General features: G+C 38.7%; 1 protein-coding gene across 3 annotated transcripts; it reads right to left on the bottom strand.

Moving 5' to 3' along the window:
- Window positions 1–60,630: 60,630 nt before the first annotated feature.
- On the bottom strand, window positions 60,631–133,893 carry TOX3 (TOX high mobility group box family member 3). Of its 3 annotated transcripts, none has more exons than XM_062500206.1 (7): window positions 133,792–133,893; window positions 85,293–85,358; window positions 81,068–81,322; window positions 65,988–66,257; window positions 64,465–64,692; window positions 63,063–63,143; window positions 60,631–61,371 (listed from the first exon to the last, which is right to left on the bottom strand). In XM_062500206.1, the coding sequence occupies exons 1-7, from the start codon at window positions 133,891–133,893 to the stop codon at window positions 60,631–60,633; spliced, it is 1,743 nt and encodes a 580-aa protein (XP_062356190.1). The 3 variants fall into 3 exon arrangements, with proteins under 3 accessions (XP_062356190.1, XP_062356191.1, XP_062356192.1); XM_062500207.1 differs by having other exon boundaries at window positions 81,068–81,319; XM_062500208.1 differs by lacking the exon at window positions 133,792–133,893 and having other exon boundaries at window positions 81,068–81,319; window positions 85,293–85,584.
- Window positions 133,894–144,179: the final 10,286 nt, after the last annotated feature.

Genomic DNA, 144,179 nt, shown 5'->3' with positions numbered 1-144,179 from the left:
GGAAAGCAGTGACAGGTCAGGGACTCTTGACATAGTCTGATGTGACCCAAGTTCAATGTGTGGAGACGGCAACTGATTTATATTGGTTTCCCACACACCGATACTGCAGCAATTCACAGCAAAACCAAGCACCATTCCTTAAAAAGATACCATCCAAATTGTGAGCATGTGAATCAAATTAAATTGGCAAACTCTAGCTATGTACAGACTGTGATTTCCAAATAGTTTCCTGTTTTACCATAGTTTCTAAAATGCCATGTTTGACGGCCATGTACAGTGAACTTACACAGCTCAGAGAAATACAGATCATTCTTTAATAGTTCCAATGTGAATGCAGTCCAATAATCTGTCTTGATCTGTACCAGAGGCTACATTAAAAACAGGACTCCAACATGTGTCTCCTGAGGAGGGGGTTATTTTAGCAGAAAGTGAGGAAAAAAAAAAAAGAAAAAGAGTCATGATATTGTATTTTCCAAAGTTCTGCAATTGCAAAGGCTTTCAGAGATTTCCAAGAATTAATAAATATCTTTACAGTCAGCCAGATGAAGTATGTACAGAGGAGAAAAACAAAATGATACCAAGTACATCTGTGCTCAGAAAATGAGGAAGACATTTCTCTCACGTCCTTTCTGACCTCCCTCTGTCCCTATCTCTGCTTATGTGGACCAGCTCCAAACCTCAGTGGAGCAGCCTGCCATTACACCATCTACCATTTAGTTAAAAACACCAGAATGAGGTATTGATAAGTCCAGGTTAAATTGCTAGACTGCCTATGTACCAATCTTTTCTTCATGGATGGATGACTAACAAAAACAGCACAGAAGCAGCTATTTGTAAATTGTTTGCCCAAAATGAAAGTTTTGAAAAGTTTTTATATTCTTACTGTTACCCACCTGATGCTTGATATTCTGTAAACCAGTCAAACAGGATTCATGCTATGTGCATAAGAGACATGAGCCACTGTAGCAACTCTGACCATTTCTCACCATTAACATAAAATACTCCAAACTGATTGTCAGTCTGTGAAATAGTGAAAATATTCACTAAACAACTAAGAAATTGTTACAAATCCTATATGTCAAATAAAATTGCACCATGAAACATGAAGAAAATGTTATACTTAAGCTTCCAAGTGTTTCAAATGTAGATGTGAATTTTCTTTTACCAGAAAAAAAAAATGCATCTCATAAAAAAAAAAAAAAAGAAAAAAAATTAGGGTGTTTCTTTATTTTATTATAGTACAGCAGCTTTTGTCAGTGAGAGACTCCTTTCTGTAAATGGCAGGGCCAACAGTAGGTTAAATTCTCAGAGTACTAGACAGGGTAGTCAGGCACTTCCCAGTTGTAGGAAATCTTTAGTTTATTGCTTCTTATATTTACCAAGAGACATGACCAAGACATACTGTATACAATTTTAGTTTGTAATTTTTCTTTAATAGACATTTAAATATGTTTTTCTGCCTCTAAGTAGATTTCTATTAAGAGTTCATTCCAATTGCTCAAAAATTTTTGAAATTGCTGAATTTTCAGTGGAGTTACTGGGGCAAATCTGTTTCTGATATAAATCTATATTTATTTACAATATCCATTGATTATTAATCCCTTTATTTACTGCAGCAACAGCTAAAACAGTGGTGTTTTACTTACTGCTATATATGCTTTTCATCTGAATTATTTTCACTTTTCTATAGAACACTAATAAAGATACCAATTTTTACGTTTTAAAGGTATTTGAAGGCCTTCTGGAAAATAAAAAGCTGTTTTAATAAATGTCCACCTTCCATTTCTACAAGTGATGACATTTAGAAATATGTAATTCAATGAACAGTCACATTGTATATGTATAGAGTCAGAAAGAAATCACAGACTATGTAAAACCTTGTAAAGTAGACAGCATAATTATGCAAAGCTGCAATGTGAAGCAATTTATGCCATGGCCAATAGTGGGGGCTAATTCTAAGAAGAATTTAGTTTAAAAATAGCAGGAAAAGAAGAGCATGCACCAGCTATTCAAACAGAAGTAATAAAAAGCTTTATTTTGAAGGATGCCTTGATATAAACATTCTGTGATTTCCCTTAAAAGAGATCTTTTATTTTGTGCAGTTATAGCTGGGATAGAGTGAGGCAGCCTCCATGTAACACCTATTGCCACCTTACAGGAGGTGTAGTCACAGGCACTGTTTGATGTTTGGTGAAAGTTACTCTGTACTCCCCAGGTTTCAGCCTGGCCAAGCCCACCCAGCTCAGCCACCTTGGACCACACTGGCATCAGTCTCAACACAGACTGAATAAGCTCACTGCACACTGAGCAGTTACTTCTGCAGAGACACATCAAAACAGGTTTTCCAGAGCAATTTCAGTTTCAAATTCTTGTACTTCTTGAAGGAATAAATCAAAACGAGAAACCACTTTGACTTAAGTGTTGGATACTGCTCAGGGATACAGCAGCTCTCTCGCTACACTTTTTAGTGATCTTAGCAGCTTAAACAATCCACCTGGCACCTCATTCTCCACATGGAAAGGAAGAGATGTGTGATTTCCCATTTTTTTTTCTTCTGACTTGTCTGTTTATTTCAGAGCAGTGAAAAAGGTACATCAAAACCATAGACTTCAGGGAACTTTAATCTGTCAGGCATATAAGAAACACTACTCCTAATCAAAATATCTAGACACTATGATACTTCAGTATATTAGAAAGGCTTCTCCATTCTATTGTGATTTTAAAAAGGAAAAGACAACACCCATAAAATTCTAATTAGAGAATTACTGATTCTAGGAGAGAGGAGTCTGAAGAATATACCTTTATCGAAAGGGATTTATTTTAAAAAAAAACCACTCAGAACAGCTCTAGCATGTAAATCAAACCAGCCTTTCCCCCATTTCTAAATAATTCTCATTTATTTTTGCAGCCTACTATCAAGTGCCACCTTGCCTTATTTACTGACTCAGAAAACCATACCAAAAACTTCGGACTTCATTTCCAGACAACAGTAATGGAAAGTGTAACGTAAATTGCCTTCCAAATGCTTCTTGCATCCATAAGTGAATTTAACTAAACTTCTGGGAAACCTGTCTGCTCAGTGCTATTGTGGAAAGGACGAAGCACATCTGAGGCAGGAGCACGGATGGGGGATATGCCATTTGCATAAGGAAGATAGCTCCTTTGTAAACATTGATACAGAATGGCAAGTCTAGCAATGACTTTTTCCCCCCTAAACTCTCTCCCCTCTGACTTACACATCCTTGTAATATATACTGCTGTTTTGACTTGAGCTATGCACCCAAATAGACTATTTGTGGAGCATTTGTGATGCACAGATCTATTATGCACAGCTATCAGAGGTCAAACACAGAGCAATTCTATACCTCTGATGTCAGCCTGAACAGAAGCATTGTTCTTGGCAGTGACAGGAAAAAGGCACCACATCCAAATTACTGAAAGCCTTCTCATGGCAGAAGAAAAAGCTGTCAGTTTAACAGCTGAACACAGAAGGTTCAACCAGTATATATCCTTCTCATTCAAGTAACATGAAACCCTGGAAGAAAAAATAAAGAAAAAAAAAAAAAAAAGAAGAAGAAGAAAAAGGAAAAAAAAAGAAAAGCTGGAACTGTGTCAGATTTTTTAAGTTGGAAAAGCTCTTGTCAACGCTGAACAAAGAAAACCAGCCATTTGTGTTGCCAAGACAGTGCTACTGAATTACAAAATAAAAGAGAAAGGAGCCTCGATATAAATATATAATGTGCATGTCTGTACCGAAAGAGAAAATATTCTAAATTTACTATAGTTTCATATTTACACTGCAAAGTAGGCTACAAACTATGTGAATGTCTGTTGACATGCACACTCACACACAGGTATATGCTGATCTATAGCAAATCTATAAAATTTGTCCCCATGCATATTTCCCTCTTCTGTATTTCATTACTCAGAATAGAAATAGTTGTCTAATTGCCACACTCATATCGTATTCATGCTCAGTGTATGTTCCTTGAACAGCATCCCCAAACTGCACAGGCTGCATGTAAAGAGTGGGGAGACATCTCCCAGCCTGGGGTGAGCGACCCCTTCACGCATCTTTGACAAGACAGACCTTAGCATGTCAACAGCTACTTAATAATGATACAAAAAAAGAATCCTCTGACTTTGGGCTATATGAAATAAAGGTGTAGGTTGTGTCACACCCTGAGGCTACAATCCCCTCCCATTCCCCTAGACCAAAGTGCTGCTCAGTGTAAGGGAAAGCTGTTTGGAACTGCAGCAATGATTACCAAATCTTCACTTTTTCTCCTCTCTTAGTTTTGAAACATACACTGGGTGAACAGCAAGCATTTGTAAGAGCTAAGTATGTAATCCAGCTTACAGGCTATATTTCATTTTCTAATGCATAAGTAAGAGAGATTTAAAATTCCAGTAAATAGTTCTAACCAGCTACATCAAACAAGTGAAGCTTTAGATGGGGAATGTACACACATCTGTCATTTGATCTGCCACATGGTCCTTGAAGAACTATCAGTCCTGATAGGTGCTTTACTTGTTTTGTTTTCCACTACCACTGGATAAGCAGTTTAAAAAGTGACGCTAATTTTTAGCAGAAGAACCATGAGAAGTAATACGAGGAGACAGTTGTACACAGTCACAGGATGAATTCAGAATATTAAAATGTTACTCTCTGCCAGCATTAAAGAAAGAAATTGAGTTTAATTTCATTCCTGTGGGTTGCTCTTGGTTTTTTGTCAATACAAAGCAAAAATAGATCATTTTAGCTGATTAGAAGTTCCCATGCTCTTCTTATTTATCTCACACTTGAAATCACAACAGTCAGTTTGTGACAACATAATTGTCTCCATAGAAACTGGTTCTCATGAAATGGTGCATTTGCACAATATTTGGACCCTGTTTACTGAAAACCTGGTAAACACGTGTACTGCACAAACTGTCACCACTGGCAGATTTCATAGAAACCCACAAACCAGTCTAGTAGAAATTTGTTAAAACAATACTGCTTTCTACCTCTAACCAGCCAAAAAATAATCAGTCATTACATGAGGGCTAAGTAAATGTCTCAGCTGCTCAGAATGAGGATACATGGCTCAGTGTTCTTTTATGCTCAGGTATAGCTCTGCTCAGCCTAAACTGTACATTAGGTATCTGATTACTAGGAATTGTTGACACATGACACTGACTCACAAACCAAAGAAAACACTGAATACTCTTTACAGTATAATAGAGTACACCAAATTTTCTGAGGTTAAACTCCTATTACCTTTATTTTCCATCTGCTTCTAATTTTAGAACTTTAATCATCACTGAGGATCACTTTAGGCCCAGCTTTGACATTAAACTAAATTCCCAAAACCTCCTCAAATACACAATTTCTATAAATGCTTTTAGGAAATAGTGGAATCTTGAAATTCTCTTTATTTTGACTGCAATAAATGTTTAAGTGATGCTGTATTCCTTTGCTATATCAATACCTGGTATTGCTTTTGCACATAATAGTAAGTGGGATACATCTTGCCTAATTTCATTCTCTATACTCCCTGTACAGCAATCAGTAGGTACTGGCAAAATTTTAATTAGTCTCCAAACTAGAGCTCATCCTCCTGTGCCACTGACCTGTGCAGTCACTGTGACCATCCAGCTGTGCACCATGTTCCAGGGTGGAAGAGGGGAGGGCATTGCTCATCAGCATTTCCAGTGATTTAGAAGGGTAAATACAGGACAAATCTAGTGATACTCTTCCCAAACACCTTATTTAAATTTTTCATTTTGTCTAACAGATAACATTTTTCTAAACCTCTCAATAGCTTTTGGGGCAGGGAAAGTTTTTATTTTTAGTTGGTTCAGTTCTGGGTCTGTTTTTTTTTGTTGTTGTTGTTTTTGTTGTTGGGTTTTTTTGGTCAGGCTATACAAAAAAAAATTAAAAAAATAGGAAGACAGAATTCTTGAACATCTAATGATCAGTACAGCCCTTATACCTCAGGACCAGCCATTTATATGAAGGATCCTACCATTTGAGGGTGTCTTGCCAGAAAAGAAACAGATGGTGCCAATAAAAAGCAAAAATGAACTTCATTCTTCCATAACAAGGCAATAAACCCCAGCATAATATTATTATTTTCCATAAGTCAGGTCTTAACACACTGGGGGCAAAAGATGAAAAAACTAAAAATAAAGAAACCTTATGCTTTGGTTCCAAGGCTTTGATGTCATCACTGTTGGTTTTTGGAAAAGAGCTTGCAAAGCTCTAAAAACCTTTTTAGCCTTTAGGTTGCTCTGCTTAGGGATTTAGAAAGGATGTCAGTGTAGGGTTGCAGACCAGATGACAATTCTCCTTGCTGCCAGGTGTATGTGGGCTGGAGGGATAAATAAGATGCTCGGGAAATGAAGTTTGTAGTTACCTCTTTTCTCATATATTGACAGAATACATTTCACTATGCAATGACTGAGGGTTTTTTAATTTCTCTCCCATCTCTAGGATCCCTTGGGTATGTGAATGTTTTTCTTTCTCTCTCTTGTTTCCCCATTCTGGCTTGCAAGTTTATCCCACACACCTGCAAGAGCAGGATCTTTCAGTCACAAAGAGCTGCCAGAGCTCTCATGACAAGGAGGAGACATAATCTGGAGCATCTTTTTCAACTTCATTAATAACAAAACACCTGTGAGCTAGGGAGTTTAAGAGATTGTGTCTTCATCATTTATGAATCTTCCTCCCTGCTGTGGCACTTAGTTCTTTGCCAGCTCAACCTGGCACAATTTCTCAGCATCCAAAATTTAAAAAGGAAAAAAGTGCACTCTTGTCTCCAGTGAAAGCAGCGTGGATGGTGAAGGCAGGGAGAAAAATATCACCAGGAGCTGAAAGCCTACCCTTGCTAGAGCTGGTAAGAGTGAAAAGCCTTGACTGCTGCCTATTTATTCTCAGTTTGACAGTTTTCTGTTGTAAGAAAAAAATGGACAAGGGAAAATATAATCCTAATGATTCAAGTATGACATTATAGCCGCTCCTCTCCTCCACAGTCCCATTGCAAACTTACCATAGTACATAGAATTTTAAATTTTATTGATGAATAAAATAGCTGTAGCAAAAGCAGAGAACATCTTCTAAGCCTATCTTTCCATAATAAGTTTCTAAAGGGAAGAACTGCCATTAATACATTCTTGCCATGAAAGGTTAAACCCTATCACAAAGATTTATTTTTTTAAGTCATTGTCTTTCCTGGAAAGCTTCGATGAACACTCTGACAAAATGTTCCATTCTCAAGCACTACCAAAGGAAGGGCATTTGATTTGTAACCAAACTAACAGCAGCTATACAACACGTTGTGGTTAATTTGACCTCTGAGGACACTGGAGCACTTTGCAAACTATTCCAGACTCCCAGTCACTGAAATCGCCTTTTGATATCATCTGAGTTATTGCTGTCCCCCATGAGCCTTTTGAAATTCTCTCAATACAAGTGTTAGGAGCCAGGAGTCCTTTGGTAGACAGTATAAATGCAAGCCAGAGATCATTGTATAAATCAATTATTACATCTCACAGTGTTGTTCAATAGGATTAAATAACTTGAAGGTCTGACAGATAACCCTATCTAACTGTAGCAGACACAACAGCGACCACCATCAAAGAATTTACCTGATGTTACAGTATTAGCATCAAATCTTGGATGAGAAACATCTTTAAATGCCAGAGAGTCACTAAGGCACAGAAGTGAATGATCAAATCTGTCTTTTGTGCCTTTTAAAGAACAAATTACAGGTTCTAAAATTGCTCTTGCTTTTACTTTGGAGATGAACCATCTTCATACCGATGCTCAGTATGTCCTGCCCTCTTGTCTTTTGTAGTATATGGGAGTAAAAAAATCTCAGATTCTTACAATCTGAGAAATACTTTTTAGTTTAGGATATACAGATTTTGCACGCAGTTTCTGTTTTATGTACTCCTTGTAGGAGAAATGTAGTAAAAACAATGATGTGAAATTCAAAGCTTGGGCAAGAGCTGATGTACCACAGGTTTCCCTAAGCTCTGCTAATGGACCTCCATGAAACTAACAGAATCTTTCCTTTTTCTTTAGCAAGGCATTTCTGGCTACCCATGAGTTATGCCACTCTGTGATACAATCACACATTCTGCAAGCAGAAAATGAGTGCATCTGCTCTTCATATTCTGGTGCTTCATCATAACAACAGTGCCTTGAAGCTGCCCCATCCAGACTGCCACCCTGGCTCATGAACGGACCCAGCAATGGGTGTAACCCTAATGTGAGCAAGTGGCTCTGGGATATGCCTGACTTACAAGTTCAAATTCAGACACAAAGAAATGCAGCTGAGACCCTTGTTATTTTCTCATGTGGCAAGTACTGGAAACCCCACTGGAAATTCAGAAGTATAAGAAACACACCATGTGTTTCCTCAACGTTCAATGCTTGCAAGACAAGACCAGGTTTCAATAACCCCCAGATTAGCTGGTAATTCTGGAAATGCATATATTAAAATTTCACAACAGAAAAACCCCAATCATTTTAGAAACATGATATTTTAAAACTCACTCGGTTTTATGGTTTTGAATATTCCCAAGTTCATTCTTAGAGCATAACTAAGTTATGGACAGAAAAACTGAACTGCTTTAAATAGTAGGACATTCCACTGCTGTACTGGTTGAAAAGTATAATTCAGAGAGTAAGAGCTTAGTGTTTCATTCTGAGTCACTCTTTTACTCTAGTTTGTAAAGAAAACTGGAAAGCTTCTTAAATAGGTATTCTTTTGTAAAAAAAAATAATTTAAAATCCCTGTAGGATGGAAAATACAGCATCCTGGCTCAAAGGCTAATGTCAAGACAAAATATTGGAGAAAAAAAAAAAACTGGAAAATAAAAGCAGAGACATAGACAGTGAAAAGAGTATATAAGAAAATAAATGAGTGAGAAAAAAAGAATGTGAAGGAATTTTCTGCTTATTGTTATGTCTCCATTCTCTCATTCTAATTACCATATACTTTAGCAAATAATAAGACCAAATAAGCAGATGAGATCCACAAGAGCAATAAGCCTCACTCACAGATTAAAAGCAGGTGGCAGAGTGAGAGAATAACATGAATGGAGTAGGACTTGTGCTCTGGAGGAGAAAGACAACGTGGACACAGCTCTCACTGCCAGGGCTCCCAGCACCTCTGGGGAGTGGGGCAGCCCCCATAGCCAGGCTCCCACAGAGAGCCCCAACTCGAGGGCAGCACTGTCCAGGGCTTCTTTCTCACTCAAGTAACATGAAACCACAGAAAGAAAACTAGAACTCTCCGACTCAGTGTAAAGTTACAAAGGCTTTTGTCAGTGCCAAACAAAGAACACAACTCAGGCACTGCCACTGAATTAATAAATAAAAGATAGAGTTTCAACTTGTATTTATAGTCTAAGTATACAGTCTGCTACCTATGTAATGCTTATATCTCTCCCTACCATCTAATATTTACTTAGAACTAATATATTTAATGCATAAGTAAGCATTATATAGAAAATATAAATTCTACAAGTACAATATGGATCACCCACTGAGTACAAATAATCACCCCAGTGAGAAGAGTGTCTTTACATTACAATCTCCTCTGCTATCTTTTCTACACTCCCAGTGTAAAAAGGTCTTCCCTAAAGCCAGGATCAGCTCTGACAGCCCTGCAGTACAGTGACACCAGGGGCTTGTGCTCAGGCAACTCAATTGTACTGTTAACGTTTAGAACTACAATCAACAACACGTATCAAGTAATTTGCATGTAATGGTGTTGAGTGGCTTCTAAATTTAAAAAAAACTGAGCATATTGCCCACTCAAAGGGGATATTCCTCGTTATTTTGACGTTAGATGTGATTTACAAGGCCAACAAGTTAACAGCACAACCAATAACTAACAAATCTATACCATATGGATGAGGCTCTACAGATGACAAACACTCTTTGACTCACCTGCAGTTTATTTTCTAGCATACATAACTGTCTGCACTCAGGCTTTATTCAGACTCTCTTCCAGTACTGTCAACAGCTTAAAAATTGAGAGCAATTTCAATCAAGAGTTTCACAGACCAGCACTGTAAATAGTCTTGGGGAACATGAGTTCCAACTCCTTAACAAGCATTTGTCATTAACTTATATAAGCCTATGGTTGGAAAGGGGGGGAGGGAAAGGAATAAGGAAAAGAAATCCAAGTGCTACCTTACTGATTAACCAGAACAGTGATTAAAACACAGGAGTACACAACACCCTCATAGCAAGGAATTGGTTGGGCCACTGGTAAGAGCAAAGCTTGACCAAACTATTGTCTTGAATAACTCAGAGGGTTAAAGGGAATAACTACTTAGAGGGGGAAAAAAATCCATCAGATATCTCTCTTCTGTTGTTTATATTATTGACCTGATCACTTGGCAGGGTTGGTGAACAATGTTAAGTCAAATTCCCAAATGGTTTAATTCAGCACAGCTTAATTCAGCTTTAATTTAGCACAGTTTCATTGACTGCAGTCCAGCTGGGCTGATTTATTCCAGCTAAAGGGTTGGCCCCACTCTAGTGTAACTGGTGAAAACTATTATCCACTGAAAGCATGATCATAAAGAAAACGGTATTGAGAGGCATAGTATGAAATACAGGGTGTTGATATACTGAATGCTAACAATGTTTATCGCAAAGACAGCTCACTCTTTCACTGCTGTGATTATAGTTGCCTTTTGTTACAACAGAGCAAAAGAAGGACATCTTTATTGCTTGGAAGTCCATGTGCTCCTCCTATTTATCTTGCACTTGAAATCTTTACCCTGAGTTTGTGACAACATAATTATCTCCATGGAAACCAGCTAAATTGTCATGAAATAGAACACTTACGTAAGCCCTGGACCCTGCTTCTTTCCCAGCCAGCACAAGCACTGTACAGACTGACCTGGGCACATCTACGTGGGCCCACTCTTCCCCTTGCAGAAATGCCACAACACACTGCTTTTCCTGGGCAGCCAAATTATACCACTTACTACGTTAAGGCTTCATAAATAGCTTTCCTAAAAGGCTTCATTAATTGGCCAGTGCAATGAAGAATTACTCTGTTTGAAATTCAGATATCTGTATGTCTACCTAAGTTATGGTGATTTATAGAACACTACAACATATGGAAGGTGTCACGGAAAACATCAGTACTTTACAAAACTAAATTTCCAGTTTCACAGTCTGAAAACACAAGTCTAGCAAGGCAAATATTTCCTAGCATGAGTTAGAATGTTCATATCATGGAAGCTTAGCAACAATGAGAAGATTAAGTATGGGAGCTCTATTAAAGTATTTCTTTTTTCCCTTAGTGCTTTTGAAAATCCCACTGCACACTATTAGTTGCAACTGTGCTGGGCCAATCCTATTAGCTCTCTCCATTAAGTGTTCACAACATCGCCTGGAAGATGTATTCTTCCATTTCAGCAGATATTTTATAAATTAATTGCAGGCTTTTCACAGTTAAGTTCCATTCATTTTATTTTTAAATTCAGTATGCACTGATGCTTTGGATAACATTACAGAGAGACCCTCAAATGCTTTACCATGTTTAATAAATAAATAAATGTGTGTATACACACACAGACTTTTCTGGAGATAGAAGAGAGGAATAGGAATTGTGTGGTAACATATATGCATTTGTAACATACTGCAGATATCTAAAGGCCAAATTATTTTTAGTCTGCTTTTCTAAAGAAATGACTCTTTTAGGCATGTGCCTCTGTCTGTTCCTTTGATTCTACTGGCCAGTTATCCTCAAAAGACAGGCAGGATTATTAGAGAGATTGTTGCTAAATATTTCACAAAAGCCAGAGCCAAATTCTGTTCCCATTAAGGAGATGCTCAGAGGACTTTGTCCCTGTACATTCTCATGGCGTCACTTCTGGCTGCTCATGCTGAGGACAGGCTCACTCTGGACTAGCAGGGATATGCACTGTCTTTGTCCCCTCTACGCAAGAGCTTGTGACTTATTGGGGAGCAATTGCAAAACACTAAGTTAACATCAGAAAACAGGGCTGAAACACAGAAAAGACTCTGAGGTACTGCCATGGAGAAGACATGATGAGGAGAAATGAAGTTGATGACATGACAGAACACATTAAGAAATTGGACAGAAATCAGCAAGACTTTATTAGAGAAGGCTCATACGGGAGCTGTTCCTAGAAAAACATGTTCTCTCTTATTGTAAATCAATTAACTGGAATTCACTGTCAAAGGTATTGCAATTGTGCAAATTATTTCAAGAGAACAGCCATCTAAATTTACTAATGCTTTCTGTTTCAGGTGAATACATAAGGCTTTCCTCCCCCAAGCTACTCATTTCTAAAGCTGTCCTGTGCTCCAACAACAGCAATTTCATCCCACATTGTATTTAGTAAATTGCACTGAAGCGCATGAAGCCTTCCCCTAATCTCTGTAAACACGGCTGTATATCTAAAGGCAACTCTCACATATGGGTCATTATCTATTCTAGTGTTTGATAGTTCCTATTCATGACCACATCATCTCAGTAAAAATGAAGTTGTTCTGCATTTAGATGCCAAGTAAGGTATTCTAAAATATATAAAATACAGGCATTTCCATAAACATAATTTTCTATATATAGAAAATAGATTGTATCATTCATATAATGCCTTTAAACCAAACAAAATATACATCTGGAGAGAGCTCTACAAGCACTAGGTATTTTGCTTGAATGCATCATTACCTGTGTACCTATATTATCTTCTCCTGGGCAGTGGTAGCGAGTGAATCTGAAATTGTTCGGCTGTTCTGTCACCCATCTGAAGTTCAGTATGAACTGAGTCAGGAAAACAAGAGGCCAGACACAACAAATTTCCTGAAACTGGGGATAGTGAGTAACACAGCTTACACATATGGTGTGGCACCTGGTGCTCATTACATACAAATCAAACAAGCTCATCATTCTTATACAGAGTTTCTCCAATACAAGCCTGTTAAATCCCTTCTCTTCTATTTCCCTCTAATTTTTAGGCGTCATGGTCAAGAGGTGACAACCACTAACAGCAACATACCAGTTTGCCACCAGGGAATAGGCTGCAGCTGAGTTCCCTATTTCTAAAGACTTTCATTTTCTGATCTTGTAAGATTAGGGTAGGTGACCCTCCCACAACAGCTGAGAGCACTTAGCAGTATCCACTCCCTCATTCCATCCTATGGGATGCATTTCAGAATCTCTTGACTAGACTGAAAAAAACTTATAGACTTAAAAAATGTGCGACAAGAGTATCAGAATGTCTGAAAAAAATCACATAAAATAGAGCAGCTATCAACAGTTCATATTTGATAAAAGTCTTACTGCAAGAGTGGGGAAGCCTCAGTGGTTACCCCAGTTAAATGTACCAAATCAAATGCAGAATATTCCTCAATACTGTTTAATAAAATGTGGCCCCAGAGTGTTTGCATAAGAGAGGACATGTACAGTACAACTACTAAAGGAGTTCTGGGCTTCTCCAAGTTATCTCCCATAGAGCTTCCTATGGCCTTTTCCTTAGGTTTGCAGGAGGCAGAACACATTTAATGACCTAATAATTAACAAAGAAATCCTTTAATTATATGATAATTTAATGGCTGGGTTAGAGAGGGCCTGTGTTATGAAATGAGGCGTCTTCCAGGAGCACTCCGGTGAAGTGCACGTCCAGAAGAGATCCATTTTTATTTACATGTGCTTTTTGGTCTAGAATACCCACTGAACCCTGTCAAAATGACCAGCTGATGCTGTGGCAGCCTTGTGATTATACCAAATACCACAAGGAAAAAGGGCTATCCTGTTTCTCTGAGCAGCTGTGTGAGCCCAGTAGCTCTGCAGTACAGCATATCAATTACCCAGTAATCACCCCCTCCTATTCCTGTTACTTAAAAAAGAAAAAAAAAAAACAAAAAAAACCAACAAACTCAAACTTTGCATCTCTGTTTCATATAGAAAAGGTGATGCTGGAGGGAGAGAACAGCATTTTCACATGGGTTCTTTCTTGCTTGCTTGCTTTCTAAAGGTCAGAGTCTGAAAACTTGAACTTGTAGAAGAGTTTTGATTCACTAAGGCTTCTGAAACGGGTCAAAATAAAAGTTTTGGAGTCAGGCAGAGAATAGTAAAATAACAGTATTTGGAATAAAGACAATCTGAGATGATACATAAATCTCTCCAAGAAGCCACTATCTAGTATTTTAATTAAAAACCTCAACATGGTGCTCCTATTTTGAAATATTTTTCAAAACCTACTTCTTTTACCCAAAGAAGAAATGGAGCATTTTCTACCATAGAAACATCTCATTGCATTTAACTACGATGTGAGGAAAAGCAGTTACACATCAGTAATACATCATCAAAAACAGAAAAATAAAATTATTGGTAGCAATCAGCTTTATGAAGAGAATTTGTGATTAGGTGAACATATATTTAACCTCTGTTAGTGTTTTCCCCCTTCAGCTTGGAGAAGGAGTTTGTCTGTCATTGCAACACTAAAGTATCGTCTATCATAAGAGGAACAAAAGACCAAAGCACTATTCAAAGATGATGATAATATGAAAGACTTTGAGAATCTTTCATGCCTTCAGTCACATAGCACTGAATCTTTCCCTTCTCTATCATTTCTGTATATTACTATATAAACCCATGCATTATACAATGGAAGATCTCATCTGGAGGTCAGAATTTAAAATAATACTTATGCAAAACTACAAATTGTCAGTGTGCTTTCTCTAATTCAAGTTCTTTTTTTTCTAGGTTTCATAGCAGTTATACCAAACAGGTGAAGGCATCTGTCATAAACCAATTTATCCCTAGTGTCAGAGAATTAGAATTGTAAAGTCCATATAAAATAATACTTCTTTTCATGTCTTTAGTACTCTTCTCTGAGGAGCTCAAACTATTTCAGAAATTATAATTAACAACTTCCTAATCAGATTAATATTTTTCTTACCAATAGAGAAGGAGAAACATAGGCAATTTTTGCACATTTTTTTTAAGTCATAAAATGAGCCTGTGGCAGAGTTAAGAACAGAACCTATTATCGCAGATGTCCAATTGCTTTGAACACAAAAGCATTTATTCAGAATATGTCTTGTTCAGAACTATTTTCTATGGTACTAATTTTGTAGACAAAATGCAGCAGAGCACAGAAGTCTTTCAGTGGTTTTTGTATAGCCATAGGTACATGAAGTATTTATTCACATGTTGACATGAATTGTTTCTATGTAGCCTATGAGCATTTTCTTTCTCTGTTTTCTTTCTACTATGTCTTCAATTTTTCCACCTCCCATCAATCCTCCAGAAGTACAGCACATGCATTTTAATGGAGAATACATCAAAGGTCCACAATGATGCCTGGTTACTCAACAGAATGCCAAACTGGTGAATCACAGCTCACAGGCTAAACAAAGACCAATCTACACACTCTACATGGGCTTGATTCTTAATCTCTGTATGCAGGAATACACTCAATGTATTTGCCTGGGCTCAACAACATTTAGCTCTGCTTCTACCATTCACACAGAGTTTTGCAGCCTTCTAGAAATATCAGCAAAATCTCTAACACCTAGATCTGTTAAAAGCTTGTCTTTGCCAACCCTCCTGAAAATATCTTTAAGCACATTAAAATTCTACTTGAAGAATTAAAGCAAAAATTGAGGTAGAAAGATTTTTGCAGGATAGTATATGAGAGAACTAGATTCTTGTCCTTGCAAAAGAGAATGTAAAAGGAATACAATTTATTGAGGGGGAAATAAGCTATAACTTAGATGAGGTCATACCTATACAGACAGCATTGTTTGTCTGCTGGAATTAAAGCAAGGATGAACGAATGAGATGGAATGAGATCTAAGTTCCAGAATTTCATCCATATCCCATATGTGCCACCCATTCAGTAATAGTGCTGTTGTTACATAGTGCCTCTCCCCTCTGTAGAATAATTTCATTTTTAATGGAATAAATACATAAATTTAAAACCTGGAATCTTGCCTGCAGCCATTAGCAGCCTATTGACAATGTCCATGCATTTTCCAAAAGACCCTTCCTTATATCATTCAATACTGGCAAGTCAGAAGGCAGAATAAAATTAGTAAAATGGAACCAAAACATGAAATTCACATTTCTAATCCATGTAAGTGTTGTGCTACCCCAATACTGTTTTGATTATCATCCCTCTTCACATGATGACTACCAGTACTGAAGACAACACTTAGCAAAATATAAGACAACTCACATCAACCAGGGCATCTCAAGCACAAAAATCTACATCTTTGGGTGATCAGAAATGCCAGAAATCTACTGATAGAAGCCATTCTGTAGCTATTTGACTTACAACCTGATGTGCTTGACCCAGGATTAATACATAACACATCAACACCAATCCTGTGCCAACAGTGACCATAAGCCTAAGACTTCTCAGCACTGTTGGAGAAGTGGAAGAGGGACAGGTTCTCAGGACAGAGAGTAGGAACAAGAATTCTGGTGGCTGGGTGATAAACTCCTCCTTCTTTGTCTCATGAGTGCCATTTATTTCTCCTCACTGATGACTAGAGCATCAGAGGAGGCTTCCAAGATGTAGAGACCCAACATCATCTATAAGCGTAGCAGAGTTTTGATGTTAGTTGTGCATCATATGCTGCAGATTCTGTTTGGCATCAAAGGCTAAAATATATTTCTTTCTAAGGCATATAGCTTGTCAGGAACTGTCTGGACCTGGAGGCATGAGGCATCTGTAGAAAAACAGAAGTATTTACATGTTTTAAAGTGTTTGCAGTCTAGGCAGATGCAGATGCACCTTTCCTGCTTGCAGGGACCAGAGTGGACTCACACTCATTCCCATTTTCAGCCCAGTACATACCTAAGCCCACTGGGAAATGGGAGGTGTAATCACAGTTGAGCAGAGGCTACAAACCCAAAGCTTTGGGGAAAAGAAGTTTGTAAGAACTCCAAAGTCCTCCTCTGAAGACACACCCACATATGACACTGTCATGAGGACAGCATCCAAGTCAGCCAGAAGTAAATAACACATTAGAAATAAGAGAGCAGGGGGAAAAAAGTGTTGGATTTTTTTTTTAAATTAAACACTCTTGCCTAGTTTTCCTTAGCTAATTAGCATCCCTTCTTAGCGGTTTAAGTAACTGCTCATTTAGATCAGTGAATGATTGCTCTGAGATTAGGGTGTGGGAAAAATTTTTCTGTTGGGAATAATCTACTTATGCTACTGTTTATTTGAAGCAGTGATAAACAGAGATTTTCCTTCCATATGTGCCAAGTATAAGAGAAAGCAGAATGATTAATGAACCCCTGCATTTTACCAATAAATTACTAACTTCAGACACAAATTTATAGTTTTCATTAGTACAAGTTTCATTAGTTTCATTGCAAGCTACTTTTTTTAAGAATGTTTATATTATTTCTGTTTGATCTGCTGGGAATGACATTTTGCGCACCATTATTTATAATCTCCAAAAATTAATTACGCTTCTAATTAACAGCATGAAAATAAATTATTGCTCAAGGAGTTATTCATTCAGTTGTAATGCAGGAGGTTTAAGACTGTACATATATACACATTTCATTTGTGCTTCTAGCATTTTCTCTTTCTTCCTTTCTCTTTTACTTATTTCTTCACAGATTTCTGAAGTCTGTTAAAGATTGGCCTTTGTGAAAGTTTACAGAATCTTAAATTTGCTTTTTCTTCTTCAATAAACAAGAATAGGATATACAATTTGATATGCATTTCCCTTCCTATACAAAGGCTAAGACATTGAAATAAATTAATAATGGGAAAGAAAAAGTGAAACTACTTTGACTTGTTAATGTACTCCCGACTCATGGCCATTTAATGAAATTAGCAGCTGTAGAATATGCTAAAGGTGGCTCCAGAGGCCAACGTCTCATTATCTAGAGAGGCACAGAAATGGAGCAACCATGATGCAAACTACTCTTTTCTGCTCTCCTATTTTATTCAGGTGCAATTAGGAGTCACCTTGCAGCAAAGTTGGACACCCTGTCTCACTCCATTCTCACTTCCTTTTGTCAGGTGTCAGTTTGTCAGTGGTCCTTGGTGGCTTGTCCCTGTGAAGTGGGTCTGACACCAGCTACCTCCTCTCAGAACCTCCCAACAGCTGTTGGGTGACAGCAACTCTCAGTTACAAAAGGAGCCAGGTAAACGAAACCACACAATTACTGTGGTTGTGCCTGTTTTCCATACATCTACAAGTTAATGGTAGATGCAGTCACAAAAAATATTATGAACTGATGCTGCAGAATATTAAGAGAAAATGCTCTTTAAATCATAAATATTAATTTAACCAAATATTAAAAGTATTCCACATAGGATGTCAGGGAAATTGGTGGTGGGGCTATGTCCAGGCAGACCACCTCCAGTTTTTAAATGTAAACAGCCAGAAAGGAATTTCAAAACATTCTATGAACTGTAGTATGCTCACACAATTTCTTTGAAATAAGTGAACCCAGGCTGCCTACTCACAGACACAGCATAGAGAAAGAAAGCAACTACCAAATTAACTGTCCAGCCAGAGATAGGCTGAACTCTTTTTTTAAGGAAAGATAACAATCAACTACAAAAACTATTTATCTGATACTCAATCTTTCATAGCCTTTATAAAATAAGGACTAAATCATTTAGTACAGTTTCCAGCAATATTTCCACTGTGTGTTTTAAGCCATGGTGCACAAACACATCTGAGAAATGAATGTTCCTTCACCACGGGCTGTTGGGATCTCTTTCTCCCCAAGCCCCAAATGTCAGCTGATGTTTAGTTCTTCAGCAAAGATGCACAAGCACTACCTGTGTTGTCCTGCAGACACAGTCACACCTTTCCTGCAGAGCTGCTCTGTGCTTTTCCCATCCCTCTTGGGCAGCCAGAGGCTCCACATCTGGCCCCAGGAGCCGTGACTGTCCCAGGGCCAGGCAGAGCTGAGGTGACCACCCTGTGTCCCTGGCCAGGCTGCCAGAGTCTGCCTGCTGCTTGTCCTAGCACAGTCCTCTCCAAAGCAAGCTGCAGAAGCAGCTGGAGGTTTTTCGACATAGCCACAGACTAAATAAATAAGATTATTAAAATAAAACAGGTTTTTAAAAGACACAGCCTTGTATGTACAGATGGGGCAGTCGCTCCTGAAAAAGAATCCAACACTATCTGAAGTGAGAGGCTTGTGCATGCAAAACAGAGCAATGGCTGAGGGTGACTGATCTGTTCCACCAAAACATCCAGCAGCTCCCCTCCTCTTTGTAGCAGTGGAGCTGGAGAAGGCTCCCTAGGGAGTGGACTTTATTTCCCACAGAAAGTTCTTATTAGCTGCCCCTGTGACTCTTGCTTCTGCCATGGCCACATGCCAGGGCCCTTAGCAAGAAAGGGAGCACGGGCTGCTGAAGCATCAAAAAGAAAATGGAGCATGATGACAGAAATGTGAGGGGAATCTGTCGGCAGCAAGAGGGACAGGACACTCAGAGTCTTCCACGGGTAAGACTTTGTGAACCTGTTACATATAAATTCCCATAGGTCAATACTATTTCAGGCTTCATGCGCCTGCCACAGGCTGGATTTATGGTGGGGATGCTCCTGCTTCTTCAGAGGCTTCCCTCTGCAGAGGAGATAATATGCAAACACTCACTCAGAGGGGAAGGGAAGGTGCTCAGCCCAGCTGTACCACTGCCAGAGGATGGGCAGGATAAGACCCAGCACCACTGTTTTAAGAAGGGGGAAATATGTGGAATTACTGAATGTAAAGCACTGCCAAGGAGAAAATGCATGAAGGAAGGTCTTGTTGAACCACTGAACATTATGGCACCAAGACCATATTGATCTGAAACTTTACAATAATGGTACAGCAATTTTGCTTTAAATATACACATAAACAGCACATACAGAAGGGGAAGCCTTCCTTTTCAAACCTGGTCCTTAGTCATCTGTTTCTCTTTCTAACGGTCATGTGGGTCATGTTGAAAATGTAATAAGACTATCAAAAGGTAGGTTGGACATTTTAATAGAGAAGTCTCATAAACAGATATTAGTAATGAACAGCTACCAGATAGATTAACATATCTTCTTTCTAATAAAATGTAATGTAAAGTAGATAGATTGTGATACTCAACAACCTCAGTAGAGGAGTTAAAATTGAATTATATGGAAGAAAAACCAGCTCTGTTCTGATTTCAGAATTATGATGATCTACTATTATGATCCATCACTAGCAGAGCAGTAGGTGAAACAGTAATACATCACTTCTATTTATAATGCAGCAAATCATAAGTATCAGAGTTACAATTCATTTTCACTTCAGGTCATAATTAGATATCTACTGCATTGTATTTTTCCATAGGTATATCCCTAGCTCAGTAATTCATAATCGCACAGATCCAAAACAAATGTGAACTGAGTAAAAAACTATTTCTCACCCCAATGTATTTAACATACATATTAAGTAACTGTAGCAAGCACAGCTACACAGTACACACGAGTGATATGCAGTATATTTTTTATACCATGCTAATATATTTCAGTAATTTTTGCAAAATTCCCTAATGGCTTTTGAATTTGAGGACTTATTTAAAATAACTGCAGGCTTCCAAGGATCCATTTACCAGTTATTTGCCAAACTGTTTGGATAATACAGGGGGTGATTTGTCAGCCAGATAGTGACTGCTGGTTTCCTCTTAGTTTCTGAGTGCACAGCTATTCAAAGGAGATTAGTAGCAAACTGGTATGGATTTGCATTTGAGGGAGGAATTCAGTTATTTTACCTTCTCCTTTTTCTTGTTCTTCTCCCAGTGTGAGAAATTTTGCTCCATGGAGCATGCAGGAAGTGCTGTGCTGCTAAAAAGCAGCAACTGTGATATACACCTGCTCAGATCAGTGGAGTTTATTATAGCAAGGATTAGACAGTCTTAGTCATATTTACAAAGAATTTCTCTCCAAAGAAGAGCGAAGCCCGTGTAGCTTATTCTTCATAAATACATACCTTTTTTTTTAACAAAAGAAAAAAAAAAAGGAAAGAAAAAAGGCAGCACAAGATTAGTTTGGACATAGAGACCTTGTGTTTTACTTTGAGATACTGTGAGATCAGCCTTACTGGAAGGAAGGGGCTGTTTTCTAGATGCCAGATCCAAGCCTCAACCCCAGGACCACCATACTTGTTTTTTAATATGCACATCCAAGGGGTTCTAAGGCACAGGGGCTGTTCATTAAAGATGAAAATAAGACACTACATTGTACTTCTCTCATTGGCACAGCCAAGGCCAATAAGTATCTTGCAAAACCCTGACAATGCAAGGCACAAGTTCAGAGACATCTGGTGAAAGTTACAGCAAACTGCTTAAACTTTCTATGGATTGTGGTGTTACTATTGCCCTGTGTCACACTCGGCTTGTCACAGCTCCATCCTCTCCTGCTCTGACCTTTTCCTTGAGCTCTGCCCCTTGACTTGGGCTTCTGACACTCTGACCTATTCCCAGCAGTGACAAACAGCACATTTCAGCCCCAATGTACAGCTGGCTGAGGTCAGGCTTTAACACCTCTAGCCATTATTCTACAATCCTGTTGATTATAGAGTTATTCCATGAGAACATCCGTCTTCCACTTAAAACATATCCTCTCATTATTTTGTCACTCCTAAGACCACAGCTGGAGAAAGCAGCTACCCAATATCAAAGCAAGGCAACTTTTGAAGAACACTGCAGGAAACACGAAGGTAGCAGAATAGTCACCTGTACTTCACAAGCCTTTAGTCAAGCAAAAGTTATTAGTACCCAGTGGTGGTCGGGGCATTCTTGGGCACAGCTCCTTCAGTCCCCGCAGGTCTCAGAGCCAGCAGGGTTAAACAAACTCCCCTGGCATAGATAAAGCACCAGTTCCCTGGGGCAGGGGGGCCCTGCCCCTCCAGATCTGTGTATGCCAGGATAGTAGAGACATCTGTCTGATAAATAGCTCGTTTTGCAATCACTATCATATAATTTAGTATTTTGACAGGTGCATAAACTTAACATGAGCTTTATATAAATATTAAACAGTCTTTCTAAAAATGAAAGCTCTGAAATGCACACAGTTCCCTAGGCCTGCCTTAATAATTATTCTGAGGAAAGGTTTTGCTGAAGAAGAAAAGAGATTGCTCTAGTGAAAGAGCACTGGAGTAATTTGGTGATATTGTATCTCAGTCTTGTGACTGTCAGTTTCAGGTGCTATTGAATCAAGCCTTTCTACCCTTTGTTTTGGGATTCTTTTTTTTTTTGTTTTGTTTTGGAATACTTATGTTTTGTTTTGTAGCGGGGTTTGGGCTATTTTTATTTCTTAATTTCTTTTACAGTTCAGGCTTATTTCTCTCTCCTTATCTTGAAGGGAGATGTTTACTATAAATTTGCAACAATATCACAGAACGGGATCAAGGCTGAATGAGCGCACAAGAAGATTTAAGAAAGCAAATACACGGTAGAATTAATGAAGATGTTCCCTCCTGATGCTCTTCCTGTTGCGATAGCCCCTTCACCCCACGATAGCCCCTCTATTGTCCCCTCCTTCCTCCTGGCCACTGCTCCTGCCCTTGCTGGGTAAGCCTTTGTTCCTGGAGAAGCACTTAAAGGATAAATCCTGAAGCCTTTGTGCTGCCTTTTTTGCTTTTTTTATTTTTTTCCCCCCTCACAGACATTGATTTTACCAAGAATGTACTCTGCTCTCAGCACTTATTGCAATCAACATGAAAATAGTGTGGTACCTCTTCCGAGGGTACCTTTCTTGCTTTGTCTCCTGTTACAAAAGATCATTTAAAGTGAATGATACAGCTGAAACCTGCTGCTTAACTCCTTGTAAAAATGTTCTCTTCTTTTTTGTCCTTAAATACAGTACTTAAAGAAACCTTTTATCAGGCCTTCCTCTTGTCATGATGAAACTAAAATATAGCAGGCTAAATATAGTCCTGCTATGTCCTACTAATGACAATTAAAAAAAAAAACAAAACAAAACCAAGTTACAGAAAATGCATGCCTTATTTTAAAGATTGTTTTAATTATTATCAGATAAACAAACGGTCCATCACAACTGAGAGAGCCAGTCTTGGGACTGAAAATTATGGCCCACAAGATCCTGATTCCTAATTCTCCTCTGTGGTTAAATCTAAAGGTTCTAAGCTAAAAAACAGCATGCATGCCTCAAAACCCCGATAGAAATACTGTCCAAGACACCAAAAACTTCAGTGAGAGCCAGAGTGTAAATCACACAGTTTCTGACATCTGCCTCCATTACTATCTTGTACACTATTTTTTAAACACCCTCACATTTACCTGTATATAATTCTTTTGTTTATTAACTAGATGAGTAAATTCTATACATCTCATGCTACATTGGATGTTTTGCTCATTTATTATTTTTCTACTATAGGGAAACACTTTTAGAGTAAACTTAGCTCTGTGATGAGTTCTTTTTTTCCCCTATAGTTTCAGCTCTATTTCAGTCTTTCATGCCTTCATTGAAATCACTTGCTGACATGCAGATACAAAGAAAAAAGAAATATTCAGACATCACTTTTATAAAGGATTAAATTCTGCTGGATATGACACTGAAGGTGAAGTTTTCAAAGGATAAACTTTCCCATAGGATTGCATGACATAATTCTACAAATGCTTTCTTAAAATGGCAGTTTATTAATAATGACCTTATGAAAGCAACTGCTGTGGAGCTTATTTTTGTGACACATCAGAAGTGAAGCAAGGCCATAAGATCCAGAATATTCTTTTCTATTGTTCTTTAGTAGTCAGACACTGAATATGTTTTATTTTTTTTTTTATTTTAGACCAGTGAATTTATCAGATAAGTTGATTCATGGTACCACACTACAGAACCATCTTCCTTTAATCTGCAGGGCATGGCTTTGAGGATGAACTGGATATGTGACTCTGCAGCTCCGTGTCATCATGTTGCTAAAAAAGTAAATGAGGAAAGCCAGCCTGAACTCTGCTTGGAGAGTCTAGTGAAATTAACCTAGTGTTTAATCAATTTAGTTTATTATTTAAAGGGAGGTGTGAGCTGCTCTCCTCAGGTTTAGGTCTTGTGTATGCTACTTTAATGCACAAAACTATCTCATCTATGGAAAAAGGTGAATTAACTATAAGTTTCACTGTAATAAATCAGTATGTATCACTGCTCCTTGTGCCACATTCCAACACCAGAAAATACAGCCACAGGCCCCTAAGTTGAAAATATAGAGCAACTATAAGTTACTCTGAATTCAAAATCCAGTTCATTAAATGCAAGTGCCAAGAACATTTACCAGAAGTTTTCAGGAAAATCCAATTCTTGTAGCTATGATAGCAAATCAATTCTAATTTCTACAAACCGCTTTTTGACTATTTCTGTACCATGTTACCTTTCCCTGGTTCCTACACAAATAAAAACCTTGAAGTCCCTCATTATTATTTGACCACAATAATTCCAAATAAATAGAATTTGCCTGTGTTGAAGTGACTTTAAAGACAGATTTTTCCAGTAAAATAATATGGACCTCAATACAGTAAGAGAGCTCCCAAAATATTTAGCAGTGGTTGTTTTTAAAACCCATCTGAATTTCATGGACAGGCTTTATCATGTGTGATTTCCATCCCATTTTCTTCGTCTCTGTTATAGCATAAAATTTCATCAAGTGTAAATGTCAGATCTTTTCTTTATTATTTGCTAATGTCATAAAGAGCTGAATTGTTTGCTTTGTTAAAGGGCTTACTGAGCATTGACTTTTCTTTATTTGTATTTTACTACCAAAAATGTTTTAAAAAATAAAATAATAATAATAAAAAAAATCCCATCTGAAATGGAATTTAAATAACAGAGCAAGGTTTGCCATTATCATAAGTGTATAAAGTGCTTTGTGAGTAATAAAATGGATCATGGATTCTGGATAATTCAAACTGAAATGTTATGTTCAGTATCAAGATTAGATTACATTAATGTGGTTCATTTTAAATGGTTTAAAGGCCATCAGATGCATGTGAAAAGAATCTGTATCATAACTTAGAATAAATAGACTGAGACATTTGTTTATAATGTCAGTCCTAAACAAATCTATTACTACATTTCTGCACGTAACATTATGTTTCCACTGTTATTAAACAGGCAGAGCATGAAGATAAATTTAGCTTTAATTACAAACATTAACTTTGCATATTTATTAATTTAAAATGAAACAATGTTCACTAACCTCAGATTATTTATATTTTATAATATTTTAATTAACTTTGGTTTATTTATATAACTTCTTTGCTGCTGCTAGTCATACATAGCCACTTAACTTGTGTAATCTAATTTATCACACTACATATTATCCAGGAAATCAGTCAATACTGTCGTGGTTAGCTTTGCTATAAGATGCATAGGGGAAAAAAGTGAGTTAATGACTGAAGGGAACCCTCATTTAAGCTGACTCTCAGATATAAACTCCAGTCTTCCCTTTTTTTTTTTAATTTAATTCTACACATCTAAACAAGATTCAAAGAAAACTCTGCTCATCCTGAAACTATTCCATTTGACACTATGCCCTTGATTCAACATGGCTAGCATTCATTCTTAAAGAGATTTGGGGTGGAAAAAATGTTCTTGAAGGAGTCCATGTTTAGTATAGCCCAATAATGAGCAGATAATGGGCAAAAAGGAGGAATTAAGGTCATAATGCAGCCTGAAAATTTTCTTTGCCTGGTTGAAGTATTTCAGAGGAAGAGAAACTGCTGAAGTTTCAAATCCCTTGATAAGTTTCAAATCCTTCCAACTTCCAGCAAGAAAATAGGAAAACAAGCTTAACAGCGAAATTCTTTACTGCTGCTTTACAATGAACGTCTTTAAAACCTCCGGTCAGCCAAACTTAGCTAAAGTCAAAATAGGACTCAGATGTCTTCACCAGGAACTCTGTCAGGCCCACCTGCAAAACCCCCATGGCAGGAGGGATGGACAGGGTGGGTTTTCCTAGCTCTGACCCCAGTGACATGGTTAAGGTTGTTAGACAGCTTGTCTCTTAGAAGAGAGCTTTATGTATGGCTGGAGAAGAGGCCAAGTGAAGAAGACATTGCCACAGAAATTTTTCTGAAATTCATGCTAAATAGTATTCAATATTAGCATATTCTTATATGGGTTCCCTTTGTCCCACATATCTGGGAGAAAATCAGTTTAATGTTGATTCTAGTTTAAATATTGGTTTTAAATCTTTAGAATTTACTGTATTTTTTGTAATTAAAGTTTTATAAAATAAATTTTATCAATGCATTTGCTATCTTTAATATGAAAAAGTCTTTGCATCATAAGTGACTTTAAATTAATGTAAATAACATATTTTTATTGTATTCCTGTCTCCAAACAGAGTTGCCTTAGTAACCACAAGCCAGAGACACTAAAGGGAACCAGATAAAGAGGCCTTAGAGTGGAATAAAATACCAACACATTTTAAATATTAAATAGAAAGCTTAAATTAAGTTTTAGAAAGGCTTTAAACTCTGTGATCCATGTCTTTAGTGTGATACAGCATCACATATCCTGGAAAAACAGGAAGCTTAATATACACCATTTTCTACATGTTACCCCATTCGTACCAAATTCTGCAAAATTTTACCTGCAAAATGCTAAATGTGACTGGAATGAGCATCAATCGTGTTGGGATGCAGCCAAATTCAAAGAGAGGCTACAAGTGTCCTGCTCATCACAACCAGGTGTACGTCACCAGCAGAACAGGGGGGTTTAGGACTCTGGCCTATCACATCTGAAAGGAAATAAAGAGAAGAGATTCCAGATCAACCCCATGTAATAGTGGAGTAGCAGAACAAAATTGAATGGGGTGGGCCGGGGGGAAGGGAGAAAGGGCTTGAATTATTTCTAAGGGACAAAAAAGAGTTGGACTTTGTGGACACTTCCCCAAAATTTCAGTTCTCCAGTCATAATCTAACTGACCATGAAGCCAAGATTCTTCTGCTACTTTAAGAAATTAACTTTATTTTTTTACTCTGACCCCCAAAAAAGGGGATTATGCCTTTTTAAGTGCTGTCTTAATTACAAGTAAATGAGCCCAAATGCCATTTTCCTACTATCTGCACCCAAAACTAAAATTAGACCTCAGTCTTTATTTAGTACCACCTAAACTTCTGTGTCCTTAAAAAATACACACCATACTGAGTTACAGTCCTAGCAACGACAAAAAATAACCTTATTAATTATAAAGCACCCCTTTTCCAAAAGCTTATCACTAATCCAATCTAAGAGCAGTTGGAACTTTTTAGTGAGATCACATGTTAATTTCAGATAATCATCACTAAAACTGTCTAATTATTCCAATTCATTATGATGACTGAAACCTCCTTTGTCAGCTCTTTTGACCTCTATAGTTTTATTATTCTTTAAATCATTTATAGCATGTCTCTTGCCATAGCTGAAATTGTAATTAACCTTAGCAATATCATCAAATATTTTATCAAGTTCTTCATCCAAAACTTTGGGAAAGGTTAAGAGTAGTAGGCAGAACTAAAAATAAAATGTCCTCAATGGTGGACCTTGTTCATCCAAGTTTGTTGTGAAATAATGATGTAAAACCAAGGTTATATATGAATGATTAAGTAAGAATCATCATTCTTCCTCTAAGAGAATATTGTCTTAGTTCCAGCATAAGCCGACAGTATTTTTAATGATATCCAATTAAACTCAATAAACCAATTAGCATTAACTCTCAGGGTAATTACATCTCTGGGCTTGACAAAGATCATACTTCAACCAACATGCTAGCAGAGCTTAGAGACTGAATAAATGTGTGGTTTACCTCACAAGGTCATCTCCCTGATGTTATTATCCCTGACAAAAGAGTCATCTCTGCAAGAGCAGAGCAAGATGGCAAATGTGCACACTTGTCTGATCGGGCTCTTGCCCAATTTTCTTGATAGGCAAGAAACATCTCCTGGAAAAGCTTAGCAAAACTCTTCACCATTCCAGCCCATCTGAACAAAAATGGAGGAGAAAAGCAATCTAGCCATGCAGAAATTAAAATAGGAAGTGCCAAGGTAATGCAATTTTACTTTGTATATGCTGGAAAGGCTGGCAGAGCAGAAACAAAAGCCATCCATGCATGATGTACCTGGGGACAGGCTGCAACTGTGAGACTCTTGTATCTGCCTTAGAAATGGGGAGTTATGCAAGTCTCAGGCTGCATTTACCAGCAATTCTATTCCTGTGCAAATAACTTACAGGAGAGGAAAAGACCAAAATCTTTTGTGCTGATTCAAAAACAAATTCTGCCACGCTATGACACCTTCTTAAAATACCTCAGAAAATGTTTGAAGATTGAACAGCTATCGACTTCACTGAGTCTAGTTCCAGTTTCAAACAAAAACATTTTCTTTAGATTTTATTTAGTATACATTTTGCAGAATCAGTCTCCTACTAATCAAACATGAAAAATGTTATTAGGAAAAGACAAGGAAAAAGAATGATCTTATTTTGATCCATTTTTTGGGGTGGATGAAAACTCTACAAAAATGATTTATTACATAGCTTTACAACAGTTCCTGCTGGTGTTTAGAGATGTCTTAAAATTCTAAACTGAATAAGGTAATGGACATCTATTACTGCAATGCATACAATAAATTTATTTCTGATTTGAAACTAAATTGATCCCAGATTTAGTTGCATTTTCTTAACTACCTCACCTTCCTCTAATACCTTCACTTCTTCACATCAAGAAACCTCAGGAAAAGATAATACCAAATCTGCTGTGACCAATTTAATATTATGCCAGATTTGACAATTGGAAAAGAATCCCATTTCCAACATTAATTTTTCCATTGAATCTTAACGACAGGATTTGATATTAAAAGATGTTAAAAGTGACATTTGAACTTCTATGCGGGTGCCTTATATTTGTGAAAACAGAAGAGGTGAAGCAGTGCTTGTGCTTCTGAACCCCCAAATATCCAGGGCTAAGTCCTTCTCTGAAATGCATCAAGCACCAATTCCAGAGGCTGTTGCCTTTCCCTGACTCCAGTGAGAGCCTCCCCAGTGGCACAGCCTTCTGAAGAGGAGAGGGGAGAATCTCTGCACCCAAGGGCCTCCCACCCAGGTCTCCTGCTGTCTCCTATGGCAGCAGCTGACATAAATAAATACAAAATGCACAGGGGCTTTGGTATGTAGGCGGGGTGACTTGCAGGACTTGCTCAAACCAGACTGTCCAAAGGTTTGGGGTTTGTATCCGACACGGGGAACAACATTTACGTGGCTGAGACTCCAACAAACTTCTTTTTCAATTTCACAGCAAACATCAGAGATGTTGTTCCATGGATGTTGTGAAAATGAACTTACTAGCACACCAATTTAATCAGACCTGCCACAGTACCTTAGCTATCATTTAATTGAATGTGATTTATATCTTGCAGATTTAATAGCTATGTGATTTACCCACTTAACCAAAAAAAAAAAGGGACAAATATTAACAAATGTTCTGTGAACTCAAATTAAATATGATGGGTTTATTTTTCTGGACTCTTTATTGTATGAAATAAAGCTCATAAGCTGAAACTGTAGAGGGGAAAAATGTTCCTAATTATACCTTTCTAGTTTCTATCAAGAAAAATCAAAACATCACTGCTGATACAGCTAAAAAGAATCTCATTAAGTCCTACTCATCCTTAGCACCAGCTCTTTTTCTAGTAGCAGGTAATCCTTTATCTCCCCCTTTTCCCTTCAGGTTAACTGCGTTCAACATTTGTCTAAAAGACTGCAACACATCTCATGACATTTCATAAGCTTTATAAATTCCATTTTTCTGTTTTACTTGTTTCCTCTGGTAGTTTTAAATCAGTTTCTCTCTCCCACAGAGCAGAGGTCCTGACCTGACACGGACCTTTGACCGTCACAGTGCTAACACAAGAGCTCACTTATCAGATCCGAGTGCCTTGGAAACCCAAAGACAGCTGGCACTTACTGAGACTGGAAGCTTAGCAAAATTAATGATGTTGCACTGAAATGCACAAGGTAAATATTTTGATATGTTAGAAGAACACATACACCCATAAACCTCATCCACATGGACACTGCACTTGAGTGGGGGCTGAGCCGGAAAGGGAGAAGCAACGTTCAGTGCCAAAAAGTGGCTGCCTCCTCTCCATAACAAGTTTGATTTTTTTTCCCTCACAGATTTCTATTTTCTGTAATTGAGCTTTAAAATAAAAGGGAGGTCAGTCTACTCATCCTTGGCCTGCTTAGAAAGTTATTGAGGGTCAGAGATATGTGGAAAGTACCATGACCTCTTCTGCTCACCCCATGAAGGGGCAGCCAGTTGACATTTGTAACTCAATTTGTCAAAAAACTTATGAAAAATAATTGAATTACTTAAAATGTTTGAGTAATAATATATCTAAAATGAAACTTTGGTATGAAATGCTAAGCAGAGGCAGACATTATTTCAGCTATAATATAAATTTGTTAATCTTCACAAAAATTAGGAAATAATTGCATTTCTTGCACAGAAAAAATACAACCTTCAGAAATTTACAATTTAAATTCTTATAAAAGCTAGGAATACAAAGCATGAATGATGTTTTTTTCAGAAATTCCCTTAATTTTCACCACTGGAGGAAACAAAACAAAACAGAAAACCTAGAATATCCACAGAAAAAAAAAATCAATTTTAATTATAGCTCTATACAGGTTTGCTCTTACTACCACAGTGATCAAGCGTGCTAAAATGTTTTCTGTCTGTCTGAAGGAAATTCCTGGATAACTGTAACCTTGAGGAATTTAAGAGTGAATGTACAAAGCAAAGCGACACAGTTCCCAGGCAGGTGCAGAGGAGAGTCCTTTATTGCAAACCCCAGGCCTTTTCCAGCAGTTTGCCCATTACCACTTCACATAGTTTTAAGGCACAGCAAGCCCAAGCCAAGCCACCACTATGCCCCAGGCTGTGGACGTGTGGCAGTCACACAGCATGTGAGTCCTCATCTCTCGGGTCTCTCTGCCCCTATCCCAGCTCACCCTCCCAAATCTCCCTTCTGCTTAGCCTAAGCAGCAGGCCTGAGCCATAATTTTACACGGGTAACAAGGCCCTTATTTTATCTTTACCTATATGCAACAAGTGAATATTCACCACCTCCAAAATTAGATCACGATCAGGAAGGACATCTGGAATGACAAAAGAACTCATTTGTAATTTGAAGGAGTTAAGGAATCAGCCTTAATGCATTAGCTGGATTTGAAATTTTATATTCCTCCAACATCTCTAAATCTGTGCTAGATCCAAAACAAGGAAAGACATTTTCAGGTCTTGGTTTAGAGCTGGAAAAGTGTAGCTGTAGTCAGACAGAGAACAGCAGGGATGCACTGAACACCTAAATACCCACTATGCAGCAGAAAAGGGACCTTGCTTGTGAGGGCTGTATTTCTTCACATGTTCCTGGGCTTCCTCACACATATGAAAAGGAATACAGCTATCTGGATAGCCATTGAGCTGCTTCCTAAAAGCTGTGAGGTATCTGTAACATGTTTCCAACCAAGTTTTGTAATTGTCAGCAGAGGCCACTGAAACTCACCAAAAATCCATCCAAGTAGTCTGCATTTCTACCAGCAGATACATTGTGATTTAAGAATATTAAAGAATGAACAGATTACTGTACTCCATGTTAATCACTTCTGCTATTTAATTACCCTAATAATATCCTGCTGAGAAGAGGTACCCAGGCTGAGTTTGAATTTCACTCCCTCCAAGAAGAAAAATTAAACTTGCACTGATTAGCAGAAAGGAGTGAGACAGAGGGAGAGAGCACTGAGTGGAGATCAGCTGTAGTCTTCAAAATTTGTGGAAGATGCTGGCACAGAGGAACTGTGTGATGGTCTCAGTGGGGAGCACTGGGCAGCCCATGAGGAGTGGGAAATGCAATGGCTCTCCCTGCTGAGAGTCCTGAGGGCAGACACAAAACATCTGTAAATACCTCCACCCCTGGCATAGTGGAGCTGCCCTTGGGAACTCAACAGGTGACTGCTTGAGGAGTCCCAACATACAGTTAAGCCATTCTTTATTTTAAATCTTGATATTCACTTTCTATGTATTGCATTCAAACTTGTGTTGGTTTGCAGGATTCATGAGCACCATAATGTCAGCTCTGTTCCTAACATATACTTACACCCACATATTTTCACTCAACATACAGATGCAGCATGTCTTACCCTAGGTTAGTCTTACCAAAAATGCAACTTTCACTTTCATGAAGACTCCTAGTAATATCAATGGGATAAGGCTTGCGAGTGGGAATTTGCAAACAGGTTCTTTGTTGTTAAACCTTTATTATTCTAGTGAAAACTGTCTTGGCACATAATAAAAGATATTAAATAAATTTTAACTGGAATATTAATATTCCTGGTATGGTTGTTAAGATTCCAAAGATATAAATATTTTTTATAGCAACAGAATTTTTTTGTCCATGAAAAGGGTGCAATTTACCAGAATCGCTTTCCATTTACAAACAAATTGTGCAGGTACCTTAGTGAGAAATTTATTTTTTCCTGAGCACAAGAAAAAGATCAGACCCTGATGTTAATAGGAAGCCCCCTGGCTTTATTAAACATAATGACAGCCTTGCCACAGGCTTCAGTAAAAATAAATACATAATCAAGCTTTCAGTTCACTACTTACATGTTCGTTCTACTTTTTTGCTAATAAGGCAGCTTGCTCTATGAAGTTCATATCCTTTTACAAAGAAATACTTCTTTAGCACTATCCTGTAGAAATGGAGTACTCACAGTTTAGAAAATAAATTATGGGAGCATAAATATAAAGCATCTTCCCCCCCCCCATTCCATCTTCAAGTTTGACTTTGATTGGAGTGGGATTGCTGCTAGAGTTGCACAGTTTACAAGCTGTCCCCAGAATCCTGAACGATGTGTCTCTTGCTGAGCCTATGCCCCACAGGATCCACCAAGCAGACATCACACTAATCCACTATTGAACTATTCAAGCATGTGGGAGTTCTAGCTGTCGAGAACTGTAAGAATCATGTGCAAGAAACTCAGTTTTTTTCTCTCTTTTTCTTGCCCACTTCACATATGTAACTACATTTATCAATATGTTATGTGTTCATCTCAGCACTCACCTATTTTGATTTCTTGCTTTGAAGAAGCCATTATAATCAATCTAAACCAATCCAAACAAACCAATGAGTCTCATATGTTCACTTAGAAAGAGCCTCTATTGAGAAAAGGCTTTTACAATTCACACAAGGATGAATGCGGGGGGAGGCACTGAAATGGGACAACTCTCAAAGTGGTCACAGGCTTCCACAGAACCCTGAACAACATCTAAGTCTCTTCTTCCCTGAACCTGCAAACATGTTCAATATGACTTCAGAAAACTGGATAGTGTGGCAATCAAGAATTTATGCAAACCATTAACTCCCTGGCTTCCCACCCTGCCCAAGTTTAAGGAGAGGGGAGGAAAGGTGCCTGTCTCATGCAGTGGGACTGCCAGGCTGTGTCTGGCTCCTGCTCAGGCTCCCTTTGGGTCCAGTGTTTAAAAACAACCAGCACTATTTGGTTCAAATACAGGGCTGGGCATGGCTTTAAGGACACCATACAAAATTCAAGAGACTCCTCAGAAATGCCTTGACATAGATTTACTGATGGGTTACAGTGTAATTGATCCAGCACTTCTGAGAAAGGTTTTCAAGGAGGAAAAAAGCCTTAAGCTTTTGGCCATGCTTGGTGTGGAGATGCACTGTTGTGTACCATCCAAAAAAAAAAAAAAAAAAAAAAGATTAAGATAAGTAGATCAAGAAAGCAGACAGTTCCTAGAGTTATGGGACTCCATGAATGGAAAAATCCCAGCTTGAGCTCTCTGTAGAAAAGTGGGCAATATCTATTTCAGGAAAATGTTTTTATCATTTATTATGTCATAAGCAAAAGAGTAAAATAAACTGTTTATTATCATGTATAAAATGCTTTTGACCAGCCAACTGAAAAACTAATTTCATTTTCTCATTACACTGCCTCAGGCATCCTTTAACGTCAATTTTTATTACAGACAAAGAAGGGAAATTAAAATGATCAGTTACAGTGGAAGAAAAAACATTTGTTTCAGATTTTTAAAAAGTAAGACTAATAAGCACTGAATCTGCTACTCATTCTTGATAATTACCATTATTTTTGCAATAAATGGAAGGGAAGTCCTAGGGATGTGTATTTTAATGCCCCAGAAGCAACTCTCCTGTGTGGAAGTATTAAGGTTTCCAAGAAAATTTGAAACAGTATAACCAGGAGTCTCTGCAGAGACTGCTAGGTCTCATTGCACTAGAATAGGAAAGTTAGTTATAGAGATTCTCCCTAAAGGAGAATTAATGACATTTTCTTGCTTCTAGGTGGAATTTATTGTTCTCCTTTGGGTACGATTAAGGCAGCTCCACCAGCACAGTCACATGCCTTCACATCTTTTCTACTTCCAAACTGCACCAGGTTGCAGCACTTCCATGGACTTGCCAAACACATCAACCACACACCCACAAGGGAGGCTGTTCAAAGCCCCTCTACTGCCCCCACCCCAGGGGGAGTCATCTCAGCCCTTGTCCTCTACAAAGGGATCAGAGCAATTCCAGACTGAAAGTGGGACCCACAGGGATCCCTGAGAGAGACACTGGAGAGTAAATAAATATCCAGGTGCAAGTGTCCCAGTAACTCATTCTGTGCTATGGCTTTTCACAGGTGTGAAGCCTTTTTGGAGATACCTGTCTAGGAAACTGAAAAGCAGTAAGACTCAAGCAGTTGACATAAGTATTTACCGTTTTGCAATTTTCTTTTCTTTTTTGTTAGTTTGGGTTTGTTTTCCTTGAAAGATTCAAATAATGGTAGTAAGCTTATCAGCACGCAGAGCCCATAGCAAAAGATTTAATCATCTGGTGCCTGCAAGACCTTCCCTGTGCTTCAGCTACTGGGGGCTGGCAGCAGGGAGGACCTTCATGGGTATAGCATCAGCTGTGATGTGCTTTTTGCAAGGAACTTCCACCATAAACTCTACCAAAGCAGCATGTTCCAACAAGACAATAACACAGTAGGACACTTCATAAGCAAAGAGAATGTCACATCTTTTTGTGTAACAATTTCATAGGCATTTCCAAACCAATCCCCAAGCTACTGACAGATGTAGGAATGCAGGCTATTCATTTTCCTGAGACAGCTTTGGGACCCATCCTGTTTCCTTTTCTCCTTTCCTTTTCTGTAATTTTCTCTTTTTTTCCCAAAATCCTGGATTTCACCACAAATGATGAGTTTCAAATGATGACAGAATATTACCTTAAATGACTGTCGTTCTCTTCAATGGAAAAGACTCCAGGGAAGTATATTTATAAATATATGATGTTTTAATTCACCTACATACTAAACAACTATCTTGAGACAGTGGAGCTGGTGCTGGCTGGAGGAACAAAGGCAGAAGCGTGTGCTATGAATGTGGTCAGCTCAGTAATTTCCTGTAGTCAGACTACAGGAAGTGGATCCTTACCCATATGTAAAGTTATCAACCTCTTAAACCCTGCTAGAATGGTAATTGTTAGGCTTTCAAAGCATCCTCCAGGACAGTCCTTCCTGGGATCCAGATGAGAAAAATCACTCTGGGAAGTTCAGGCCTGATCCTCTGCTCTTGGATCTTGATGGAATTACTCTGATTTATTCAGTAATTAGGGCAGTTAATACCAGTTCATAATATAGTTTGCACATACCTGTTTGCAGTGTCACTCATGGGACAAAAATGCCCTCATGTAGATCTGAGCCACAGACAGGTGTTTTACTCCTTTGTTTCTTGAAGTTTGCTGGAATATTTTAGGCGGGTGCTTGAATGGTCACCAGTGAAAGCTAACTTACCATCAATCTCCTTTCCAAATGACACATTGATTTAGGACTGCAGGGCACATCAGTTATAATATGACCAAGCCCACCTAAATTATTCTTTTACTTAACTCTACATATTATCTGTAGGTGTTTCTCTGCCAGGCTAACACTGACACTGTGGCAAGTACCCTTCACTTTAAAGCTCTTCTGGCTTTTACCAGGCAAAATTAATGTTATTATTAAGCTGTTGAATCCCAGTATAATTTATCTTAAAACAGGCAGCTGCGAACAGTTAGTGCATGTAAGGATGAGGAGCAAACGATGCTCTTATTGCACTCACAGGAACCTACCACTAACAGCACTGCAATAGGGTTTGCTTGGGTCTGTAGAACAATATGGGCTTTCAGGACATAAAAATAATATAAAATTCGATTAAGGGTAGAAGAGGTGCTAAAATAACATTTCCAGAAAGTAAGAAAGACAGTTAAAACAGAATGCACTCCCTATACAGAGGTAAATACAGAATTTTGAGAATACCTTCTGTTATCCCTGTGAATATTCTCAGGAGGATAAGGAGGCTTTATACCAGAGATAATTAAATGCAGACTCTTTACTATTATATCTGTTGTATTCAAGAGAGCAGTAGGTTATAGGGCAATAGACTGAAATTAGATTTTAGCAGAACATATGTCCTGACCTTTCTTTAAAGCAGATCTATTTACTTTATAATGCAGTTCATCTTGTAGGAACTGATGTACTCATAGCCAGTGTAAAGGTTAAGACATATGCAACTCTTAAACCTTCTTGCTTCTAACTCTGACATAATTCTCTTTGTTTATATTGTGCAAAGAGATATTTTAAATAGCTACTGTTGAAAATAATCTTTCTTTGTGGCTATGTTAATTTTGGTTATGGCAACATTTACACATCCAGTGGAGCAAATGCATTTCTAAATTGCAAATCTAATGGGTCCGATCTTCCCAGCGTAAATCAGAGCAGCTCTGCTGAAACAAATACTGATGCCAACCAAATTTCACTGATTTATATCTAGGTGCCTAACTTGGAGTTTAATGGATTAAAGCCAGATTTACATGATTGTAAGTGATAAGATCTCGGCCTCATGTATTTTGATACATTATGGGCCAGATTGTGAAACCCTTATGTCAGTGGCACAACTTGCATGAGAAAGTGCTCACCGATGTGGCTGAGGGCTGCACAATCTGGCTCTGTGTTACACAGATGCAAACAAGTAACCAAGAGAAAGTTATTAAGTGGCTTTGATGATCTCATAAATAAACATGTCATGACACTTAAGAAGCTTTAATAGTATCAGAACCACAAGAAATATGAACAGTCCTATATTACAGATGTCCTGTGTTATAGTTCTTAAACAAAATTGATGAGAGTTGATTCAACTATATCATGCCATGATGCTGGATACCATTTGATTTGCAGAGAAAAAACAGCATAAAATAGGACAATGTCATACCATACAATGCAAATAGGAGGCTTTCCACATTCCTCCTACTGTTTTTGTCTATTGATCTCCCAAAATTGTTTTCCCTTCGCATGTGATTTTATTTTTCCTCTTGATCTTATCTGTCTTAATGCAATTTATCTTCCTAGAAACACCTTCACATTTTGAGCACTACTCTTTTTTTTTTTTTTTTTGCATTAGGTAAAATTATCTATAAATTCTGCTATTAATTTAACACTAAGGCACATAACAGACATTGTGTGTGTGCGTGCGTATTTCACTGCCATTAATACACAGATATTAAAAAACCCTGATTCTGTGTATATCACATTGACAAATTCACATGAAACATGGTCATAAATTTAAGCAGTGACAGCATCCAAAGTCATAAGAGGTACACTACATAGTAACTACCCCAAAATGCATCCCCACCCATGGAGCCACTAGTATTCCCTAGTAGAAAAAGGCTTTGGGATTGGATGTTCTGCATTCAGTCAGGCCCTGTGCAATCACATTGCCATAACACATCACTTACTCAGCAGAAGGTGACAGGTTGTTGAATCAGCTCATTTACTATGTCTGCAGCTCCTAAACACTAAACACTGTGCAACACTTCTACCCAAATGTGTGGGTCTCTCCAATAACAGCACCATGAACAATAAATACAAAAGAAATGGAATAAAAATTGCATTTTTCTTTCAGAAAAGTAGGGTTCATTTTAGGGAAGTTTCCATTGAACCTACTCTGCCCATTTGGATAATGATCAAAATCTGCAGCATGCAGGGATAATATTTGAACCTTCAATTGGCTGGGAGGGGAAAGTAAAGGAAATCACCTCAGGAACTTCTCAAGCATTGCTGGAAGCAAAGCCAAAGAAGACTTTTACCAAATAAGCACTTAATGACAAAAGAGCAACTACAAGATTGGCTTGCAGAGCCTCCTGGAGATGCTGTGCACCTCAAACTCATCCCACTCAAAAGCTGCTTGTCATGGACCAGGAATCAGTCACTTCCAAAGTACTCAGCTCAGAGCACATTCACTAGCACTGGCACCTCATGGGGCTGGAAATACAATTCCCAAGGAGCATTCTGTCTGTCTCAACAATTACTCTGAAAAATCTGTTTCCATTTAAGTCAGAGGACAAACAAAGCTAAAGCAACCAGAACAAACAAAATAGAAAAGTAGAGGTGTAATGTGTCATGCATCCACACAGCAACACAAATTTCTACCTTAATCTTTCTGAGAAATATAAAAAATTATGTCTTAGAGAAATAATTATCTTTAAAAAAATAATTTGCCTCATCTTAGTGTTTGTACTTAATACTGTCATTCCCCTCATGCATAGTCTGGAATGCATATGAACTACAGATTCTACTCTTTTAAACCATAGTAAAAAGCAAAAAGCAGTAAAACTAGGAGGTTTCAAGGGGAGAGTGTGGACCAATAGCTCAGTTCTGACATGATATGATAAACATCGATTCGCTGGGCTGTTAGGCCTTTCTACTGGATTATCCCAAGTCAGTTTTTATTACTGTGTGCAGACACACAGAGCTGTACCACAGGGCTCACCGCAGTTAGCAAACAGTGTGGACCCCCAGGCTTGTGAGCACTGCACTGGGAGCCTCCTGCACAACCTGCCCCCTCCCAGCAAAGATGGGGATTGCTACTAAGGGCTTAAGGTACCACCACAAAATTCTCCTCCTAGAAAATGCAAGCCCATATAGCACCTGAGGTCATCTAATTAGTTGGTATTGAGCCATACATGTAGGCACACAGAGAAAAGAAGGGCTGGGGAAGGATGTTTGGCAGCAATACTTGCTCACAGCACAATTTTTTTCTTGCCGGGGAAGTAAAAGATGATTTTAAAGGATAACCCAGGGTGGGAGTTGCATTACTGCCTGCTCAGCTCTATGGGCAACTGGGCTCTCAGCAGTAGCTCCAGTTCCTCTGATAGTCCCATTTTTGTCACACTTCCCTCTGTTTTATGGCTACTCAAATTAAGATGTGTGCCTTGTTAATGCCCTTCAAGAAAGAGAAAAACAATTCCAGGTTTCTATGCAAGAACCAGATTTGAGCGAAAGCCCTTCAATATTTTGATGGAACAATGGCTTTTACCAGCAACACCACCAGGATAAAGGTTTATGCTGGCTAATAAATACAGCTGCAGCCTTACGACTATCACACCTGCCATAGAAATAGAAATTTGGAGGTTTGAAACCATTAATGTTTCTCTTGCTGTCATGAAGCACTGAAGAGAGGGGCCCTAACAGCAACGCACAGGGTTTCCCTGCAGCATCTTCCCTGGGTACCTAGAGTTTAAGGCATGACCTTAAACTCCACCCCTACAACAAGCAACAGGAGGCAAAGCAGCAGAGAAAGAAGCTCCCTCTCTTTTCCCTCAGAACAAAGCCTTACTGCAAGAGGGATGATCTGTCCAGGAGTGAAAAAAACAGCTCTGAGAGGAGCCAGCATGTGTGATGGTTGCTATATGAGTCCACTTGCAGGAGTGAGAAGTAGCTGTAGCAGCACATATGGCACACCGTGGTCTGTGCTTCCCCACACTGCTCCAGAGCAGCAAGAGATTTTCCTTGAGAGCACTAACGAGCACAGGCTGGCCAAGGAAAGTTCTTGCAGCCCCTGGCACGGGTGCCTCTCCTTTCCCAACATTTTCCTTAAGTTTCTAAACTCACCCACTCTCCTTCCTCAGAGCAACACACACAGGGTCTGCATTATGCACTGGGAGATAAGGGAAACGGCGAATCATGAGAAACAGTAATTAATGCTGAAATGCCATATGTGGTGTTGTTTTTGAATACATTGCATAAGATTAGTGTTTTCTATAGATATTCTTCCCAATAAAAGACTAGGCTTTCTCTTATAGCTAAAATAAAAAGCAAACTCTGAAACAGCACCAAAAACTACAAGCTTGGTAATCATCCTCAGTAATGCAATTTTGAGTTCCGCAAAAATTTACTTATTCTGGCAAGCTCCAAATCTGTGGAGTAATTACCACAGGCATAAGGGATATCTGCACTGATTTTAATGTGAGCAAAATGGCTTCTGCAGTGTTCTAAGAGGAAAAGTAGATATATTATGGAAGAGGCTTTACATAATAACCTTTTTGTAAAGCTTGGATGGCAAGATGATTCTGTAAGACACTGAAGTCACATGTCATTAATCAGAAATGACAGTCTTTATTCATGTATATTTGACTGAAACTGCATAATTTTAGCCTCCAATAGCCCTGAATAAATGACCTTAAGTATAGCACTTTTTCAAATTGACAGTGATTGATGATAGACCAAAAAATTATGAACACTGAAGTAAACATGAAAAATAGACAAACCCTTTAGTATCACACAGATTTCTTGTTTGCACTTCTCTGATTCTTTCACTCATTTTTATCTCTATAACCTTGCTCATCACGCTTTAATCATTTTTATACTGCTGCATTTGTTACATTTTTGCCTGCAGTGCCCCCACACTAAACCCTGAGCTCGCTGAAAGATTCATTCAGATAAATGGAATTGATTTCATATTTTCCCATTCATGAAAAGAGTCTTTAAAGTTAGAAACTCTTTATGCAGAATGAAACTGAAGAAACTGATTACTTCTAGGCAGCATTTATCTACATCTCTTGACAAAACTACAGAGCACTTACTCACGTGAGCAGCATTCCTTACACAATGAGAGGTTAACCAGCCCTTTAGCTTCCAACTCCCTTTACAAACACAAACCACCTGACTGACCATGGGATAAATAATGTAAACAATGTTCTCTAAGTAATTAAAACCCCACCCTATTGATCCTTATACACAGCACTGTATGCTCACACTAATTGATGAAACAGTAAAGAGAAACCAGAACTTAATTAAATTCATTGTGCATAAACTCGTCCTATCTGTAGCAGTATCCACTGCTGGAATTAATCACTGACCCACCTCGGACCCAGAACTGTGCCTCAGCACCAGATGATGGTCCCTACACAGGGCTGAGCCTGGAATTAAACACTATTTTTATTCCTTCCCCAGAGAGTTTGCTTGTATTGGAGCCTGAGTTTATGGCCTGACATCTGCACTGGGGACATTTTGAACAAGAACACTGTGGCAGAGGGGGTTCACCCATTTGCTGATAGGACCGCTCTGTCCCTCTGTGACCCACCAGGATGGGACCAGCTGGGAGATGGGAGACAGGAAAGAGCTGCCCTGCACCTATTCCCTCTGCCTCTGCAATCAGTCACTCAGCAAGACGTGGTTTCTTATTTCAGAAGGGCTTTAGATGGTTTACTCTACAATACAGATTTCATGGCAGGAGCAGAGTGGCTGAGCAAGAGGAAAGCCAGTGTTTTGCAAAATGTAAAAATGTTTGGATGCATCTTATAATTCAGCTCCTTAGAAAAAGCTTTAACATCTAGAGATTAAATAAGATATAGGCGTGGCCCTTTATTTTTCCCTCAGATCAAGTACTGGCCAAGTAGGAGCAGAACCCAGAAAGCATCACAGCCCTGCTGGCTGTCACTGGGGCTGGTGCTCCAGCTGATCCATCATATATGGTTTGATCTCCCTCACAGTCCACAGGGCTGAGTGTGTGGCAGTGGTTTGTCGTCCTGGCAACTGAAACACAGTTCTGGATGCTGCTTTTATCTGGTGCTGTACAACAACACAAATCCCTTCTCTCTGCCAGGCTTAAACGAAAATTTTTGGGGATTTTTTTTTAGTTTTCTGGGGGGGGAGGGGTTAAAGTAAAAAAAAAAATTCTTTTACTAAGAGCAGGCTGTTGTTGTGAAGGTAAAGATGAACTTTAAAACTTAATCCAGTGTATTCAAAGCTTTTAACTGATTCCAGGAGATTAAAATTCTGCAACGTTTCATTACGAGCACACTGATGCACGTGCTGCTAGACTGTATAAAATGAAAGGCTTTTATTAGCACTTTTCCCTAGCATGAGAGTGACTTTCATATTGGATTAATACAGCTAATATTGCCATTGCATTATCACTTTATGAAAATTTGCTAATGAGATTTGAAATTGTTTAATGAAAATATCCCAGTTCTTCCCAACACCTACCCTGCTGACCACCTGCTGGAAGCTGGACTGCAGGGCCACTGCTGAAGTGGGGAACAAACACCTGATGCCAGGAGAGGCAAACTTTGATTTTCTCACACACTGCAGCATGTAATAACATTCCATTCAAGATCCCCTGAGTTCCACCATGTCAGCCTGGCTTAGGGCTTCACGCAGTGTGACAGAAGGTGACATAGTGTAATCCAAAGCAATGAGCTCTGAGGAGCCTGTTGCCTCATTAAAGCACTTGTGCAACAAGGTTGAGTGTGCCATGATCAGCATTCCTGGTCTGCTGAGTGCTCCCCTCACTTTGGCCCCACGCTTCTTTCCAAATTGGGGTGGCCAGACCATGCTGCCACCACCACGTGCCCCCAGCATCCCTGGGCAGAGGCAGCCACTGGAGGACGTGGGGACGTGCCCTGCCAACAGATCCTGTATTTCAAACTAAAAATTAAAACAAAAAAAATACCAACCCAGAACCAACAGCAGCAAAAGTTATTCCCTGCTGTTTTCTTTAAACAGCTTCCACTTTGGGATCTGTTTTCAGTTTTAAGCTTGGCTTGTCCCAGTTTGTTATTCCTTGCTCAGAGAAGGCATAACAATGGCTTGGGCACTTGCAGAAGGAGCTGCACTTCTGCATTTGCAAGAGGGAAGATCTTGGAGACATTTACCAGTGCTCAGGACCACTTTGGAACTGAAAAGTCATCCCTACAGATATACAGCCCAAGTCCACAGGTTGGAAATAGATGTATTTAAAAGGAGCACTTCTCACTTCTTACACCAATTGCTGAAGGCCATCTGACTCCTCTGGTAAGCAATAAAGCTCCATTTTTTCCCCCTCATTTCCAGCTGTCACAGTTTTCTACTGGGCCACAAAGACAATGTGAAGGAAATCTGGAAAAGTCTTGGTCATAATTCTGCATTTCCTGGCACATTTCTCAGCCGTGGAATTATACAAGAGAGGAATCTGTCCTCGGGTGTCTGCTTTTCTCCTGCTATGTGTCATGGCTTGTACGCTGCATCCAATGCCCAGTGAAATAAAAAGAGCCCTCACTGTAGGAGGCATTTGGGCTGCTGTTAGCAGAGTGAGGAGCTCTGTGCAGGGAGCAGTGTTGGGCTCCAGGGAATGCTGAATGCCAGTGTTCAACTAGCAGGAATCTGGACCACCTGAATTTCTCTTTTGGTTTTTGAGTTATTTATTTACTTATTTACTTATTTATTTATTAATCACTATCTTTTCATCCTAGAGAAAGGCTTACAGGAAAGAGCCACTATGCAGTTTAAAAACAGATTAGTGAGCAGATGTTCATCTAATCTAAGAACCCACCAGGAATTTTAGTTTATTATTGGATTACATTTAGGTCACAAGAAAGATAAAGCTGCTAGTAGAGTGTGCATGTATAATGCATATTAGGGCCATCCTACTGCAGGTTTTAATGGAGAAACCCCAATTTTGGACACATAACCACAATAACACTAATAGGCAACCCTAGTCAAGTAGTTCTACTTTCAAACTCAGCTCCTGGTGCCACTCAGATTCTCACCAGCAGATATTCATCAACATCCCAGAAACATCTGATGTCTGGCTGAGACCCATTAGGACTTGTTTCCAAGATTATAATCCAGACCATTTAAGATTTACTCTTTGTTTTCTTTTCACATCTCCATGGGTTGGTATGATTTCACAGCACACGTTGGGAAAATACACACCTTGATTTTAGTCCTATGCCAAAGACAGGTGGTTAATTGGTTATGTCACTAACTAGTCAATCCCCAGCACAAAAACCATAAACAAAGCCATGATTACATGAATCAATGTTAATAAAATACTAAAACAAGGACTCCCAAACAGTCTGCATGATCAGACATGGAAAACCACAGAATCAGACAAAATCCCAGCCCCTGAGACAACTTCCAACATGACAGTTGAGGGACTCAGAGCTACTCATTCTCATTCACACAAAGGTTTCTGAGGTATCACTCTGGCAACATAAAAATACCTCAAAGGGGATATAAATATTCAATCCTTAAGGTCCATTTACATTGCTAGAGGGGTGTAAAATGGCCTTAGGGTAAAAGAGAATTAAGATAATAGATTTTAGGGGCAGAAGGGATCCCTGTGATTACTTAGTCTGACCACAGAGTTTTACTCAATAATTCATTTGAGTTGATATTTCTGGTCGCAGGAGTGCATCTCAGTACCACAGGTACTTCCTGCCCAGTGAGCCATAAGGATATTTTGCAATGAATGTGCCAAGGCTACACAGTGCAGTGAAGTGCTCTCGTGGCATCCAGACATCCCATTTGTGAGAGCTGAGTCCCTTCTGTTTGGGTTAGAGCCCACCAGGCTGGGAGTGTCCAGGCTAATAGTACCACTTGAGCATTTTGGCTGGGGTACAGCATCAGAAGGAGCATCAGGACAGATATCCAAGAAAAGTTTGTAACAGGAATTCTTTCCTCAACAGTTAAGGCAACTGACTTCACATGTGTGCAGAAGTCACAGCCTGAAACCAGATCTCACTGCTGCTGGTCATGGATGCTGAGAAATACAGTGCTGAGACACAGCTCCAACAAAAAGTGAGAAGGTGGGAAGACCAGCACTAAGGTGGATGCAGTAGTTCTCTGAAATGCAAGAGGATGCAGTCCCTGACACTGGGGCTCATCTCCCATCCTTCTGGGTAGAGAAGTTCTCATGCACAGTGTTGGATCAAGCTCTTTGTGCTATAGATGACCTAATGTTTTAAAAATTGGGTTCAACATGCAGGCTCTTTCAAAAAAAAAAAAAAAAACAGATGCTGCAAGTGTGCTGAACAATCTTGGGTAATTAAATTGTAATAAAAAAATTGCTTCATTCATTAACTATGGTAATTGACCAAAAAGCAATAGGGCACCTGCTATTTTCATTAAAACTGCCCTGCTATAATTCAGAGTGCAATCTCCATGTGGAACAGATCATTTAAGTTTAACATGCCTTCAGATTATTGTATTAAACAGCTCATAAATATGCTCACTTTTTATTTCCAATCACTACTTTCTGGAGAGTTTGACCAAAGCTGAATCCTTAGCCCAGGGTTTATAGCAAATAGCATTTCACCAGATTTCTAAGAGTAGTCTCATCTCCTTTTGCCCATTCCTCCAGGACCCATCTAGCATGAGATGTAGTCTCTGTAGATCTTTCAAAGGTCAGTGGGTGTTGCCTTGTATATTGCTTGTTATTTAAATGTGATAATGTACTGCTTTATTGTTATTTTTATTTATTATTTACAATGTATCAATTGATGGAAGTGTCTCCCTTGCAGAGTAATATCTGACAAACAGATGTACTGGAGATGCAAAAGAACACTTCTGTTTTTCGAGTACAGGACTTCCCTTTTTGTTTGTTTGGGTTTTTTTGTTCTTGTTTTCTTGTTTTTTTTTTTTTTTTGCTTTGTTTTTACATCCTGCAAAAGAAGGATTTATTGTCTAACTGTATGGATGTCAATGCTGAGCCAATTCTGCAGGCCAGTCAGACAGGGTTCATATTTACCCAAATAACAAGCACTGTGGCAACTGGTTGCAAGGATCCAACCAAACACATTTCTCACAGTTTTAATTTAAGTACTAATGGAGTATGAATAAGTAACAAGAGGAAAAAATAAGATGGATTCATGTAAAGTAATCATTTCAGTGAGTATTTTACTGTAAAAATTACCCCAGAGCTCCTAAGTTGTATCTTGAGAATTTTAGCTAAGCTGCTTCTTGGCTGAGTTTTGTAAGGGCTCTGCTTATTTTCAATTTCAGCTGTACAACTTGTACAGCACATTGAATGATTTAACCAAGCAGATTTAAAGTTCAGTAGACAGCGTTCTTTGTTAGATTTTAGTCACATACCAAATTCAATAGACTCTGCTGCAGGCGTACGTCAAAATGCCAGGAAGACATGAGACATTGTTGAATATGTTGGAGTTTATTGTTTAGAAAAAATTAAACTTGGTCTCTCATTCAATCTTTTTAATTAAATAGTCATACTCTAAAGCTCAAGGGACAAAGGAAAAGAGAGAATAAAGGCAGTTATTTTGTAAAACACAACAGATATTTCTTTATATCTGTGGTGAAGAAGTCAGTATATGTCATCTTCCCAAAAAATAAATACAAGTATTTTGGGTAAATGTGTTCCAAGCAATGAACTACCATCACTACTATTAGCCATTTACCTACATAAGATCATTAGCAAACAAACAACTTTCCTGCATAAATAGAGCTTTGTTTGTTTCTGCATAAGAACTGCCATCATATTCTCTGCTGGTGAGTTTTGGAAAACAAGTCTTAGATCTTTCCAAAAAGATCTCACACAAAAAACTGAACAGCCATATGTGATAGCTAGCTAGAAATCGAGTCATTTCTCTGCTCCCTGTCTGCAAATTTGTCTTTAAATATGAACACTGAGCAAACTTTATGCTAAACCCCAGGCATGAGCATTAAATTGCTTAAGCCCAGAGAACTGCCAGGATTCTGCCGAGCCTCCCGTTTCAAGGAATCTGCTCAAAGGCCACTATTAATAGTCTGACCACAAACCCAACCACTGGATTCAGAGTGGGAGCACTTGGAAAGTGCTCCAAGTGTGGGCAACCACAGCACAGAGAACAGCAGCCTTTAACTCCGTCGCCCCGGCAATGCTGGAAGGATGTTCTCTCGGCAGAGGTCACGGTGGGAAGCAGGCTGCTCGCCAGCACAGTTATGCTAAACCACCAAAGCAAGATTTTTAATTTCAGACCATCCAAGGGGTGTGGTCCTTTCCACTCCCTACCATGTTTCCCCAGACAGTAATGCATGTCACCAGCCAACATTAAAAATAACAATGGTTTTGGATGCTCTCTGCCTTTGACTGTGTGATCACCAAAATAACAACAGAAACGATAAATCTCTTTATCCTAGTTAATGCTAAATTGTGTGACAGAAGTGCCTAATTCCTGCAAATGCAATGAGAATGGGAAGTGGTACAAATTCTAAGCCATTAAATTACAATCTTTAAATTGTAATCCTGTTTTCTTCCTTGCAGACTAATTCACAGTAACTTGCAGCAAATCAACCAGTAACTCTTTAGATTGGATTTCTTATATTCATATTCTCAATTCTCTGTTTAATGAGGGCAGAGATAGTTCATTATTTCTCTTCACTCCAAATATTTTCAAATGCAAAGTGAAGTTTTACAAGGGTATGACTAAAATATGTACTATTTTCTTACACCAAACTGCCCAGTCAGTGAAGTCACTCGATTAGTGGTGATCACACAGCAGCCATGGACTTACAGGCAGGAGCCTCCCTTTGTCCCCTCTGAAACTGAGAGCTCCTTGGCCAGTTTGGCAGAGCAGGTCAGTGCCGAGTGTACTCATCTTTAGTAGTATTAGAATAAAATTAGGAAATACTTCTAATGTATCTACAGTTTGAGAAATAAAGAAAATTAGTAGTTATTGCTCAGTGTTTGGCAGTTAGGCTTAGGGCTTGGAAAAGACTAACTTAACTCAATAGAGTAAATTTTCCCACTTACTTGCCTTCCCACTGATGGATTTTGCCTTTAGAGCTTTTTCATTAAACTAAGCTTTGCCTTTGCCATTCTGAAACTTTCCAAAGCCTGAGTAACCTTTGCAGTGGTTTTAAAATTAGTCCATTTAACATAAGACTTAAAAATAGGGGTTGCAAAGGTTTACTCAGCCTGATCTCCAGTGTCCAAAACAAGCTGCTCTGGGATGAGGGGGAGCACAAGACAACATGCTATTTTCCTGGATTGCCTTCCAGTCTCCAACCAGTTTTATCAGGGGGCTTCCCAAACCAGAAATTATTTCTGTGCTGAAGAAACCTGAATGGATTTTCCTTGATGATTTTGACCTGTCCACACTTTGAACCCTCAAACTTTTAGCATCCTGACAGGAGAAGTCTGACAGGTTGCATATTCTGCAAGAGGGATGGGATGGCTGGAACAGGTGTTGTACAGAGAAGGAGTCAACCTTTTGCAGGAATTAACCTTTTGCATTAATATATCAAAGCAGGTATTTAGCTAAGAGTACAGTAACTACATGGCAGTTTTGTTCTTTTTTTCTTTTTAAGCAGAAGTTAACTTTTTTATTTAGTTGAACAGGCTTGAAGTAAATTCTACCAACTTTCATTTTCAAACTACAATAGCCAATAATCACTTACAATCCAGGTGCTGGGGAGGTGTGCAAGAACCTTTTAAAATGTAAAATAACATGATTCTCTGACAAATAGAAAGGAAATCATTTTCAATCTAAAAGCAGTTGGAAAATTCATGATGTGTACTCATTAAAAGTGCCTTCAAGATATCAAGACAGGCTTTCTCTGTAAACGCCAGATGAATAAGAATGGTAAGTAGCAGCTATGATGTACAAAACGCTTCAATGAACACAGTTGGTTTTGGTGTATGCTGCTGGGTTGGCTTTTTTTTAAATCAAATCGCTATTGCTTAAAAGAGTTGTACATGTACCAAAAGTAGGAAAGGAGTAGAGTAGAAAATCTAATTCCAGCTCTGTGTAAATACAGGAAAACCAGAAATACTGATGTTTCTTTTTGACCAAATATTTTGGGACAGAGGAAGCAGCACCTTTTTTTTTTTTTTTAATTACTAGCTGCTTAAATGCCTACGTGCCGAAAGCAAGATGCTTCATTTTCTCTATAAGGAGAAACAATATCAACTCTTTCAGCACCAACTGAACCCCCGAATTTTGCCCAACCTCAGTACTGCTCATAATCATTCATATAGGCTGCAAAGACTGTGTTGGACTCTGAGTCCAACAACCTTTACCTTGCTGCCAGCAGGAATACGAGCACAGCTCTGAGTTATAATAATTCTTTTGCACTATAAAAGTACCAAATATGCTCTTCTAGATTTGGTACAGTAGCTCCCAAGCCACCACAAACTTTACAGTGGCTTTCAAGAGGTGATGGCTAAAATCCCAGTGATCCTAAACAAAAAGCATGGGATGGAAATTCTGCATATGATACTGTAAGGATTAATTACTTTTTATTCGAGTGCCATTAAATTCACAAAGGGATCATCTATCCACTTTGTTCCAAGGACTCACCTGGAGCACCTGATCAGCAAATCTTAGTCACAGCAATATTTGTCTTGAGCTGCAGTTGATCAGCCTCTCACCCTCTACTTTTCCACACAGAAAACCCACGAGGATGTTTTAAAGAAACAGGTGCAGTTATCAACATTTAAACATCACAGATGTTAATTAATCACCAAGAATAGTAGTCACCTGGTTCAGTTTTTCATGAAGCCACCTATTTATTCCGCTGCTTCAGTTTTTACAAAAACCTCTGTAACAAACTTTTCTTCTTACTCCACTTTTATAGAATGAAATCCTTAACAGAACTAAACACAAAACTAAATTAAAACATCGATCCTTTGGGAAGCCTCATTATTTCTATTTTCAAGGTCTGGAGAAAGAAGAGATGGATTATTGGCAGTTACAGGCTCTTCTACTGTTCTTAAATCTTAATTATGTTTTAAAGTCTGCAACATACTTCGTAAGGAGCTTAACTTTAAGCATGAGCTTTAGAGCCATTGAATCCAAGGAGAAGGCAAAGTGTAAGAATGCTGGTAACCAGAAATGATCTCTTAGCAGGTATCTTTAGCTTATCTCCAGGTTGACAGAGGCCATTGACACCTGTAGGAGATGTAGAATGGTTTGATTTATCAGGACTTTTACTGGTGATTATTCTTCTGTTGTTTAATTTTTCTGTAATTAAAATGCATAAAATTTAAGGAGATGTTTACATTTGAACGTGTGCTGAATCAGTATGGATGGACTGTCAGTAGGCCTGAAGATGTGGTCTTTGCAGTGCACAGTGAGGCTGGAATGCAATCAGGTCAGCCCACAGGGACTTGTGCCTACACCCAATCCCAAGCCCATCATCCACCACAAAATCAGCCAGGTGAATGTCTCTGTGGTGATGCTGCACTTCTCACCCACCAAACTACACCAACAGAGAGGATGGCAGGGAACTCCTGGAACTGCTGTGTTTTTGTAGGCCTTTCAATCCATTACACCAGACCCACCTTTCTCCTCAGTGCTTTGTTTCCAGTCATTTTTCAGTGGCATCCAGAGGTCACAGACAGATGAGTGCCAAGAACAGCCCAAGAACAGTAGGGATTTTGTAACCCTATCCTTGACCCCAAGATGCTGCAATTTAAACAGGCTCGTGTCAGAAACAGAAAAACATCAACCAAGCAAACATGCAGAATCATAGGCTGGAAATCATCTCTGCTGCCCTTTTCTTCCCACGCTTTTAATCTTACGCAGGACTTTTTGCATGTGCATTAAAATAATTCTTTCCCTAAATTAGTACTGACTGTAGCTCTGGATCTTCCAGTGAAGGAAATTTGAAGGCAAAAGAATCACAGCATCATAGAATCACAGAATGCTATGGGTTGGAAAGGACCTTAAAGATCATCTCATTTAGTTCCAATCTTCCTGCCATGGGCAGGGACACCTTCCATAAAGACCACAATGGTCAAAGCCCCATCTGACCAGGCCTTGAAACACTCCCAGGGATGGAGGATCCATAATTCTGATTTCCTCATGCCTGGTGCAGCCAGCAAAGTGCCTTTGATCCTCAGCAGGGCCTGCAGGAGCCCACAGAGCCCCATATCACAGGGGAGGATCCCTCCTGTCTCAGGGATTTTCTGTTGACGATGATCCTGAAAGTCACTTTCCCACTGACGTTGCCTGGCCGAGTCTGGCTGGGTGTTGAGAACAAGCAGCAGAGACTAATGACATGGCCTCGAGTCTGCATAAAAATGAACCTGAACCAGTGGCAACAAGCAGAAAGCAACATTTGCCCTCAAGAACAAGGCCTGGCCAGTGCCTGTGTGTGCTCTGCGCCCTGCAGGCACTCGGCAAACCTGTCATGTTATTCCCAGTTGCCTGTTATGAGCAACAAATACAGTTCTGGAGGAATTTTTGCTACACATGAAAGCTCATACAGTTTGTAATTTTGAGAGTGATGTCTTTGAGCTTTTTTGTGGTTTTGTGTTTTGTTTTTGTGAGGCTTTTTGTTTGGTTGGTTTTGGGTATGGTTTGTGGTTTTGTTTTGCTTTGCTCTGTTCTATTCTGTTTTTTTTTTTTTTTTCTGATACTCTCAACCTGAATGCTATTTTATTTCTTCATGTAAGTATTCAACTTTTCTTTTCCTGTGCTGTCTGTGACCTGCTCTTGTTGGCTGAACCAGATGATGCTGATACAGAGTGCTCATGTACCCTGGCATTTCCTTGGCTCCCAGATATTGACTGGAGATCTGTGTAATTAAACCACGCTTCCCAACATTAATGCCTGTTTGGAGACTTTGCTCTGAGTAGGCCAGCAACTTCTCCTTATCAAAGTTTCTTCAGGGTGCAAATTATCCCAGAATACATAGTATATGAAGTATTTCTCAATTTATGTAGATGACCAATAATCTTGTCACCCCCTTTTCTTTTATTCTGGTTCATGCCTTTAGCAGCATAAGGCAGGGCTTGTGCAGTGCCCACTTCCCACCTGGAAGCACCTGAAATCACCCTACCTGGGAGCCAGGCTCCCACAAGGATTGTGTAACTTTCCAAAGAGGCAACCTTCCTCCACTGCTCAGGTTTCTGGTATCTCAGTCCATCTGTTTGTTTGGTCCTCTTGTGCTCCTGGCTCCCTTGGAATGGCCCTGGACAACTGAGTTACTACCCAAGATAAAAAAAGATAAGGCCAACAGTCTTACCAGAGTGGATGGATAGGATTTGAAATCATCTTTACTACTTTGTGTGTTAACCAAAACTCCTGTCCAGTTAGGAACACTTACAAGCATTTTGCATTTTTTACAAATAAGGTACCTCATACTGGCAATAGCTTTTACAAGTATAATTGCACAGTAGTTCTATAAAATAAAATGTAATGCAAAACTTACACTTTCCAATTACGCAATAGTAATTGTGAATAATTTCACAGAATCTCCGGCCTTTTTTATTGCTATTTCTAACTCTGAGCTTGTGCACACTATATAAACACCATCTGTAGAGAATGTAAGACAACTTCTGTTGGAGCACAGATAGATAAAAGTCTATCATCAACGTTTCAGTGAGCGTCCAGTTACACAGCTGCTGTCTGTACCTTCTAAACTACATCGATTCACCAACTTACCTTTCGGATTCACACTCCTGCTTTATTGCATCCAAGCTTACAGTTTACTTTCTGTTTATTGCCAGAACATTTATGTGTATGCCTCTAATCCTACAGCACCTCGATCCCACCATCCCTGGGCTCCATCTGGCACGTGCACCCTCATATCCTGCCCCAGCCCCTCCATGTGCAGCCTGATTATGCAGCAGCAGTTGACACAGAGCAGTAGTTTCCAAATTCTTGCTGTGAAAAGCTTTTGAGGTGTTTCAGTAGAAGGCTGCTGGTTGTGAATATGAAAGCAGGAGCTTTCCCCTGTGCAGAGGCCCCTTCTTAAGTATAAAGTACAAACAATGAAAATGAAAAGCAATAAAAAAGAAAGATCTGGGCTTTGAATGCTTCTTAGGGTCAAGCACTAAACCTTCTTTTGACAGCTACACAACCCACACTTGTTCTCCTCAAGAGAATTTGACCTCAAGTAAGGAATTGAACAAAGTGCATATTTTGTCTACAGTGGACAATTACGTTGTTCTAAAGCAACAAACTTCAGATAAAATATACAGATAATGATAGGGGGGAAAACCCACACTCTCTAAAATGTAACTCCACTATAATTTGTGCACATTTTTAAAAAATAACAAAGTATATTATTATTTCATTGACTTTGTATTGTGGGGCAGAAGCTTATTAAAATATTTCTCCTCTGTTATTGATTAACCAAAGTCAAATAACATTATCATTTTGCTTAATGCATTTTAAGCACAAATATTTTCCCAGATGCTCTGCACAAGCACTTTGCAGATTTCAGTGGAAGTTGTTTACATGCTGAAACATTGAGCCTGGATAGAAACACTTTGCTGTGATAGCAACACACACCCAACAGTTTTCATTTTCTCAATTCAGAAGGAAAATTGCTGTTCCTCCCTCTCCTTCAAATTCTGTTTCTCCCAAGAAATATTCCTACGTCATTGGAAAAAATTACCAGCGTGCTCATAATGGCTGCATTTCTCTGTCCATTTTCAGCGAAGCCCCGGTCCAAAGTACCCTGAAATCACTGGGATTATTTTTACTGGATTCATGGACTCTTATTTAGCCCTGAGCATGCTGCAAAGCTCATTTTAATTTTCCGCAGGTGTGGTGCTCAGTGGTGCTGCTGGTGCCACTGGCAGCGGGGACATCTCCTGCCCCACAGAGGCTGCACTGCACACCCCATGGCCACGGGGACAGGGGATGCAGACAGCCACGATGGGCTGCTCTGCTCCCTTTGAAATCATCAGGTATACCTTGCTTTGACTTTTAACACCAAAGTGACATGAAATGAAATAAACATGGAGCCCGTGCTGCACCCACAGCCCGCTGTGCCTGGGACCAGCACCCAGCACCCATTCCCAATTCCCATTGGAAGCTGCCTGTTGTGCAGCTGGATGGGCAGCAGGGATGCAGAATTGTGAATCAGTTCCATTTTTTTTTTTTTTTTGGTGCTGATCAGCAGCTTTGAAAATGGAAAGAAATAATCAGAAAAAATCTCCTTCAGTTTGAACCTTCAGTTCAAAGCTAAGTACAGCTACAGGAATCAAAAGAAATAAATGTGAAAGCATCACAATTTTTGTTCAAGGATGTTTAATTTGTCCAAGCCTGCTAGCAAGTTCTGGTCATTTTCTGAAGTGAAGGATAACTTCATTTGCCTTGGGTTAAAGGAAAAAATGAAGGGAAAAACGAAGAGATTGCCCACCCTCTACAGAAACACAAGAATCTAAACTGACACTCAGAATTACATGTATTTCACCATGGGCCCAAAATTTGCTGTAATATACTAGTCTGCTGTCAGTGACCAAAACTCTCATAGATTTATCTGTCACCTTTCTATAAGGGAGAAACTCTGTTTACACAAGTATGATTCACTAGCTTCATCCATATTCTGTCAGTGCCAAAGCATGCTAAGCCATAAGCAAATCCTTTGGCAGTCCATGCAGCAAACCGAACATGTTAACCCCAGAATCCCCAAATGCATGCCTAAATTTATGTGTATTCTAGACATTTGCCACATAGAATTAAGTATACCCATCTAGGCATCTCTTTAGTATGACAAATATGTATTGTGTATGTGTAAAATCTATCAAATTCCTTGCGACCTGCTAGAACAGAAGGAACATGAAGAGGGGCAGAAAGAGGAGTTCTTCAGGAGAAGCTTTCCACAAGTGGTGAGCAGATAGGAACAGGGCACAGGATTTTATTTATTTTATATGTAGATATATGTATACACACACATCAGGGCAGCAGTGATAATCCCCTGATCAACAGTCCATACAGCAGAATTTTCCAAAGCGAGTTCTGATTTCCAGACACGGAATATTCTTCACTTCCAAAATTAGGAAGAGGAAAGTAAGAAATTGAACAGCTACTTACTATTTCTTTAAATGCAACAGTCAATTCTTATGATTCCTGGAACATCAAAACCAATTCCAAGATTAAGTACCTTTAACTACCAGAAAGAAAACTGTAACACAAGGCATTTATTATTTATGTACTTTGTGCTAATGCAATATATATGTTTGCTATCAGTTCAGTATGGGCTATAGCACTAAAATAAACCAGCCTGGAGTAACTACACCCTTTAGGTTTCACAAATATTGCCAGCAGGTACCCTGGCACTTTGTTTGCCTGCATTTACTTCTCTGTTTTGTAAATACAAATATTTGGTTAAGGCATCTGCTCAGTCAAGAGCTGTGACTCTGACCGAGGTAGAAGTTTTCAGACCTGTGCACAGTAGAAACCCTTCTAAATGACTGCAGATACAATTCACCATCAGGTGGGTAATTCTTTACACATTTATAATGAGTCAGTCATTGAACCAGCACTGAGGTTAGATATCTGTGCTTGAAAATGAAACCCGTGATTACTTTTTAATAGCATTTAATAAAAGAAAATGCAGAAAATGTAAGATTACTTTTATATTTTGATTGTTACTATAAATGCTTGGATCTGTTTGGAAAACAAATACAATGTTTTGCAATTAGACCCCTGATCTATGAAAGCACTTGAGCAACTGTATAACAGAGCATATGAGTAGTCACTTCAATGAAATTACTACTTTTATACATGAATTATCACCTCATTTTAAATTATTTTCTGGACCAAAGCCTCTCTTTTATAATTAGAGCAGCAGAGTAACAATGATATTGCACCTCCAGTTTGGAGAAAAATAACAGCCAAAGGTAACTGCATCATAAAGATATTCCTGGAGAGGAAAGAGAATAAATGATCCCTGGAAGAAGTGTTCATATAACTGCAGGACAAGTATAATTATCTGTTCAACTTTTTTTAACTTGAATATTAAAATAAATTTAATTTCAAACCTTTTAAGTAAACTCTCCACAACTTTGGTTTGTTTAGGGGCTGAAGATGTTAATGCCCCAAGAACTTGGACAAAACCCACTATTTTAAAATGCCACTCCTGGTTTTTAACTGAGGTAAACAGAATGCATTCTAAATCTCCAGTGTAGCCTATTGAAGTGTCACAGCAGCTTGTTCAAAGCAATACATTCACTTCTCAAAGATTTTTGTATTATAATTGAAAATTCTCTCCCTCTGATGCACCTGAGAAGCATTAACTTCTTGGTGACTTTAAGAACCAAATCCTTTAATACAAACCTAGCTTTTCCCACAGGCACTTGAAAATATTTAGCATTTTTTCAGTTGGATGCAATTTTCATAATAAAGTAGCTCACTTGGCTACCTGACACCACAGACAAAGACGCCGAGTGAGCAGCTCCTGCCAACTTAGAGCATGATCGCAACCCTCAGTTACATATTAAGTAGGCTTTGAAACATCCAATTGCTGTAACAATGCAAGTATTTTACGTATTATATATTATTGTTATATATTTTTTAATTATTCATAACATATGTATTTTCTTCTGCAACGTCTAGGCACAAGTTTTTCATGCCCCGTGTCTTTCAGTCAGCCTTAACGCAGCATACAACAGCTCTTACAGTTAAATTCCACCTCTCTGACCAGTTTTAGGTTACCAAAGCAGCCTTTTGGTATATTCTGAATAGCACTGGCCCATCCCTATGGATGCTGATCCCTACAGTTGTTTAAAATTCACTGGCAAACCTCATAGAAGTTTGTGGGAGTGACATATATTTTTTTTTTTCTGAGACAAAATACTTAGCCCTAGTCTATCAAATCAGAAATGTTCATAGTTCACTGCACTTCTGGCATTTTCAAGGGTACAATTGTAAAACTACAGTATATTTTGTCAAATCAAACCCTACAATGATCCTGGTTTACTTCCATCCACTTAGCCTATTAATGCAGGCTAATACTGCATGTTCTTGTGGCAGCAAACCCTAAAGTGTACCAGGAGACTCTAGTGATAGATTACATGTACATGCTGTGTCATATCCAATTAACTCAAATTGACTGTGTACTGCATTATGCTGTTAGTGCATGGAAGATCAATAAATATGGAGAAAATCCAACGAGGCACTCTCCATTCCCATCCAGTTCTAGTAGGTCTGAGACAGATCATGCTCCTATGATGTGTGTGTTGCTGCTGAAGAGGGCAGGTGGTGCATAGACACCATTCAAACTTGGCCTATTCAATCTAAACTCCTCTAACTCGCCATTCATGCATAGCAAAACACCATCTGGTCCTATTTTGCCTCCAGCAATCACAGCTGACCAAAAACGATAATAACAGCTGTTGCAAAACAAAAGCCAAACAAAGGGGGGAGGGAAAGGTTAGAATGCAGTCCAGTGCTGCAAAATACTCCATGAAGTGAGAAATGGAAAAGGAGCCATTCAAATAGGAATCCCCATTGAAAAGAGTCAGTGCAAGACTTGTGGTTAAACTTGAGATATTTAATCCATCTGTCCTGCAAACCACAATGTTCAGGTGATAATATGAAATTGAGATTATGTTGCACAGAGGTATTTAAAGGCTTTGTTCTCCAAGTTAGAAACTAATGACCCTGTGTCAGCTAAAAATTAAACCTCCGTATGTTCTTTCATCATGTGTCAACCTGGGTTAATGTGAAAGTAGAATGTGGTTAACCGAGGTGATAAAGCATCTGAAACCTAGGGAAAAGAAGGGAGCAGTTAAGTGCTTGTAAATGCTATGAAGAAAAACATTCTTAAAAACCATGCACGACACTGAAACCAAACAGATTATTGCATTTTTCCTGTACAAATTGCATATCAAGTGATTTAAACTAACAGTTTTATTTATGACCTATGATAGCACAGTTATTCACTTAGACTTACGGAACATGAACACAAACTTGCACAGTTTGAAACGCAAGATGTTCTGCAATATGCTATTGTGGGTAATGCAAAATATAATTTTGTGGCAAGCAGGGGGATGCTCCAGTATTTAAAACCTATAGTCCTGCTTGATGATTAATTTTCTTTCTTTTTTTTTTTTTTTAAAGCTGCAGTAATTAAAACTATTTTTCCTGGAATTGAACATCAGTAGTTCAACAGCTCTTAATCAAATGTGATAAAACCCAGGATTTATGAAACCATTTAATGAGTGTAATAACACCTGCTTCTCACTGCAAATAGTTGAAAACAGACTTCAGTTGTAATTAACTCTTATCACTTGTGACATTTTTCCAACGATACTTCATAGGTCTTCAAAATGACAATTATAGAACTAATACACAATTACTGTCACATGCAGTTTAGCAATTATTTCTGAAGACATTTGTCTAAAGGTTTCAAAAACGACTATAAAATGGTTCCCTTTGTTATGTAACACTGGTTAAAACTGACACACACACAGTCTCTCCCAGTCAGCCTCTGCTGTGCCATTTCTAGCGCAGACAGGCTTCCTTGCACTTGGAATAAACACCCTCCATCCCAGGCATTATTAGATATCATGCTAAGGCTATTAGGAGCATGGGTAGCTGTCAACTAACACCTATTATGAAAAGCTTCAATTTATACATTATTTTTCTGCTCCAAGAAATCTATAAATTTATAATTAGAATCTCTTGCTGTTCAATATTTGTATATAATAAACAGAGTCCCTGAAAATGATGAAATATTGAAAGCTGAATTCATTATGAAGAAACTCACATGGTATAGCACTTCTTCCCTCAAGTCTGGCTGCAACTTTTTGGGGACCTCTATTCCATTATTTTTTGTGTTCTGGTCTGAGCATGGGAGCCATGCCTCAAACAGGATTAGGATTCTGCTCAGGCTTGACACTTGCTGTTTTTAATTTTCATTTTATCATAAGCAGTTTAAGATTGTTGCCAGTGGTAATTTGCAATTTTTATCAAGACCTCTTCATTATAGCTTCTGACAGGACAGATGCTGTAATTAATCATGCCAGACAACTGGGGATAGTGGTCAGACTGCACTCACAGCACAGATACTGCAGGCAAAGAAGGGAAACAAGGAAATAAAGGCTCTCTCTGTTCAGAGCAAAAGTATATGAACAGCACTAATAACCTGACAACACACTGGATGCTAGTGTTTCAAAACCCTTCATATTAAAGGCCTGCCCCCTCCACCCTCTCCACTCCATCACAGTCTACCTTAACAAGAAAATAAAAGTCAGACAACTCAGGACCAGCCCAAGTCAAGAGCTGCTTACAGAGGGAAGGCCACAGCAGTAGCTGCATTTGTGTCTAAAACTCTCGGATTCATAGAGTCCCACAATTTGTGCTGATTTGCATTTCTGAACATGACTGCTGAGAGACAGGTTCACTTCCCTGTTCCTGTGGATCATCAGCACAGGGCACCGTGACTGTTCTGTGACTCCACCACTTGCTTTCTCTCTCTGAACTCAGACACCTCAAAGAAGTTGCCCACAGCTCTTCAGCAGAGCATCCTGGAGGGTTTAAGAGCCAAGTGCTTGCTCTGTTCCCATTGGTACCTGTTCACCCAGAATGTTTGTTAAAAATCCAAAGGATTTAAAAAAGTCCAAGAAAGCATTTGCAGAAGGAAACATTTCTGGTTTCTCTATCAAAGACTTACAGCTCATCAGTTTTACTGAAATGTGTTTATTCTATAGCAAGATAAAAGCATTTATCTTAGATAAGCAAAATACAAACAACTTAATTGCTGCTATCATAACTCATAAAAAAGTATAAAACAGCATAAAAACACAATAAGCAATGTAGCGATTAATAATTCATGTTACCAGTGTTTACATTAAAGCCTCATTTATGAAAACTTTACAACACATGATATGAAAACTTACAACTTTTAAAGAAAATATTTACATTGATTATTCAGTTGTGGAGTTTCATTTAAATATTCTACTGGTTTTACAGCGTATTAATAACTTGCATTTCTCATCTTAGCTTTCTGTAATAACAGTTTAAGTGCATTTCCCTTTTAAAAATACAGTGTATTAAATCTGAAACTCATCACTTCGACACAGAATATAATATTCACATTTGTTCTGTAATTGGAATTAACGTAAGAGGGTAAGTGTTAATATATATTATCTTATGAACTATGGCAAGTTTATTTGGAGAAATGAAGTGAAAAGTTGGGTCACACATTTAAGTCCGGTTACTTGCATTTGTTTATCTGAAGACATTTAAGAGAGGAAAAAAAAATAAGAGCTTTGGCAAAAATCTGTAATTTACTCTATTTTTTCATGACAAAAAATGCCATCAACAAACTCATGTCATACAAGTATGATTGTATGAAATCCAATCATAATTTTGCAGGTAGTTACAACTGTGCTTTAAGGGCTTCATGAGTTCATACTGCTTTGAAGTGCATTACCCACTTTTAGAGAAAGAAGGGTTTTAGCAAATAACTCTGAAAGGCCATTTTGCAGTCATAAGGTCCAGGTATTTATTAGGCCAGTTGATTCACATATTGTAGGTAAAGCTTAAATAAATTAAAAAGGCATCACATGAAAAAGAGAACAGCATTTTTTCTTTTAAACAAAATGATTTATAGTCAGCTAAAAGATGATACACAGCTACATTGTAGTTCTTTATTGCCTATCTAATAGACACTTTAGAGGATCATTTGATCTGTTATGCATCCCTGCATAACTACCATCAACAATTTACAGTTTTCAGCCAAATATGGTTTACCCCTACCCCCTCCATCAACACTAAGCCATGTTGCAAGACCATTTATCTTCAGAAAATACTGACCTGCGATAATACTTGAGTCTGTGTCTGAGATTGTATTTGTGACTGGTGCTGCTGAGGTGCTGGCTGAGGGCTCCCAATGGCAGGGATGGGAGAAGTGATCTGCGGGGCTCCCGGAGAATGCTGCTGAGGAGAAGGCTGTGACTGGTGTTGCATATGCTGCATTTGCTGCTGCTGCATTTGCTGAAGCTGCATGTGCTGCAGTTGCTGTTGCATTTGCTGTTGATTAATTTGCTGCTGAAGATGCTGCTGCTGCTGCTGCAAATGTTGCTGCATGTGGTGCTGAAAATGCTGCTGCTGCATTTGCTGTTGTATTTGCTGATGCATTTGATGCTGATGTAGTTGCTGCTGCTGCATCTGCTGCATCTGTTGTTGCTGGAGCTGTTGCATCTGGTGCTGCTGGCTTTGCATGGAGGGACTGACTTGAGATGAAGACGGCGTTGCCACCATGTTTGTGCCCATAGAGCTTATCAATGGAGCTGCAATGTTTGTCGGCATGTTTGGCGCAATGGTTACAGAGGCTACAATCTGATTCATTGGCAGTCTCATGGTCAAGGGTTTTGGAGCAATTGCTCTGGAAAGGGGCTGTTGAAGAGTTTGGGGAGAAGCCGATACCGTCGCGTGTTGAGAAAGGGAACTATTCAGAATAAGGGAGGAAGACAAATTTGTGGATGCCAATGTTTGCTGAACAGAACGAATTGTCTGGGCCTCAGCAGATTCTGCAGCAGCCTGTGTTCAGAAGAGAAATTAATTGTCTTTTCAATAGAAAAAACATTGTTACTGTTTACATGGTAATAAAAGTAATAGCTACTCTGAGACCTTTGCCATCATTTGTTTTCTATCAGAAAAGATCTGTCTGCAGTCTGAAAACAATCACTCATCACCAATACATTGTATCACCTCTTTATCTGCCTTACTATAGGTACCTCCAGATCTTACTTGGACAAAAACTAACTTGTGCCCTTGATCAACACCAGAAAGTCACAGATGTCTCACACATATTGTCACTGGCAGGCTCAACACACATATTTTTTAACAAACCCTGCTCTTCGAGAGTCAGCATCACACACACTCCACAACCCATGAGTTATAAACCAAAGAGAAATTAACTGATACTCTTTAGATATTTACCTGAAAATGTAATAAATGGTGCTGCACAAGTGTCTATCCCATCCCTACCCTGAGCAACCATCTCAAGTGAAAAAGTTACAGCAAGGATGTCTTAATGTAGAGGAGATGAGATCCAATGACTTTGAGTGTCATTTCCACCTGCAATCTACCCAGAAGTTACTTGGTGGCCTGGTCCCAAGGATTTGGGGAAAAAATATGATTTCTGATGGTTTTGAAAAGGGAACTTAAGATTCACAAAATAATATCCTACAAAGGTATTTAGAATTCCTGCTGGTCTTGAACTTAGCATTGTGATACTAAAGGCTTTTACAATAAAATCTAAGTCCCAGAGGCAACAGAACAACACAGCTCCTTAACACAAGGAGAAGAAATCTTCCAGCTTTCAAAAACACATGTATAATTTCTGATGTTGTATTTTTAATCATTAATTAAAACACACAGTAACTTTCTGTGTGATTTACTAATGCTCTGCAGTTGTACATTCAAATAAATATTCTCAGGAGTTAAGACATCATCACCCTCTCTTGCTTTCTTGTGATTGAATATACTTTTGTAATTGATCTCTATAAAATATAATTAGATAAATAACCACCTTGGTAATTTTTCCCCATATTTTAGATGTGTATAAGCAGACTTCCACTTATGATATTCAAATGCAACAGAACTGCAACCTGCATAGTGCTGCCATCTAGAAAGTTAAATTCTCAAGTAAGACTACACAGCTTTTTTTTCTTCACAGGTTTTATTTTAACTCAGGATCCACTAAAACACTCCACGTGGCTCACTGCCAGCTAGCCTGTTTTTTAGTACTCTCCAAATTCAGAGGCACTACGCATTCCTTTCCCCTCACCTGCAAGAACACTTAAGCTTTGTCACACAACAACCGTGCTCCAACTCCACGCAAAGCCAGCCTGTCCTTTGAGAAGCAGCACTTGAGGAAAAACAAACCTTTGCAAACATCTTGCAAATATTAATGTCAAAAGGTCAGTATATTTTTCATGACTGAATTTTATTTTCGTGGTGAAGTGCATTATTATGCCTCCACAGCTCATGGAAGATGCACAATTACAAAGATGTTTTCAGGTAATCATTCTGCCAGTAGAGAGATGAAATTATTTCTGCAGAGACTAAGCAGGGTTTAAGCAGCAGCACAACATCTTGTAGAGATGTATTACAGAAATCCTAGGATTCTACTTCTGTTGTGCCTAGCATCCCCCCCTTACCCCAAATATTTCAATATCATTGGTAAAAGCTCACTTGCACTACATTCAAGGTAGTATTAGACTTACCTTAGAAACAAGGCTTGCTCTGTAGGCAGCAAGTGCCTTTAGGTATTCTTTTTTGGCAGCTTCAGTTTTTCTTTTATATACCTATTGAAAGAGACCACAATTTCACCAACTTCGACTGTGAAGATGTTTTTGCCAGAATGCTCTCAAAATCACTTGCAAAGAAACAAAATACCTAGAACAAAACTCCTGAAAACACTCTACTGTTAGATGTGCTTTTTCTTCCTTGAAAGTTCTAAATATTCTTGCATGTGGTTACAGGCTTTCAGGTCTACTTGCTGAATTTGCAGTATAATTTATGTTGATTATCAGCAGTTACAAAAGGCTGCTATTTGACATCAGTCTGAGCAGCCAATTGGTTGACAAGACTACCTATGTACTCTTTCCTTCCCCAGAAAACAGTATTTTATTGGTTCCAAGTAGCAGGGATATTAGTAAATTAGATTATTTCAGATGCCAAAATGTATCAGTAGTAGTCTAGAATAGCAAATTACACCTGTGCATTGTTTTTTTCAAAACAAGCATTTGAACTACATTTAAAAAATTCTGTACACCTTTAAAAAAAATGGATCAAAGTGCTTAGATTTTCTCCCAAGCCAGCATGAAAGAATCCCATTGAGTTAAAAAAGGACAGTTAGGCAAAAATTACTAAATTTGTAATTTTAATCATCAGTAAATTTAAAGTTCACCTTTAAATCATGTTCATTATCACCTGTTAGATCAGACTAAATGTTTCTAAATGTATTTCAGAAACAACTACTATTCATGTCTTCCCAAAAGGTGTCCTATCTGGAAATCTGTCCTCCCATAAAAGCTTCTATTAACTGTTACTGGGAACAGACAAACAAAGGGGATTTTTTTAACCCCCTTCAATCCATGTGCCAGTTCCATGTGTATAGGAAGAAGAATAACCCTCAAGGAAGTACAAAACTCATCACTCTGTACCAAGTTGGAGTGGGAGATAGCATTTCACACACAACATTGCAACGAGACTCAGAGGATTGGCTTCAAAGGTTAGAAATCAACACGCTTTGTAACAAATTCATAAAGCAGATCAAAGGAAATGGTAAATATGCTGTACCTTCCTCTTTTCAAACTTATTAATAGGAAACAAGGGCTTTGAAATAGGAATCATCAAAAGATGGTTTTAAGAGGACTCTAGGACACTATAACCTGAGCTCTTTTACAAACTGCCCTTTAAAATTTAAAGGCAGATACAGTCATTTAACATTACCTGTTGGCTCTTACAAAAAAAAATTCTTAGATGGCAGGTCTTCAGCAAGTTCAAAACTCACTGTAGCTCTACAGAGGTACATCAGCAAGTAGCATGGTCCACTCAGAGCAGAGATAGGAGGATTTTTACAAGGATTGCTATACCTTGTGAGACAACCCTGCTCCTATTTACCTGTTTTTGTTCTTCTCCTAAACTGTCCCACATAGATGCCACTATTTTTGAAACATCTCCAAATGTAGCATTTGGGTTCTGTCCTTTAATTGCAGCTTGAGTGTCCCTGAAGAAAAGGGCATATGCTGACACTGGCTTTTGTGGCTCATTGGGGTCTTTCTTTTTCTTCTTCTTTGGAGTCTTGGGCTTCTTGCCAGAATCTGGGGCAGCTCTTTTTTCCCCAGTAGCCTAAGAAACAGTAAGAACAAGAACACTCAATAAATGCTTGAAATAACTCAGATAAATTGCAAAAATTTATTGACAGTCAGTCTTAATATTATATGGATAAAGCTATTATGTAAGCAATACTTGGGAGAGTTCTGCTGTTCAGGCCCTTCTCTCTACCAAAGAGTACTTAGTCTCAGTAATCTCACGGGATCTACTGGAACTAAGTGCATGAGTAGTTACTACTCATTTTAAGCATGGCTCTGACAGTCACATCTTATGAACTTGACCTGAAAAAAGACACCTCAATTTCTATTTTAAAAAATTAAGATTTAGTTCATAGCATATTTTGAAGAGAAAATCTATGTTTTTCCATTAAGATACAATCTCAGCAGTTGAGACTCAAAAGGCAAAAGCTAGGAAGCATTTCCAAATTCCCAGATTGGCAACTTAGACATGGGCCAGGGGTCACAATTCCTCACCCTCCTGCAGTTTGTGCCCACTGCAGGAGCCGTGGCTGTGCCCCCGGGCAGGGCAGTGCCTGGGAGGGAGCACTGGGAGCTCTGGGCTCTGGCCAGGCACGACAGCCTCTCTCTTGCCTCTGGGATGGGGATCCCAGCAGCTCTCACCCTGTGGGTGCTTCATGCCCTGGACCCTCTTTTGCTGAACTATGCACAGATTATTGCAACAAGGGGAATCAAGTGGCTCTAAATATACCTCTATGATAGTAATTTACTTTGATATTTTGAGGATCCTGTACAATGAGCTTTCCACATGTATTACTTCAATCAATTTAACGAGAAGACCTTCCATGAAACAGTCTTAAATTAGGCCTTATAATGCTATAGCAACATTTGTACTTCATTTGGTCAATATTTTTTTCCTTTTATAAGAGATTTATTCAAAGGAAAATATAAGTTAATTAAACTTTCAGTTAGAAGAAAGCTTATTTTACTTCCATCTAAACACATCTATGTTTTACATGACTCCAGAGAAAACCAAAATGACAAAACTGTCCAAAACTGATGTCTGAAGAGATTCAACAGATCTGAAAACCTGAGCCAAATTAGACCAAAAGAATATATATATATATACACACACACACACATATACGTCTATTCTTAGGTTTATTATTATGGGGTTAGTATGGAAACTTCTTAAGTAAAGAAGGTAATCAGCAAATTAATCATATTACATTTTACTGTAACATTTGTATTTTAAATGACCACACTGCAGCTGAGTTAGCATTTGCCACATCCATGAAAATGCAGCGTGTGGATGTGTGAAGCTTGCTCACTGCAGCACATGGAATAACTTACTCTGTTTGATTCATCTCCATCTTCTTCATTGATAGAGCTAGATGGGGAAGGAGTGGCTGATTTACTTGCAGGAGGGGAGGGAGAAGTGTGGGGCAAATTAGTGCCTCCTAAATTTAGCCCCAGCTGCGCACTCAGCTGAGACTGGTTAATGGTGGTGAGCTGAGACGGAGGCATAATTCCCGAATGAGCAGCATCAGTCATATGGACAACAGATCTCATAATCAGAGAGTGATCCTGGCGGTACTGGGAAACTTGTGTGTGACTCTGATCCTAAAAGAGATGGAAATGTTGTTTAGATATTACCAGTTACCATACAGCAATATCAGGTGAAGTTATTTTCACAGGCTTACAGATCCAATACTGCCAACATGCAGTTTGCTTCCTTTCTTTTTAATGAATTAAATATATTTTTAATAAATTAAGTGCAGCAACAGTTAGTATAATTGCCCCAGGCTTCACTTTTCCTCCAACTGGGGGTGGTTATTTTGTTTCTTTGACTAAGAACTTAATTTCTCTATTTTTAAGCATTTCTTCTCTTGATGTAGTGAGAAATACCCACATAAAAAATACGGAAACAGGATGACTGAGGGTTTAGGAAAACGTTGCAAATGAGGAGACACAAACTGTTTTCATAAAGTAAACAAAATTGGGGCAGGATGAGGGGACATATATATAGGAGAGAGAAAAGCATCTTCCTTTGCTGACTTCCAATTATTCTTGACCATTACAAGTAACAGCAGTAGGTATAAACCAGTCCTGTCTGAGTGGGATTTTAAAGCTGTTTTAAACACAGAACACTGCCCTGCCAGGTCTGCAGTGCATTCAGTGCAGCAGGCTGGAGAACTAGTCTAGTAATCCTAAACACTCCTAAAGATCTCTGTTGGCAAGTACCACATAAAACTGCACATTTTTTATCTTTAATCCAACAAGCAAACGTGTGGAAGTAGCAATCGATGTACAAATCACTGACTTTATTTTTCTTGTACTCCACATCTCAAATACACAAGTGCTTGCATGGTTTGGTTTCTACTGTTTCTCGAGGGCACAAACTGTGTCTCCTACATCTGCACAACATTTACCACATTTGTAAATAAAAAGAAGCAAGACCCTGAAGGTAAAGTCAGCTGCAATCTGCCTATGAAAACTATTATTTTTTGACCAAACACAGATCAATACACAATGAAGGAACATGCAAACAGAAAAGAAGATTTTTTAAAAAGTTAATAAGAGAATAAATAGCTCACAAATTGATTCAGTAACGTGATTAATCTACAGTCATTGTTTGAACAGCCAGAAACATGAGAAATAAATTAGATTTTGAAAACTCTTTCATTATTAATAAGCCACATTGCAATTAGTAGCAGGTGCAATGATCCTTAATGAAATGACACAGAACAAAACATCAATTGTGGGAGCTTACTGGACTTCCACAACAGAGTCTGACCTTCCTGGTGCTCTCTTATTAAGTACAGAGGAGTACAAACCAGTTTTCAAAAATCTGTGTCAGCTTGGAGGTAAAAGTTTAGCCCAAATGACTTTCCCTTACTTTTTAAAACTCTGTCCTCAACAGAGGCAGTGGTTCCATGCTCCTGGAAGCCCTTCCTTGGCTGGGACAAAGGTGGCCATACAAAGAAGCAAAACGTGTTAGAGATGTTAGAGATCCTGCCTCCTGCATCTTTATACACAAATACCGCAGCTCACTGCTTCCCCACAGCAGTAAATAATATTAATTCTGAATTTGACATTTGTGCCTCTTTCACCTGAAGCCTATACAGTAAAAACAAATCCTTCTTTAGCATAAAAGTACACATGGTGGTGCAGCTGGGTCCAGTACAGATCAAGTTAAGCTCACGAGCTCACGATGCAGTTCCTGTGCACCAGGGCTCACCCTCATTTTCCCTGTGCTTCCCCAGCCATTGCCAGCTTGGCTCATCATCCCTGCCATACCACACTGCTTTTCCTACTTCTTAAATGCTTTTAATATTTTCAGTAAAGGACTGTAGTTCCTTAGAGATGAGAGTGTGTGCCAAAAGTGGAGCACTTGATACAGAAAGATCAAAACATCAGACTTATTGGCTGAAATACCCATTTGCTTCAGGGCACCTTTCTGTGAAAATTTACTGCTGTTAACTACAGGGTCATTTTGATTGTGACTTGTATTGGCAGTGGCATCTGGAAGTCATTCAAAGTCTTTTGTGAAACGGTATCACTCTCTGCCTATTACTCCAATAATTTTAGCTTACAGACTTTATTGCATGAAGAAAAACTCGGCACTTTTTTTTTTTAGCAAAGCTGAAGATCATCAGGATAACCTTCTCTCATAAAAACTAACTTTCTTCATTATAGTGCAGACAGTACTTTCTTGGAGGTGTTCTACTCCTAAAAGCCTTGCTTTTGTTCTCCCTTTATTGCTACACAATACAAGCCTTTCTGGCCTTTACACTGAGGCAACAAAATATGATGACATGGGTTACAAACCATTTACTCCAAGTCTTGTCATTTTGGTTGCATCTATGATTTCATTGAGACTAAATTCTCTTGACTTGCACTGACCCAGAATCTAATTTTATACACAAGCCCATGAATTCTTAACTGTCCCTTTTTCTGATACTATTTGATGCTTGTGTGGGTTTTCTGCATCCACTTATTTAATTTCAGTTTTTCTCTTCTGTATCTTTTCCTGATTTCTTTGGCATTTTTTTTCAATCTAAAGAGCTTCAGTAAAATCTAGGAATGGCAACAACAATATTTTGTAACTGGCCATTTAGAACTAAACTGCTAAGACTTATTATATGAAAGAAAATGGTTCATATAATATCCAACCCCTTATCGTTCATATCGTACGTGCATATGAAAACAACAAACAATGTATTTGCTGCACTTTAAGTTATATGGCTGATCAATATTAAAAAAAAAAAGAAAGGAATAGGATTTTCATTTTTTTTTGCTTTGTGGTACAGTGCTGAGGGCCTGAACAACCTATGGTGCCTATACAAGAATTTCAGACAAAGAAGTATAAGCCATTTTTTATGTGTGCACAGTGGTTTGGAAAGAAGGCAGGGAAGCTAGTTTAGAGCAATATTAAAGTCTATGGCATTTTTCTATAGCTCCTGAGCAAATAAAAGTCATCTAAGGGAGCTAAAATCAAGAAAACAAAATTTCCATCAATTATCTTTACTCAGATTTTTTTTCCTGATACTGCCAAAGGCCAATACCAAACTGAAAGGATCAGTAGCATTTCATTATGCTTGGGATATTTATCAAATAAATGTTTAACAATGAAAATTGTCCTATATCAGAAGCACACAAGGAAATACAAGAGCACTGAAGCACCCACATGACATCCTAGTTACGTTACTATATGAAAATTGAAAAGCTTACATATCCAAAAATAATCCACAGAATACTGGGAGAATTTTAGTGAATATCACAAGCTCTTTTACATAAACTTAACCCAAAGTAAATGTGATACACAAGTATTAAAAGCATTCAAGGTTTTTGTAACATTAAGCAAAAACAAGAGATTAGTTCTGACAAAAATTCATGAACTTCTCAAGCAGACAGGATCAAGTTTTGATTTGAGCCTGATCTGCTTTACAGGCTTAGATTGAAGTTAGGCAAAACCTGGGATCTTAAGACAGGCAAAGCTCAACCACTGATTTACTCAGCATGACAATCAAACAAGGACATAATGTGTGAAACCGAAACCAAAAGAGAAATAACTTGTCTAATTCCTCTGCAGACTGACATGGCTTTGACTCAGATCAATCTGTTGTCATCCTACATGAGTACTTCAAACCCCTGAGGTACAGAGACATTTATTGAGGGGAACACTGGCCACCTCTCTGGGCTCTCCAGTGACAGGGTAAGGGGGAATGGCTCTAAATGGACAGCAAGGGTGTTTGGATGAGGTATTAGGGAGCAATTCTTTAATGTGAGAGTGATGAAGCCTTGGACAGAGAAGCTCAAGGCCAGGCAGGATGGGGCCCTGAGCAACTTGGCAGGAAGGTTTCCTGCCCATGGCAGAGGGATTGGAACAAGATGATCTTTAAGGTCCCTTCCAACACAAATAATTTTACCCTTCTACAATTCTAGTTATATACCCGGGTTTTAAAAAAAGCAAAATATAGTCCAAAATGTCTTCCCCTTGTCAAAACAACTTTATGGTGACTGTGTAGGCACACTCTTACACAGCTGTCACCATCCTGTAGCACACATTATAAAGACATTCAGCACTTGGTTCCTAGAAGGCCTCATCAAAGGAACCATAAAGATATTTGCCCATCAAACTATCCTACTCTCAACAGTTCTAATCACTTCAGACAGTCATGCCACAGAAGTCATATTTAGTCCAATTACTAAAGGACACATCTCACACCCTATGACAAAAAAAGCTTACTTTACATTGATTTGTAACAGAATAAGTTCTCAAAAATATATAAAATATCAATGAATCAACAGACGCTGGAAAGCAAATAATGGAGTAAGGAAACTTAAAAAAAGAAAATAAAAAAAAGGAATGTGTAAACTCTCGTGCTCTAATTTATACAGTTTTATCAAAGGTGTTTTTCAATGTACCACAGAGCACTAAATGAAAAAAAAAATATTAATAAAAGATAGTTAGCAACTATCTTCTGTTAGCAACTCATTAAGCATCCAGTTCTTAGTATAGCTTGTAATAGATTTAGTATTTATTTTGAGAGATAAATGCATCCAGCCATTACACTGAGAGATGTCCTAATTTCCACTTACCTACCCTGCATTTTAAGAATCATTTCCATATACAGTAATTTTATCTTGAATTCCTATCCCTATATAATTTTAATCTCTGGGAATATTCAACAAGACATTTAAAAATACAACTAGGAAATTACTTTTCAGAACAATTCTGAGCAATACTGAAGTCTTGATTAAAACCAATGTCTACACCCTTCCATCATTTAAATATGAAATACATCCAGTGAGATTCTGGTCATGTGAGGACTGATGGAAGTGCCTACAAAAGGATGGAGGGCTGGGATCTGACCCCACACTGCATGAGATAGTTTAAGGGAATTCAGAAATCTGCCAACCAAAACAGCTAAGGAATAACTAAGCAAAACCCAACATTTATGGCTGTGTTCACTGTGCCCTGGTTTCAGAAGTTGACTGAAACTATTATATATTCTATTGCCTGAGGAATTCATCACTGTAAATGTAACATAAGCCGATGCCATATTTTAAAGGATGTATTTAAGTTGAAGCAAATGCACTGCAATGTAGAGTGAAATCCTCAGTTGTCCCTGGCTGTAAATTATTCCCTTTACTTTTAGTCAAGTCAGCATATCTCTAGAAGAAATCCTCAATATTCTTTTTCTCCACAAGTAAAGCATAGATAAAAGAATCCATTAATCTATATTTTTACAGGATTGGCCTTCACTGCCAATCAAAACAAATCAAACTAACAGGATGCTTTTCTCTGTCAGAGATTAAATCCTTACTTAATAGAATACAAAACAGTTGCACTTGGTACTGCCACCACTGAAGAAGTGTCCTTCCTCTCCCCTCCACACATACCATCATCACTAATAGAGCTGTCAAACTGCAGTTATCAGGAGATACTACAAGCACCAGCTTCTTTTCTCCGGCAGTGAAAAAACTCCCATGTTCCACTTCATGTCTCCATACAAAAGTAAACCTTACCTAATTTGATTCCCAAAAAAAGCGTACAAGAAACAGTACATGTCACTCAGTTAAAAAAAAAAATAAATAATATCTTCATCTGGGCCTAAGAGATGGATTGGTGACAAGAGGTTCTCACACATTCCATTGCCTGAAGAACATGAAGGATGTGCCATTTTTTTAGTCTCTGTGCCCATCCAGCCTCTACTCTCTTCTGTTCACACATAAACCACAGAAGAGACACGGAAAAAAAACAAAAACAAAAACAAAACAAAACAAAAAAAAAACCATTAGGGCCCACTGATTTGTTCCTTAAATATGAGCAATTTATTTTGGGGGTCATGGGGGCTACTGTGGGGGGTCATACAAGACAGGTATTCTCAAAATCCAGACACTCATTGGTGGCACCACTTTTTGCACTTGCAGAGACTTGTTATATAATATATATATATATATATATATATATATATATACACACATCTACTGGAACCTGGCTGTGCAAAGTATCAGTTTTGTTCCTACCTACCCCAGGCCTGAAATTTTGCCCCTTTGTGTTTGTGCATGATGCCTTGAGAGGCTACCTGGAACAGAGGCTAGACAGTGCTAAAGGAATAAAATAAGTGTTTATTGAGAGGCCTTCACCTTGGGCAGTACAAGAGCCTCGCTGTGGCTCTACCTAAGATGGACAACCAGACACGAATTTCCACACTTTTATAAGTTTTGGTCCGTTTACATATTGGGGTTAATTGTTAATTACAGCTTCAGGTTCTGAAGTCCCATCCTCCCAGATTCTCTCCTCAGTTTCACTGTTTGCACTTTTAGAGCCTGAAGCTGCAAGTGTGTCCTTGGTTCTCAGACTGGAAAAGGATTGTTTTGTCTAACTGAACCGTGAAGAGAACTTGCTAACATTTTATAAGAAGTTCAGAATTGCACACTAAGGCAATACAGAATCTGAAATATATGAAAGCTAAAAATTAATGCACGAGCACAGATACTCAGGATGTTTTCTGCAACGATTTTCACCATCTAGCACTTGTTAAGGGCACCTACTGCAAATGTCATTAATGCTTTCCTTGCACCACTGACAGGGGTGGGAGGTGCAATGTGAGACCAGAAAACCACAAGTGAAAACCTCTTCTGTGGAAGCACGGTCGAGGGTTAGGCAGGAGGAGCACAGCAACACCAGGCAGCGCAGCACCACCTCAGAGATGAGGTTCCAAACACGAAGGGGACAGGGCAGGACCAACCACCCAGGTACCTGCCAGACCAACACAACTCCAGATCCCAGGACTCACCACCTCTGCAACATGGTGCTGTGGCCTCTGCTGGAACCAGTGATTCACTGCATGCTCAGCTGTAAATCTTACATGGTGAAGAAACGCACAAAGCTCACAGCAAGGTCAAAATCACACAACTGTCGAACTAAGGGACAAAGACTATTCTCTGAAATGCTTACAATTCTTTATTCAAATTCAAATTCTTACTGGAGATGCCCCACCACCCTATCTCTTTGGGAACTCTGTTCTTGCCCAGTTACTTTCCTGTGAGCCTGCAGATTCCTCACACGATCCCCAACCCAAGCTGAAGAGGCCACACGTCTTGCTTGCCTCATTTGCTACTGAGTCCTTCTGCTCTTGCAGACACGGACAGGCTGGTCACAGCCCTCCACCCACCCACACTGGCTGCTGCTGCTGTTTTAGCACCACCTAACTGACAACTTCTTTTTAATTTAATTTTTCCACCATTTTATAGAGGTATATTAACACGGACTCTCCCCTCTCTTCCTCCCAAGCTTCTACCGTGCTTTAAAACATACTGAATCGCATTCCTCTTGGACAAGGCACCCAACAGCATGATCACAATACATGTGTGACTCAGATCACAGATCTGGGCTCTGATCTGATGAGTCTCTTGGCATGAGGAGCTTCTCTCCAAATTAGCACTACAAGTTTAGGTCTGCTGTATGCAAACAGTGATGACACACTGCAAACAAATCCTGGATATTTGAAATTAAGTCCCAGAACATCAGATAAACGCTGTTAGCAGTTTTGTTACAACCTCCATAACTCAGGTGCTTCAGCTCCCAAATCAAAGGCAGACTTCAAAGGTCTGTATTGTACAGCAATGAACGTGGGGGGGGGAGCATGAGGGAGAATGACAACTAACAAACATTATCAAAGGTAACAAGAATTGAGCAAGGAATTGCAAAGGGACAGACTCGGGGGTTACATGGCATTTTTATGTTTAAAAATTGCTACAGGTGTTGCTAGCTATGTTCAGGGATATGTTTTCTTTAGGTTTTGGGGGGATTTTTCTGTGAGTTTTCTTTGTTTACTTGTTGTTGGTTTCTAAAGTAAATCAGAAAAGTAGGTCTCATTATGTTTTGTATTACCAGACCCAGGCATGTTTTTCTTCCAGCTACCTGACAACACACAGTATTCAAAAACTCTAAAGGAACTTCACATTTCCTCAACACTTGCAAACTCGAAATGGAAGCTGAGTATTGGGTAAGCTGTCCAAGGGGAAACATGAGTGGTAACAGCAGTGAATAGCAGGAATTTCAAAGGAAGTTTTCAAACTACCCAGGAACAAGGGTGGCTGGACCCAACTAAGCCTTTGGCCAGGTACAGCACATGCAGACCAGCTGCAGCATCTGCCTCATTCAGCTGCCTTATGAAAACAGCACCTGATTTTAGAGTTTAAACTCAGGAGGCAGAATAGCTTAAAGCCATGGCCTAGGCTTAATGCAGAGCTGGTGTCCACAGCCATATAATGTCCGAGTTCCTTCTGAGCCCAGCTCTTAGGAATATCAGACACTCTGCTTCCACTCTGATTCCTGACAGCTTTCCCAGTGAGCTATACCCTTTTCCCCAGATGCATATGGCACCTCACAATATTTTCTAGAGCTGAAAGATCTTGATTTAGTCACTATTATTATAAAATAGTCACATCTTTTTTCCCAGACTGTTCTCCCAATGTTACTGTGCTTCTCTTCTTTCATGCAGGAGTCCCTCATGACCTCAATAGGCAATAACCTACCTTTTTCAATTTTTATTATTTTTTAGTTTAGCTTAGTGCCTACTATTCAGACAGGTGTCTTGGGCAACTCCTGCCACTTTGTTTCCTATGGACAGAACCTTTCTAGCAGTTACTATGAGTGGCCTATTTTTAAGAACAGCAGAAGGTATTTCCCTCTTTCATTAACAGGGGTCCCATTCATTGGTCTGTACCAATGAGCAATGAAAATAGAGTATGTCTCAGAAAAATGACTATCATCCACAATGAGAATTACAATGTCACTGAGGATATGAAAATCTTCACAGTATTGTTCAGCAGCCTAGCACCATCTTCCCATCAGACCAAAGCCACAGCATGCAGCCCCTGTGCCAGAGCCACTGGTGCCCCCAGGGCTCTCAGCCCGTCCCAGGGCTCTTCACCTGGGCACCCACATGCTCTAAAAAGCAAATGCAAAATGCTCAACTACCTCGTCAGGTGTAAGATAAAATATTTAATTCCACACCAAAGAAAAAGAAATTACTCAGTAAAGACTTGGAAGTTCATCAGCAGAGCACCCAGCTCCAAGCTGTGTCCCAGCCCAGCTGGGAGCAGCCACCAGAGCTGCCAGCTGAGTCCTAAAGGTCTCATTTTCCAGAGCATCCCTCTTGTTCTGTACATGCCAAATGTCACTGCTCAGAGCTGCCCGAGTATCCTCTAATTCAGGGGTTGCTTGAGATTAATTTTTCCTGGTTCCACAAATTCTGAAAACCAGTGGCAATAACAGCTGCCATTTCTGCTGGGAAAGGCCAATGCAAACCAGACTAACACCGTTGATTTAAAACCTGAGCTTAGCAACTCAGCACAGAAATCCAAGAAAAAACAGAAGAGAATCTCTTTTTCTAGTAAGAGTAATTGCCACTTCTATAAATTAATACCTTGAAACTTGTGAAATTCGTTGTACATTTTGTATCAAAGATGACAATAAACACATTCATAACAATAACAAGGCGTTGTTTTAATAAACCATTCCAGGCGTTAAACACATTAATGACCCATGAAATAACTGCTTCATCTGCAACAACATTAAACAATGTTGTTATAACATTTTATTAATTGAAAACCTACTCCATTCTCTCCAGATAGGAGATTACTAACTGGGTATTAAAAGAGAGATGTAGAAATAAGTTTCTTTGTCAAGGAAAATTAAACATATAAATGAGAGGCACCCAGTCAGGTGAGTAGTGAAATAACCATCTCTTGCCAATTTCAAAGCAACATTTTTAGCTTTTAGTCTTCCAATCTTATGCTAATCTATTCACTTAAAGTTCGTAAGTAATTTGGGAATTTAAACTACTAAAAAAGATTTTGAGCTGTAAGGAAAAGGCACCACTGTTCTGAAACATTAATAATATTTCTATTGTATGCAGCCTTTAATAAGCTCGAATTTGCACCTCATCTCTTTAAAGGCACATTCCTGAGATGTTTACTTTAAAAGTCTCTTCTTCAAGTAAAATCAATAGTCACCATTGTGTCTTTGATTTGAGCACAGTGCCACTCCTAAGGAGTAATATAATTAAAGATGAACATATTCCACTATGAATTAGCCTTATCTGTGCAGAATCCTGGCAGCATTGCAATAATTATAAAATATAAACAGGCTCAAATTTTCATCAAATAGGAAACACATTTTCTCTAGCAGCACAAGTAATGTAGTGAGCAATATATGTCAAACTATCAGTCTGTTTTTCTAACAATGGTACATTTCTGAATAAAAGAAAAAATCAGACTGGAAAAAGACAATTATTTTACTGTCTGTTTCTTAGATATCAGAAAGAGAATTTTGAAATTCATCAAAGCTAACCTTCTGTTATGTACAACAGGCTAAGCTGAAAAGAATGTTAACAAGTTCAATTTTCATTCAATCAGCACTACTGCTCTCTGAAATGTTTCATTGCAGGAAAGAAATAAAAATAATCTATATGGTAATTATGAGGATGAATCCCCCAGTAACTTTCAGCTACATGAAAGGTCAGTTCTATTCAAGATATTTTATCAGTCCCCTGCACATACTCCTGTCCTGTCATTTTAAATCTGAACAGCATTTTATTTTCCCATTTACAGCTACCTGCAGAATTAAGTACTTAAGCCAAATAAGAAAAAAAAAAAAAAAAAAAGAAATGTTGAATGCTGGCAAAGGCTATAATAGCATGGAGATAAATCGTTCAGCTGCTCTCTCTCAAGCCTCTGGGGCTGCAGATTTTTCTTCTCCTGGTGCACTGTGGGTATTCAAAACTTGTTCAACATGATTTCATTTCATTTCAGGCACTGCCTGAGAAAACTAAATTACAGAATCAATCATACAGAAGGTCAGAGTGAGACTTCATTACAAGTATTGCATGCTTGCATGAATATCTTTCATTTATGACTGACCCAATATGTCACAATAGCTGTCTAGTAAAAATAATCCACTTTCTGAAATTGATGTACTACTGATGTCAATGCTACTCAGCAGGCTGGGCAGATTAGAGAGAGGTGTTAAAAAAAGGAACCCTCAGGAGCAAAACTTGTAGTTTTATAGAATTGCCACAGTTTGCAGATTAAAATATTTTTTTATGGACAGCTCAACAGGAAACAGCATTAATATAAAATATTGGGGGTTGATTTTTAATGAGAATATTGCTGTTGATTTCTGCTTATTTATACTCAAGTATTTATAGGGATAATATTTGCATCATGTAAATCCACACATTCTTTGAAGTCAAATGTACATCAACACTCCATTTTTCAGTGACTCCTTTTTGAACACCAGAATTTTATTTGCATGTTATTAAAATAGTAAAATTAATGAAACTGACTCTATTTTATCTCCTCTTTTTGTTGCCGTTTCCTGTTTTTAAATGTTAAAATTTCTGTAAAGATAAACATGTTGAGTTTCTTGCCAATAATAATGAAGTTAATCAGCATTGTGACAAATAGTCACTATTTCCACAGTACATGTATCATAGTAGCATAAACAATGGTTAACTCACCAATACAATCTTTAGTAATTGCTAGGTCACTTTTTTGCTGAGAATAAATATATAGACATCTTTCTTGCACCATGAATGCTATTTTTAATACATCAGTACATAAAGAATATGTTAAATCTTTTCTTCTTTTTCTTTTTTATTTCCATGTGTGTGTCTTCCTGTGAGTAATATGTGAGATACTTGCAGAAGCATTATGTGGTACCTAGCCAACTCTATACCCTAAGGGAGACATAGGAAAACCTTGACATAACCTATTTTTAACCATGCCTCTGGCAATTCTGCATTCAAGTTTATAGGTGAACATGTCAGGTAGTACATAGAAAAAAGCCAAAGACACACAGTATTAATCATAATTCTGTCCAAGCCCATTTTATTTTTTCAACATTTGTGATTTAAAATCTCATGACATTTCTTCAAGGTGAAATTCTTCTACCAGGCTTTGCAACAGGGTAGGACTACATCTACCTAAATTAAATATTGCTTACAGTAAAGCTCTGTAATGCTTCACGAGATAAGCAATAAACTCAATGCAGTTAATATTAAAATAATTTAAGTTTGTATTCAGCTCAAGAAGCTTTAGTGATTAGCAGTACACCATTAATACAGCGTTTAAATAAGACTATCCCAGCATCGTTGGATAAGAACATTGTTCTGTAAGTGTATATGAACATCATAATTATTTTACAACCCCATCTTTAGTTCTTTCAGATATAGTAAATTCAATTGACCATGAAATGAAATTTCATAGTCAAAATGCCTCCTTTACATTTTTTTATTGCTGCAATAAAGCCTTTATAGCTCCAAGGCAAGATAATTCATGAAATTTCTAATTTAAAGATGAATTCTAATATTATTAATAAATATTTACCAGTTTAATAAAGTGCACATTTTCTACATAAAATATGATACAATGTTTTCATTTTTTATTTTTGAAATACAGATTAACTGCTGGGAAATTTGACTACTAAAGAAAGCTATGTGCGTTCAGGGGAAATCTATGCAAGGACCGTCTGTTAATGTTTTTACACTTCCCAAAGCTACCTAGCATTTATGAGCAGAAGAGAAAAAGACTACTGACTAGAACACAATGGCAGGGGCCACTCCATCTCACAGCATGAAACAAATCAAGCAGTTGTGGGGAATGTCTGACACACAAACCTCCCTATGTGGCTCCTCCATATCAAATCACACAATTTCTCATCAATTCTACGCTGCAAAACTGTAGCACACAAGTTCCCAATCCATAGCTTTGAACTGGAACTCACCCTAAAAAATGCCACTGGACTACTGGGGTAAGAAGGCAGGAGCCTCTCTACATCTTTTCACTGACCTATATGGGAACAAATCTTATCAATGGAGTCAGTGCAAACTGTGCCATTAATTTCTACATTGCACAGTCGAGGGAAAAGGCAAAGATGTGGAGCCTCCCATTCAGCACCAGAAGAGGTGAGCAAAGAAAGACATAATCTAGAGGCCTCTTCTGGATGGAACTGGTAAAGTGACAGCATTTACTCATGGAAGAATCACATTCAGTGAAAGGCTGCAAAATTAAAGGGCAAAACTGGGCCAGGTTACAAACCACTCAATAACATTGAGGGGGTACTCAGACACGTCACACCAATCCAGCCCACAATATTTTCTGACCAAGTTTCATTGTATTCAGTGCACACACTCTCCATTACTTTTGTTTTCAGGCACACATTCCTAACCCTCAGGTTTTATTAATCTGATCTTCCTTCAGAAGTTACCCAACATGTACAGTGAAAAATGAGATCTAAACAAATACTCTATATCCTTCAAGGCTTGTTTTAGGCAGTGCCTGTTTTAGACCCACAGAATGACTGAATTCTGTACCTCCTTAGCAGTGAGTAGTTTGTGGTTCACTCTGCATTAGTGCTAGCTACTCTACATGACCTCCAAAGAAATATTAAAATTTGCAGTGAAGTCAGCAGCCTGTAGAATTACAGAGAAATATTTACTGCCTGTTGGTTTGTAAATCTTTAATTAATTTTCACTTGCCAGAATAATAAAAAAGAAATCACAACATAACAACACAACTTTTATTACAGTCCAGCAGTAAATATGTATTTTCACTATGCCAAGTTCAGCAATAGGTCCTATATAAAAGAGCTAATCAGAAAAAAATATAGTTGATGTAAAATATATGTTCAAGCTAAACATTCACTCGCTCTTCAGTATGCTACACAGAAACCAATTCTAATTGTAAGAACCGAGTTTAAAATGCTGAGTAGGATAAACTGGCTCACAGCTGTGTCTCATGGCTGGCAGTATGGATGTTACTGCACAAAGCTCTCAGAAACCCACACTGGGAGATCCCAAAGGGAAACTGCAACACCATGGGACCTGCCCTATGCACCTCCCTTGGAGACTGCAGCCCTACAGTGTGTATAGGTTCTGGAGGAAACTCCACACATCCCTGCTGTTGATTGTTCTAATTAACTCTGAAATTAGCCTCACAGTCCCCAGCACTCAGCTCTTCCACACCCAGATCACAACGCCTCACTATTCTTGAAGGCTCAGAAACAGCCCAGGAAGAGAAGACCATCCTGTCCCAGCCACTATAGCCAGCAAGAGCACTGGACACAACAAAGTCTTTTTATGGCCCTATATTTCTGAGTATTGTCAAGGTAATACATCCCTATCACTTCTACTCTGGGTTAAAAAAAAAAATTAATTAATTCCCTTTTATAAAGATTTAGCCCATGGAATATACAGGATATAGGGAAATACACGACTTTTTTTCCTTCTGCCGTACTGTGTCTCCTTCTGAACTACTCTCAATACTGCACTCTCAAAATATCCTGATGGATGCCATATGTGGGCCCTACACTTCAAATACAGACATGCAATTCATTCTAAATGCTGTAGCTCACTCTGACCAACACTATGGTCTTTCAATTCTTGACACCAGTGCCAACTGTATAACACATTTTTGAACTTTAGGAGCACTTGGGATGCACATGATGGCAATGGATACGGGCTTCCAAGTCAATTCCCAAAATGAAAATTCTGTGTTTGCAAAGCCTGACTGCTTCTTCACAAGAGATGGGCTCACAAACAGCACAACATTGCACTGTACATTAACAAACATGTTTATCATGTTGAATCCACCAGTATTTAACCCTTAGCCATTTGGCAACTGCCTTAGGGAACCGAGGAACAGCAAATCATTGTTTGCTGTATAACAACAAGTGTGTCATCGTTCATACAGAACACGCCTGGAACATGACACACAACACTGGCAAATGCTTGGTCAGGCACCCAAGAAAACACATGGATCTTCTGAGGGGTCAGTGAAAACTGAGAGCTGGCCCAGATCTACATGTGACAGACACCATTAGGCAATGGGAACACACAAAGAACCAGACCTACCATGTGCAATCCATTGCTGTGGATGATGCCGTCCTGCTCCACGAGATTCCGGGATATTGTAATAGAGGGAAGATCCAAGCTCTGGGGGGGAAACTGAGGCGTAAATTCATTTCCTTGTGCTGGCAGCTGGTCTGCAAGGCCCTGAAAGGGGAGCAGGATATCTGCCATGCCCAGTGCAGGGTCTGATTCGGGCGGGGGGGTAATGGGTGGGATTTCAAACTCCTCATCCCCAAGGCTTGGCGTATGGAATGTCTGCTGGAAAAGGACAGGACAAGGCAGTGTTAGGGCACACAGGGCTCAGCAATCACCTCCACACCTGCAGTCCAAATCTTTGTTTGTTCTCAAATGCAAACTTGATAACCAAGAAAATTTTTAACTTTCATACGCTGAATGGGTCTGTGGATCATTCTGATTAAAGATTTAGGTCTCATTATCATATGGCTTAAATGGAGTATCAGTATTAACAGTTTTTTAATGTGTACTTAATTAGCAACATCTGTCTGTTGTTAGTCCGAGTATCAGCTACATTGGATTTGGCTGTATAACAAACTGCCACTTTATTGATATGTTAGTAAAATAGCACAAACAGCTTACATTACTCTCACGCTTCATAAAACACCGACAATTTCGTAGCCCACACACAACAAGAATTCAGCACTGACCATTTCACATCTTCTGTTTGCCTTTATCCACTAACAAACGTGAAATATCATTCTTTATTTCTTTTCCATTCCCCAAATACAGTGAGGCCTTTAAACACAGGTTGTAATTTGGAGGAGAGATCTATGAAAGTGCGAGGGTGATTACAGCAGCTTCCAGTGCTTTCTGAAGCAAGCCAGCTTTATTTGAACAGTAGGTTTGTTACGAACTAAACACCTGTTAAGATGCCTTGAGCAAAACATTTACTGCCAGTTATATTCAGGGTTTGTGCATGTTCATACGTGTGCATGTGTCTGTCAAAGATAATCTTTATTCAGAGTCTGTATCTGGCTTCAACATTGCTGACTTTTATTCGGGAAATAAATGAGCTACACTTACTCAAATTTTTTGAGAGTTAAATGAACTTTCATGTATTATTTCAGGTCCACTGCTACTTAATAATAGAAATTCAGTGCTTGAAATTAGGCCATTTTAAATGTACCCAAATCAGAACTGCCTTGATCAAATTGGGCAGTTGGCAATCCTAAAATAAGCACTCTTGTCTTGTTCTGGACATGCAAGGCTGCTCTGGGATTTGTTTGCTTGCATTAGTTCAGTATTCAGGTTGGGGTGGGAGGGAGAATTGTTTTATGTATTAATTACATTGTTGGAAAGAGTGACTTAATGCCAGTTAATTTAAAAATGATAAGTTCAGTGAAAGATCTCATTAACTGCTGCAAATTGTCATCCTTCAAACTGTTAATGATGATATAAATTAATAACCGCTTGAGAGAAGATGGAAACTGAAACACAAGAAAAACCTTTGCTTGCATATAGAACCTGTCAGCTGTCATTATTGGTCTCACACCAGAAATGATGGGGTCCCAGATTGCTGCAGTCTGCAGCACCATCCGAGTCTGCTGAGACTGTGCCCATCTTGCTCCAACTGCAAGGCTCTAACTTCCTTCTGGATGTGAAGGCTGGGCCTGGATTAGGGAGATGCTTGACTTCCCCACTGCTACATTACAAAAGGTGTGAATTTTTCTTCTCATGGACCCTGTGGTTCGCAAGCACAAAGGATGGATTGGCCAGGAAAAGTGGTTGGCTAATGAACATAACCCTATGGCTGCATTTGCAGTTATTTTGGCACTAATGTGGTCTAGTAACAGATGCAACTGTAATTTGTGACTCATTTGCTACCCCATTACTGCTTAATGAAATCTAACATATCACATTAACAATACGGATAAACACTCATTCTTGATATGTGGCATTTGGCTGTTTTCATTACCACTGTAATTAACACTTGAAATATTATTTCAATAAATATTTAAGGTGCTTTAAAATTAGTCGTAGTAATCATGACATAGAGACAGAAAACATAAAGCAAATGTGTGGCTTCTAAGCCTGAATGTGTTCTAGGATTACACTCTTAAGGCATTATTTACAGAAATAAAATGGGATTCCAGCTCAGCAGTGCTCAGGCCCAAAATAATACTGAGAAAGCTACATTCATGTTAATGCAAAACCACTATAATTAAATACATTGTAATGCAGTAATTGCAAAGTAAGGTTCACACTTTAATATGAACAGTAACACTTAACCATATTTTTATTCCTTGTTTAAGCAAAAGGGTTCAGTGAAATCAGTATTATTATAGTACATTTGAACCTCTCTTTACTTGACATATTTATGAGATATTAGTAATTATAAGAACTGGATCTTTTTTCCCCTTCTAACAGAATAATTTCAGGACAGCTGCAGAAATATATAGCACAGCTAGATAATAATACGATTTTTAGTTAGAAAAGTAACATTCATCTTAATACTTACAGCTTAATATAAATGGGAGAGTAAATTGATGAATACCTTAACATTTTTAAATCTGAATTCCATTCTAAGTGTGTAATTTATCCTACTGTGTGTATATTGTAAAAAACAAAACAAAACAAAGCAAAACAATAAAAGAAAAACAACAGTAAAGAAAACCACATAAGACTGAGAATAAAATAGATGTAATCTAAGAAGAAAGCAAGCCCCTTAGTGAAGTAGCCTTAAAACCAAATCACTGGGCTATTCAGTCTGTAAAAAGAGCCTGAATAGTGTGCAATTTGGGACTGTAGAAAGGTGGTGTTATGACCCAAAGATGGTATAACATTTGTGAGATTTATCTTACCAATCGCATTTTTCAAAGTTATTAACTTTTCAAACATTCATAGCTTACACATATATTAAAAAAAAACCAACCAAAAAACCCAAAAAACCCAAAAAACCTGCATGCATGGTTAAATGCCATCTGTACTGAAATGTTCAAAACATTTGTTCCTTTTGATAAAAATGCAAATCTGGAGAACTGTTGTATCAACATATAACAGCCAATGTCTGACACGGTGAATTATCACAGCTGGAATTAAATTGTCTCTGAACAGCTGCTGGCAGCAGAGCTTTCATCAATGTTTGATTCAAATGTAGGAAAGAAATTCTACAGAAAGAAACATCATGTTGTCATTACAGATGGGGTTTGTGTTCATTATCACAAATAACACTGGAGCTAGTGCCAAACAATATTCCCTTATCTAAGCAGTCTTGCTGGGTAAAAAGAGATGGTGACCATTGTATAAATGATTCATAAAATCCTATCCTTAATTCTAACCTTCCTATTTATTGTTACACCTTTCTGCTTATTTTCTCTGAGGTCACTGTTTTAGAAGTGCACAGGAATACCTGTGACTGGTTCTCCACTTACAGTACGAAAATCAGGGCTGTTCTGGTTTTCTACCCTTTCCTCATGTTGGGAAGATCATTTATGACGTACCCTATAAACAGTTCTCATTCTCCATATTGCTGTGCACAAACTAGACAGTGCATGGATAAGAGCTTGGGTTTCAGGGATGAGCAAAGGCAGTTTCTGTCTGGATTTGAGGTTAGCACTAGTGTGTGTGTGTGTGTAGTCTTAACTGGTTATAATACAGTTATAAGTATAACATATAACCAGCCCCACCTAGCTGATGCATGGAGCCTGGAGTTCCCACACGTTCTCCTGTTTCCATTCTCAAAGGCAGTGATCAAATACATCATCTGCACAACCCAGCCAGCCTCCACCAGCCCAGCCTCTGGGTTTGTTCTGGACCCTGGATTCAAAAGATTCCTTGATGTAGCACATACACTTCAGGCAACAGAGCTGGCTTTGGTTTTCTATCTCGTATGAGTATTAAGAACCCAAATTAAACCATTTGTATCTATAACAAAAATTAGAACATTAGCTAGTAATGACTATTACTAAGCTTGCTTTCAAAGTGTACACCTACTGTGCCTTTTATTTGTTTCCTTCTGTTCGTAATTTTTTTCCATACATAAAGCAGATTTGTTTCTATTGACATGCTATGTAAGTAACAGCCTTATGGACAGCTAAATTGACTAGTAATGGAGAGCTGTCAGGTTATTTTCTTTCTCATTAAAGTCTTTATTTTGTGCTCCATAAAACACACAGAAATTCGGCACTTCACTCTTCATCCATTCAAAGTCTGTTAAATTATCACCGCAAACAGCAGAACACGAGCATAGATAAAAAATAAAAACATCTACCTCATTTGCAGCAAGAAATGCATTATTTGCCTCTGCCATGTTCATGTAGTTGTTATTGTTTCCAAACTGAAAGAAAAATAAATATTTGGATTTAATGTATGCCATGATAAACTTTTCTTGACCCTATCACTGGCATAGAAAAGGCTGGGGGAAGAAAAAAAAAACAAACAACAAAACAAGAAACAGTGAAAAAGCAATTGCAGATGTTCTTTGAAGTCAGAACTCAATTGGATTCAACATTATTATTATTGTTACATACTCTGCATACCCCAGCCTTTACAAGGAAGGTATAAATGTGTAACTCTCCAACTTTTTTTTGCCCATGCAGCAAAGCCACCTCAGAGACCTAAAGGTGACTTTGGAAATTAAGAATCTGTTAGGAAAAGACTCCCAGGTAAGATGTTTTTACTCTACTACATCTTTTCTGATGCACATTATAATACTTCTGCCAGTGATCCTGACCCAGAGGATTGCTGCAGCCAGAAGCAGCTGCTGTATTCCTACTCCAAGTAGACCAGGCTTCCAAGAGCTGAAGGCCAGTAAGGAGAAGAATAAGAATATGCAATTCTGTTCCTGAAGTCCCATTCTTTCCACAAAACTGAAAAGCCAAACAATTCCGCTTTGTTTATCTTTCCCTCCAGTGGAGCTCCCACTCTCCCAGTGAACATTAACACCAGAAAATTTTGCAAACCAGAGAAAGTGTCTGACACTGAGACCCCAAGATGTGCCCAGTGCCCCCTTGCTCCCACTGAGGTGCAACTCTCATGCCACATGCCAGTGATCACAAGGGATTTCCTTCCATGCCAGTCATTTCCTCCAAATTCTCAAGTTTGAACATTTGTTGAGGAAGATAGGTACTTTTACTTCTACAGGCTGAACACAGACAAGAAACAGATTATCAGCGTAATACCGTGCCTTATGCCCTTGAACACACTTCCAAAGGCATGCAGGCTGATAACCAGTCCTGCACATGCTCCCAGAGGAGGGAGGCATGCAGAGTCTTTGCTTCAAGGAACAGACACCAGGCATGCCAGGCACCTAGAGTAAAACATGCTTTCAGATGTGCACACTGCTCCTCCCAGGCACAGAGCACAGTGCAAGGTAGAGCGCTAAGCGAGGGAAAAGCCCCTGTGCTGCCCCTACCGCACACTGCTGCTAAAGCCACACTGAGCATTCCTCCCTTAACTCCCATTTTCTACTTTTATAAAACAAATATTTTTAGGAAGGCTTTGTTTTATCTTGTCTTGCCAGATCTGGGTGGACCTCCACCCCTGTCCTCAGCCCCACAACAGCAAACACTCCCAACAGCAGCACAAGCTCTGCAACCAGTGCGTGGGCATGGGCGACCATGCACTTGCACAGGTTATTCTTTCCAAACAAGAAACTCTGGGGTGCTTTCAGAGCAGCTGAACCTGTCCTGAAAGGAAAACCGCTTTGCTTCAGCTCAATTTGCTACAGCTGCACTTGGTGCCTGACTGTTTTTAGTAGTGAAATGTTTCAAACTTTCCAGTTTCTCACTGGAGGGACCAGTGATCAAGAAAGCCTCTTTCCCTGGAAATTCAAACATCCACTTCTGGATGTTTGTTTAAAAGAAGATTTAAAAAAAAAAAAAATAAAAAAGCCCTGTAGTACCTGATAGATTGTCATATTGACTAAATAGGACGTCAATAAAATTAAGAGACACTCATAGGGGAGGGAAGGAATACAAGATGAGATCCCTCATGCTGAAGTAACAAATTCCATTTGTGTACTTATCATTCTGAATCTTTCAACCTATAACACATGTTAAGCAACAGAGGCCTTAGCACAATATGTAGGCTGCCTCATAGCTATTAAAACTCTGTTATCCCCAGCTATGCAGATACTCAAGTAATGTCATCCATTTTTTACAAGCCCAGATGTCACCCATGTTTGAAGATTAAAAAATTCAAGTAAAATTGCACATTCAAATGACTGTTTTGGCACATACGGATGTGTGTGGATTTGTTGCACAAAGACACTACTTCAGCTCAACAGTGCGATCGACAAGATAGAATTTTTCATGTCAGTTAGTGGCAAACTAAGAATGATTTACATGGAAAACTCAAAAGGCTCGAATAGAGCTGTTCTTTCTTCAGTGATAAAAAAAAGAAAAAAAAAATCAAGTTTTCAAAGGATACCTAAGGGCAAAGGTACACTAGACAAGCATTACTCTAAAACTGGATAAATGAGTGGGGACAAACCCTATTCTATTTTAATCACCTTAGCATCCTAAGGGCTCCAGTGCCTCAAAACAGAAATGTGGCTGATTTTTTTCATTGTAGAGTAAAATTATACATTGTTCTGATGTGCCTGTATTGCTTACAGCACAGCTACTGCTTTGTGATTGCCAGGGTGGTTTTCTTCTTTTTTGTTTTATTAAAGTAAAACAAAGGGGAGAGTGACAATTTAATTTTCCATTTTATTAAGATTCTGGAAGCAAATCATACAACAAAGACTGTCAAAGCTAAAAGTTATAGGTACTTGTCCTTCAAGTCATTCTGTTCTTAGGCTATAATATTTAAGACTCTGTTGTGTATGACTCAGGCAATGATGTCAGAAATTGGAATATTTCAGCTTTTGTTAGTATGGATCACAACTAATATTCTTTACATTTATTTTTTGTCTCTGAACTAGAAATCCATTGAAGGCACATAACAATTATCCATGAGTATTTCTAAGATTAAACTTCCACATTATCTAATGGTACCTATAACAACAAAAGAAAATAAAATGGTTATTATCTTAAGGACCTAAACAATTCAAAAAACAAATTAAGCTAAGAGTGAAATAAGAACTGGGTTAGAAATCCTCTTCTGAACAGTTAGTCTGCGAATGTAATTACTGAAGAAACTACAGCTAATCAGCTGTGAATTGTATCCATTAATTAGTATTTGCCCTGGAGAAATGAGAAAAATCAGTAACAATGTTAACACTGCAATGCACTGATGAGTACTGAAACACAGGGCCCTCAGCATTTAGTCAAGCAGGTGGCTCCAATGGTCCAAGTAATTTAAAAAGCTCTCACCTGAAGTGCAGAGCTGGAATTACAAAGCACTTCTTGCGTATCTTTGTATCTATATAAGGCTATAATTAATGGCTTTTAATTTAGAAACACTTTGTGATCAGCTGGGAACAGTTATAAATCATTCTAAATAGAACACCAGGTTCTTGCCGATTTTAGTAAAATAATTTTTTGTTAAAAGACAGTATTTTTTTCCATTTATTTTCTTCAGAATCCCTTGCTCTGACCCCTCATAAACAGCTCAGAGCATTGGCATAATTGACAGCAGGGATTCAAATTAAAGGGGAGACCCAGCAATTTGGCCTGCCCAGGTGGACTCCCAGGGGCTCCCACCTGCCAGGTTTCCCTGGGACAGAAGAACAAGATGCAGCACCTAGCCCAGCTGTCTCTGTTTGGGGATGGTGTTGGGATGCTTTGCTAAGAACTCTGCCAGAGCAATTAGCAAGATTTTGCATAAACTTTTTCATCTAAAGAACTCAGAGCATTCTTGCTCTGTAACTAGGAAAGAATAAAATGTCTCCAGCTCACTTTGGCAATACACACCATTGCATTACAATTTTTCCCTTTGGTTTCAGTTCAAACTCTCTCTTCAGTTTTGATGAACACATTAAGTGGGAGTACCCAGCTGACTCCCACCACCAACCCATGGAAACCACACGCATCTGCCCATTTCAGGAAATGAACTGCACACAAACAAAGCCTCTTCTGAACTTGCTGTGAATCACAGCTTCCATTCTTCATGCAAATCACTGCATTAAAACGACGACAGTTCAGTCCCCTACTCTTGTGTGCTGGAAGGGCACCTGAATCTTGGCCCTGCTGAAATCCCTCTGGGCAGACACGAAGACCGGAATGAGACTGGATACTTGGTTTACTAATGCCTTGTATAAAGCATGTCCTGAAAACTCATTCATTCTAAAATAGCTGGTTGAAGCTCTTCTCTTCGACTGCCAGACCTGAAGCCAAACACCTGGTCTTACTCAGCTTCTCTAGCAAGGGTGCTTATTTGTAATGCAAAGGGAAAATTCACACCCTCTCCTTCCTCAACAGATGCCCTAATGAAGACCAAATCAACTCCTGCCCAGAACTGGTGTATAAAAACTGTATCACTGCCACAGTTCTACAAAGTGCATGTTTTCTTAGACCAGACCTCTGGGGCCAAATGTTAGGCTGTTTGTAAATCAAGGGATAAGCCACTTGGAAGTGACACAGCACAGTGCTACTTGGATTTTCAAACTACCTTTTGTACTCACCAGAGCTTAAAAATTGGTTGGTTATGAAAGCTGAGACTAATGAGCAGTTGTTTTAAGGCAGAATTTTGATATTATGACCACCACAGAAAACCTTTGGCAGCTTGGGATAAAAATCAGTGATTAAATGTCTGCAGAGTCTGAATTCCTACTAAACACATCTTCAGAAAATCTCAAATGTTGAACTGTGGCCACTTTCTGGGCTCTTTGGCAACTGTGATTGACTCATCGTTGCAAGAGATAAAAACAGGCAAAAGAGAACTTTACACCACAAAACTATAATAGTTTAAATAAAGCTTCAAAACTAAAACAAATAACATTTGAAGGTGTTACTATTATGGACACAGAGAATAACATTTTGAACCTATGAAAGTTAATCAGAATTTTGCTACTGATTTTAATGGAGAAATTGTTTTACTTACAATGTTCAGTCATTAGCATTTTTTAGAACCTGTCTTTAACTCAACTGACTTGTGGTTCAATTCTAATCTGAAAAATGTTAGAACTCCCATCCAACTATTCATTTCCTCAAGAGGTCACAAACAGAAATACGTAAGAGATTTATAACCAGATATAGAGGAGCACAGACTTTTATCTCAGCATCTCAACAGAACAAAACTGAATGCTTAAAATACCATAATTCTATACTCAAAACTTAATTCAGCAGGCAAATTTGTTAAATATGCCAAATAATTCTTTTTACAATACTGCTATTTAATAGTGCAACCTCAAGGAAGAACCACCACTGGAAAAGGTATTGCTCCAGCACGGAATAGGATCAAAACCATGAAATGTGAATAAATGTCCCAAATGAAAAACTTAAAATATATCCAAAACAGGAATTAAACACATTTTATCATCTACTCATAACTAATTCATCAACTTAAATTTTGCTTAAAAGGAATGACTGCAATCTATTCCCAAAGACTGCATATCAGATAATATCTGAGAATAAATAAAAAAAATAATAGTTATGACAAAATCCACTCCTTGCATTTTTTTTCTTTAATTAAAGAAAACCTTACCCTGGAAACAGAATTTGGAGTTAGTTGTCATTACACTAGCAATCCTTTCATAATTATTAGTTAATGCTAAATCAAAATACACATTTAAGGTTTGTCAAGACAGTATTTCTAGTCAAAATTCTCACTGCCTGTAGAACAAGCTCTAAACCAGTTCCATCACAGCACTACATGTCCACTTGTGTATGTATATTAGGCAGTTACATATCCAAATTCTGATTCCTGATGCCAATTTACTGCTTATGGAAAATGACACCCTCAAATTTCTGCAGTAAAATTAGAACCCATATTTTTTAAAATATAGCCATTAATAAAATAATTATTTTATGGTGTGAGCATTCTTGTGGTTTTCATACAGAGAAATCAACTAGCACAAATATAGATTATGGCAAGAATCTCAGTTTTATCTTCATATTTGGCAAATTAATTCCTCTGAGGTTACACTACCCTTATGAGTAAAATGAAAGATAACAATCTCAAAAGATGTAATTACAGACCAAAACTAAATTACTTTGCAGGTCTAAGTACTGTATCTTAATAATTTCACTGGAGAACATCTTCACTGCATTCGGGCAGATTTGATTTTGCTGCCTGACCAATAATTACAGCTCTGGCAAATACAATGTCTGATAAGGACATCAATTAAGAATGAGCATTGTGTTATTTAAAAAAAAAAAAAAAATCGTGTTCACAGCCTGTCTGATTGAATGAAATGCCAAATTAAATTAATGGAGATTGCTAAGTCTAGCTGGCTGGTGGCGAACCATGCAGAAAGTGGGACAGCATAGACAATAAACTGTCTGTAATTAAAAGACGAGAAGCTGGACTAATGCTACTTCAGCCTGATTATTCCAAACAAAACAATATACACTAAAATTATTCTGGCAACAGAAGTAGAAGGAGTGGGAGGAGGGATGGGACAGGGGACTTTTTCTTTAAATAGTACTAACTATCACCATCTACGAGCAGCACTGTCTTCAACAGATGTATTTAATTTAATACTGGTGTTTCTGTGTGGGGGGCTGGTTCTCATCAGAAAACACAATTTATTTTCTCAATGAACATAAAATTCTCCAATCCCTTCTGTTCTAGATGGATATCCAGCTAATCTCTGTAGAGGCTTTACTCCTAAGTTATTATGTGTTCATAGGAGGAGCAGGGAGTTCTTTTCCGGAAGAGCAAGTTGTTCATGGAAGTTTCAATACTTCAGAAGCAGTAGATGGTATCCATATTATTTTATATAATACAAGTATTCTATTTTGATTTTGCTGCTAGAAACAATGAGGCAGGTTGTTGTTTGACAGGTGCCACACCAGCAACGTTGTTAGGGATTCATATTGTTTTAAGTGAATGGAGCATTGTTTTAAACCTTACAAATGTAGAAGAAATTTTATCTCAGGATGAATGCAAAATGGCAGCCTTGATTTTGACAGTACAAACCCACAGAAATTTTGGGACTCGTTCCTTTGGCAGGATGCCAGCGTTCTGAAAGGTGTGCGTTGCCCAGCACCAGAGTATTATCACCACAGTAAACAGGCAGCTCTAGGAGCTTATGGGTTGAGATACTGAGCATAAAGGAGATGGAGGGTTGCACCAGGTGCAGGCAGAAGACATTTGAGTCAGCCTCTGACCACAGGTCAGTCAGCACATAAGGTATCCCAGTTCCATCTAAGAGCAAACCGCTCTGTGTGTGTGTGTGTGCACAAGGGTAGGGACATGTGCACAGAGACAATGCTTCTGTTAGCAAAACATAACATTTTGGAACACTTTCATGAAATACTGGACCGCTACATAACATGTACTATACATGCCAAGTTTATATTTGGGACTTTCTGTTCATAATTTTAGAACAAATTTAATATTAGTGATTTTTATAGAACAGTACAGTAGCAATCTGGCTTCTGAGACAGATTACACTATTTTCTTATTTTCCGTAGTTCATTCTGGAAGAGGGATACTTTCCTGCTAGGTTCTGCCTACAAATCTGCTAAGACACATCTTCATGGACTTGTGAAAAGCCACCCAGGAAGTGTCAGTCTTGGTGATTTTGGCCACCAGAACCTGCTGCACAGCAGTTATTTCTCTCCATTTCTTCCCCATCAGGATTTTCTATCACACCATATCAGGATCCTCCAATGACCTGGAGGGAATGCAGGCCCTGTAGAAAACCGAAGGAGTTGCTATAGGGGGATTTCATGCCAGAAAGCTGCATTTGTTTACCACTGCATCGCTGATGATCAACAAGCCAACAGACAAAAGCACAAAACTTTCAAGTACGAAGTATCCATCTTTGCTGCCACATTCTCAATCCTGAATTTTAGACAAATGAATAATCTCATTAGTGGTTCATTAATTATTGAATCTGTACGTAAATATGTGTAGAATCATACCATGTGATGGTCTTTTTGATATTTAAAATCTTAAAAGTTTTTAATTAAGGAGACCATTTAGTTTCCAGTGTTTGAGTCTCACACATCTGCATGCTAATTGTTATATATATCCTTACATATGTGAGGCTATTCCTGTATGTATGTGTACACATACACATTCTCTAATTCTGCTTAGAGACAAAAAAAATTTTCAGTGGGACAAAATACTTGAGTAGGATCCAAAAGAAAAATAGACATTTATATTTTATTCACATAGACCCAATATCCATCAGACACACAGTTTGCAGACAGCATAGATTTTAAAATTTTGGAGAGCAATTAGAATGGAAACATTTGAAGTTACTTTAAAAGCTTTCATCCAGCAAATAAAAACTTCGACAATAACAATAAAAAGCACTGACTTAATCTCTGTGATTCCAGCCAAATGCTTTAATATGAACTCCTTCAGTGAGTTCCACAGCCAAAAGCTGTAACTGAATGATATTCTGCAAAGTGTGATACTGAACGAGTCTTAGAACAGTAGTGAAAGGAATATTTAATGGTCTCATGTTAGACATTTTCAGATCTCTTAAAAAGGACACATCCATAAATGTTTTTATGTGCAAGAAGTAACTTTGTATGAATATGCACAGTATTATTCTACTGACTGACAGTCAAGGCAATCCAATATATGCCAGCCTTTTAATGCTACTTATTCCATATTTAAATGCATAAATAATAAAAGGTGATTCAAAGAACAGTCCTGGTCCTAATATTTATACAATATTAAGGTGTTATAAAATTAGTCTGGATCTTGAAAATGTTGTCCAAGACAAACTTACCAACAATTTTGCTCTTACATTTTCAAAGAGTTTCAATTTACTATTTTGACGCTTTGTAGACAAGAACGTCTGTCCACAGTCTGTGGAGCTGTGCCTTCAAAGGTAATAAAATGGACACTCAAAGACAGATTCTGGATGTATCTCTGTGTCTTCCTACACATGCTAAGATAACTTCTCCTCTGTACAAGGCTAATACAAATATCAAACTTAGACCAACTCACTGAGTTCCATGTTAAAAAGACCTTACAAGATCTACAGATGTTACTTGCCATAGTTCTGAAGTACATTCCCTATTCATCACACCCTGTTGTTGCCTAAAGCTTCAAACACAGAAAGATACCAGATGTTAAGATACTCAGTTATAAAGCCAAGGAGAGGCCACTGTAGTTTAAGTCTTTGTTTGAAAATATATGAATATTTAAAGAACATGTTTTCTTGCTTTGCTTTCTAACCTAGAAATGTTTGCAGAGATGAACTACGAAATTACTTTCCCAACCACTCTCATGAGCACACACTGTTGCTACAATAAACCAGATTAGGCATAAATGTCATGGAAGGAAAAGATTGCTAAAATGCAAAAAGAACTTACTTATATTGCTCCTGTTGGTATGTATTTTTCTACAACTTAGTGGCAATTTTGATTCCACATGAGCAAAGGACTTCTCACACATGTAGTTTTCACATCACCCATTTGATGTACATATTTTACATTACTCTAAACAGCTGAAATTCTGCATAAGCTTTCATTTCTGATGACATCTAAGGACATATGGCAGTTACAACATGATCTTTTCACACAGCTGCTCAAAAGAATGATGCAGGGCTGAAGCCCAGTCGAGCCTTTTCCATGGTCCTGTGAGAAGATGGAAATGTCTCTTTTCTCCATGACATTTACCAAACGGAAGATCAACAGCTCCTCAGAAGGCCTCCAACACACCCACAGAATAATTTGAAAAAAGGACCCAAACCAAGTCTGTGGACCTGGTGCTGGGGATACCCCTCCTATGTGGGTCCCCAGTCCCACCCAGGTTGTGGCAGGAGCACTGCCCAGCTCACGGACAGGAGCGCTCCGGCACCGCCAGGACCTGGGAGCCAGCGAGGTGCTGAGAGGGAGCAGCCCCAAGGCACCAAGGACAGCATCAAGGGCACTTCTTTAACTCCCCTCCTACACCTCTGAGCACACCTTTATCCCCAGCAGTTCAACTGCTGAAAAGGATATTATTACAGCGAGATTTGCTCCGTTGGGTTTTCTCATGAGGAAAATGCATACAGAACTGGCTGTACCATATTAACATTTCTGTTTCACTTCCCCCTTTGAGGCATTAAAATAATACAATCAAGCTGTTAATCATGTCTACCCCCCCCCCTTTTATTTTATATAAACTGTCTAAGCATTCAACCTAAGCATTTCTTAGCATAATGAGAGCATTTTATACTTAGGATCCCAAGAAATACTTTTACATCACTATATTCAAGATTACTGTAACATTTTTGCACACAAATTTACAGTGATGTGATTATACTGCAATTGGGGCTATAAGTAGCTTTTCTTACAATCTTATATCAAATTTCACTCACACCAGTGAAAACTGTAAATTCCATTCTAGACTGTGAATCAGGTCTACTACACTAGCAAATTATATCAAGTTTTAAATGTAAAATTGATAGAGAAAGGGTGAAGCAGATGTCGACATTTTATAGCTATCATAATGGAGGATCAGTCAAGATACTTTCAGTTCAAAATCAGTACATGCATAAAATCTCAAATATCTCAACTCTCAGCCATGTTGATACCATGAGCTCCTGCATTTTAATGAAATTAAATAGAAGCACTAATCATAACCAAACAGACAAATAGCATTTTTATAAAGTCTGCTTTAAGTCTACTTCACCATGTGCAAGGCTGTACAGAGCAAGCCTATTGCAATGACAGCCCGTGGGACGTAACTGCTCTCGTTATACACATAACCCAAGGAGCAGCTGAGGAAAGCCACCCAGAAATGCCCCAAGCCCAGTGCCAGACCTGATATCAGTCACCTCAAATGTTCCTCAGGTGGTGACATTTTTCAGTTTGGAAAACTTAGGTGTGTTAATATAACATAGATCACGGATGTATTCTGTAAGCAAGCACATATCACATCAGCTGCTCCTTTATTTCACGTCTGAAAACTGGAGAAATGATTTCTCCACTGTTTTTAGTTGGGGCATGATTACAAGTCCCGTGGCATGGAGGCCTCTGGAGAGTCTTCAGCAGCACCTGACTTTATTTAAACATGCAAGATGGAATTGGATGCAATGCTCTAAAATAACAGTACAGGAGAATTAAATTTAAGAGTTGAATAATCCCTCATGGTGGTTTGTATTCCTATCTATGCCACAAAGACTAATCAGGCTTAATTTATCTATCTTTAGCTCCCCACTGTTTCGTTCCAACCTAAAGGCAATATTTTGGGCAGCAGAAACTTTATTTTGTAGGTGAGTAACCTACTTTAATTGCATTTTCATCCATTACTACAGTGAAGCATTTTCTTCACTTAATTGGGTCACTGTATTTCTTCTTGGAAGTGGGCACTGAAATTACTTCTGATATTGATTGCAGCCCTTGAGGTTCAGCTGAGAGTTGAGGACACACAAAGGGTACACAGCACATTCCATTTATGACAAATGAAATGAAAAATAGTTTCAGTCAAACCTTCATATTAGGAAAATCCTGACATTCAAATATGGAGATTCTCTATAAAGCATCAGACATGCAGGGCTGGAAATGCCTGGCACCTTTGCAAAACCAGGCCTCTCAAGTCTTCAGGTGATCTTCAGCAATGGTGTGTCAAAATACAGTCAAGTACTACCCTTCATATCTAGATGTAAGCAAGCACAGGCTTTGATACATGCAAATTCTTGCCTTTCTTTTCTTGAAGTATGAGACACACCAGATCCTAGTGGCATTTCTGCTGCCAAGCTGTTCCACAGCTCACAACTCACACTCTGAATACATTCTCCTACTTTAGTGGACTGTGATAATTCAGTCTCATGCTATTCATATCAAAGATGTGCAAGAAGTTGAATACTTCTTAGCTGAATTTAAAATGATCAGATGTAGCTTTAGCATGAATTCAAAGTAGATGCATGAATTGTAATCATAATCATTAGATGTATAAAAGCTGTAATCTCTTAATGAACTTTCTTTGTCTAAATATTAGAAACTATGCAACATATTCCTAGCAATACCTGTTAATTCCATGGCAGGTTGCTAACTGGAGGTCAAATCAGGAAAGTCACAAGCTTATATACATGCAGCACTCTTTTTCCCTGTCAGCTGATGACAAGACCTGAGATCTACCAAAAACATTTCTTTGGGTGTCTCTGAGATAGTATTTTTGATACAGAAACCACTCTGAAAGAACCTAGTAATACTTTATGCCATAACCACATGCTTCTGGCAGGCAGACGCCTGCTACAACTAGCTGCAAACTCCAGGGAGTTCTCTCAATTTTATTTTATATCTTGAACATTGCCATTCCACCCCACTTTTAGAATGCAAAATTCCCCAGAGATCCAAAATCTTTGGGCGCTAGAAGTGAGTCCTGGAGTCAGGGCACTCTCTCAAAATCCTGTATATTCAGGATTTTGTTTCCCAAATACCCAGGGCTACACCTGTTTCATTACTATATTATATTTTGGATCGCACAATAACTTCAGTCAACACAGACATGTTGTGCTTCTGTGGTATCCAAGTTGTGTGAAGGTTCAGAATTCCAAATCCCACATCCAGTTCTAATGAGCCAGTGAAACGATGCAAAACCATGCAAGGGAGCACAGAACATCCAAATTGCTCTGCCTGTTCACAATGAGAACAAATCACAGGAAACCCATTCTGTTGGTTGCTTCATCACCTGCCAAACTGGGGTGATTTTGCTCTACCATGAAGTTTCTCACTCGCTTTTTCTACCTGAATTGGGAAACACTGCACAGTGTTAGTGTTAAGGAATGGAGAAGGCAGGAACAGGGCAGAAGCACGTGATGTTCTGGCAGCTTTTTGCTACCAAAAGAGGAAAATAATAACAAAGGGTGGGAAAAATAACTAATGTGCCAGTTAAAAATAAAAGGTATTATAAATAATTGCTTTCACTTCATTTATATAAGCATCCAGAACAGTTCCTGATAATATTTTATTGTTCAGTGATTTTAGATTTAAAAAAAAATCCCAAAATCAAGCCATCCTCACACTAATGGTTTTGCCTATAATTGCTTGCCTGATCTGCCCTGGAATTACAGCAGTTTTCCAGTGAAAAGAAATTTCCTTCGCTAATCAAAACAAAGCTGCTGAACTGTATTTTCGAAACTGGTGAAGAACAGTAAATGTATTTTAATGGAATAAGTGAGTGACATACAATATATATGCATGGTTTGAAGAGAAATAAAAAGATGTACTAGTGGTATGAAATGCTCTTCAAGCAGTGTGTACTAGGAAGCAGAGAAAGGGTGGAATAAAGACCCATAGAAAATATAGTAAGACAATGATTTTCTGATTAGAATAATAAAAATTAGATTATCAGATAGATTAGGAAAAGATAAACTAAAACATGTTAAGAGTTTAAAGTGAGATTAAAATAAGTTTTGAAGAGAAATTAACACAGAAAGGAAAATTTTTCAAAATTTAATGAAAAATACTTATTTTGTAATACCTTGTGAAGTATGATTTTAAGAGTGTCTAGAAACAATTCAAAGCCCACATTTTTACACAGACTTTCATAAAAATGCCATTTTTCATATTTTGAAAAAATTGACAGCTTGTAACAGCAAATATGAAATTCAAATCAATCTCATCATTGCAGATCACCATTGAAGAGGTCTAGAGCAAAGAGGTCTCTTTCCTTTGTACCGCACACAATCTTAGAGTCTTTCCCTTTTGCAGCTGTCCATGCCTAAGTTCACATACACCCATGGGAAATTCTGGGTAACATGCTGCGATGACCCTTCACACATTTCCACATGGGACCTTCTTTAGTGGCACTGAAACCACCAAGGACAGATTCCAAGGGACACAGGAAACTCTTCAGTGCTGTAACCTCACCTTCGTCCAAACTTACAGACAAAGCACGCATTATAAGAAACCTTCTTCTGTTTACCTACCAATCCCCCAAACCCTCACACCTCTCATCAAATCAAAATTGAAACAATAATTTGTGTAAGAATTACCTAGGAGAAACAGAAACCTGCTGTTGTGGTATTTACCAGGGAGCATAATGCTGAAGGTTTATTTGCCAGCATAAATCAGGCTGTGCCATTTGATTCAGATGGTGGTGCTGGTTTTTTGCCACATTTCACTAAATGGAACATCAGCTGTAGCTAAAATAACTACTGTCAGAAAATAAAAGGGTTACCAATTTTCATGTCAACATACATCGTCTTCTGAGACAAGGAAAAAGTTTTTGAGTATTGTTACACCACCCATGTGTGAAAAGGGGCTAAGAAGTATAAACCCTTCACCATTCTCAATTTTAAATTCTATTTCTACAGTGTTCACTCTTCCTATGTTTTCCTTCATAAACATAAATTTAGGGAAATTCAGGCCTGTTTCCAGTCTCTTCCTCCCCTTAGGAGCACGACCCATACTACTGGCTCAGTAATCCCTGTCTGCTTCAAAGATAAGGAATTGTGTTTAGCTTGAGAATATTATACCCCTTCAACCTCATAAATAGATTATATTATCAAAATCTTATAGTGACAATTTTAACACACTCCCCACACCAGAAGTTCCTGGGTCATCTACACAGAATCATCAACATTTAGAATGGCCATCAATAATGATGAAGAATATTCACAGCATTTCCTGCTTCCAAAAAAAGGTTATATGCCATGTAACAACAAAATGTCTATATCAGCAGCAGTGGGAAGCAAACTAAAAGACATTCCAGTGACTCAAACTCCTGATGTCAGCACTGCCACCAGCAGAAACGATGCTAAGTGACCTCAAGTCCCAGGGAATATCTCAGTGTGCATCATGCTTCAAACCTCCACCCACTTGCTTATTTAGTTATTTGCTCTATAACTCAGTACACCTTTGCTTATGCTTATACAACTATTTCAGGTCCCACTGCAAAATATGAAACAGAATTTGGGGAGGTAAATTCAATTAAAAATTCTTTTCCACCTGGGGCAGAAATGAAGAGTAGATGAAGAGACATGATGAATTAACAAAAGTGACAGACATGACACACTGTGAAACCACACATCTATTCACCAACAGAAATGGTAAAATTTTTAGTCTTCATCTCACTGCCATCAGGGGACTTTTTTAAAAAAGTCAGCTTTTACACTGAAGCTGAATCATTAAAGAGGTGGCCCAGAAGGGACATGCTGGACATGTATAAGTCTGACTTACTGAAGTACATCAAAAATTCTGTGTACAACTGAGCCCTGACTAAGGAGAAAGAAATGAACATGACCTAATGGAAGCAGTGATTATTAAGATTTATATAACCTCTAGATAAATTATACTTTGCTGTCATGCACTAGCAAGAAGCTTACAGGACAGAAGCAGGATTAGTTCAGGGAAATTATTCATGTAACAGTTAAAGCTTAAGAAAAGAGATCTGGCTTATACCAAGTTGAGGTTTCAGATAAGAGACTGCAATATAACAGGTTATATAGTTGCAAAAATAATTTTGATTGGCATATCATTTATACTAACTACTGCTTGGAACCCATCCAGAATATGCAGCATACTATAAACTGTTAGGAAATATATCTGTGTATTGTTCAATATTTACAATGTTCTTTATTTTGTAAATATAAGACCTGGCAGAAAAAATGTTGAGCATTAAAAATAGTTCTGCTTAAAAAGAATGCCCCTTTTTCCTATAAAAAGAAATATTTCACTAACAGTAGTTTATAATTTTGTTCAAAAACGTTCACAGCGGAGCTAAACAAACTTTCAATGTGGAAAATTTGATTGCTTTGTTCAGCTGCTCACACAGATTTCTATCTGAACTTATTTGCATATTTCTGAATATTCTCTTTCAGGCCTACACCACTTTTGTTAGCAAAATCAATTTTCTGTTGGACAAAAAGTGAGATTTGCTCTAAAGATTTTAAGCTTTTAAATAAACATGAACTGAACGGTGTAAAGAGCACCCCTTTTAAGAAAAGATTCTTGCTGTTTGGAAAGAAAAGAATTCTTTGCATTCACAGGTATCAATTGACAGCAACAGATTTTTACATGAAGAGAGAAAAAAAATGTACAAGGGCAAAACAAAAAGAGCTGCAATGTAATTATGTAGCTGTAACAGAGTGATGCTAAGTTTCATTTTTAAGGAACACATGTCCCTATACAAAACATAAAAAAAAATAAAATCTTATATGGAAGCTTAATTATTAGCTTTGTTATTGATTTTCCAAAGCTCAAAGAATACTCATGATTATGAAATTGTATCCTCTGCATCTGAACAGAAGGATTGTTCTAAAATCCAACAGTTCTGCAGAATCCTCAGCAAACACCTAGCAAACAATTTTTTCTAGGTCTCTTCAGCTCTGCTAATAGTTATTGTTTGCACAACTGTAACTAAGTACATTACCAACTAGTTGTTCAATCTATATAAATTTAAGAAACACACATTGCCAAGGAGTGACTCATATATCAGTCTATTATACGCTACAGAGCTGACTGTATTAAACAAATCACTTTCCCTACAGCTGAAGAATAGAAGCTATATACAGAGCAGAGGTTATTGTCTAATTTAAATCTTGGCTCCTTTCCCAGAGCTGTACAAGATTCCAATTTGTGGAAATGTTACTCTCTGCTACTGCCAGAAAGGCTACAGAAAATGGTATTGGGTGCCTTCCAGAAATATGTCTGCAAAATGCCAATCAACAAGTCACTAAAGATTAACAGTATGACTGTACCAAATTAATTTAAATTATAGAAACATATGGCTAGGATGTTTGCACTGCACTTAACACAACACCTGCTTCACAAACAGCTAAGTTTCCTTCCACAGTATAAAATAATATATGTCAAACACCTTGAACCCGATTCCTATAAATGAAAAAAAAAATCAGTTCATAATCAGTAACCACAGGGTACCACTATCAGCTACAAGCCACCATTTTGTAATGGTTAAATCCATTATTTATTTTAAATTCTACACCAAACCAGACTAGGCAGTCTTTTCCCATCGTAGAGAAAGTAATTAGAGACAAGAGAAATTAAGAAAAAAACTGACAGAAATAAGCATCTTTATATTCCGTTCTAGAAAACAAATATTTTAAGTTGCCTCTGCTACAATACTTCCAGACTTACAACTGTCCATTAAATATGGTGCTATTGTGCCTTCTCTCTCCATCTCAATGACATTCTTAAGTAAAAGCCTCTTCTGAGAGGCTCTATAAGCTCAAAGAAAGTTAAAAGATTAACAATCACAACCAAAAGTCAAATATTTTGTATTTCCTCACAGTGTTTTGTCTATTATTTTTTTTTGATTTCTCAATATATATGATCATGTCATCAAATAAATAAAAAAAATTTAAAAATCAGTGGCACTCTCAGAAATATTTACACATTAGGGTATGCTATATTTCAGCTGAAGAGGAAGGGAGCTGTTTTATGTTTCTCTCCACTGCTTTTCTATTATTGCCTAGCTAATGGAAATACATCAAACAAATGTTCTACAAGAGCAATAAATATTAAAGTTGACCTATCCATCTGGAAGCAATGAGAACAATACTGCTCACTTTTAGCCCAAATATGACACTGATAAATGAAGCTGTGAGATTCCATCACACTTTCAACAACCTGGGCTAAGCGCCCATCACGTGATTCTTGTACCAGCAATCTTCTCCATTCATCTTCATTAGGCAGTCACTTGACCTGCCTCCTAACACCCCTGTCAGATTTGAACCTTTAGGGGGCTGCTTGCAGTTTTTAACAACACACTCTAAAAGCTTTACTCCCTTTTGGAAGAAAACTCCTATAAACATAAAAGAATATATGAGCCATTTCTTCTGGAGAGAGAACCATGAGCTGCTCGTCTCGACTAAAGCAGAGATTGCAGCACCCAGTGTGTGATGGCAGAGCACGATGGCAGTTGTGTCCTTATGCCCAGAACCAAGCCACAGCCTGCCAGGAAACACAAGTGGGCAAAGCCATCACCCTTTCAGCCATCAAAACACAATTGCATGTTGAAATCAGAATGTGTGTAACCTTTTGCCACAAATGGAACGCCCTTCACTTCCTCCCTCAATCACTGCTTGAAGAAAGCTGAAACAGGCAGCCAGAGCATCCTTTACCCAGCAGAGTAAGAATGCTTCATCACATTAGCAGGGTTACATTACATCCTCGTTATTTCCTTTTTCAACAGTAACAGCACAAATTTGATTATTCTGTAATAGTGAAAATGAATACCAATTCAACATGAATTTGCCAGTGTAATAAAAAGCTCCTAAAAGGATTTTTAGCAACTTCCTCGAAAAACTTCATAGCTTTATGATCACTTAGGGAAATCAGAAAGGCTAAAAGCACCAAAAGGCATTAAGTTTTTGACATTAAAACTATCAGACATTCATGCAATTGCAATACCTTCATTAGGGTAGCTCTGCAATGTTTATCTGACAGGCATCTGATGTATTGACTCTTCTATTGCATACAAGTGCCTAATCTTTCTTGTTTCAAAGAAGTCATTAGAATTATAAATATTGTAGACTGTCATGGTAATGTAGCAATTAAAATATACCCACACAAACTTCTTTTGGGCAATAAGGTCTTCAAACCTTTTTCTTGTTGACCAGGTCTTACATGAGTGGTTCCAGGCAGCTGCTAAGTACACCAGGGACTTTACTCATCCAGGAAAACATTGCTGAATTCAAGTACAGACTGCAGAATCAAACAGAAGATAGGTACTCCTGATACGGGGTTGAGATTGATTTAACTGTGATCACCAAAACATGAACAGACATGACTTTTATATGAATCAAAGAGTGCTTTCATGGACAGGTACTTCAGTCATGCTAAGCTGGATTTACACCACTACAATTTTTACTTTTCTTTTTAAAAGCAATCCAATATCTTATTCTCTGTCATAATTTCAGTGGGTTCTGCAAGTATCAGAAACTTTGCTGAAAACCTGAAAATACTGCCAAAAGTATGGACAAGAAAAGCTACTGAAAGATGTGCCATTTAAAATCAAGACCTCACATATTTGTGGTAGGTACATTTAACTTCCTGACCACAGAACACATTACAGGTAATAATTAATTGCTGATAAGGTGTTGTGCTTCCATGCACAACACAAGGTATGCTTGAGTCTCACCTGGAATGCATCCTGGCTTCTTTTTAATCACTCTTACATGTTCCTACATCAGCATTAGAACAATTGCACAACAATCCCTGGCAAGACTTTCACCAGGCTTTTCTGACACACAGACAATTCACAAGAAAGCCATCAGTTGCATAAGGTTTCACCTGAGCCAGTATTACACTGTATTGGTATTACCTGCCTTATCATCTGTGACTGCAAATGCTCTTATCAACACACACTGAGCCTCTCTTTGGAAAGAAAATAATGGCATGTGCTCTGTGTTGCTTGTCTGAGACACTGAAGATTTCAGTTGCTCTGCATCAATTCCAAGCTCAACATTTGTCACATTTCCTTCACTGATGACGTGGCCTCGGTCATTTTCTCTGAATGAACAGATTATTCTCAAGAATGAACAAATGTCTCTGTGATGACAGAGATCTTCAGAGAGGGTTTTCACAAGTGGGTCAGTCTATGACTGCTGCAGAGAGCCGATTCTCAACACAGAGCAACTTGGAAAGATGAGCTTGTAGATCCAATGGTCCTCAAAATCACCCACAAGTCCATTAACTTCCAGTTCTCTTTGTCTGAAGTGACTTCCTCCAGAAGATTAATATCAAGTTAATAATGAAACAAACTGCTCTAAATGGAATCTCTGTTTACAGGATGACAATGACTTTCCAATATTTTAATGTAATCAGTTCCTGAAGGGGGCCTGATAGTGACAAGATTGAAAAAGTTGTTTTGCCAAGGTTGGGAGCTATAAAAATCAAAACACAATACAAGGAAAAAAGAGGCCTGAGGCAGTTTTCCAAGTACTTGATAACAAAAACGAAAAAGAGAGAGAGATCTCAACGCAGCTTTAAAGATGACCCCATGTATAGCAAGAGATACAGTGTACATGAAAGTCTAAGGTATGCCAGGGAAACTATCCTTAGGTCTCTGAAGACCTAAGAAAAAAAATCAATTAATCTATTCTCAAGAACACATACATATAAATAGGGAGAATTCCTATCTGATGGAGCTGAGAGGGGGGAAAAGCCAAGCAAACAACTGATATTCCAAGAATGAGAGTCAAAGAAGTGAAGCGTATTTTCATCTATAGCTGATGTGTGCTGGGGAATGTCTCATCCAAAGTGATGGTGATGTGCTATGATAACATCAGCTTTACCAACACCATCATCTATCATGCCAGAATTATTCTTTGGCTCTCGGTGATGAAGAGGCTCTTCAGTTTTTCCAGACTGAGTGACACTGAAACAACCTGTAAAAGTATTTGCTAAAGACCTTCAGAAAATGAAGTAGAAGTATTCTATGTTGCATTAGGCTATGCACACATTAGCACAATATTCTAGTTGGAATTAGCCTTTCTCTGAGTAGAAACTTCAGTAAGCAGTTGTGACTTGACCACAGGCAACTCAAATTTCATTAACTTTTCTCTAAGCTACTTTCTTAACTTTATTCAGAATGCTCCTTCAAATGCAGTTCAGTCATGAACTCTGTCATTCACAGTGCAGCATTGTTTCTGTCGAGTCTTTGCAGCAGGGTTATCACTACAGGTTAATGGATTTGTGTTCTGAGAAGCCATGATTAGAATAGGTGACCTGTGTTCTGCATTATACAGTGAAAAACATATCCAGCAGCACGATTGTATCAAGTGTCAAAAGAGATACTGAGAGCTGTGTGTAAAGACAGCACTAAACTCAGACGGTTTTATTACTCCTAGGCATTGTGCAGTGGTTAAATTTGACATGTAAAAATTGCTGAAGCGAAGATTTGCAAAGTAACAGTATATATCAAGGCTAATGGCTTAGTTAAGAAAATGATGTGCAGGATTTCAAGCCCAGCATGAATATGCATTTGAAATATTTGTGACAGTTTAATGGACATTTTCATTAGCAGAGGTTATAACAGTGGCAAAAATCTGAAATTTTAGACAAGGAGTGACGTTATTACAATAATTCCACAAAATTCAAAGAGAAAAATTCTTACTGTTGGAGAAGACATTAAAATTAAAACTTCTGAAGTCCCCTTCCAACACAGCTATTCCAACAGAAAAATCAAGTAGAAATAAAGGACTAAATTTTCTTGTCCCTTCTGTAAAATGTTTCAAGCACTGTTCAGTAGAAAGTAGTAGAAAATTTAAGCTGTCATGGCTTTTCTCTTCCTCTTTATCATTACAATACATGAGCTGACATCAAGGAGAAAAAACAGAAAACACATTTATACTTAAAGTGGACTATAGAGCTGCTTGCCATGCTGGCAGGGCATCAGAAGTGGTCATTAGGACAGCATTTAATAGTAACTATAACATTAGAAAGAAAAAGTAGCACATTCAGGGGTGACGGCAAACTAATCACTTAGTGAATACTAACTTCTGGGACTTGCAAACCATTATGTAGGAACAGCAACAGCTTTTCCTTCTTCCAAATTGGCCTTTTACACATCGACTCTTTTAGCAAATACAGTGATATTGCATTATGACACTGAACCCAATCAGTTATGAAATGTGCATCAATAAAAAAAGCTTGCAAGGAAAGACTTCAATGGACACATTCAAACTTTCACAGCATTGTGCCTAGGAAGTCATTGACTTTCGTGAGAGCTATACCTAGCACGTTTCCAGCTCCTGTAATGGAAAGAATTCCTTCTGTTCAGTATGCTTGGAACAACTTGGGCTACAAGGAAGAGTGAATTCAGCCTGTCTGCATCACTTTCATTCACAGATACGGCTTAGAGAAGCCCAGATTTTGACAATTCTTTGTCCACTATTTCAATTGCTTGCAGGCAGGCATTGCTGCACTCCTGAAGAGCAGCAATCATGTTGTGTTCCACGTGCACACCTTCTGTCGACACAGCTGAGTTCTAACAATGGCACTTAAAAATTCATATTCCTTTTTTTCCTCCCCAAGAATCAATCCTGAATCGCCAAACCAGTTAGTTAAGCCAAATGGTTATTACACTTACACAAAATGTAAAAAACCCCACACTGCTTCCCTTTAGAAGCAGTAATATATTAGCATCTGAACCAAGTTGTCCTCAGGATATAATTTCATTGAGCATCTCTTCCTCATGTATTGTAGTAGCTTAATCTGCCTTAGCTCTTGTTACAGCTTGTTTAAACTGTTCTCAGATTTTTTTTTCTACCTAACACTTTCTACACTGGCTGTAGAATACTTTTGACATAACATGCTGTGCTAGGAGTTGCTGGTGATCATTTCCCGGGCTGTCACTGACATACTGTTTTCAGTAATACTCATAACAGCACTTCTGTTTAGAGGGAGCTGATCAAAACCTGCTAGAAAAGTTCCTTTGTCCCTTGCATATTCTGTTAACAGGGAATTGGACTGGTGTCTTCATGCAGCACAACTTCCAGCTTTGAACCAAAACACCTGTTTTCAAGCACCATCTCCCAGACTTTCCAATGGCAACCTTTCCTACAATGAAATGATGATCTCTGGGATAATGATTCCAAAATAATAACCTCTATGAAATACTGAAGGACTGAGCCATTAAGTAACTGTCTCAACTTCTGCTGTTACCACAATCAAGTAAACTGCCCTAAAGGCTCTATTTTCAAAGCCTGGAATTTGTCACTCCACAATTGCTGACAATGTATTCACCATCACTTGCTCAATGGGAAAGGACAATTCAACCCATTCCACTCAAATAAGCACTTTCTGCATTCTGTTCCAAAAGTCATTACATTCATTTCTGTAGCAAAGATGGTAAGTACGTTATACAGAAGAGCATTTTCTTACTTGGAATCACTCTGTTAAAAAAAAAAAAATAATCAATGTGAGTGATGGAAAATTAAGGCATTTGGCAAACTGAAGCACCAACCACATAAAACTTTTGTTATCCAGACATTTCCAGGTTGAAAAGGCCCAAGATGTCATTGACTATGAAATATTGATTATTTTTAAAAATCCAGATGCTACAAATGTTTTGAAAAAAAGTGGTATTTTGAATGTCAAGAAATCAATTTAATGCTATGTGAAGTAGAACACACACTTCAGTATTGCTTCAAGAAAATATTCACAAACATTACCTTTTCTAATAGGGCTTAGTGTATTTTGAAGTTACGTAAGAAAAAAAACCCCTACAAACTAAAGATCTGGTTTTCAAAGTGTAATATATTTGTCTTTTACTACTTCAACAAAAAGCAGGTAGTTCAGCCCTCTTTTTATTTTGGAGGAAATTAATTTGCAACTTATTCGATGCTAAGGTCTGTTCTAGAAAGCAAAAGGGAAAAATAATCTTAAGAGCACTTAAACAATGTCCAGCCCAAGTAAATGCACTTTATTAAAAGTACAAATACCCTATGAGAAGCCCTAGATAACTTTGCTAATCTTTATGTCTGTGTACGCTCATTTTGAGCTTTTTTTCTTTAAACAATGATAAGTGCCATTTAAGTTAAAATCATATCTGCAAATGTTTCTGTCCCTCAGCAATAACCAACAGGAACATATTCCTCTGCATTTTTAATTTTTCTGGCACAAGAAGTACTCTCACATCTGTGAGGACTGATTTGGAATCACTACTCTTGGAAGACAGATTCTTTTATTTATTTCTTCAACATGATTCCCTGAAGAGTTAGAGAGGCTTCAGAGACACAAATGGGGTAACCCAACAAAACCCCAATCTGTGCCAAGGGACAGGGGGAATAGTTTTAACACCAGTGTGCAATCTCCTGAGCCCAGGGAACTGTAACCAGCCTGGGGACTTTTACTGATTACAGTCTAAGGCGGCTTTATAATTTCTTCCCTGGAAGCCACTGATACACATTTAACAATCCCAGTGGAGTTACCTTTAGATTTCTACATCTTGCCAAGAAGCATTCACTAGGAGAGGAAAGATGGAGTTACAGCTAAGGAAATACATGTACAATTCCTGGTTCTGCCACCTAAGTCTGCATGACCTTGATCAAGTTACTTAAGCTGTCTGTAACTCTTGAACCTGAGCAATTAATGAAAACAGTAACATTTCTAACATCACACAGTACAGATTTTAGGAAATGATAAAATATAAGTAGGAAAACTTTAAGGAGCGTTGTTCCAAAGGCAAGGGGAATAACTCAAAAGCACCAAAAACTCTAGGGATAAGGATAAATGGTGGCATTGCTAGCTACCTATAGAACACAGGAACTCTTTCTAAGTATAAAGACTTTTGAGAAAAATTACAGTTTCCTATGGACTTAGGGGAAAATAACACTAAAGCAGAGAATTTTAAAGCTCATACTTTTGGATTTAGATAATTTCTCTCTAGACCTCAGTCCAACACACTGGGATATAAACTTCTAAACCATTTAGGTTTCTAGATGGCACAAATATTATTTGGTTAATTATTTCCTGCCCTACAGAATCAGCACTCATAAAAAGCAACTGATGGATTTTATTGTGGTAACTTATCTGTCTGACTCAAGTAAGCTAAATCTTCCCTTTTTTTTGCTTAGTACAAGGATGATTATACAACACAGACTATTAGGGAATACGAAATTGTCTTAGCTGTAGATTCAGTATTCATGTGCAATTCAGTATCTCCCCATATATATGTGTGTGTGTGTGTGTGTGTATATGTATATATATATATATATATATATATATATATATATACACACACACATACATGCACTGAGCAGCAACTGCTGCTGCTGCCTATGGTAGCACTGAAGAAAGCCAGGACTAAAGATTTATGTTCTTTAAATATTTGCTTAATTCTCTTGAAGAGAGACTTTTTTTCCATTATTCAACTTGACGATTTAAAATAAAAGTCATACTACCTCTGCACTTTGAGTTAGTGAAGGTTATAAATAGTTTATAGAGCTTAAGAATGGCTGCTGCCTTCGAGCCAACAAAGACTGAATGCTAACACTGGCGTGAGATCACAGTCAATGTCCAGAGCCATTACTTCATGCAGGTAAGAATTCCAAACTCACTTCACTACCACTTAGTTTTATTCTGGTGTGGAGTTGCTGGTTTTATTTTATTCTAGTAAGAACAAAAAGGTCTATTGCCACTGCATAGCCCTGCACATAAAAAGTCATGCACGTTCAGTGTGAGATAATGTTTGTATCTTGAGCCATGACACTTGCCTGAATGTGTTATTCTATTTACACTGCTGCTGGCACAAGTGGCTCTCCTCGAGCCAGGACCAGCTCCAACACACCACGTTCCTGCAGATGAAAGCCAAAGCTTGCCAGGCCCAGGAGCTTTCCCTTCACTCCTGTGAGCTGGGTAAGGTGACACTGAAACTTCCTAAAGGTTGCTGAGGACAGAGGAAGGAATGGTAGAAACTGCTGTGCTGGAAAATTGCACTGCAACAGAATAAATCATAGGAGAGCTACAGGAGTTGCATTTTTCTCCTTCCCTTTTTTGCTAAGAGAATGAGACTGAGCTTGGCCCAGGAGACAGACTCCAGACAGATCCTCTACCTAAATATGAAGACTCTAATAGGTAAAAACAACTTCCTTTTTTTAAGGTGTGAGAAGTTGGTGTTTTGTCTTCAAAACTGACTTTATTTGTTTGGAGATGATCTTCCCAAGTGCATTTGGAACTAATACTCAACATAGAACTATTTATACTGCTCTCAATCCTTGGCTTACAATGCCTGTTTTCTTTTTGAACTACCTTCACTGCAAAAGGAACATTGCACATAGAATTCTTCCCCAGGAAAAGCAAATCAGAAAGCACAAAAGCTGCTACCTTTGCAAAAAATGCAGCATTGAGATAGGAGATTATAATTAGGTTTCTATTCCAAGTATTTCAATGCACAGTTAACCTTAGATGACTGTGCATAAACCTTTTAATTAGCATGTTATCTTTGGAGCAATTAATATCTTGTACCTCATATGTTATCTTCAAATTAAAACTTTCACTTGCTCAGCATTATTAATTAATCATTGTGAATCTGAGATGAAATAGACATCACTCAAGAGAATGTCAGTGTTTTTAGAATGTCACAGCCACTGACATTTCAGAACAATTATTTAGCAGTCTTCCAAGAGCACAAGGCTATTGCCTTTAGCTTACACTGCCTTCGTAGAATATACAGAAACCCATGACATGCATAAATTACATCTCAAAAAAAATTTTATTGTTGCATTATACAAAACATCTAACTACTGCAGTCAAGATAAATCTTAGTTAAAAATGCAGAAGTAGATTTTTTAAAATCCTTAATAATCTCCTCCATACAATTACAAACCTTCCCTTCTGTCAGGGCCTGTAGTAGAGCATATAGCCAGTAGCAACAATTCAAAGTAAGAAGCAATATAACTATTTGACCCTGAAGATACCAATATAGATGAAGATCTTTTATAAGCCACCGTGACAACCTGATTTACTGTGATGAATGAATAAATTCATAGCCTAATAGCTTGTCTCTATATGTTTGATTTCAGACATTACAAGAGGAAATAATTTCAAGAGGTGAGTGTCCTTATAAAAAGAGTTTACACTCTGGAATATTTAAAACTTTTTTCCATCACATATGCCACTTAATAAAAGTAAATACAAACTAGCGCAATGCAGCTGCTCTCTATTGACAACTAAAGCTACCTTTTGTAACAATAAATTTCCTGTGCTTAAGCTAGAAACTGTCTTATGTCTGTTCACAAGCAAATAAATCTTCATCTAGACTGCACCAAAAGAAATTAGTACATTTTAAAGAAAACACGACAGGAATCAGTTGGAAAACATTGTGTTTTCTTTAATTGGCTTAGACAATATAGACCATGACCTGTAAATATTTAACAGACAAGATGAACATTTTCTTAGGGCTGCAGCCCATCTGATTCCCAGTTTTCTTCCACAATCACTTGACTCCATAAAGACTTAAAGATGAAATTTTTCCACAGAAATAAATGTTCTGGGTCAAAACACCTGCAGATTTTAGAAAAAGAATTGGCTCCTACTTCTTCCACTTTTATTCTACAATAATCACAAATGGAAACAAAAACCTCAGTAGTGTCAAATGATGGCTCATTGGTGAACTATAATTATACAGGATTGTGGTGAAACCTGCTGATACACACAATGTATACAATATATACCTCATCTGTGCCAAAATATATAATGCACAGTTATAATATGCATGAAAGTATAGAAATGCCTGCAGAGCCCAACACAACAGCCAGGATCTGAGCTTCAGAGCACTACCAGGAGGTCCCTGTATGTTATCATCATCATCATCATCATCATCATCATCATCATCATCATCATCATCATCATCTCTACTTTCACAGAACAAGTCAGTGAGGGACAGGCACCACAAACAATGCCCAAGGTCACACATCCATGTGATAACTGAAATTCAATTGGAACCCAAAGCCCTGACTTTTATGTTAACAAATATAGTCTTTCTTTACCTACAGTAAAGAAAAAAGAACATGTATTCTTTTAAGAGAACACACTTCCTAGCTTGAAGTAATCAGGTTTCATAAGTATATTTAGAAAAATCTTGAACTCCATTTGGAAACGTAGGATGAAAGAAGAACAGGACAAAAGACTATAATAAAAGTACCACCACGAATTTGATAAGGAGTGAGCTAGATTTATATCACATCCACATCAATGTAAGTGAATTTTTTTTTTAAAGATGCAATTGTTCAAGCATTGAACAGAAAGTTTTACCAAAATTAATATATTTTAAATTTCCTACCAAGAAATTAAATGGCTTTCACTAGATGTTCATAATAAAATGCAGAGGAATTCTGATGGTAGTAGTTTTAAATCAAATATAATCTCTATTTAAATGCATTTTCTTTAAAAAAGTCACTCTCTTTACAAAATAAGCCCCAAGAAATATATTTCCTGCTGAAATTACTCCACATCTTTCATGCCACAGGGAGAAAGGGAAGTAGAATAGTCCAAATGAAGTTCTATTCACTTAAACCACCACTAGCAAAGCCCAGAGCCTGAAGGTCACTTTAGTGATGTCTCCCACCCATGCACATCCAGAACTGCCTATTTGGATACCGTTGACTTTCAAACATCTCTAACCCATAAAAATCATTATAATGGTTTATTACTAATTACTACAGCACAAAACCTACAGATTTTCAACTACTGCTTCAAAAGCAAATCTATTTTAAATTGAACTGATCAGTACAGGTAGCAACAATTTAGCAAATTCCAGATGTAACTGAAGGAAACAGGGTGGGGGGGATCAAAAAACCCTCTTTTGTGGCCTTCCAAAGGGAATTTGTTTGGAAGAAGCAGGAAGGACCCAAGCCCGTGCCTGCTGTGCTTTCTGCCCTGCACATCCTCCCCACGGCTCACACTAGAATGCATTCCACCAAACTCTCCTCTCTTGAACCACAGTCAGGAAACTTCTCCACAGTAGCAGTGAAGATGGTTAGAATATTTGTTTTTGCCTTCATACCTTCCCACTGATGGTTGGTTTGTCTTTTTTCAATGTTTAGTGAGAAAAATCACCATTTTTACATGTCTCCAGGTCTGAAATTCCAAAGAATTGTGTCAAAGTAACAGAAGCTGCATCAAACCCAGAGCCATGACAGAAGTTACTCCTTTTCCTGGCACACCTATAAACTTTTCAGTTCTTAGTCTAGTGAAATTATCACATGCAATAACTTCAATCTAATCTTAAAACAAACCAGTGCTGAATTCTGGAAGAATAATAGACATGCTATAATATATTTTAACTTTATTTTTTCTTTCTTTAATCTGCAACGGTTATTCTGTATTTTCCTTTCCAAGGACATGATGACTCTGATTAAGAAAAGAAATTTACAGAACTTTGTAACAAACAGTTTTCAATTGCCTTTAATAAATCTTTGGTATAAATGAGAATAGCTGCTTATGTAGATGAAGAGCATTAAATAATGAATTTAATGCTACTAAGCAAATGTCATTAACATTTTTTGAAGACTGGATGAACATTAGCTTTGTTGGTAAATGAGATTTTGAATATTTAGAGTTTTAAAAGGGTGGTTCACTTCTTTATACAGCAACAAATCTTCAGACAGTACTTGTGTCTGGTTGTAGAAAACTACAATTGATATCTTTTCCATATATACTTAACCTCCTACAGATTTATTTGATTCTCAATAATTACTATTCTCTGGTAAGAGGCATATGTTATTACAGCACACTGCACTCCCACAAGCTGTCCAGTCAGTGTATTTTAATAAATCTCTGCCAAAGCTCTATAAATTTGATCCTGTTTAAATTTAATAAGGATCAGAATATATCAAAGCACAGATTCTCATGAGAGAAATAGATATTTTGCATAGTTATTGAGTGCCCTATTCATAAATACAATGTGCAAGACCTAGACCATCAACCTTGATTTTTTAAAAAAAAAGAGATTAATGTGTGCAAAGCCAGCTACTTCTTAAATAACTAGTGAAATTAGTGTTTAATAAAACATTTTCCCCCTACAACTGTTAAAGACAGCAGCCCTGCCACAGTTCTACTATTATGATTCTAATACATAACTACTGTATTTCTGCTGTACAGAAACTTGAGAGTACCTTCTCAAGTACCTTTTACAATTCTTCCATTGAAGATTAATCTACATAAGGACACAGATTCCCAAACATGTCACTTTGGGGCTGTGCTTTACCCATTTCTATTCCTCACTGCCTTAGGCAGGAAGCAGATCAGCCACCAAGAGCCACAGCTACTGCAGAACCACTTTAGGACAATGAACAGCATAAACATGGATTTGACATCCATTTCCTTCCATTTTCTGGAAGGATGTCTAGAGGAGGAACAAATTCTCAATGCTCCATTAATTCTAGGTAAATTTCACTGATTTTATGTAATAGCCTACAAAATTTTATGTTCTATTAAGTAGCTCATGTTTCAGAGCCTGCTGTGCCAAAATACCAGGACATATAACTATGAAATTAGATGCTGATCTAGCAGCTAATGAATAATTTGGAAGATCACTATCATAAACACAAATATAGCATGTATTATAACTACAAATACATTTATATAACTAGTTCTTCAGATTCCAGTGTTTTCTTTGTTTTTGGTTTAAGGAAAAAACTGTTTGCATGTAAGGAATAAAAAAAAAACCCCAAACTCTCAAACCAGGTTTCCACTAACAGTTGCAGAAACACCACCTGATAGCTGCTAGTTACAGAAAGAATTAAACAGTCTTTCACTGGAAAATTGCCTTCCTCATCATTAGTTTCAATTAGCAGTTGTGTATACAACTATATGTACAACCTGACACTTTCAAAATAACTCCACTTTCTTTCATCACATTTGATGCTTACATGTTCACAGGTATGGGAAGGAGATCAGATTGTATTTATCCTGAATTAAAATTCATATTTTAGTGTAAGAGTGTGAAAGTCAAAAGACAAATCATTTTACACAGAGTAGAGCTCTTTCCCAAGGGGAAAAAATGTACCAAATCAATTTGCCATTGTTTTATAAATCAGCTACTGAGAATGAAATTACAGACAGCTGAAATTAATGTGAGTTTTGCCATTGACTTCAATGAGCCAAAGATGTCATCCTCAGTGTTTTACTACACACAGAAGCCTGATGTCAGAACTGGTACAGCTTTATGAAGTACATTACAACATAATTCAATCCATCAAAGTGAAGACAATCTTACCATCACTCAATCACTGGTCCCATTCACATCTAAGGTAAGATTCATTCTTGCTTTCTTTCTCCTTTAGCCTCATCTAAGTGTTGGAGGTAGAAACACCTCAGCCATATTTGTCAGCAATATTCCTTTACCACCATCAATATTATGGTGAAAGTGTAGGTATAAAAATTAAATTGAAAATTTAAGTTGAAATGTGTGGAAGCCACACCATGGGAAACGTAGCTTTGCCAGAATACTGTCATCAAAGTCATAGCACTTAAAGCACAATTACTTTAAATTGAGATCAAACAGTATCACAATATAACTATTGATCCTGTGCAAACACATGTCTAGGCCTTCTATGCATCACCTGCAGCACAGGTCTTTGTTTCCAAGAATTTTAGAAAATATTGTTGGTTCCACTCATTTAAACATTCAGTGTTTAAGTACAATTATGCTGAGTTAAGAGCATGGTGACTTGATTTCCTTACTTTTGGAGGTTTGGGTCTTTCAACTTTAATGTTATTTCAACAAAGGGCTTGTGTTTATTGTTGAGATATTCTGTTGCATTTCCCTTTTCTCAGTTCATGAAATTTTCAATATAACAAGAAAAAACACTGCTCAAATTCTTATTTTGAAAACCATATTGTCATTTTTATTCAGCCCGTATTTTAATATAGCATCAATATTTAACTACTTCATTAAATGAAGTGTGACTTTTATAGTGAAAATGTCAGTCTTTGCAGTTCATTAAATTCATTTAAAGTATAGCTGCTTGATTTTTTTTCCTGAAGGAATAAAGAACTATTAACTGAAGGCATAAACTTAGCATTAGCATGTACTTTTTTCTTCAAATTAACATTCAAGATCTGCAGTAGTCTTTACAAATTTAAGAGATTGTTTTTATCCTTTTGCATTATCCTTATTTTTATAATAGATGTCACTTTTATAGCACATACAACTGTTTATCACAGTTGGATATGACCAGTAGGATGTCGCAGAGGATATTAACATGTCACGTGCTATTATGAATCTGTAGAATCCTTCAAGTAATATTAAAAATACATTATTTTTAACGGTGGCATCTGGAAAAATAAACTATATATCATGTAAAATGTAATAACTCTTGGAATCCAACAGGGTTTATGAGCTCTCTTTTTCTGTTTCATAAAACATTCTTTGATGAGTATCCTTTTTATTTCAAGGAGGGTTTCTATTAACTAATACAAAAGAACACAGGGAAAGCACCATTTCCACAAAGGAAGCACCACGTTTTTGCCATGTGTAGCAAGTCCTGGTCCATATTATCTAGGGTATTTGATTTCTGTGACTAATGTCTCTAAAACTGAAAAAGCTAATTACTTCTCATTAATAAATTGATAATAAAATATTTTCATAAGAATAAAAAAGCTTGTTTAAAATTTACTAAGATATAAAGGTGATGATACTTTCTTTTCAACCTACTACTCCTTTCAATGTTTGGAGCAGGTGTTAATGACAGTGAAATCTTGGGTTTTTGGAAGACAATCATGAGTTATTTTCCATTTCAGTGTTTAAGTCCTGTCCTTTCCTGCCCAACAAAGCAACTGGAAAAGGACACTCTCTTGTAGTGATGATCTGAATCACTACCGTGATGATTCTTACACTTCCTATTCTCAGACTGCACTAACCAGTCAAAGCTTAATTAATTACAACACAGGTGGTGACTGGGGGAGAGGTTTGGAATGTGACATTTTAAAGGGCCTCATTGCCACAACTATGACATCCATCCTCTGAAAATCAGATCCTTTTTTTAGTGTCTTAAGTGCAGAATCCAAAGCATCCTACAAAGAAAAGAACATTCTGGGTACCATTACATACCACAGAGATTTAGCTTGGAACTAGGACTTTAAAAAGTGTCAAATTATCCAATATATGGTTTTAAAGTTCACCACACTCCCTATTCCTCTCACACATGGGCACTTTTGTCAGTTCATGCAACCAGCAACTGGCACCAACTACAGATGAAGAAGAAATGTAGAATGCAGTAATTAACATCTACTAAAGTTAAAAGCTTCCTTCAAAAACCTTCTTCCAAGAATACTTTTCACAATAAAGTTTTATTTTCTAAGAAAACTACTTTACATTTCCAAATTCATGCTGCTACTGTGATTTGTTTCTTCTCTGTATCAAAAGCAACAGGGTTTCTAGGAAATTCTGATGTTTGAACTACCTTCCTTTGGATGAATTTCTCTAAAGAGTACTATAGAGAATAAAAACTGAATTATCATGTGGATGGAGTTCTGAAGAAGGAAAGAAGAAACTCTTAAAACTTAATTATAGAAGCAACAGCCAAGTCACATATATGTAAAGCTAACGGGTACCAGTGACACCTATTCCAGACTGGAGTTTCAAATAAAATCTTTACACACCTTTTTTCTACACTGTAACAACAACTGCCAAACCAAACGGATGGGCTCCATTTTAGAAATCCCTTACAGCAAGGTTACATGGAGCTACACAAAAATAGTTTCTTTTAGGATGTCCTGAGTTAATACCCACCTACAAAGGCAGGGGGATCCAGACAGCTGTACTAAATCTCCATGGTCTGACAGGTCACAGTGACCAGCTCACTCCCACTTGAGAGCAAACTCCTCCCCAGCAGAACAGAGATGGTTATCCTGGATGTCAAGTGCTTCATTCTCTCACTGCAGGGGCCTGCCAAGCAAAGGCTGAGGCCATGCCACCCTTCCAGAACTGTTTTTCTACAACAGTGCAAGGAGGATCAAATGGATCTTTGCTGCCTATTCACCTCTGCTCAAAGTACAGGCCACAGCAAACTGAGAAACTTCTTGCTTGGGGCTTTTCTTCAGTCAGGTCATCAAGGATTTTGGGCAACCTCTTCCAATAACGTGTTATCCTCAAAGTGATTTTTTTCTCTTTACATCCAGTCTGAAACTCTCATTTCAGCTTGTGCCTGTTACTGTTCAACCATGAACCCTCGTGCAGAGCCTGGCTCATCTCCTCACAGGTACAGGGGATGCTGTCAAGCCCCTGAAGTCTTTCCTTCTCCAGGCTGGTCAAGCCCTGGTCCCTGAGCCCACACTCAGGGCAAGTGTGTCAGGTACTGACCATTGTGCAGGCTCTCACTCCAGGTTTTTATGTTCAGTCCACCAGTACCCACTGGTGGGTGGACCAAGCCAAGAGTTGTGCTTCCCTGCCAGTCAGACCCCAGCCTGTACCTCTCAAACCACTACACCAAAATCAGTGTTTGACATATTAGGCCAAGGATAAATTCATTGTCATTGAGATTCAGGGGTCTGAGATACTACAAAAGCCCCATGTATTCCCTCTTCTAAAGTCCACTTACCAAGAAAAATAATCAGTAAAATACTTCATTACCCATTCTGATGCACTAGCATAAACAAATAAAATCACACTGTTAGTACTTAGCAGCCAAAGTAGGAAGGATAATTACTTTGGACAACTGAGATTTTGAAGAAAGCTTTTACATCAGCTACAGTCACCTGCTTTAAAGTTTAACTTTCAATTGTTTCAGCCTACTCTTCAAAAAGAGACAAAGCAAGAATCTTCTTGAAAAAAAATCTATACTGGTTTTTAATCACACTTTAATAGCACAAAATTAATATACTTGTCTTGGGACATACTAAGAAATAACAGCAATGAAATTTGACAATAAGATTTTTGCAATCAAACTGCCTTATAACCAACAGCACATTTTCACAGTGTATTTCAGAGCTCAGTAATTACGAAATCATGCTTCAAATGCAAATAATCAGCTACCTAAACATGAGGCTAGCAGTGTTCAGAAGGAGCCATCTAATTCTTCAAGCATCTGAACTAGAAGATAGCTACTATTCTTAGATTTTTTTCTGAACTTCTGAGATTAATCTACAGATTTTTTTGAGTCTGAAACTCAAAATCAGTTCAGCCAAATGATCACTTCCAAAAACATCAGTGTCACATCCAGTGCTATCATGAAAGGCTTTCAAAGAGACCTGTGATGTACCAGATCTTTGTGCCACACACTTAAGCCCTCTCTGTTGGAAACTAAACTGAACTAAACTGATTCCACTCCAGCTGAAGAATTCTCAAGGTACTGTTTGCTGACATACAACTTCTGCAGCTTTACCCTTATTTCGTATGATTTTTCGAAGAAAATTACTTGGATGAAGTTTCAATTTTATAAACTACAACCAGAGGATCATTGCAAGAAGCCAACAGATAATCTTTGTTTAAAATTAAAAAAACACACTGCTCACATTTTTCTATCATGCAATAGGCCTGGAAAAGGACATACAGTGACAAAAAACATTAGATCATTACATAAATTAGAAAGATGTTATGTTAATAATAATGATGGTAATAGAGGACAGTAGAAACTTCCCTAAAAGAGATAAGTAAGATGTCAGTATGTTAATTAGATAAGAAAGTATGTTGTTATTTTTTTTACACTGAACTAAAAATATAATACAAATTTAACACCACAACTATACTTCCTGGGAATGCTGTGTTCTAAAAAACTAAGAAGAGTTTACATGCTCACAGTTATCAGAGCATGGAGGTGAAGAAGCAGATGATTACCTGATGTGCACTTTCAAGCACCCACATGAAGACAAACTATCTAATGATTTAATGCCACACTTCTAGAGACTGTTCCAGATGTGGATTGTTCTACCACCTCAGATGCTTAAAGGCCTTTCCCTCCCTCCTCATCATCACCAAGGAAAAGCTCACCCCTTCTGAAGGATGAACTGAATAGTCTCTCCACATTCACTAAGAGATACTAGAGAACTACCCACCATCTATAAATCTCCTTTTGGATTGTTTTCCACTATATAATTAGACTTCAGACATTAATTTTCTTTACTAGCTGTTATGCAATAATCTGAAGTTGTTATTGAGTGTGTAAGTAACTATCATATCTGTGGTTGCCTTGTCCAGAGTCTCACAGAGTGCATAACATAAATTCACTATCACACATTTAGGAATGTAAAGATGAAACCTAAAAGAACAACACTAAACACCATTAAAAGTACAGCCAACCCCATGGCCTGTATTTCACCCAACCAGCATCAACCCTGAGCCTTAAAAGTGATTACAGCTCCTTCCCTTTGTGAAGGCTGCCTCAGCCCTCTGGAGACAAAGGCTTTCCTCTCATTCTCAATCTAAGCTCATGGCCAGTGTTTATACAGCCATGCTTGCAACAACACTGTTTTCTTCCTCACCCTGCTCTCTCCATTACTGTTGCTAGACCATAGATACTGTCTCTTATGTCTTCTTCTCCTGAGAAAAAAATAAATTCTCCAGTATAACGTACTTATAAAAAAACTCCTAAACTTTTCTGCCAGACCTGCAATTTTGTGTGTCAGTTCTTTCATACTTCAGACATGATGATTATCTACACCTTCTCAGCTGAATGCAGCATTTCCCTTCATTTTTGTTTGGTATCTAAGCCAGAGAAAACATAATAATAATAATTCATTTCTTTAGTAGAAGTACAGACAAGACCAGTGAGACCAGTGTGTTTCTTCTGGTAAGGATGAGAGCCCCAGCAGCAGTGGTGCTTTCCACCAGCCAGAGTTAACACCAACACTACAGCCTGTCCTCACATAATGTAGCAGCAGCAGCACTGATTCCTTTGTCTTGTCAGCAGGTACAAAGAACTGACTTTATCCTTTTAGGAAATGAATGGTCCAGTGTTCAAGAAACTACTATTTCAAAATACACCCTCTATGCTGAATTTTTCCCAGCAAGTTTATGAAGCTCAATTCAAATGCAGATACAACTCTCTTGTTCAAAGAGAGTATATTCCTATGTGCAAGAGCAGGATTGCACCCTTTCCTTTTGAATCCAAAGAAGATTTTCTTACAAAGTAAGGATGAGAAAGAAATAGCTGAATATGTTTTAAATCGGTTCTTACATGAAGTACAGTTTGTTTGTCTCATTGATTCATTATTTTTTTAAGATAAACATAAATCAGCTTCACAGGGAAAACTTCAGTAGCTGGGATCAATAAGCAACTGGCCTTTCTGTACCATACATACTGAGATTCATCATCTAAAATCTTACTTCTTATTTCTGCATTCAATGATCCCTGGATACTTGAGTTTTGGGGAAAAAGGCTGCAGATAAGAGCTCCTTTGCTGGGGTGCCATAAACAAACTGAACAGAGAAGCAAAGATGAACCTGCTTCTTTCTTTTGATCAAATGAGAAGCAATGATCAGTTCTTTAAAATGCAGGGAAAAATTTTAAAGAGGGGTAACTTGTATTTTCACCCCCTTCTACTCCTGCTTCTCACCAACAAAAGAAAGAAGTTTGAGAATTCAGAGACTGAAAACACTTGATCCTCAAATTGTAAATATTTTGCAGTGCTCCCAAGCCCCTACTTCCTCTTTCTCCCCAAGGTGTTTCACGTCCCTTTTTCTATCCTTTTAAATCAACAAATGGCTATTTCCTTTGGCAACAGATAATGCAAAGACTGCTTCCTACCACGTAAGTGTGGAAGATGAAGCAAAACTCTAAGATAAGAAGAACTGGGGGGAGAAAAATTAAAAAGAAGATCAGTGATTTCTCAGTGTTAAAATTCTGTGTCAGATTGGTGGTGCATTGGTTGTACTCACTGTAGCTGCAAAGTTTCAATCTGATTTCATGAGTCTGAAGGTCCAGAAAAACTTTCCTCCATGGATATTGTTCCTTCTTTTATTTTTGCATTTATTTTAAAAGAAAAGGGTTACATCTGGGGGAGCAGAAAGCAAAATGTATCCTTGATATCAGGTTTCACCCACACAGAGAATAAATGAAACTCGGATGATCTAAAAATGCTTTATTTAGTCTAAAACTATATGGATAGATACTTATAGTATTATGATTTCTAGACTTTATCCTTTCATATGCATTTAAAATACTCCATTGACGTCATGGTATTTTAATGGAGTCCTTTTTGAGTCACAGAAACACTCAGAATGAGCCATAACAACAGTGTTCACCTGCAGTTAGTCATAATGAATCAAGCTTTTTATCACTGTCTCTCTCTTATGCCTCATGATGGAATAACCTTAAAAGCTTCTATATAGAAATAATTCTGAATAAACACACAAATGACAGAGAACATTATGCAGAGTGCACTATAATGGAACTCAGTTAGCAATCCAAAAGTTACAAGCCATCATAAGGAGCCCCATGATCTCCAAAGAAGAGCTCTGTATCCTAATGTAGGTATTCTGTGCAGGAGCAAAGTGCCCCTCCCCACATTTTCCAAGCAGTGGAACTGTGTTAGAACTGGCACAGACCAATACAATTGTCTGAGCTTTAAAAATGTGTGACTCTCCAAGAGTCACGTTTTCAATTTCACATTTATTAGTTGCATGTATCACAAGCAATAGCTGTCAATTTTCTTTACAAAACCCAACAGAAACCTCAAACCTCCAACAAACAAAAAAAAAAAAAAAAGAAAAAAAAACAGAAAAAAGTAAGCTCTTTAATATGTTATCAAGTGAAGAATCAGGATTCTTTTCTAGTATGTAAACTCTCCAGCAGACTATTAACAAAAGGGCAAATTCTGAGACCTCCCTTGAAAAATTGCTATTTACTAGAGACAAGAATACAGGAAAGGAGATAGGCAGCATACTCCTATGATATGTTATCACCAGCAATATATTTGTGCTGATAGAAGTCAAAACCAATCTTCACCATCCCTACTCAAACACTTTCTAGCACAGAAGGCAGAAAAAGGCTGCTGTCCTATCACAAGTTGTTTGCCAACTAAATATAGAAAAACAGTTTGCTACTTAAACTGGGCAAGCTATAGCTGAAGATTGAGGCAAAATAAACACAGAAGCTCACATTACCATTGTATAGCTGTTTGTTGTGAAGAATTACAGGTAGAAGAGCAAGACTGATGTCTGAGCTGCACACTGGACATTGCACACATCTACGTATGCACAACACTGAAGTGCTGTTTGTTTGCCTGCTTGACTAGTTATTTAATGAACATATTTTCCCTTCATATAATCTCTGATTTATCACTCTGAGTCATATTTAGCCCTAGATCACACTGCCTGCCTTTCACCTAATTCAATCTGAGCTGCACATACACTGAGATTCTGTCCCAGCTGTGGGTGGCTCCAGGAATGTCAGGTTTTTGGTATGTGCCATCAGCCAGCGAGCCCAAGCCAGAGCAAGCAGCAGAACCAGGGCGAGAGGAGAAAGCCACCCAAGGAATGTGCTGAGGCAGAGCACACTCCAAGAGCCCTCTCACAGCAAAGGCACCCACAGAGCTGATTCCAGAAAGGGAAAATCTCAGAAGCAGCCATTGTCTCCATCAGGCAGCCCAGGGGACACCGAAGCAGAGCACTGCAGCCACCAACACAGGGACAGCTGACTCCGAGTGCTGGAAGCAGAGCCAGGTGAGACAAACACGAGAACAGAGACTGCACACACAGAGGGCTCCTCACATCCTTGAAACAACACTTACAAGAGGCCATACTATAGCCAGTGCACCTTACAAGCATCATCCAAGACCCCAGCACAGAGCAATTATGTTAAAAGAGGCTTAGATGAAGGTCTGAGAATGAAACAAAGGCGCTTGTGCTCTGTCATAAACAGCAGGTAGATCTCTATCATGGAAGCAGTGATGCAAGCTACTGTTTAGGAAGCCTGGCTGCCCCGTGTGACATAACATCTGATTTACCACTCCACATGCTCTCCTTGGGTCTCAGCTGCACCACGGGAGCATAAAGATAGCTCTAAGTAGGTTTTAAAAACGTCAGGAGGAAAGGACAGCAGAAGCATCTGTTAAATCCTTTTATTTAACAATATCCTGAAATTGCAAATTATCTGGCAGAACAAAATAAATTGATACAAATTACTTCATCTTATCATTTGCAACACAGCAATAGGACACTCCCATAAAACCACAAACAGAAAGTCACAGAGGCATAAACATATTATTTACTCTCATGATTGCTTTGTAGTGCAAATCAACACTGAGTTCTTGTGTTTGCAGCTCAGTGTATTTACACCTAGTAAAAGTCCAGTCCAGTGTAGTTTTGAGGTCAGTCTTGTTTTTACTTTAAGTTCTGCTGTGAAAAAGAGCAGAGAATACATCATAAAATTCTGGGGCTTCTACCACGCGTATAGAATTGGCTTTTTTAAAATGCAAAGTATACTACATATTTTAAACTATATCAAGCAACACAAGAGCAGAAAAAAGAACCATGTTGGGTTGTAGTAGGAAACCACAACAACCAAGTTTCTTGCTACAACAGATCAATAGCACAATAGCCCCACATTTACATGACCACCACCTACTAGTATCATCATTTCAGTCACATGCTTTTCAGGAACCCACAAAAGTAACAGCATTAACCTACTAAAGCAAACAAAATGATTGTTTTTTCCACGCCTAATAAAATTCTTTATTTAAAGAATGTAAATAGAGGACTCTTAATCCCCTATCAGGTAAACAGTTTACTGATAAAAGTAGTTTAAAAAAAGCACTTTATTAATTAAAAATTTTATTAACAACAAACACTGAAATACCCAAACCATTCAAAAATTCAACTATTAGTATAAGCCTTACAGCCATAGAGTAGCATGAAAAAAGCAGCAGATAAATATGATCTGCTCTGAAAATAAGCTACTCCAACATTCAGCAATTGATTTCTGTATGGTTTTAGCACCATTTTCATATCAAAATTAGACAGTTAATCAATACTGAGGTGTTTAAATATGTCCTGAACCTACAAACCTTTATATAATTCAGTGACTCTGAATACAGGCATTGTCCCATTGGGATAGGAAGGATGATTCATAAAGCTCATGTTGCTTCCTTGCAAAAAATGCACTAAAATCCCACAACAACAACAACAAAAACAAACAAAGCCCCATCCCAAAACAAACAAAAACCCCTACTTTATTAATTTGGATGTCTAAAATTATTTCGATCTTAGGTCCCTATATAATTTCTCTCATATTAACTGTTTAGAGAATTACAATACTAACTATAACCACTTGGAATGCCAAACACAGCAGTTTCTCCTGACAAAATTTCGTAAGGAAATCGAATGGAGAGTTGAAGACACCTTGCCTCAAGTGACCTCAACCGTCTGCATGTAGACTTCATTTTTCACAAACCCTATCATGCAGGCAATTTTATGTGTTTCCAACCTTTTGTTAGGTTGCCCAGTTGATGGGAACTCTTCAGAGTATTCAGTATACAGAAGGAAAATCCAAATGCAAATGTATCTGAGAAATGCTCTGCTTTAACGTAATGATTTGACAAAATCATCACTTACACAATGTGGTAAAGCAGATGATGCAAGTGAGGAGATGTTGCTGCCTCTGCAGCTCTCACCCCAGCCACTAGCTGAGACCTCTGATCCCTTATTTCAGAGGTTACCAGTCCAAGTTCTGGCATTTCATCCCAGAACACCCTTTGTTTTTAACCTATGTCACAACCCACTCTTTTCCATGTTGGTCTCAGCTTCCGCAAGGCTTTGGCCAGGAATGATAATATGTGGCTCTAGTGACTCAGACAGTAAGAAGGGCTGTACTTTAAAACAGTGAAAACAAAACATGGAATTGATAAAAAAAATTCTTCCATGAAATACCAAGGTCAGGCCTGATCTAATGCACATATAAGTATGTGAAAGATGCCCACACTGACTGGGTCTTCTATGGATGTAAAAACCACTTTGATACAAGGGATGCCTTCAGCTTGCAGTTTTTGAGAATGGATTGCTTTTCTTTTCCCCCTTGATATGGAGCTTTTCAACCAAATGTGACTGCTGGTCAAACTGGTCGTGCAGGAACAACAAACACTGATGCCAAGAGCTGGAACATGAACTATACAAACAAACTGAAACCTAGATAACTGTTTGCTTAAAACAGTTTTCATTTTCAATTGTAAACTAAAATTGTCTAGTTTCCACAGCACACCTTTTCCAACACAATTCAGTCTGCAGCACTGGTCAATCATACTTCCATCACTCTTTTCATAAGACTCAATTATTTTTAATGTGATGAAAATAGTATTTTCAGCTAATCTGCCCATTACTGTGAAGTGAATGAAGAAGTTCATGAAAACATCTGTTTGGATAGTCAAGGTACCCACAGCAGAAGCAGCTGTGTAATGACAGTCTCCCCTTTTGGTTGTAATATTTCAGCTGCACTGGAATGCCTGTGACTTTCAACACATTGTTTCAGGTATAAACAGAGAGAATACATTCAAAACAGGATTTGGACTGTTTTGACACATGCTAACATGCAGTGGAAAAGATGTGAAATAGAAATCTCGTTACAAAAATAAATAATGAACAACGTGGCAGCAAGCATGATCTCATCTAAGTCTTCATCTGAACAGAGCACAGAGGCAAAGACCAAAAGGCTCTTGTGTGACATTGTTATCTAAAGTCCTGATTAGATTTTCACCTCAGAGTTCTCAATTTTGGTAGCAATCATCACAGAGATACTATGGTGACTGGCACTCTATAAATACATCACACAGACAGGTAACAGTACAGAACACAGCTATCAGATAAGAGTGTGAAGCATTTGAAAATTCAACCCTGCCATTAGGTCTGTATAACAGTACTCAATTTTATGGCAGTAGAAATGTGATTACAGATAAAAAGGTAGGATTAGTGCTGTACAAATTCTTCTCCTCTTAAATTTGATCATCATCATTCAATAGCATTACTTAAGCTTCTAAGGAGTATCAAAATTCAACAAATATACAGATATGTATTAACTGTAAATTTAATAAAAGCTGCAGCACAAACCACAGGTCACAGTTTGGCCTCGCTTTGTCAGATACTGCACAAAACTGCAACAAATGAATCACACAGCTGAGAGCCTCCTCTCGAGTATCTGCCAAAGAATAGAGGCTGTTATTTCCTGTGCTTCTATTTTAGGTTGTATTATAAATTTGTGATAATTCATTATAAGGTTAGGCTGGACTGGGTACCTGTCTGAGAAGTACAACATGGGTGTACAACTATGAGAAGTACAACTATGGGTGGGTCTATGGGAATTAGGTTCTTGTCATCCCAGTGGATTTGGTCAATGTTTCCTCACTCCAGAGCCAGAAGTGTAAAGTGGGTCTTCCATGTCCATGGCACACACACCCCAGAGTTGTGATTGATACAAATCATCACTATTTTTAAAACTCCACCCACTAGTGATTTCCACAGATACCTTAAGTACTCTAAATATCTCCTAAGAATTCAAATTCTTCATGTATTACTGTACATTACTGCAACCATCTTACTGATATGCTTCTAACCCACTGTAATGAAAATATCTAAAAATATTTCTAAAAATTGACTTCTACAAAGTATATTTTGTATACAATCAATTCTTAAGCAACAAATGGTACATTCAGTACAGGAGCTCCATTATCTGAGCAACAGAAAAACTGTACACTGCACAATCCAATCAGTATCTCCATTACAGGTGTTCATTCTGAGCACCACAGGTTCTTGCACTGTTTTGGTATCCAGGGATTTCCTGTTTCACAGCCAGCTCTTCACCTATGTCAGAAAACCTTAGGGATGACTGTGCCTGCATAACAGCACAATGCAAAGTGAGGTGATGATACATATTATAATTATCATTCTGATGGATATACTCATAGGACCATTTTGCTTCCTCTTCCCAGGACTGGGAATTATATATCCAACAGTTTTAATGCTGGACTGGACAGACAAGTATTTTGGGAAATTTTTTTACTCCCTAACAGTAGTTGCCTACATAGTCCTGTGATTTTGAGATATCCAAGGCAGGGGCTGGCTGTTCTGGGAAAGAAGCAGTTCAGGACACTTGCCACATGTGCCACAAGATCAGTGGAAAATACTGGTGATAAAATGTCATTTACTGAGTTGATACTGCAGCAGAAAGTTTCCAATCCCCTGCCTATAGTGTCACCAACAAGACCTGTATTTATGTCTCTGCTACATATGTCTATTTTTTGGGAGCTCCCTGGTGCTTTGTGGCCCTCTCCCATGAGCTGGGGCCACCTTTGCCATGGCCAGGCTGTGGATGCACACTCGAGCACAGCACAGAGCAGCTGAGACTGCCCCATCTGCACCACAGCACAGCCCAGATGTAAACGAGCATATTTGCAGGGCAGCTGATGAGTGAGCATGGAGCTTTCTATCTTAGCATCATACATGCACCCATTGTCTCTCACCATCTGCTGCAGGAGAGGAAAACCTACGCATATAGAGCCACACTAAATTTGCAAAAAGAGTAGTTTTAAATTATTTGCATAACTGTAATCCACTCCTTCCTAACAAAACACACACTAATAGGAATGACTTAGAGCCCCAGTTTAGCTTTTGCTAAACTACTGCTGTCTTTGCTTTACCTCTGGAAGAACCATGTACATAAACTTCCTGAGCTTCCTTTGTAAAACGAAAAATACTTCAGTCAAAAACATCAAGCTCTGACAATCTCACATGTATGGTAGTGCCTAAATTAAGGTATGGATGTTTGAAATTTGTATCCCTCAAGGACAATCTGTGTAGTAGAGATAAATATTATAAAATGCAGACAGCTAAATAATGAAGTAAGGATTCTGGAATTTAATATGATAAGTCAAGCACTGAGCTGCATGTATTTAGGTTTTGGAGTTTTCACTTTTTCCAAATGGTATTATAAGAATTACAGTTCCCTTAACCAAAAAAAAAGTATATGCCAGGATGAATACTAGTTCCCTAGTTCCCTAAATATTTTTGGTACAAGACATATAATTTACTCAATAAGTGAAAAAAATTGTTTAGAAAAAGCTACTCAACTGTACTGAATGTCCAAAATCATTCTCCATCTGCAGAACCATAAAAGGGCTCAAAACAGAAGCAGAATGTTTTACAACAGCTGGTCTCTTTCAACTTTCTGTAATTTTTATAGCTCCTTTTTGGTGATTTTATATGTATATATATATATATATATATTTATACTGCAGCAGGATTATTCTAGAAGCAAGCAAGCCATGATTTCACTTGTGCAATTCCATGAAGCAGAAGTGGACCACTGTTATCCTGAACCACCACCAGCCAGACACATGCAGGGTCAAGTTATGCACTCTCACATCAGGACTGAAAACTTATCAAATATGGCCCTGATCCAGCAAAGCACTTAAGCACATGCTTTACTTTAAACATGTAAGTAATCCTATCAGAGTAAATGAGATTTAGCATAAACCACTGGACTGAATCTCAGAATACCTTGGTTGTGGCCCTGATTATGTCAGTGACCAACTGTGTAACCTTGGACAAGCCACTGCACTTGTGTGTCCGCATTTCCCCTCTTGCCCTCGACACCATGCCATGTTGTACCACCTCACCAAAAGCTATCCCAGTGAATCTCCTAGAAACTGCTGTACTACCAACGATGGCAGGGATGTGTATACATCAGTTTTCAAACACCTGTCATGTACTCAACACTAACTCTCCTCCAAATAACCCCAAGGTGACATCTCTTACCCTTAGGTCTTCTTATCCTGTATTGAGCACCAATTTCCAAAGCACGACACTGCTCTTAGAAAGCAGCTGGGATGGAATCCAACCAAAGGCTACGTGCAGGTCAGGGCCAGGACAGCTCTTCAGCATGCCTGGTTCCAAACCCAGCACTCAGGATGCAGTTCCACTCCCCCCTCTGACCCTTCCTCACAGAGCACCCTGAGATCCCAAGTCCTGCCTGGGGGTTTGTGGGTCAGTCTGCTACATTCCTGCCAGTGTTGTACCCACTGAAGGAAAAAGAAAAAAACTACAGTCCTGGGAAATTCTGTTTAAAGCATGCAGGTGGAAGGTAGCATTGTCTCACTGGGTGCAATGTATTTGCACTAAAAGGCTTTATATTTTATATTTTTAGACACTATGATGCAAGATAAAATTTTCCACAGGTGGGCCATATGCCATCAACCCTAGGTCTTAATGTTCTTGAGAATATTTTCACATAAATAATTCTGCTTTTGCACATAGATACAACCAAGCAGTCTGTTTACTCTTGCCACCACGCTGCTTCCCGGCAGTTGTCACAGGCAATGTCACTGTCACAAGGAGAACATGGATTCAGTTCCTAACAATGAAGCAGACATGGATGAGTGGGCAGGATACTCAAATGAGTTTCAGAAAGGACTTGAGGTGAAATACCGTCCCTAGTGAAATCAGTAACAGTTCTCCCATTTACTTCAGCAGAGTAAATATTTGAGCCCTTTTATTCGGTGCCTTCTGGTCATCTCAGTACCTAACAGAACAATCATTTATTTTCCTTAGAAACACAGGGAAAAGGATACAAAACAAGGAAAGCAGTGCAGGGAGGCAAGATACCAGAACAGAGGCACTCTCTTCATCAGAATAATTTTTTAAAACCCAATTTTACAATGACTCCTATAACTACAGATTATAAACAATGCAGAAAATGAAATTAGATTAACACAGTTAGGACCATCCTTTCTAGGAACTCATTCACAAATTCTTCTTCTGTCCTTGAAACACCTGTACACCACATTGCTGTTTTCCCAGCTGAGCCAATGAAGAGCTCACAGCAACAGCAACACAATTCTGCGTGTGTCAGCCTGCTCCAGATCAGGCCTTCTGCATACAAAGATATCTATTATAAAACACAAGCATCATGAGCTGTATTCTGTTAATTAAAATATTTTCTGCTGGAGACCGCAAGCCTGGCATACGAGGTACTTGCCAAAATTATGTTCAGGAGTACAGCAAATGAAATGTGTTTCTGAATAGGCCAAAAGTTAGTTACTTTTGACTTTATGTGAACGCACACTCTGTTCTCATTGTGCAACGATGGGAAATACAGTTAAAAGGTTATATATAACTGTGCACTAGCAGCAAATTAATGGACACAAAGAACTACCAGTGTTCAGAAGATATTAAAAATTTTGGACGTACAAAAATAATTCAGAAAGAGCCTATAGAGTAACCTGCACCTGAGCCTGAGTTAAATGCACGCCGGGCACAACACAGGGAAGTCAGAGAACAAGTGAAATTTACAGTAAACATGCCGGCTGGCAGTAAGCGCTGCAAGTTTCCAAAATTAGCCGGCTTATCGGCCAAGAGCGGACGTTCACTAGGCATTTCAGAGCTGCCGGGGTCCTTCGCAGCCCCCGAAGCTGGGGCTGACATTCCATCTTCCATTCACATCCCTGCGCGCTCCTCCGCCGCGCGAACAAAGCCGCGCGCCCCGCGCGGGCGCATGCGCGGAACGGCAGCGCGCAACGGACAGGGACAGGGATAGGGACAGGGAAAGGGACAGGGACAGGGACAGGGAAAGGGACGGGGACAGGGAAAGGGACGGGGACAGGGACGGGGACAGGGACAGGGACGGGGACAGGGACACGGATAGGGACAGGGACGGGGACAGGGAAAGGGACAGGGACAGGGAAAGGGACAGGGACAGGGACAGGGATAAGGACAGGGATAAGGACAGGGATAAGGACAGGGATAAGGACAGGGACACGGACACGGACAGGGATAGGGACACGGAAAGGGACAGGGAAAGGGACAGGGAAAGGGACAGGGACAAGGACAGGGTCAGGGATAGGGATAGGGATAGGGATAGGGATAGGGATAGGGATAGGGATAGGGATAGGGATAGGGATAGGGATAGGGATAAGGATAAGGATAGGGACAGGGATAGGGACAGGGACACGGACAGGGACACGGACACGCAAAGGGAAAGGGAAAGGGACACGGACAGGGACAGGGAAAGGGACACGGACAAGAGATCAGGGACAGGGACACGGACACGGGGCGAGAACCAGACACGCGGCCGCCATCGCGGCCACGGCCACGGGACGGCCGCTTGGACACGGGGCGGCCACCGTGCCCCGCCTGCCAAACTTCAGCAGCAGCAGCTCCGATGGCCATCAGCCTACAGAACGACACAGGAGTCCACCCACGACATCTAGCCAGACGATTTCTCGAGGAAAAAGTTTTCTCCAGCTGCTGAATCTGTTGGAACCCACATTACTTCTCCCTTTGAAAGTGAGCTTTGCATTTCAGCAAAGTTTATCTCGTCATTTGGAAAGGATTTTTGAAAAAAAAACCAGGATTTAACGTAAGCTCAGACTTCATGCAGCACCCTTCTTTTCCCCAGCATCTCATACAGTGCCTCACAAAAGGCCCCAGAGGTTGGACAAACATAGCACCAGGAAAAACACAGCGTGAAAGGGATCTTTATGTGCATGTGTGAGGGCCCAGTGCTAATAGCTCAATGTGCTATTGACACATCACAGTGCAAACAGCTAAGTCTTTTTCAAAATAGCATGAGTCAGAGTGTCATTCTCAACTTAGCCTTTCCCAGTTTTGGGTAATTTGTGAAACAAATCATCCCCGTATTATTAAGACATATTTCTGTAAATGAAGGTAAGACAGTAGGAAATGACTATTACTTCTAAGGTTTACTCCAAGCACTGCACATGCCACAGAGGTGTGAACGTACCGCAACTTCTCTGACAGCCCTCGCCAAAGCGGAGCGTTAGCTACCCTCCCGTACCAGCATCTGATGCACTTTTAGATAATCCTCCCGTTTGGATAATCCTCTAGCTAGGAATTGGCCATAACAGAGTCGGACTGAGCCGAGAGAACTGATCAGAGGGAGGCTCCGTCCTCTCCTCGCAGGGCCGTCCGAGCTCACCGGGCCGGCTCTGCCCGACGCGCCGGGAGCCGCCGCGGCTCCTGCCCGGGGAAAGTTCGGCAAGTCCCGACCCCACCGCGAACGCTGCGCGCTCGGGACGCGCCTTTGTTCGGCGGCCACGGGGAGCAGAATCGCCTCCCCGAGCTGTTCCCGGCTGTCTGCTGCTCGCACCCCTCTGAACCGGCCCGAGGGCAGCTTCCCCGGGACGAGCCCCACGGCGGCCGCGGCAGGAGGAGCCGCCCGGCCCCGCCGACCGCAACTTTCCGGGACCGAGCATCCCCCGGCCCCGCGGGGAGCGGCGGGCGCACCCGCCCCGGGCTCCGTGCATCCCCCAGCCCCGAGCCGCCCCGAGCCTCCCCGCCCCGACGGAGCCCCAACTCCGGTCCGCGGGGAACCGGCCCGGGCAGCAGCACGAGGAATTAACACCCGCGGGAATAATCACCTTGTTGTAGTTGTAGTAACCCAAACACTGGGCAAAGTCCAGGTTGGAGGGGTCTCCGGGGAGCGCGCTGCCCGCCGCAGCCGGGTAAAATCTTACATCCATGCTGGAGATTTGGTCCACTTGGAGAGACCGCCGGGAGGTTTAATAGATCCACCTTCAAGTGCCTTCCCCGGGGTAGGGCCACGGGCAAAGCGCCGAGGGAGCGGAGCTGCGGGGCGCCGAGCCTGCCCGAGAGCGGGGACGAGCGAGGGCCGGGGGGCAGCGGGGACAGCGGGGGAAGAGGCGGCGGAAAAGTGCAGGTAAACAAGGAGGAGAAGAGAGGAGGATGAGAGGAGAGGTGGGCAGCGGACCCCAGGTGGGTGCCCGTCCACCTCAGCGGGAGGAGGGGAGGGGAGGAAAGGAGGGAGGGCAGGGGAGAGGGAAGGAGGGAGCGAGGGAGGGAAGGAGGGAGGGCTGTTGTTTTTTAAAAGCTCAGTGCCAAGCCACAGGCTTTGCCTCCGCATTCAGGAGCAGCTGCCGTACACAAAGGAGCCACGCGCCCGGCGCGGACGGACTGACGGACGGACCGGCCGCCGCTGCTGCTGCCCGCCCGACAAAGGCGGGGGGACCGTCAGGGCGGCGGGGCCGGGGGAGCGGGGCACGGCGGGGCCGCGGCCGCCCCGCGCTGCCGGGGAGGGGGCGGCGGCTACCCCGGGCTCGGTGCAACAGGGCTGCGCTGGCCGGGCGCGCTGCGGGGCGAAGTGCCGAGCGAGCGGCGCCGCGCTGGCAGCGCTCCCGGGCGGAGCGGCCGGGCCCGCGCCCCTCCCCGCCCCTCCCGCCGCCCGCGGCTCCCCCCGCCCGCTGCGCGCCCGCGCCGCCGCTCGCCCGGCCCGGAGCGGGACCGGCAGCGGCTCTGCCCATGGCTGTCCTCGCTCCCGGAGCGTTCCAGGTAAGTAACTTTCACCGCTTCCACCAGTTTTTCTCCTTTTTTTTTTTTTTTTTTTTTTGGATAATGGACTTTATCGATTCACACCGCTGCTTTGCTGCGTCAGGTCGGTAGCAGAAGAAACGAGATTTTTCTAACGTGCTGTCAAGAGCAAGACTTCAAACAACAGTAGCCTGCCTTGCTTACAGAAACCTCACACTCTCAAAGTGTCCGGGTGATGAGTGAAAGCAACCCACTAACAACCCAAATTTGTTTTGTCAGTCGTAGGCACAGTCCAGCCGTATCTGCTCCCTTGCACAGAGCTTTGCTGACCCGAAAATCTGCTCCAGAACTTTTGGAGAAAACACTAAAGCAGCACAAGGCCATTCAACCTCACGACTTGAGTCCTGAAGACAAGGTGCAAGAAAGAAGGATGGAAACACACCCTGGACTCAAGGCTTCCATGACAAGGAGAGGATTGCCTTTTGGGTCTAGGGCAGATTCCCAGACAGCTCTAATGCAGCTGAAAGAATGCCCCAGATGGAGTTTACTCAATTCAGCTGCAAAATAGCAATGGTAACATAAGTATACAAGGCTTAACTGTACAACAGCAGCAATACCTTCTCTGAAGGACAGACATCCTGAGCCTATGCTCAGTCCCACTTCTGATGCCTGCCTCAGGAGCTTAGTGCCCCATACTTCATCTCTAGGCATGATTCCTTACTGTCTGAAAACATCAGGAGCCAACTGTAAAACAGTCAATAGCTGCATCATGTAGAAAGGAATATCTTCCCAACTCCATTCCTAGAAATCTTATGTTCAATATTTGTGGTGGCACAAGTAGCTCCTGGTTGTATAGGCCATGCCAGATCACCCTTACTCAGGATATTGATTCTGAAGTATCACACTTTGAAGCAAAGGTCTCTAGCATGGTATTTTGCACTAAGAGCAGAATTAAACATAGCACAGATACATGTTCGTATTTCCATAGAGTATTCAGAATTCAACTTTCTAGAAAACTGTGTGAGAGTGGGTAAATGCCCCAAAAGCAAAGATAACAGGCATACACTGTCAAATACCTAATCCAATTTCATACTCAATTGTGGCAACTGTTTTTAACCAAAGGGAAAAGAACCAAAACGTACTCTGTTGCTAGAAAAGAGATGGTTAAGGCACATACAGCACAGAGTACTGGCACACGCACACCCCATATCTGTGGCAAAAAAATTACTTACTCCTGAGAGAAACTCTTCAGAAAAAGACAACAAAGGTGTTTGAGAATGCAACATCACATCAGAGCATTTCTCCAACACAGTAATAGGAAAGTGGTAGTGTACAGGCACAGCAAACACCTTTCAACTGAGGCTGAAAGTAAAAGAATTTTGCCCAAGTGCACATGTTAGTTTAAGCAGATTCTCAGGTATAGGAACAGATCGTTGCCCTTGAGTTCTGGACTACCCTGCTGTATGAACACAGCTATTTCCCACTCTGAAAGCATGTTTCCACTGAATTCAGAGGAAGACTGCATGAGTGAGGAATGGACAGCAAATGATCCCAAGTGTGCCTTTGGTCCTGTTGTCACACTGCAAGCAGGCACTGCAGGGCTGCACACCTGTGTGACCCATGGCCTGCTGTGGCTGGGCACAGCTCCTGCCTGCCAGCACAGCCCAGCTCAGCTCCCCTGTCCTGTCCCCCGGCTGCAGGGCCAGGCATGGGAGGCACAGCAGGTGCTCCAGGGGACCTGCAGCTACTGCCTCTGGGTTAGGAGACTTGGCATCAGGAGATGAGCTATTAATTGTGATGTAAATAGTGATGGCTTTAAGTATTCTGCTGCTTCCAACACAGTTACTTCTGAAAGGAAGAGAACAGGCACAACAGTAATGCTTCAAAATACTCTGTTTTGACATCACTGCTCAGAAACTTAACGTAAAATCAAAAAAGACTCAGCAATAAAAAAAATTAAAAAGTAATTACATTCAAGCTAGACAAAACACCCCCAAAGTATTATTTGGTGAAAATTTTTGAAATACTGTCTGTTTACACTAAACTAAAACAGAACTTCAATATTTTCAACAAACAAAAACTTCAAATTCCTGGCTACAATCTCCCTTAGTCACCTTTACCTAGGGCCCAAAGTAAGTCTTTTGCAGAACTAGCACAACTGCAGTGAAATGAATAAGTGATCTAAAATGATCTAAAGAAAAACAGAAGAGAAGCTGGGATATGTATGCTAATCTAATTTTCTTTTTAAATGAAATATTATGGTTTATGTGATATTGTACCAGAGAGAATGGTACAAACTAAAGAATTAGATGTGTGGTTTTTTTTTCAACACCTCTTCAATGTAGTTTATTAAATAAGTAAACTTGAGTAATCTCTGCTATACTTTTAATCCATATCCATGACGTCATTATGTGTTTTTTATTACAACACATTTATCTCAGGAGTATCTTAAAGACAGAAAATGAGCCAAAGTATTTATAACCTTCTGTACATTATGCTTGAAAAGAGTCCAACAAATTCTTCTCTCAAGCCATTCTCTTAAAGGTCCTTCAGTAAAAGTATGGCTTTGATATTCTACTTTTTTTTTTCTTTCAGAGTAGATGGAAGTATGAAGTATTTGCAATTTTGAGTAAGTATTCTTTTTCCCCTACTGGTTTAATAAATGCAGGTATCTATCTACAGTAAGTGGAGTACTCCAGTAATTTCCCCAATCCTGCATAGCCTCAATTTCAAAGAAACTTTTTGAAAAGCCTTTTTTCATAAAGGTTTGAATGTATGCCTACTGATGCCAACAATTATGATTCAGGAAGTAACACACAAATGGTGACTCTGTTCCATCTTCAGCTATACTTTCTTCTGACTCATCATCACAATTCAATTTTAAAAGCCATTAAGAACACTCAAACTGCTTTTCTGATGTAAGAACAGAAATGGTATTGAGTGAATCAGTCATATACAGACTTGAAAGTGTGGCTGCACAAATTCTCACTGCTGCCCAGAAACCTTTCAATTTGCACAGGTAAATATGAATGTTCAAAGCCTGGCTGATTCCCACATGAGCCTCACAACTATTTTTTTTTTTTTCTTTCCTGTTTGCTTTGTTGTTGTTTTGTTGTTGTTGTTTTGCTTTTTTTCCTGTACCAGGCCAGACTTTGTATCCTTACAGCCTTTACAAACCCTGTGTCACTTCAGTAACATGGAAATAGTATCTGAGGCTCAGTAACAAAGGCACTGGAATTTATTCCAGCAAACCACAGGGTCAGGAAGGAACCTCAGGAGCCTCAGAGGTACCAGCAAACAGACCAGATCTCTTAACACCCAAATTCTCAGGTAGGCAGCCACAAGCAGCCCACCTCAGGAACCACCCCTGTCTCTGACCACACAGTTTCCTCCCACTGGCAAAGACAGCAAGCATGGCAGGGGCAGGAAAATGGAGAAGGGATGGAAGAGGCAAGGCTGGACTGAAACTCTCTGCTTCAGTTTCACAATGCAGAGTCAGCATTAAAAAGACCTGAGGTTCACTTCCACAAGGCAGGATCCATGTCTGTTGCCCCAGCCCTCTCCACAGGCTTAGGGGAAAGTGGTTGGATTTACCCTGGGACGTGTGTGGGAGAAACACCCAAATTCTCAGGAGGTTCAATAACAACATTTACCCACAAACTTTAGAATTTTTAAGTAGAATAAGGTACTTGGCAAATTTTAAAACATCCAGATGCATTAAGGTACTTTGCAAGCTTTAGCTCATCCAGACACAACAAGGTAATTACTGGAAATTTTTGGTTCAGCTTTAAGAAGAGGAAGGTAGAGGAAAGAGGAAGAAAGAGAAAGAAAAGGAAGAGAGAAAGGTAAATATTCGCCATCCTAGGACCCACTATTCCTCCAGTCTCCTACACTGTGTCTTTTGGCTTCTGTAAGAACTGGGAGGAACAAGAGGCAAGGGAGGAAGATAATACCTCTGCCATCACCTGTTAAGACTGTCTTAGCACCTTACCCCCAGAGCACATGTGGAGGATGGAAGGGACAAAACAAAAAGGGTGGAATACAGCAAGAGGAAAGAAAGAGCACCAAGCAGGTCTGGTTTAGAAAAGAGTCTAAAGCCTCTTTGAATCAATAGAAAGTCCCTTTAATTGACTGCAATGGGCTTTAAATTAGACCTATATTCTACTTATCAAGTACAGCTGCTGAGAATCAATAATATTTTGACTTACCCTTCAAAGCAACAACTACACTACTAACTTCTGGCTAAGAAAAAGTACAATTAATAGCGTATTAATTCATTAGAGTTTATCTCACTGAAGTCCCCTTCTCATCAGGTGGTAGAGTCAGATGGAATTTAGAAGTGATCGTACATGCATGAGTATCCTGTATAAGTGAGACCATAAAGAAAATACTTTTGTTCTTAACATTAAGTCAGATCAAATATTCATTGATATCTACATCTCTTAGCAAGTATATCAAGCAGAGATCAATAAACACTTATTAGTCACTGACTAAGTTTCCTGCAGTAAAGAAGGGAATTTCAGCCAACAGACTGGAGAAGCCAAACAACTGGGGGAGCTGGAGTTTAGTGCTTGCCTGCCAGATGATCATTTACCTTCTCATTGTCTCAGTTGCCACAGCTAGAGAACTGCAGATCAAAGGATTATTTAAAATCTATAGTAATTCCTTTAAAATATAAATAATTATTTCAAAATTCAAGTATGGATTGTTGCAAGGCAAAAAAAAAAATCACAACTGCAAGTTTTGGGTTGTGAAAATTTTTTCAGGCCCAAATCAGGAAATTACTTTCTGAAACAGGGGATAAAAAAAAAAATATTAAACTTTTCAAAGATTTACATGTGCCTCTTTGATGTTTCTGTGGACTGCTGAAGTCTCTACCTAAAGTTTTTTTACCACCTCAAATCACATACAATATTTCAAATAATATTCTAGCAGAAAACCAGATATTTGAGTTGTTTAGAGAGCAGAGATGACCATTAATACTGTTGAACTATGGTACAGCAAAAAGGTTTCTGCTGCTTTAAAGAAAGTATTCCATAACCTTCCAAAATAACCTGTGTGTAATGGACAATATAGGATTACTTTTTGGCAGAGGGAATATCCTGTTGCTATTGACTGCAGTGTTACAATATCCTCACATACTAGTACACAGTTATTGTGAGGTAAAGACCATGTTGAAAAACAAACTGATGGCAGCACTGAAAACAGTAAAGGAACTCTCCCGTGATAGAAAAATTCACTTCTTTAGGAGAACAATGACTGGAACAGTGTCACTTCTAGATTAGCATTAAAGAATAGAAGTTTTAACTGAAGCTAAGAAATTAATACAGTGTATTCCTTTCTTCTAGGGATGATGTTTTAAAGCAAGACTGGAAAACCTGGTATAGAGATGGTGCTGTATATGGTTATATATATATAATTACATGTACATACATATAATTTGTATCATCTATTGATAAAAAGCTGTGTGATATGTTTCTGGTTTTCTCCTCCAGCTCTCTCCACATTCATACATTTGCTGAATTTAAACTGCTGGAACTATTATGAGGTGGGGAAAAAAAGGCATCTACTTTTTACAGGGAATTTACAAGGACGATGTCTACAGCAAGAAAAATATGCTCACCATGAGCAATCCAAATTATTCTTTAAATTTCTCTGTTAGTCTAGAGGAATATGATAGGCAGAAACTTTCATTTTACAGTAGAACCAAGTGTAATTACTGAAAAAAATATTTTAATGAAAAGTCTTAGTGGGATATACTGAAGAGTTTTTCCAGGTGAGAAAGGTTACATTTAATCCTTGTATCTGCAACAAATTCACTCATGCATGTTTTTCAGTTTTATTTTCATCCAGTGTTCTTTTAGGCAATGATTTGAAATACACACATATGACCTCTGATATGTTTCAGGTGCACACATTGCAATATAAGGCACCTAAAGAAGGATTGTGGGCATGTCTCTGGAGCGATCAATGAAATGTCTTGCTGAGATTTTATGAGTTTAATTCAACAATCCCCAGTGCAAGGGCACAGTCCCCCTGGAGAGCTGTGTGGTACCCTGGGGGGGAAGATGAGCAGCAGTGCCCCGGGTGTCCCCAGGTCTGGGGAGGTGGCCCTGTCCACCCTCAGTGACCATGATGGGAATCCTTTGTTGGTGGCTGTGGAAGGGATGGGCTTTTGGTCATCTCTTGGAAGACAGTGAAGGACTTGATGAGACACTGCAAAGGTACAAGGTAGAAGCAATGTATAGTTTCACAGTCAGGCCTTAAAAGCAAAAGTAATTATTTGAAAATGCTGCTGTCATTATGTCCCTTTCAAATGCTACGGAGACTTGCCATGGTATTAATGTCACACCATTTGCCAGCACAGGTTATAACATAAAATAAATAGTGACCAATGCTAGAGATTGTGAAGATATATATATATAAAAATTAATAGGGCTGTAGACACACAACTTTATTTGGATAGATCAGATGCATACAATAACTGGGAGTAGTCTTCCAAAGGACCCATTAGTTATCCTTTAGGTCTTCTAATTAATGATCTAGTCTTCTGGGAGCCTATTAATAACTCTTATATTAATAGCAGTATAATTCTAGCTGAGGATTAAAAAACCTGAAGCACTATTTTATACATACTTGTACAATAGAGTTTGAGATTTAGTAATAGACACATACCAAAATACATCAGATTGAAAATTGAGGAACAGAAGGTGTGATTAGGGACTGCAATAACATCTCTAAAATGACTGCTATACTTTCATTTAGGACTTATGTTCAGTGATAGAGTTTTTGGTTGTTTTTTTTTTTTTTTTGGTGCCTCAGTGGGCCAGATTTTCAATGTTGAAAAGTTAATGACAGATTCCAGTTCTCAAGACTATTTCCTGAAGCTCATGAACAGTATGTGCCAAGCTGGTCTTAAAGAATCAGTCTCCATTACCATGAAAGGCTAATATTTAATAAAACATCTGATCACAAAACCAAATTAAAAAAAAAAAATCAGTAGCAAAATAACACTCCAACTTGATACTAAATACAATGTTCTTTGATATCAGTCTATTTCAACTTCATTTATTCCAGGGTTCTACAGCAGTCAAAATAATCAATGCAGAATTTTCCATGTGATTTACACATTGCTTTTTAAAATGAATTGTCTGAAACAAAAAATGTTTTTTTCTGCTGCCTGGCTTGTTTTCTAAAACATATTCTCTTTCTTTTAAAGTGAGAGAATGACCTCTGCATCAGGAACAATTTTCTGAGACAGTGTGTTTATCAAATGGCTTCTCTGCTTTCATGAAAACAATTTATTTTCGCTGAACTCCTCAAGATAAGCACTGAAGTCAGGAAGAATGTACAATGACATTTATAATTACATTCAAGAAACAAATATTTTGCTAAAGAAAGGATTTGGGTTTCTATCGATTTTAGAGATACAAAATATTTTCTCTCTTCCAACATACCATTTAATGATATTGTCTCCCTGAAATTACAAAGTATATTTTCATATGCATGGAAAGAAAAGCCCAGGATAGTAATCTTCTCATAGAAAGACTACAGTATGCATCCTAAACAATGAAAGCTGTAGTATAATCCTTACAACCAAATTATTTTCCCTGCCCCACTATTTGGAAATCATCTGTAGAAAAGAACAATTTAACAGGAGAATACATGCCCCTTGCAGAGCCTCCTCCAAACAACCCCTCTATGTCTAATCTTAGAAAAGAGACAAAAGGGACGTTGTCTCTTGAGAAGGCACATCCTTCTCTCCAGCTTTCCTCCCAGCTTTCCCCTTGCTCAGAGACATTTGTTAAGCTCCAAAGCTCAGTGCAGAGCCTGTGGACATAGGGCATGCTGCCTCCCATTCTCTGGGGAACTGGAAGACCTTGCTAAGAAATCTCCCTCTGTTTCCCTTATGGACTCAGCCCTGGACCTGTTCTCAACCACCACCAACAGAAGCTCAGTCATGCCAGATAATTACTGCTTCCTGCTATATTCTCAAATACCCCTGAAATCAAGGTAGTCCACAGTGTATCTCATCTTTCAGGAAAAAGCAGCCACAGATTTAGGCCTACAGTGCCAGTATTTTGAAATGCAAATTCAATAACTACCTATGCAAAAGCTGCCCATGAATATATTTAGGAGTTCCATTTGGGCTGCCTGGAAATGTGGGGTTGATTGGGGTTTACAGGATTAAAAAAGACATACTACTATCACTCCAATGATTACCCTTTAATTTGTGGGAATTCATTTTAGAATAAAAAGTTTAAGATCTGGTTTATTCCTTGTCCGTCAAACGTCCTAGCTTTTCATTATCCCACTTTTTTTTTCAGTGCATGTAGGTAGTTCTCATCATAGAGATCCCCTGATAAAGTTCTCCTCCAGAGAGACACTCTTTTTGTAGGCTCAGCTAGTGAAAAAATATCATACATTTGTAATACTCAAAGAGAAGTTGAAAAAAAATCAAAACCAGCAGAAAAGAGATTACATTTCACTAATATACACCAAGGCTTTATTTAAAATATACAGTGTTAAATTTGATCAAATATCAACCCACTATTCAGAGTGAAATAATCTCTTTTAATTTGCATGTATCTGTGTGTGCCAAAGAGAAGTGTGTTTGCTTTCAAGCAGGTGCACATCCTGCTATGACTAAATCTCTAACTCATGAAATTGCTTTACCAGTGTGGGACATGCCCTATTTCTGGAACAGCTTCAAGTATTTTCCCCAGCATTTCAGCCACCTGTTTACCGAGTTCATACTCCAAAGGAGATGCATGCAATTAGAAACAAGGAAATGAAAATAAATGACCTTGTTTGTTATAAATAACAAAGAGACTCAGCAAAATTAATGCAGTGAAGCCTGACCTTCTGACCTGAAAGAAAGAATCACCTCATTCCTTTGTAGCAGGCTCACAATGCTCCAGCACCAGGCATTGTTGTGCAGCTTTGCCTCTTTTGATGGATCTTAAAGGAGTATATTCTAAATATTAAATGTTTTACAAGTTGGATTAAGAAATTTGCATTAAAACGAATGTTGAAACAAAGTCAAGAGAGCAATGATAAAGATTATCACTGCTTAATTTAGAGAATCCAGGTAAGCTGTGTGTATGGCAGTTCACTATAATACAATTTTTCAATTGAAAAATAAATACGGCATTTGAGGTGCTAAAAACCCATGAAATGTCTCCTTCAGTGTTCAGTGAATTCATGAGGGAGAAGTTTTTAATTAGCCAACTCTAGGAAAAGGAAAATTTTTTCTTTTGTTAATTGTTCATGCTATGATGGTCTGACTTTTGAAAAAAAAGCAAAATACTTCCTCAACTACTGCCAAAAATATATACTTTTTTTCTTATTCTTTTATTAGGCAAGTAGAAATGCATTCTTTTGTATGACGCTTACTGAATAATGTTTCTATGGGTTATATTTTCACTTTTAATTGATTCATGTCAGTCTGGAACAGTGTCCAGCTGCAAAAGAAGGCAAG

This window comes from Cinclus cinclus, chromosome 11 (assembly GCF_963662255.1).
Source record: "Cinclus cinclus chromosome 11, bCinCin1.1, whole genome shotgun sequence".
Lineage (NCBI taxonomy): Eukaryota > Metazoa > Chordata > Aves > Passeriformes > Cinclidae > Cinclus > Cinclus cinclus.
The sequence above is the reverse complement of the archived record's forward strand: the minus strand, read 5'-3'. Positions and strand labels throughout refer to the sequence as shown.

What these genes read in the sequence shown, in the direction of transcription:
- TOX3 (XM_062500206.1), bottom strand. Translation starts at nt 133,893, where the DNA reads ATGGATGTAAGATTTTACCCGGCTGCGGCGGGCAGCGCGCTCCCCGGA. An exon ending in TAGGAGAAGAACAAAAACAG is followed by an intron (nt 63,144 to 64,464) that starts GTAAATAGGAGC and finishes CTCTTTCAATAG; the next exon opens with GTATATAAAAGAAAAACTGA. An exon ending in GAGCAAGCCTTGTTTCTAAG is followed by an intron (nt 61,372 to 63,062) that starts GTAAGTCTAATA and finishes TTCTGAACACAG; the next exon opens with GCTGCTGCAGAATCTGCTGA.